The 144,179-nt window shown below is 39.9% G+C and overlaps 4 protein-coding genes and 2 long non-coding RNA genes across 8 annotated transcripts; 4 read left to right on the top strand and 2 right to left on the bottom strand.

The window, feature by feature from the left end:
* Window positions 1-23,731: 23,731 nt before the first annotated feature.
* Window positions 23,732-71,217, bottom strand: LOC124254604. The gene is made up of 8 exons (XM_046688439.1): window positions 71,099-71,217; window positions 62,434-62,494; window positions 29,155-29,460; window positions 28,938-29,035; window positions 26,388-26,523; window positions 25,878-25,961; window positions 25,589-25,684; window positions 23,732-24,230 (listed from the first exon to the last, which is right to left on the bottom strand). The coding sequence occupies exons 1-8, from the start codon at window positions 71,102-71,104 to the stop codon at window positions 24,133-24,135; spliced, it is 885 nt and encodes a 294-aa protein (XP_046544395.1). The 5' UTR covers window positions 71,105-71,217; the 3' UTR covers window positions 23,732-24,132.
* A 9,867-nt stretch (window positions 71,218-81,084) lies between these two features.
* Window positions 81,085-85,012, top strand: LOC124254605. The gene is made up of 5 exons (XM_046688441.1): window positions 81,085-81,170; window positions 81,964-82,252; window positions 82,627-82,761; window positions 83,079-83,161; window positions 84,819-85,012. The coding sequence occupies exons 2-5, from the start codon at window positions 82,018-82,020 to the stop codon at window positions 84,990-84,992; spliced, it is 627 nt and encodes a 208-aa protein (XP_046544397.1). The 5' UTR covers window positions 81,085-81,170; window positions 81,964-82,017; the 3' UTR covers window positions 84,993-85,012.
* Window positions 85,013-85,373: 361 nt separating this feature from the next.
* Window positions 85,374-87,771, bottom strand: LOC124254607. Its single transcript, XR_006892499.1, has 2 exons — window positions 87,558-87,771; window positions 85,374-85,737 (listed from the first exon to the last, which is right to left on the bottom strand). It is a non-coding gene; the product is annotated as an uncharacterized LOC124254607 (long non-coding RNA).
* Window positions 87,772-103,617: 15,846 nt separating this feature from the next.
* Window positions 103,618-105,492, top strand: LOC124254633. The gene is made up of 3 exons (XR_006892506.1): window positions 103,618-103,882; window positions 104,209-104,511; window positions 104,788-105,492. It is a non-coding gene; the product is annotated as an uncharacterized LOC124254633 (long non-coding RNA).
* A 134-nt stretch (window positions 105,493-105,626) lies between these two features.
* Window positions 105,627-108,798, top strand: LOC124254614. Its single transcript, XM_046688447.1, has 5 exons — window positions 105,627-105,898; window positions 106,477-106,520; window positions 107,034-107,123; window positions 107,309-107,404; window positions 107,539-108,798. The coding sequence occupies exons 1-5, from the start codon at window positions 105,774-105,776 to the stop codon at window positions 107,562-107,564; spliced, it is 381 nt and encodes a 126-aa protein (XP_046544403.1). The 5' UTR covers window positions 105,627-105,773; the 3' UTR covers window positions 107,565-108,798.
* Window positions 108,799-121,745: 12,947 nt separating this feature from the next.
* Window positions 121,746-130,291, top strand: LOC124254632. 3 transcript variants are annotated; one of them, XM_046688470.1, is made up of 7 exons: window positions 121,746-121,846; window positions 124,869-125,186; window positions 126,400-126,732; window positions 127,306-127,629; window positions 128,043-128,312; window positions 128,631-128,895; window positions 130,097-130,291. In XM_046688470.1, exons 1-7 carry the CDS (start codon window positions 121,768-121,770, stop codon window positions 130,146-130,148), a joined length of 1,641 nt encoding a protein of 546 aa, XP_046544426.1. In that variant the 5' UTR covers window positions 121,746-121,767; the 3' UTR covers window positions 130,149-130,291. The 3 variants fall into 3 exon arrangements, with proteins under 3 accessions (XP_046544426.1, XP_046544428.1, XP_046544427.1); XM_046688472.1 differs by lacking the exon at window positions 130,097-130,291 and adding an exon at window positions 129,321-129,460; XM_046688471.1 differs by lacking the exon at window positions 130,097-130,291 and adding an exon at window positions 129,243-129,361.
* Window positions 130,292-144,179: the final 13,888 nt, after the last annotated feature.

Here is a 144,179-nt window from a genome sequence, read left to right as displayed (position 1 = left end):
AGCCGAGGCATGTGATGTGTGGCTGCCAAATATATATGTTCACTGTTTCAATGAAGCTACTTCTTTCATGTCAAACTATTTCTCGGCGGGTTTCTACACGGAGCTCACTGTCAGTTTGCTATATTTTTAACAGGAGGTTGCCATGTTTTACAGTTGAATTGTGTGCTCCGGTGACATTCACGATATGACTCTCAATGTGGCTATTGCGAACATTACTACCCTGCAACAATGGGCCGCTCCAACCACTAAAGCATGTGTATTATATGAATATTGTAAACACATTCACTCTATCCTAGTCATTCAAAACGATCTGCACAATCCTCACACTGTGAAATATGTCCAAATCTAGATGGGCAACAACAAAATCTGGCATTTACAAATACACACAATCGCGAAATCCGCGGCTGGTATATGAGATAAGGGAAATGTAGGTCATAGTGAAAGAACATTCTGTACTGTGTGTGTGTATGTATTCTACTGTTCCTTTAGTAAGTACTAAATTGTATATCAACATTGCACATCTGTGCCGAGTTGAGTTTGGCAGTCATGTCGGTGTCAGCAAGAAGTGGAGGTAAGATTAAAACTAATCGTACTTAATTCCAGTGGTACCATATCAGCATTTCATCCAATCACGTGGTTTGTCCCAACCATACAGTCATCAATAAACATTGCTATTTGCTGCTGATATAGCCTTGCTCCAAGGCTCTACTGAAAGCTAAGCCCATGTATGTACATTGATACTACCCTTTAAACAAGTCTAGATAAGCTAACTGTAATGACGCCAGTGTGTTAAAGGGATATATATTAGAAATTACCATTCAACGATCAATTATAACCTTAGAGACTTGTGCAAGTCTACTGCAGATACATAAACTCAATAAATCACAAATGTTGACGTTAAGGGTAAACACTACATTCAACTGTGGATGCTATCAACTAGACCTGATGACTTCAGTTTTAACCATTCATTCAAACACCAGTCAAGTCCAGGCTGAAACAATATCAACTATGACTTGTTGAACTGTTTAGAAGGAATGTTCACATTAGTTCAGCCATTTTTGTTTATGACTGCGGGACGGCGGACTCTGAACAGCTGAACCATTTTATACACACCTTCCACCCACTGAGAGGAGTTTAGGCACCTCCCCGTGAGTACTTATCAACCACCACCCTACATTTAGAAACAATGTTGAACGTTATCTTGCTCTGAATACTCATGGTATATATCTCTGGGTAATATATTGTCATTGATTTAGGAATATGGGTAAAGTGTATATTTACATTGTACGTACATGAAGATATAATAACAAGCTAGTTGGGGTACCTTGTTCATTCGCAAAACGCAGATTCCGAGAGTTGACAGAAAACGACTTTCGGTAGACCAGTCAATTTGGTTCAAGGTCTCAGATTATATTTCCCGAAAACATACAGTGTGTATGTCATATCCCTGAAATATTACTCCGAAAGCTGAGTAAAACACTGTATACCCAAGCAATCATCAAGTAATTAGTGGTTGTGGTGACCGTGATGAATCATTTGTCCTAGGTAATTCAATCGGTTATACATGTATTATGATTCGGCGAGTAAAGCTAAATAACTTTACATTTTACGATATATAACTTTTCAGTTGTGCCACTGTTTTAAAATATAAACAACACCATTACAAATGTATAATTATGTTTTGTGAAATATTTTACAGAATACTCTCTGAACATGGCGGGATATTCGTATATTCTCTTGTTGATGATACCTTCAACTTCAGGTATGTTTTAACCAGTGAAGATACCTGAATTTGCGTACATTGATTATGATGACGTATGTCACAGGATTGTTTGTCCAGATTTTTTACTGACCGCCGCCATATAGCTGGAATATTGCTGAGTGCGGCGTTAAACAAAATATAAACAAATCAAGTATGTTTTCATTCTACAATCGCGCATCAAGCAGTAGATCTGTGAATGTTATATGACGCACCAACAGAGAATTAATACATTGAAAAGGACACAGACGATGGAAAGTGAACAAAAATCAATTATTAATGGTGTAGAAACTTGTCCTTTCTCGAAAGAGCTCGTTGGAATATTATGACTCTCAGATGTATTATGTTCACTTTTGATTACATTTCTGGGACTTGATTAAGTACTGAGTCTGTACTTTACTAATGAAATATTACATTTGTTACATCTGCCTGCTTTCTGAGGCATTGTGTGTTTGTAGTTCATGTGTATTTTGTTTAAGGAATTACACTTACTGGGTCATCATCGGCAGCCACGCTGGATCAGAGTTTCCAGTTTACCTGCACTGTAACAGGGCCATCAACAAAACTCCTCATCTTCCAGAGGGATAATAGAGACGTTTGTTCAGACTCAACCCATGTCAACAGTTCAGAGCTACTCCAGGTTACAGCTGTTCTTGTGGACAGAGTGGAGTGTACCATATGGATATAACCAGTGTCAGTCTGACAGATGGCGGGACATGGACATGTACACGTTCACAAACCAGCAACAACGTCACACTACCTGTATACTGTAAGTACGCATCACCAAACTTCATGAATCTGATCTGCCAATAACATTACTGCTTGTAATATACACTCAAAGTTTCTGCTTTGTTTAGTTAATGATGTTACCCTCATGTGAAAAACTGCACTTTGATTATGCCAGCACAATTTGTCAGGCAATAATTTCGTATGATCATGATGTAATCTTTCTTTCATGTTGACTATCACAGCTCTGAATACACATATACAATGTGTTCATATGTAACACATGCTATTTTGGGATTACACTTTCTCAATGAAGTACAGATTCTTGTACTTTTGTTGGCTTGAGTTCAATCTGTTATTCGAACCCACACCCTCAGAGTCAGGCACCTAGTCGCCAGCACACAAAGTCAGACGCCTAAGCCATTCAGCCACCCCGGCTTCCAAAAAGTTGGAAGTCGGACAACTGGTAGTCGAGACAGCGGACTTTGTGTACCTCTCTGATGAGTGTAAATTGACACGGCTCCAACGGTCGAAAGCTATACTATTTGGGATTACACTTTCTTAGTAAAGTATAGATTCTAGTACTTCTTTGTTGTTGGGTTGAGTGTCATCCTGGATTCGAACACACGCCATCAGTCTTTGTGTTCTCAGTAGTTGAGTGGGTTAGGCGGCTGACTTTGTGTGCTGGCGATTAGTTGCCTTACTAACGGTGTGAGTTCGAATACGGGATGGAACTGGTGGTCGATATAGATTAGTTCCTGTGGCACTGCACAGCTTGTAGAATGTTACATTATCAACGGTTCTGGCGACGACGGGAGGCCGAAGTGAGCCAGCGGCATAACTAACACATGTGGCAATTGTGTATTATACGATACTACACACAAGGTGTGTGTGCTTTTACAGGATCGTTATGCTCTATTCTGTATGTTGGGATATGCATAAAGAGATTCAACAAAATTAGGTTGGATGTGTAAAGTGTATGAACGTATCAATACCAAGGAAAACCATGGAACATCTAAATAGACAGCGTCCATATTATTAAAACAATGAATAGATGCAAGAGATGATGGCTGGAAATATTGAGGGTTCTGAGTTAATCAAAGATGCTGAATTACAATCAGTGCGAATCCCCTTTGTAACTGGAATGAAAACACATTTTTTAAGGTCCAGATATACCCCTCTGTATTCGCTTATTGTTATATAATTGGAAGTGCGTTTAACCATTTGTGCTTCCGTATCCCACTATTCCATGGTGGCCTCTCCGGTGGATGTGATAGAGGATGTGACTGTGTCTCTGTGACTCTGACTGCCAGATGCTCTGTTGTGTTTCAGATGGACCATTCAACAATGTGACTTAGCCTCTACTGCCAGACCTCCCCAATGGCTGTGATAGAGGATGTGACCTGTGTCCCTGACTGCCAGATGTTCTGCTGTCTGTAACCCTGACTGTATCTACACCTGGAGTAAGGGGACACAGCAAGTGTCTGACAACAGAGATCTTCCTGTAGGCAGCTTCAGAAGGGGCCAGGAGGGAGAGTACAGATGTACAGCCAGGAATACAGCTACTGGAGCTACAGCTGTTAGTCAGACTCTGACAGTGAATGTACAGTGTAAGTATAGATGTGTAGTACACAGAGGGAGGGAGAGTACAGATGTACAGCCAGTAACACAGCTACTGGAGCTGCAGCTGATATTCAGACTCTGACAGGGAATGTACAGTGTAAGTATAGATGTGTATCACGTGTAGTACAGAGAGGGAGAGAGAGTACAGTTGTACAGTCAGTAACACAGCTACTGGAGCTGCAGCTGATAGTCAGACTCTGACAGTGAATGTACAGTGTAAGTATAGATGTGTAGTACAGAGAGGAAGGGAGAGTACAGATGTACAGCCAGGAACACAGCTACTGGAGCTACAGCTGTTAGTCAGACTCTGACAGTGAATGTACAGTGTGAGTATAGATGTGTATCACGTGTAGTACAGAGAGGGAGAGAGAGTACAGTTGTACAGTCAGTAACACAGCTACTGGAGCTGCAGCTGATAGTCAGACTCTGACAGTGAATGTACAGTGTAAGTATAGATGTGTAGTACAGAGAGGAAGGGAGAGTACAGATGTACAGCCAGTAACACAGCTACTAGAGCTACAGCTGATAGTCAGACTCTGACAGTGAATGTACAGTACAAGTATAGATGTGTAGTACAGAGAGGGAGGGAGAGTACAGATGTACAGCCAGGAACACAGCTAGTGGAGCTACAGCTGATAGTCAGACTCTGACAGTGAATGTACAGTGTAAGTAAACATGTGAAGTATAGAGAGGGAGGGAAAGTACAGATGTACAGTCAGGAACACAGCTACTGGAGTTACAGGTGATAGTCAGACTCTGACAGTGAATGTACAGTGTAAGTATAGATGTGTAGTACAGAGAGTGGGGGAGAGTACAGATGTACAGTTAGGAACACAGCTACTGGAGCTACAGCTGATAGTCAGACTCTGACAGTGAATGTAGAGCGTAAGTATAGATATGTAGTACAGAGATGGAGGGAGATTACAGATGTACAGTCAGGAACACAGGTACTTGAGCTACAGCTGATAGTCAGACTCTGACTGTGAATGTACAGTGTAAGTATAGATATGTAGTACAGAGAGGAAGGGTGTGTTCAGATGTACAGACAAGAACACACATACTAGAGCTACAGCTGATAGTCAGACTCTGACAGTGAATGTACAGTGTAAGTATAGATGTGTAGTACATAGAGGGAGGGAGAGTACATATGTACAGTCTGGAACAGTCAGGAACACAGCTACTGGAGCTACAGCTGATAGACTCTGGCAGTGACTGTACAGTGTAAGTATAGATGTGTAGTACAGAGAGGGAGGGAGAGTACAGATGTACAGCCAGTAACACAGCTACTGGAGCTACAGCTGATAGTCAGACTCTGACAGTGAATGTACAGTGTTTGGTAGATATGTAGTACAGAGAGGAAGGGAATGATAAATAGATAGATATTCTTTATTTCCTCCAACTGATTGAAGATTACAATGTGTGGTAATAATATATTTTACGTGAAATGATTATGATAGATTATTGATAGAGCAAGTATCGCCATTTCCTTATAAAATCGCTTACATTAATTATTACTTTTGCCAATGTATCTCTTTCTAGTTCCATTATGCACGCTATTGGACATTCACCAAGTAAAAATGCAAGAATAACATTATCATCTTGATCCCAGATCTTAACAAAAGTTTCTACATCCAGAATATCACATATGGAGTTAAAAAGTTCATTTCTGTCATTCATATTTATCGTACATGACATAAACACGTGCTTTACAATATCACTGGCGACAGTTTTACATGAACATTCTCTTGAAACAATTTCAGCTGATCCATAGAATACTAGTCTTGCAATATCAGTTTACTGGTCGTTCTTCTCTGCCACTAGCATCCAGAAATAGTGTTCATTACTGGATCTTATATTGATATATCTTGAGAGACTAAGTCTTGAATTATACGATACTACGCACAAGGTGTGTGTGCTTTTGCAGGACCGTTATGCACTATTCTGTATGTTGGAGTATGCACAAAGAGCTTCCACAAAATTAGGTTGGATGTGTGTGTAACGTATAAATACCAAGGAAAACCACGGACCATCTAAATAGACAGTGTCCATATTATTAAAACATGAATAAATGCAAGAGATGATGGCTGGAGACATTGAGGGTTATGGACAAATCAAGGATGGTAAATTAGAATCATTGAGTAAGTGGGTTTAACCCTTTGTTCTTCCATATCCCATTATTCTATGATGGCCTCTCCTATGACTGTTATAGAGGTTGTGGCTGTTTCTCTGACTGCCAGATGTTCTGTTGTGTTTCAGATGGACCATTCAACAATGTGACTGTAGACAAGGACTCCCCGGTGGCTGTGATAGACAATATGAATGTGTCTCTGACCGCCACCTGTTCCGCTGTCTGCAACCCTGACTGTAACTACACCTGGAGTAAGGGGACACAGCAAGTGTCTGACAACAGAGATCTCCCTGTAGGCAGCTTCAGAAGAAGCCAGGACGGGGAGTACAGATGTACAGCCAGAAACACAGCTACTGGAGCTACAGCTGATAGTCAGACTCTGACAGTGAATGTACAGTGTAAGTATAGATGTGTAGTACACAGAGGGAGGGAGAGTACAGATGTACAGCCAGTAACACAGCTACTGGAGCTGCAGCTGATATTCAGACTCTGACAGGGAATGTACAGTGTAAGTATAGATGTGTATCACGTGTAGTACAGAGAGGAGAGAGTACAGTTGTACAGTCAGTAACACAGCTACTGGAGCTGCAGCTGATAGTCAGACTCTGACAGTGAATGTACAAGTGTAAGTATAGATGTGTGGGTACAGAGAGGAAGGAGAGTACAGATGTACAGCCAGGAACACAGCTACTGGAGCTACAGCTGTTAGTCAGGCCCTCTGACAGTGAATGTACAGTGTGAGTATAGATGTATCACGTAGTACAGAGAGGGAGAGAGTACAGTTGTACAGTCAGTAACACAGCTACTGGAGCTGCAGCTGATAGTCAGACTCTGACAGTGAATGTACAGTGTAAGTATAGATGTAGTAGTACAGAGAGGAAGGAGAGTACAGATGTACAGCCAGTAACACAGCTACTAGAGCTACAGCTGATAGTCAGACTCTGACAGTGAATGTACAGTACAAGTATATAGATGTGCAAGGTACAGAGAGGGAGGGAGAGTACAGATGTACAGCCAGGAACACAGCTAGTGGAGCTACAGCTGATAGTCAGACTCTGACAGTGAATGTACAGTGTAAGTAAACATGTATGAGTATAGAGGGGAGGGAAAGTACAGATGTACAGTCAGGAACACAGCTACTGGAGTTACAGGTGATAGTCAGACTCTGACAGTGAATGTACAGTGTAAAGTATAGATGTGTGTAGTACAGAGGGGGAGAGTACAGATGTACAGTTAGGGAACACAGCTACTGGAGCCACAGCTGATAGTCGAACTCTGACAGTGAATGTAGAGCGTAAGTATAGATATGTAGTACAGAGATGGAGGGAGATTACAGATGTACAGTCAGGAACACAGGTACTTGAGCTACAGCTGATAGTCAGACTCTGACTGTGAATGTACAGTGTAAGTATAGATATGTAGTACAGAGAGGAAGGGTGTGTTCAGATGTACAAGAACACAGTACATACTAGAGCTACAGCTGATAGTCAGACTCTGACAGTGAATGTACACAGTGTAAAATATAGATGTGTAGTACATAGAGGAGGGAGAGTACATATGTACAGTCTGGAACAGTCAGGAACACAGCTACTGGAGCTACAGCTGATAGACTCTGGCAGTGACTGTACAGTGTAAGTATAGATGTGTAGTACAGAGAGGGAGGGAGAGTACAGATGTACAGCCAGTAACACAGCTACTGGAGCTACAGCTGATAGTCAGACTCTGACAGTGAATGTACAGTGTTTGGTAGATATGTAGTACAGAGAGGAAGGGAATGATAAATAGATAGATATTCTTTATTTCCTCCAACTGATTGAAGATTACAATGTGTGGTAATAATATATTTTACGTGAAATGATTATGATAGATTATTGATAGAGTCACAAATGTTCATATGCACACAAGTGTTTTAGCAAGTATCGCCATTTCCTTATAAAATCGCTTACATTAATTATTACTTTTGCCAATGTATCTCTTTCTAGTTCCATTATGCACGCTATTGGACATTCACCAAGTAAAAATGCAAGAATAACATTATCATCTTGATCCCAGATCTTAACAAAAGTTTCTACATCCAGAATATCACATATGGAGTTAAAAAGTTCATTTCTGTCATTCATATTTATCGTACATGACATAAACACGTGCTTTACAATATCACTGGCGACAGTTTTACATGAACATTCTCTTGAAACAATTTCAGCTGATCCATAGAATACTAGTCTTGCAATATCAGTTTACTGGTCGTTCTTCTCTGCCACTAGCATCCAGAAATAGTGTTCATTACTGGATCTTATATTGATATATCTTGAGAGACTAAGTCTTGAATTAAGATGAACATAAAATAGATTTTCTCGATGAGATTTAGTAGCATCTTTAACAGCATTGGACCAGCATTCCTTACTGATGAATTGACCATTATTGACATAGTTAGCTAGTATATCGTTTAGGTTATACTTATGTACAAGTTGCAGCATATTCTATATCGGGGATTTTCTACTATATACATTGCATGTAGAGCTATCTGTACACATAAATTGACCAAGGGGAACTAGAAACATTACTTTAAAAGCACAGTTATACTTTGCATTACATAACTTTCCTAATAAGTAGAGGGCTCTTTTATCTATGTAATACTGTAGTAGCATGATACCGATACAATCCAATACAACAATACTGGGAGTGCGCTTGTGTAGTCCCTGAACTTTTTTACAAAATTGTCGTTGTACAACTTCAAGCATGTCATACTCTTTAAGAGGAAGTTTACCCCATACGTGACATCCATAGAGGCCACATGATAAGATTACCCTCTCCCAGATACCTGCTGCAGATATCGGGTTAAGACCTCCAAAATACAATCCATTATTATGATTAGTGTTCATGAGTACTCGTAGCTTTTCACATGCAGATTTTGTACGTTCAAGTGATGATTTATCTGTACTGAGATATACACCTGCATATTTAATAGATTTCCTTTGTGCAACATGCATATCACCAATTAATACATTACTGATGTTAACGTTATTGTTTGAGCATTCAAAGTGTAGAACCGCACACTTGCTTACATTGTATTTCAGCTGCCACTTATGAGCATAGTTTGTAGCGACATCGAGAAGATTTTGCAGGCCTTTGGTAGAGGAACTCATCAGAGTAGTGTCATCAGCAAGAAGTATCCCAGGGCATTTACCCCATGGCAAAATTAAGCCAGAATCTGAATGCCGAAGTTCATATAGGAGGTCATTAATAAATAATGTGAATAGCCAGGTGGACATTACTCTACCTTGGCCTAATCCTTGATTCACGGGGAATGTATCCGATTTAAACCCTTCAAAGCATACAAATGAATCCATGGAGCTACAGGAGAGCCTTAATATTATTAGCCTTATACAGATGTACAGTCAGGAACACAGCTACTGGCGCTACAGCTGATAGTCTGACTCTGACAGTGAATGTACAGTGTAAGTATAGATATGTAGTACAGAGAGGGAGGGAAAGTACAGATGTATTTTCAGGAACACAGCTACTGGAGCTACAGCTGATAGTCAGACTCTGACAGTGAATGTACAGTGTAAGTATACATGTGTTTCATGGGCAGTACAGAGAGGAAGGGAGAGTACAGATGTACAGTCAGGAACACAGCTACTAGAGCTACAGCTGATAGTCAGACTCTGACAGTGAATGTACAGTGTAAGTATGTGTAGCTGTAGCTGTGTAGGCCGTGTTAAGGTATGGCAACAACGACGATTGAAGCGCTGAGATGACTTTGACGACTCCAAGGAATACGGCTACTGAATCTTACAGCCCGACTCTCGGTGATTGTACAAGCTTAGTATTATTTGTGTAGTAAACAGAGCTGTCAGACTATAAATGCACACCCAGGAACAAACTGCTACATTAAAACCCTCACCGTGTATGCTATAGTCTGAAATTGTTAACATGTGTACAGGGTACCCTGCACCACCTACACACAACTGTCCCTCCTGGATAGTCCCAGGTCAGACAGTCAGCTGTACATGTCAGACATCAGACAGAGGTAACCCTCCAGGGACAGTCCAGTGGATCAGTCCTGGAGGTCAGACGATCTCCTCATCCGGGTCCTCATCTGTGCAGCTCAACTTGACCTCCACCCCGAGATCTGACAGTGGGCTTAACTACATCTGTAGGGCAACCAACTCTCTCCCTAGCTCGAACATTGATGTAACTTACGTTGCTGGCATTGCTTGTACGTACTAAACGTGTATAATTATCATTTCTATACACATTTCTGTCGTGTGAGTGTACACTATTTCACACAATGTCCTTACTCCATACATACATTTGATTAATTACATTCTCAAGGTTTTCATCGGTGGTAGTTCACAAACTAAACTCCATCACAGTGAACACATTGCATGTAAATTAAATCTACTTCACGTTCACTTTATGGAAGCCCTATGCTTTTGGAACTGGAGCATTAAGATGTTATATTAATTGGTATGTGAGCAACATTAAGTACTTGCAATGGGAACTTATGCTACATTTGGATTTTACTTAACTCGGAAGATGGTTCTTTGCCTCACGCTGAGGTTATGTGCAGGAATCTTGGATGGAAAACTTAATCACTACCCCCACCCTCAAATGCTTGAAAAAAAATATTGATTGATCATTTCGCACCAAAAGCCAACTCAAAAACGATAAAAAAGGTATCGTGATATTCTCTTAAAAATCTATCAGTACGAAACGAGACAAATGATATGTGACCATTGACTCATGCCTTTAGAACAGTCTCACTCTTTCCATGGTGCATTTTAAAGTTTGGCTTTATAGCTGATGTATGTACAGTGAATGTACAGTGTAGGTATAGATGTGTAGTACGGAGAAAGAGGGAAAGTACAGATGTACAGTCAGGAACACAGCTACTAGAGCTACAGTTGATAGTCAGACTCTGACAATGAATGTACAGTGTAAGTATAGATATGTAGTACAGAGAGGGAGGGAAAGTACAGGTGTACAGTCGGGACCACAACTACTGGAGCTAGGGCTGATAGTTAAGTGATTGACTAATGCGGTCTATAATTCTTGCTATAGATTGTTAAGTGATTGACTAATGCGGTCTATAATTCTTGTTATAGCTTGTTAAGTGATTGACTAATGCGGTCTATAATTCTTGTTATAGCTTGTTAAGTGATTGACTAATGCGGTCTATAATTCTTGTTATAGCTTGTTAAGTGATTGACTAATGCGGTCTATAATTCTTGTTATAGCTTGTTAAGTGATTGATTAATGCGGTCTATAATTCTTGTAATAGCTTGTTAAGTGATTGACTAATGCGGTCTATAATTCTTGTAATAGCTTGTTAAGTGATTGACTAATGCGGTCTATAATTCTTGTTATAGCTTGTTAAGTGATTGACTCATGCAGTCTATAATTCAGCATTAAAGGGAAATACATACGCAAGATGACTATGACTCATTGTGTGAGTGAGGGGTCCCGTGTGTGTACAAGCATATATGTATGGAGTAAACTTTCGGTTTAACAGTTATAATTTGTGGTGTTCAGCTTTGCAAAATTCACGATTACCTTGTAAACATGCACCAAGTCTAAAAGGATGACCTGTTCTGCGTACCGTCAAATCTTAGCCTTGTGAACTGCTTCGCTCTGTTGGAGTTTGGACTTACTTAATCTGAAGAATTCGTAAGAGCTTCGTTGTTTCAGGTTTACCCGCGAGGACTGTTGCTTATACCGATAGTGAAACAACAGTGGACATACAACGAGATGAAGTAAGGGTGCGTCTGTGCTGCTTCATCGTCATCTTTATTTCGTCCATTAGGAGATTATTGTGAAGATATTATCATAATCATGTAACGCATAAATTATTGTGTTGCTCCACCAGTAACATAGTTGTAATGTATGGTAGCAAGTAATAATTTGTATTCAACTATTTTACAAATACTTAAGGAAGGTGGAGTCTGACATTCCTTGTTGATGCAAAAACTGTGTCTGTCCATACACTGAAAGTATCTAAATGTGCCAATTTGCCTTACAGAGTAATAGACATGGACGAGCTGTGCTTGGACCCTTACCCGCTGAGACAGACCGTAACTCCTTGTTATTTGATTGCATTCTGCTCGACCTATGTATAATATGCAGCTTATAATACATTCTCCCAGTGTGTTGTGTTTATTTTCGTGAGATATGTCTAGGGCTTACATTTAATGTGTACATACTCATATGCATTTTTGTTTTAGCATGTCTTTGTTCTTAATGAATAAATAATTATACACACAAATAATGATTTACTTAGTTTTATGTTCTGAGCACTGGTAAAGGAAATGTGACCACCAACAATTTGATGAAACTACATCTTTACTGAACTGAAAAATCAAAAGAAATAAATATTTGAATGGCGGTCATCAGTGTTGAAGATGAATAAATTAAATTCCAAATTCAGGCTGAAAATAGGATTCTCCGATAAAACCAAATGTACAAACAGAAATTTGATTTTCTCTTTTTGTCTTAACATTGTACACAGCTCCTGGACGTGTAATCCCTTTAAACGTCCGTCCTTGAGTTTATGGGCTAGTCAACACAAGTCAATGACAGCTCTGTAACTCAAGATTCGTACGACATTGTTAACTTTTAGCTGAAAGTGCACTTGATCTGTTTGCCAAATTTACCGGAGTGATTGTGTAAACTGACTATACCATTCTTATAATGACATTGATGTCAATGCACCAGCATCAGCTTAACTATTATTATCATGAGCAGCAACACAGTCCTGTGTTGGTTGGCCACGGAAGCACAACATGATGCTGTGGATGAGATGTTCGTTACTACAGGTTGACAATACATGTACATAACATGCTAGGCTTGCCAGTGAATATCATACACTACTTGGTGTAAGCCTGGATTTTACACTCAGACAGCTAAGAAGGTGTTCCCATCGCACCAGGACCCTGGTCATTGCTATTCCGACATGGATGTCTTTTTGTGTTACAGGAAGACACCGCAATTGCTCAGATTGTTAGTGAGTTCCTCCATAAGAACATAACAACTCACCAAGGTCAGCACTCAGTCCAGACTTGTCATCCATCAAACATGTCGGGGATATATTTGGAAGTACATTACTGTAATGAACCGTTGGCCACACTCTACGAACTCGGTGCTTTCCTGCCGGAACTATAAGTTGGGAATGCACCACACAGACATTGGTCGCTTGATTAGGAGTAAGCCTCGAATTGTCTGTAGAATAAGGGATTAGGAGATCCACGCGATATTTATAAGTTTGCGGTTCATGGTAAAATGACGATATGGACATTAGGGCGCTTTCACCAGTCAATTATGAACATAAGTTTTCAAAGTGTGGAGTTGACCAGTACTGCCGCTCTTGACACCAACCACGTCGTTCACTCATGTGACGATCCGTAAATCGTCGGATAACATGCGGACGTCGGGCATGTAGGTTTCAAATGTGTAGCCGATTAGGAATAGTCTGTCCACTCACTCTAACACCTAAAGCTCTGTGTACAAGGGTTTTGTAACACAAAGGTACTAATGAAACTGTCTTGTTGTCTCCAGTTGCAGCTCTTTGTCGAGCATGTTTGTAATATTGATCATGCCTCTATTGTATTTCAACTTAATGTAATATATAGCATGAAGTTATCGCACTGTTTGACACGGTGATATAACAGCGAAGGACACTATACATTATGATGTGAAGTGCATTACTCATTTAAAACCGATCCAGAACTGTTAATACCAGAAGCTGACATAATACCAAGCACATATCTGCTCCCGAGTATTCCCATGTGAACTTAGTAGGGGTTAAACGGTACTCTATCATAGTGCTTCTTCAGGTACAGGCACCCATGAAAAGCCACCTCCTCGTGGTGGGTGCTGGGTCACGCTAAGCGCCCTTCAACCCCCCGTTGTGGACCCGGGGGGATATTTGGTCCACCTACCCGTTTGCCGTGGGTTGCGCCCCTGTGTCGGTGGAGGACGGGAGGCTGGTGGTTGAGGGCACTGGTTCCAGGAACAGTGTTCCTTTGCCCAACACACCACTTCGCCCCTTACTTCACCTAGACGGGTGGTTGAATGGGCCCGGTTCAACCAATCGGCTGGTCATGCCGAGCCCTGAGCACTCTACTTTCATTGCTCACTCACTTTTTGGCTTGGTATTTTTATACATATTGTTAAACGTATTGTGCTTGTTTATTATTCTACACTGCTTTTTGAAACATCTGAAAAGTAGAAATTTGCCTAGATGCTGGTGCCAGAAGGCGATGGCTCATGGGCCAATCTGGTGGAAAGATTAATCTTTTAGTTTTTCTGCTTGAGTATATCATCCGAGTATCCTTGGTGCTGCAAGCTGGAGATCCACTTGTTTTTAGCATTGTCCTTGTGATACTCCGTGGTGGGTGGGGAGCTCGGATGATGAACCATTAAAAACTAACCATGGCTTACTGAAACCCCGATTACAAAAAAGCGTCCACTTGACACTGATCCAGATGATAGCGACCAACGACTGTCCACCTCCATTGATTACTGGCCACGCTTCTAGTGATGGAGACAAAAGATAACACCAGACTGAAGTTAAATCCTTTTGCTATACAAAAGGCATACAAGGCATAGCTGGTGATGTTAAAACATCTAACGTTTACGTTCAGGGCACTGCTTATTGAATGCAGCAAAAGGGACAGGCTAATAACCTTATGAGTACTGCAACGTTCGTCGGCATTCCGGTTTCGATATCTCCTCACAGAACACTTAATACCAGCAAAGGAATTGTAAGAGACCGAGATCGATTGTTCACCGACATGTCTGAACTTGATATTGTTTCAGAAATGAAAGATGAAGGGGTCTTATATGTAAAGCGTTTTACAACACGTAAAACCAGGAAACCATTTCAACAAACACTTATCTGTTTTCATTTTCTCTCCAACTGCTCCAAGATCACTAAAGGCAGGGTACTGTAACATTACTGTCGACACGTACATACCAAACCCACTGAGATGTTTTAAATGCCAAAAGTTTGGTCATGGTGTTAGTACTTGCACATTGTCTGTTGTGTGTGCTCACTGTAGTGAGAAGACACATACAACAGAAGATTGTGTCAGTAACTTTAAGAAGTGTACCAATTGTGCAGCTGATCATTCAGCATTCTCAAAAGACTGTCCCATTTGGAAACAGCAGATGGAGATAAATAAGATTAAGTTTACTCAAAATATCAGTTTTTCTGATGCCAAAAAGCTCGTCTTGAGACCGGAAATTAAGGAAACTTATGCTTCCAAAGCCAGAACATCTTCAGAAACAACCCCCACAATAACTAAATCCTCTGTAAGCTGTCAGACGAACTTGACTTGGATCAAAACAGATTCTCCTCAGATTTTGTTACCTGCAATGTCTACACAAACTGCAGACCCACTTCCTGGTACGCCCAAAGTCCAATCAGAACCATCTTATGACCGTGACACTTCTCAGTCAACTCAAAGGTCTCAATCAACGTCAAACGTTCAACCTATCGTTAAGAACAAAGGCAAACCGAAGCCAGATTCAAAGAAACAAAGTGGCAGAGCCCCCAAGGGGTCAGATGATAAAATCAAGTTATTTAACAAATACGGATCACTTGAGGACATGGACGTGTCCGAAAACGTCTATTCTAGTGCACATAGCTTGTCGCCCTCGAAAACGGTGCGGGGTAGATCCCCAAATAATCCGCCTAAAAAATAGGTCTATCTACCAATATTGTGCAGTGGAACTGTAGAGGACTCCGGACAAATTTTAATGAATTACAGCTATTAATCCAGGATTTAACACCATCAGCGTTCTGTCTGCAAGAGACGTATCTGAAACAGACAGATAATTTTAACTCAGTTTGAAGCCTATAATTATTTTTCCCCTACAGGTGATAGAGCCACTGGAGGTTCTACTATCCTTATTCGACAGAATGTAATTCACAGCCCTGTTACTCTTAACACTAATCTCCAAGCTGCTGCAGTGCGACTTACTCTGGGTGTAGCATTTACATTGTGCTCTCTGTATATTCCACCTTCATCCACACTTCAGCTGACTGATCTTCAATCACTCTATGATCAACTCCCAAAGCCATGTGTTATCATGGGTGACCTAAACGGTCACAACCCACTCAAGGGCAGTACTACCACTAATACTAAAAGTAAAATAATTGAAGACTTCATTTCCAATAATGACCTGTGCATATTTAATGATGATTCAAGCACCTATCTGCATCCTGCAACTGGCACATATTCTTCTTTGGATTTATCTGTTGCAGATTCTAACCTCCTGAATGAATTTGATTGGTCAGTTCATGATGACCTTTGTGGAAGTGACCACTTCCCAACTATGCTTTCAGAAACCACTCCATCTGATTCTCCATCGTACACAAGATGGAACTTTTCGAAGGCTAACTGGTCTTTATATGAAACTTTATGCACATCGAAACTGCGACCTGAATATTTCAGTGATATAACTGATCCCATTCAAACTTTTGCTGACATTTTAAAGCAAATAGCTGATGAGTGTATACCAAAGTCCTCTACGACTCCACATGTACGAAAACCATGGTTTAATACAGATTGTAGACAAACCAGAAAAGCGAGGAAAAAGGCTGAGCGTTATTTCCGCCATCACCCAACTGTCCACAACTTAAATAAATTTAAAATACTTAATGCAAAGGCGCGTCGTACCTTCAAACAAAACAAACGACAATCTTGGAGAAATTATGTCTCCAAAATTAATTCACGCACGCCAATGTCTAAGGTTTGGAACATGGTTCAGCTAATAAAAGGCAAAGGTTCAAAATCAGCTGTGCACCATCTTAAAGATGGTGATAACTTGCTAACTGATAAATCTGACATTGCAAATAAAATTGGCGAAACCCTTGCCAAACATTCATCATCGGCAAATTATTTCCCTGAGTTTCAGAGATATCAGAAACAAAAGGAAAAGACAAAGCTTAATTTCGAATCACATAACGGTGAAGATTATAATGAAGTGTTTTCATTACATGAGCTACATACTGCTCTTGAGCAAGCTCATGACACTGCAGCGGGTGATGACAATATACATTACCAGCTACTGAAACACTTACCTGAACCATGTCTGATGACACTTTTAGATATATTTGACCAAATTTGGACGTCTGGAGAATTTCGTCCTTCATGGCGTAATGCCATTGTAGTCCCAATACCAAAACCTGGCAAGGATCATACACATCCGTCTAATTACAGACCGATATCTCTAACTAGCTGTGTCTGTAAAACCATGGAACGTATGGTGAATAATAGATTAACTTGGTATCTTGAAACCAATAACCTTATTACAACTATTCAATGTGGTTTCAGGAAAAATCGAAGTACCATTGATCATTTGGTACGATTAGAATCCTTTGTTAAAAATGCAATCGTAAATAAACAACATGCCGTATCGATATTCTTTGATCTCGAGAAAGCATACGATACCACCTGGAAGCATGGCATTTTAAAGGATTTACATGATTTTGGTTTGAGAGGCCGTTTGCCTCTTTTTATATCACGGTTTCTAAAGGACAGACAATTTCAAGTCCGAGTGGGTTCAACCCTGTCTGACCATTACAATCAGGATCAGGGTGTCCCTCAAGGCAGTATTTTGTCTGTCACTTTATTTAGTATCAAGATCATTAGTTTATCCAAGGTTTTAAACGATTCAATAGATGGATCACTTTTTGTGGATGATTTAATATTTCTTGTCGTGGTAAAAATATGCATACTATTGAACGGCAATTGCAGTTGTGTTTAAATAAAATAAATAAATGGTGTCTTGAAAACGGTTTTAAGTTTTCCAAGTCCAAAACTAATTGTCTACACTTTTGTAGAAAATATAAACCGCATAAAGATCCAGAACTATCTTTAAATGGCACTCCCATCAAAGTTGTTAAGGAGGCCAAATTCTTGGGTCTAATTTTCGACTCCCATTTAACTTTTTTGCCACATATTAAATCGCTTAAGGCCAAATGCCTGAAGGCACTCGATTTGTTGAAAGTTGTTTCCAACTCAAAGTGGGGAGGGGATCAAGCTACCCTCCTCCACCTATATCGATCATTGGTCCGCTCGAAACTTGATTATGGCTCCATCGTATATGGTGGAGCCTGCAAAAGCAACCTAAAACTACTTGATTCTGTCCACCACCAAGGCCTAAGACTTTGTCTTGGATCCTTTAGAACCTCTCCTATTGATAGTGTATATGTTGAAGCAGATGAGCCCTCTCTAACACAACGTCGTATCAAATTATCTTTACAATACATAACTAAACTATATTCTAGCGAGTCTAACCCTGCATTTAACTGTGTCTTTAATCCCTCTACGAGGATTTATACAACAAAAAACCGTCTCTTGTTCCGCCTCTTTGGCACAGAATTAAGCCCTTCATTTCTGCTGCCGGCATTGAGCTGAAAAATATAGCTCCTTCCCGTCTTCTTTCTTCTCCGCCTTGGCAATTGGTTAGGCCACAAGTTGATCTAAGATTAACTACATTTAAAAAATCAGAAACAAACGAATTACAGTATAAACAAGAATTTAGTCAATTAAGAAATAAATATAATACATACAAATCCTTATTTACAGATGGGTCCAAGGATGGTGGCGCAGTGGCATGAGCCACTGTCATTGGATCCCGAACAATATCTTCTAGAATACCGGATAACAGCTCTATATTTACAGCAGAAGCAAACGCCATCTTAACAGCTCTTAAATATATTAATAAACACCGTAAATATGAACAATATATCATCTTTTCAGATTCTCTTTCGTGTCTTCAGGCTATTAAAAATCTTTCTTGTAAACATCCACTTTTATTAGAAATTATTGAAGTGTACAATGAACTTGCTACTGGCCAATGCGACATCGTCTTTTGTTGGTTACCCAGCCACGTTGGCATTTCTGGGAACACGATGGCTGATATTGCTGCTAAGGCAGCCCTCAACAAATCTGTGACACCACTTCTTATCCCATACTCTGATTATAAAGCCAGCATTAGAACATACATCCGCGATCTGATGCAAAGAAGTGGGACACCCTAAGTAGGTATTAATAAATTACATGCAATAAAACCCTACATTGGTTACACCTTCTTGGGTTGTCAGTCCAGATTTGAGGAGGTCATTATATGACGATGTCGCATTGGCCATACCAGATATACTCATGAATATTTATTGAAAGGCGAAGATCCTCCGTTTTGTATCCCTTGTGATGAAAGGATCACAGTCAAGCATGTCTTGCTTGACTGCATTGAATATTCCATCACAAGGGATATCTATTTCAAATCCAAAACTCTGATGGATCACTTTTTTGTGGATGATTTAATATTTCTTGTCGTGGTAAAAATATGCATACTATTGAACGGCAATTGCAGTTGTGTTTAAATAAAATAAATAAATGGTGTCTTGAAAACGGTTTTAAGTTTTCCAAGTCCAAAACTAATTGTCTACACTTTTGTAGAAAATATAAACCGCATAAAGATCCAGAACTATCTTTAAATGGCACTCCCATCAAAGTTGTTAAGGAGGCCAAATTCTTGGGTCTAATTTTCGACTCCCACTATAATTTTTTTGCCACATATTAAATCGCTTAAGGCCAAATGCCTGAAGGCACTCGATTTGTTGAAAGTTGTTTCCAACTCAAAGTGGGGAGGGGATCAAGCTACCCTCCTCCACCTATATCGATCATTGGTCCGCTCGAAACTTGATTATGGCTCCATCGTATATGGTGGAGCCTGCAAAAGCAACCTAAAACTACTTGATTCTGTCCACCACCAAGGCCTAAGACTTTGTCTTGGATCCTTTAGAACCTCTCCTATTGATAGTGTATATGTTGAAGCAGATGAGCCCTCTCTAACACAACGTCGTATCAAATTATCTTTACAATACATAACTAAACTATATTCTAGCGAGTCTAACCCTGCATTTAACTGTGTCTTTAATCCCTCTACGAGGATTTATACAACAAAAAACCGTCTCTTGTTCCGCCTCTTTGGCACAGAATTAAGCCCTTCATTTCTGCTGCCGGCATTGAGCTGAAAAATATAGCTCCTTCCCGTCTTCTTTCTTCTCCGCCTTGGCAATTGGTTAGGCCACAAGTTGATCTAACATTAACTACATTTAAAAAATCAGAAACAAACGAATTACAGTATAAACAAGAATTTAGTCAATTAAGAAATAAATATAATACATACAAATCCTTATTTACAGATGGGTCCAAGGATGGTGGCGCAGTGGCATGTGCCACTGTCATTGGATCCCGAACAATATCTTCTAGAATACCGGATAACAGCTCTATATTTACAGCAGAAGCAAACGCCATCTTAACAGCTCTTAAATATATTAATAAACACCGTAAATATGAACAATATATCATCTTTTCAGATTCTCTTTCGTGTCTTCAGGCTATTAAAAATCTTTCTTGCAAACATCCACTTTTATTAGAAATTATTGAATTGTACAATGAACTTGCTACTGGCCAATGCGACATCGTCTTTTGTTGGTTACCCAGCCACGTTGGCATTTCTGGGAACACGATGGCTGATATTGCTGCTAAGGCAGCCCTCAACAAATCTGTGACACCACTTCTTATCCCATACTCTGATTATAAAGCCAGCATTAGAACATACATCCGCGATCTGATGCAAAAGAAGTGGGACACCCAAGTAGGTATTAATAAATTACATGCAATAAAACCCTACATTGGTTACACCTTCTTGGGTTGTCAGTCCAGATTTGAGGAGGTCATTATGCGACGATGTCGCATTGGCCATACCAGATATACTCATGAATATTTATTGAAAGGCGAAGATCCTCCGTTTTGTATCCCTTGTGATGAAAGGATCACAGTCAAGCATGTCTTGCTTGACTGCATTGAATATTCCATCACAAGGGATATCTATTTCAAATCCAAAACTCTGAAGGATCTTTTTTAATAATGTCAGTTCTCATTTAATTCTTGCATTTTTAAAAAAATTAGATTTGTTGACTGATTTGTAAATAGTTAAATATGTTATTGTTGGTAGTTTATATTAGTAACTGAGATTGTTAGTGGCTGTACCCTCAAAGGGGGTTGACGTAGCGTAAAATTATTGTCCTCCTGAGGGGGTACGTAAGTCCCAAAACTTTCAAAGTCAATTTAAGTGTACCAGGTTTTTAATCGTAGAATATGTGTGCTTTTAATTTATGGCTAGATTTCTCTTCTGTCGCCAATGGCTGAAGGGATGGTGTAAATCCAACTAGGGTCCATGCAGGTAGCAAAAGAAATGTAAGTCCCCATGGTTCCTAGTATGGTGATCTACCTTCAGTTGTTGGCGATCTATAGCCCATTTTTACATTGTATTGTCTTCTTTAATTGGAATATTTTAGCTTTGTTCGCTAGTTTTATATTGATATCTGTGATATTCTAGTTGTTTTACTGCCCTTCGTTGGCAGGTTTTTTTTTTTTATAATATACATATATTTCATTCTAATATCGAATGTTCTCGTCACGATATGGCTGAAATATTGCCGATGTGACGTTAAATATTAACTCACTCACTCACTCACTCACTCTTCAGGTACATATTTGAAGGTACATCAACGCTTCCATTTCTGGGCAAATTTTGTAAAGTCTGGGTGATTTCTGTTCGGGTAGGACATGCATACCAATTTGGCGAATACATGGTGTCATCACCGATTTTAACTGATCAGTTTGTATAGCTTTCACAGCTATTTGTCCCTTTTACACCAAACGTACTTTGTTTCTGAGGATAGTCAATAATATATAGGTATTATTTTGGACTGACGTTCCATATCTAATTCAAATGGGTCAGTGTTTCTGCCAGTGGACTGCAGTCCCCTAGATCCACCATAAGCTCAGACGTATGTTTAAGTATGCTGGATCAAATACAAAAGAAATGTTTGGTCTTTGATTGTCTGGTTTGTTTACTGGCCGCCGTTGCATGGCAGGAGTATGGCTGTGCGGCCTCAGGCAAACAATGCTTCCATCTTTTTTACATATTTTTCATTCATTAATTCATATAATTTTCAGAGCTATATATGTGTCCCTTTACACCAAACGATCTTTGTTTCGGAGGATAGTCTAGACTTTTCGTTCGAACTACCATACCATGTTTGACTTTCTTCCATATTTTGTTAAGTCTATATTTGTATTCTGCTCGACTTATGTAGAGTATACTTTATAGTATATATTCACCCTGGGTTTTCACAGTGTGTTGTGTTTATTTACGTGTGATATTTATAGGGCTTATGTCAGTGACAGATAACTAAAATACAGCAGCATATGCGGTAATCCGTGGATCTGTTGGTTTTCGGTGTTTGATGTTTGGTTTTACATGTGCCCTTACAGGACAATGATTACAATTATTTCCAGTAAGCACGAAAATTCGTTCATGATGCAAAAATACAGATGACACTTTGTAGCGAGAACTGCTCACGCTTGGCCATCGATGAGATCCTTGTATGCACCTCGGATAATATTGACCTGATTCCTTTGCTGTCCATTGGTGGTCACACACTGCTCAATTTCATTAGTCAACGTTTCATATGAATTCATAACGTATATCTGTTGTTTTATGTGTTGCGTTACAAGTATCCGTATTGTACTAAGGGTATGAAACATATTTTGTAGGTATCTCATGCAGCTTTTCTCTTACAGAGCTGCACTTTGAGACTTGATTGATATCTGAACATTCTGTTGATTAGACCCTCGGGTACGTTTGCAGTCTACACACTTATACGGAATTTACAAAATTAATTTTTGTCACTGTCATCCCAGGTGTCGTCATTGCATTACAAAGGTGTTCTTTTTCCACGTGTTACGGTGATTATCATCATATAAAGACTTTCTGTTTTGTTCCTTGATTTTCTTATGTGTGTTGCATACTTTGAACATTATAGCAACCGCATATCTGCATCATGTAATCTGTAATTATACATATGCTTTCACTATGCCCACCAACGATAATTGTATTTAATCATCGATTTCCGCTGTGATATGGACGTCAAGGTGGTTTGGTGAATGGAAACCTCTGACCAAACTCTCTCACATATTTACTGGTACCATGGATTATTCCTTGTACCCAATCGGACACGTTGCGAGTATATCGCACTCACTGCCTTCGCCTTAAACATTAGACATTTACTTAGAAACAGCAATTAAACAACAAAACTAGAACAACACATAAGTCTTTTATTCAGTCATATCTGAGTATGCAATGCATACAAGCATACAAGCTGAATACAGTCTTTTCTCATATGTTATCACGAAAATAAATAGTCCAAGTATGAATATTTACCTTTCATATAATCAGTTACAATATCAGTAAATCATGGAGACCTTTTCAAAGGGGGCTCGTGACAGTTTATATTTGGTAATTCATCTGTTTTTATAACTAAATGACACTGGACAAACAACTACAAAAACGGCTTAGCGATAATCAGTTCAATAAACATGCCTTATATGACATACTGAAATAGTATGACGTATCTGTGAAGTATATACAGTGAAACGCGTATAAAATGATCATACTGAATTGAATGTCATTGTATCGGGAAGTCGCGTAAGTAAAACATACTATACATTTACCCCAAAATACTAAATATTACATTTAAATTACAAACTTCTATTAATATATACAGCTTGAGTCTGTTGAGTCCTCTCAATGTGACTATTAAATATTATGTATATTTAATCAGGCGAAATATGCAATCATTTTCAGTCAATTTTTTAAACTTATGAATAGAAACATTAACTCTTAATAATCACGCAAACCACATGAAGCTATCCCCGATTTGGTTTATAACGTTATAAGTTTCAGTGGCATGTAGTTCTGCAACAGGAAGCGAGGATCATTCTGACGTGTTTCTGAGAGACAAAGTACCCTACTGTAAAAGCTTAAGAATGATGAATGCAGCGATTGCGACAATCAGTCCGGCAAAGACGATGACTACAGCTACAATGAAGAGGGCGTCATCAAAATCTGAAATTGCCAGAAAAACATAGAATGAAACGTATCTATTGTGACAAAAATAAAACGATTGTTTGGTAAAAAAATTATAGCAGCACTTATCACAGTAATAGACATAATTGATAATGGAATTTAGAGCCAGTGTATTCCCAATACCGCTATTAGTACTTGTTGCAATGATTCACGCTTTCAGTAATATATTGTTTTATAATACAATAACCTAGATTTATGTCACTGGTAGAGAAGCTATTAAATATGCATATGATGAACACCTTCTTATGAGACATGCAAGGATAAAACAATAACGCTTTAACAACTACGCTACCCTACAGTTACATACAATGTGTAACCGGATATTTCAATATGTATTTGTTAGATCTCAGCCATCAGACCGTGACCTGTAGCAAATATTGAGTAATATACCAGTGGTATGTTTATATAGTTAGTACACTACAGTTGGATGTATTTTTTATATGACATTGCTGGAACAACTATACTTTTCAAAAAAAGAAACGCATAACCCAGATATCTGTTGCGAAAATGTTGTATTGTCAAACATGTATAACTCGTCCTCAAATAGGGTTTAGTACCCGAATTTGTACGTCAGTTTAGGAGAAGGAAATGACTATACAACCAAGTGGATGATTTTAGATAACGGAAACTTTGAGCGCGATGGTTACGACGTAGCACGGTCCCGACGTCGGGTCTCCTTGCTCTCAGTCCAATCTCCTTCAACCTGTTCCGCACAGTTTGCCGGATATCCTCCGAAGGATGCTGTGCTCTCACCCGTGGCAGTACGATCAAGCAAATATAGTACCCGGATGTATCGATCTTGGGCTGCAGTGGTTACTCCCGGTCTGCCTGTACGTGGACGGTCATTTGTTAAACCTGTTTGGTTGTAACGAGCTGCAAGCCGTGATATCGTGCTCAGACTAACATTCAGACGCATGTCAACAGAAGATTGGTAATCTCTAGCGTGTATTCTTTCAATGGCGATGATTCGTGTCGCAGCATCAAGACGTAGTGTAGTGATTTGACCTTGAAACTCCTTCAAAACGAATGTCGATTTCCGAAAGTAATCTGGATTTTTATAACCAGACAGTGTATGCTCTTTGCCGCACAATTTCAACTGGAAGGTGATTTCAGTTGCGTTGTGGAGATGTCTTCTTAATCCATGTAAGAAATCTCATCAAAATCAGCATTTTAAGTTAATGTCGATTTTCACTTGTGCAGTTGTGTAAAATCATGTTATCAACACTTTTGTTACATATTTTGACTATTGTTTGAACACAATTAATAATTAATAGATTTTGAAAAATACAAAATGTCTATGCGTTTCTTTTTGTGGATAGTATATAAGATATGCATACCTGTATAGAGCGCGAACAGAACAATGATGAACACCACAGCAATGATTATTAAGATGACTTCGAATGCATAGAAGAAGAGTTTCATCTGACTCGATCCTGAAATATAATTCTACAGGGAGTAAATTATGCGTTTTGTAGGTAAATATTTTTCCATTTATTATCTCGTATACAGGACAAAACTGAAAGTCATTGAAGTCAAACAGGTTGTACTGAATTTCTAAATATTTTTTCCCTGGACAGCGTTAATTAAATGATTTCACAATTTTCTAAGTATTGTACAATAACATACCATTCTTGACGAGGACGAGAAGTACGATCACAATTATGACGCAAATAATAATCATAACAATAGCAGCAATCGGTGGTCCAGTACCTTCATGAAAAACAACATATGTTACATATATCACAGATTGAGGAAACATTAAAAACAATATTACCGTGTCTCCAAAACAAAGATAAAGTCAACTTAGCAACATGCAAGTCTTTTCAGTAAAATTAAGAAGTTAAGAAGTTAGTATGAGATTCACAAAAACAAGAAGTACCAGTGCTGCTAGTCATACTTACATCATATAGCAACGCGTTTTGCAACAAAGATTTAAAGTTAGTTCTCGCAACTTGTCAAGATCATTTAGTCAGTTGTATGTAGTTGAATCCTCGATTGATAATGGACTATTGTGAAAATAATTGAAAAAATATATAAGTATTTTCATCATAACGACACTAAAACATTGAAAAACATAAGTTCAATTATCTAAACCCTAATGAATGCGCTTTGTGATCCATCGATATGTAATATTACCATAACACATCACAGTCATTTCTTTCGTTGATGCACATTCAGATCCGTTTCCTGTTACTGTACAAGTCTTCATACCACTACTAGCTGACATTGTCAAAATGCCTGCAGAGGGGGTTGACGCTTTTACTGTTTCATCCTGGAATGATATTTATGATTTAGTTGCAAAGCAGATTCATGGAACTCCCATCTGAATAAGGTGTCATTCTATGCACATGTGAAACAACTCAAAATCGTTGCGATACCTTAGAATAAAATATAGATAACTAGTAAAGAGAGGAACATCATGACAATCATAATCATATCAATCATAGTATAGTCAACTCACTTAATTAGGCTAATGTAGTGTTTGCACCTTGACGCACATGTCTCCCGATAATGCCATTTAAGGGGCAAAGATCAAAACGCATGGATGTACAATGCATTCAAGTGGATTTTTTTACGAATGGGGGGTTCAAAAAGCTTTGCAACTTGGACATGTGTGTATACAAATGATATCAAGTTGTACCATTTCTGACACTAGTCATAACAGGTTCCAGACACAACAATAGTTTGTCTACAGTTTAAAAGGGGTAGGGAGTCCACAGTCGATGACCCAAGGTTTGACATTTCTTCAGATGCCACCCAACCGGAAACCATAGCCGCTTTAGAAAGATGAATTTTGACTGACCAACGACTAAAGGTATCTGAACTTTCTAAGGAATTCCAAATATCAGTTGCAACTGTTGAAACCATTATCATGAGCATCTTGGTATGTCCAAGATATCTGCAAGAGGGGTACCTAGAAATCCCAGAGCTCAAGGTCACCATCAGAGAACAAAAAGTTGTCGAGAGCTCCTGTACTGATACTGAAGCCGGATTTCTTTCTCGTGTAGTGAGAGGTGATTAAACATGGATTCAGAAACAATTGGAATCCATGCAATGGATGCACCCCACTTCTCCGCCGCCGAAGAAGTTTCGCACTCAACCATCGGCTAGCAAAGGAATGGCCACCAAATTTTGGGATGAAAGAGGCATAGTTACTGATTGATTATATGTCTTCAAAAACTACAATCAGGGGACAGTGTAATGCTAATTTAATGAAAGATTTGAGAAAATCTATCCGCTAGAAACGCCGCGGGATGTTATTACGTGGTGTTCTACTTTTGCATGACAATGCTCCGGTTCACAAGTCGTTAATTGCACAGGCCGCCATGCGTGAATGTGGATTCAAATAGTTAAATCACCCACCCCACAGCCGAGATCTTGCCCCCAGTGAATATTTCCTGTTCAGCCAATTGAATCTGCCTAACCTGAAAGACTCTTCCAGGATGACGAGGAAATAAAGGCTGTCCCAGAGGCGTGGTTAGAGGACAAATGAAATAAGTTTATTAGGGTGAATGGAGATTATATGAAAAAAATATAAGTGCAACAAACAACTTGGTCTTATATTGAAGTTGCAAATTATATTGAACGTCCCTCGTATATGATGGAGATATATCAGATGCATACACGCCAAAACGTGAACAATAATAGCGCAAGCAAGGCACAACTATTGACGCTAGTAATTCTCTGAATTACAGGACCGAAGTCAGATCACATGAAATATACAGCTCTATATTCGCTCTAAAACACTATTGTCGCCTTGCTATCATATGGCACTTTGTTCACCGAGGTACCACACTTGGTTGCCCAGCCGATGGCTATTTTTTAATTTGAACTCTCATTGCCGGGTACAACATCGCCGCGACTTAACTGAGTTTTCAAGTGTGGGCCTTGAGTTCCCTCACCTTGCACCGATGTCAACAGAAACACGTGTTCCATGTGCAGTGTTTGGCGTTAGGTGTTTATATATGCAAATGCTGGTTTGGGGATTTCTTCTTCATAATGCGCGGTTAGCATTCGAGTTTATAAGCATCCTGATCACGTCAATATCTTTCACATATGGCATATTAAGAGCATGTCACTTTAGTTACAGTCATGATTAGAGACCTTCACTGATTGAAAGGGAAGATCAGTGTATTTTCTTAACAAAGCAATTTCTACTCATCTATGTTGTTTTGTGAATTATTTTGTATGCTTTTATCACGACATGTAGTATCGATGCCTTACAGACTTCACATGCAGCACCGGCATCAAATGAAATTTTACCAACCATGTTGCTAAATGACATTTAGCATCCAATTGGATTGAAGGTTTTGGCCATCTATTTTGCCATAAGACTTGTCTGTCAAATCTACCCCGATCATACTTTTCGGTAATGAAATCTGTGTACTATATCTAGCCCTACCTGACGTAAAATGTGATTCAACATGCCCTGTGCTCATAAGACTTTCTAGTGGTGCTCAATCTACCAGCTACAGTCGTTTAAATATGAACAGAGATTTTCCCCATACTTTCAACATTATATGTATCTAACGACTAATTGAGATATTTCAATTGGTTGTCAGTAGCTCTTTTCGAAGGTGTCTGATAACGTTTGCCTATAGAAACGCATTGCTTTTGTACAGAAGCGATTGGCTGTACATGGCAGATTGAGTAAACCTACAGTAAAGTATAATTTAACACCCAAACCCTCAATTCAAGTGTTATTGCGGGTGTCCCATGGTCATCTAATTTACAAGTCACAGTTTTGGTTGAACACGATGCCTCCAGCTTGATATTTCTTTTATCTGCAAACAAAACAAAAACGTCAAACAGTTGGGTTTCTTTAAACAAATATATATTCTTCATTCTTCATTCAGTATATGTATCATTAATTGTTTAGTTCGTTTGATTTGCTAATACTTACCTATTGGAGTCAGTATACAGGATTTCGGTGTGTCTGGTCCATCACTACATTGCCAGTTTCCAACATCATCTGCATTGCTGAACGATGCGATGTGTATTTGTGAGGTTTGCGAATCAACGTAGCCCCCAGTTGCATAGCCACTTTCTCCTGGAGCACAGCTTTCGGAAGTATTTCCACATGAAAATTCTGTCGTTCCCTTCCTCTTCCATATAATACCATGTCCTAATGTTCCACTCCATTTGCAGGTGAGGGTGTAACTGGATCCATCAACTGCAGAACATACGTCACCACAGTGGATGCTTGAAACTGTTAAATAATGAAACCAGATATAATATTTCAATATACTCAGAGGCAAAATATATTGTGTCAGTTAATTTTATCATTGGTTATAATGTGTGTGCATTTGTCAGTTTTTAACCAGAGAAACAGTATGTGTAACTAGAAACACTACCAAGCAGTTATTGTTTGAATGACACATGAGATATTCGAGAAGAATCGCCATTAAAGTTCACTTTTAAAGGTAAGATAACCAGATACGTAATATGTCTACTCAATGCAGTCTTCAGAAATGAAGAAGTAAGAAAAAACAACATTTCAGAAGACAGAGAGGCAGATTTATTACATTATAAGGCTTTGGGCCAAAAATACAGTTTTGAAATTTATTGACATGCATATTGCATGCATTAATTTAGGTTTTAAAGTTCATGAGGTTACACGACGTGCATTGAACACAGCTGTAGCCTGGATTGTTTTGTTATCAGTGGATTGCATGAGCTGAGCGAATTTAAGCAAAGTTGGATTTGCAAAGAAATATTGGCTGATATATACTCAGCAGCAAAACACGTCAGTACGAATTCAAAATTAGATAGGCACTGTAATCAAATCATTACAGAAATGGACATAATAAGCGGATCAAAAAAAATTTTGTGTGTACAATATCCTGACACATCAATGAATAACTCAGCACAATTCCAAGACATTACGTGAACGTTTGCAGTCCATTCAGACCCTTGACTTCAGTCTAGTGTGACCACCACAAGTGGCAATAACTGCAGCACAGCGTCTATGCATGGAGTGCACCATTCGATTGATGAAGGCCATTGGCACCTAGCACCACACTCTGAGAAAGGCCTGGCGCAATAATTCGGCTGTGTTCGGCCTTGGTATGACATTATCAAGTCTCCTCTGAATTTCATCCCAAAGATGTTCAATTGGGTTTAAATCGAGACTAAGAGCTGGCCACTGCATTAATGTTGACACCGTTCTGCCTTAGGAAGTCCCGTGTAGCTCTGGCAGCATGGGCCCCGGGCGTTATCATGCTTTAAATGATGTTCCGATGACCTTCGAAATGTGGTATGACGTGGGGTCTGAGAGCTTGGTCGGTGTAGCGCACCGCTGTGATACCGTCTCCTCTCCTTCGACCAAGCTTCTGCAACACCACAGGACCCACTCTCTGGTACAGGCCTATTCCAGCCCATACATTGATGCTTGCACCTCCCCCATGAGTCTCTTTCCATAACATATTGGTCTGAGTAACGCTGGCCACGTCGTCGCCATATTCTTGTTCGGCCATCTGCAGTCGATACGCAGTACCGACTCTCATCTGTGAACAGAACAGTTCTCCATTGCCTGTATCGACAGTTTTGGTGTTGTAGGGCAAACTGTAGACGATCACGCCGATGACGAGGGGTGAGGATAGGTCCATGGTAAGGTCTGTGGCAATGAAGGTTCCCACTGTTAAGACGTCGGCGTACTGTATCAGTGCTGATTGGTCTTCCGTGTGTTCCCACTGTCTGGCGTGCTGTTTCGGATACCTGCATGAAGGGATTCTGTACATGCTGTCGCACAACATGGCGGTCTTGTCGTCTTGTGGTCACCCTTGGTCTGCCAGTACGGGAGCGATCATTTGTCGTGTTGGTGGCCCGGAAACGTTGCTGCAGCCTGTAGATGGTCCGAACGTTGACCTGGACGTGATTGGCAACGGCTTGTGCAGTGTGGCCAGCTTCAAGTCTTCCTAGCACCTGGTTCCTCTGAGCTGTCGTAAGTCGCGGCATCCCGGTGACGTTGTAATGTGAATGTTTCAACCAGGTTTGGGAGTGCATTTTCTTGGGCTGGTCCGTGTGAACAGCACGTGCAGCATGAGTCGCATGAAAAACATGGAGAACACCGTCCCATCTCCGAGATCAGGTTGCGTTTTTGAGATCATTTCCTGGGTTCCATTCTGAGTTTGGGAAGGTATGCCTTTGCTCAGGTAAAGTTGGAGATGTTGTCAAAGATAAACAATAAACAAATTAAATGAGTTTACAGTTATCCGTTTCTGCGAAGGAAAATACCGATATGACGTTTCTTTTGCTGCTTAGTATATGTTTTTCGTAGATGATGATACTTGGCAAGACACATAGCATTCAACTTCGATGAACTTTGCATTATTAGTTGTGCACATTTCACTTAATCTTTGAGTGTGTGGTACATTTCTATGACGACCAGATTCTATATACTTGATAGGATAAGGTTGGATGTCACATGTAAGGTACCTTTCATCATCAAGGTGAGATATAAACAGCTTGTAGTTGCAACATTTTGAGTTGTCATGTAGGGATGAATGCAAGTCCTGAATTATATTATCTTTCAGGCGTTGCTTAAATTCCAATAAGAACAGATCAATGTTTCCCATTTCGAGTTGCATCTACACTTGTCCAACTCCCAATTTTAAATGTCCATCATATTTCTATGTCCAATTACACGCCTCAGGGAAAATGAGGAGGTACACATGAAACTGGTACCTCGCACCTTGCTCCTCGATGTAATATCTAGGTAGCATGTGAACCTTTACAGTAAAATAATCACGTTATAAACCGTCCCGGTAGTGGCCGCTAACTAATGAAGACCCCACGCAAAGACTGATGGAGTCAGGATCTAGCCAGCACCATTTGCAGTCCGTACCATACCTGGCTACAGAGATGTATCTGCGAGAAGAGTTCGATGACGTGTGTGCATCCAGAGGGGTTCGAATCGCTGTTTGGACGATATTTTCTAAAATAAAAATCTACATTTTTGCAACCGTATATTGTTTTTATATATTATGGGTAACTTATATTTCAAATTTGAAGGAAATCCTTGAAGAAATAGATTTTTCAGAAAATTCTCCCGATACACTTACATATAATACACATGGGCTGACACTCTCGATCCTAAACACCTGCTCGTAAACCGGACAGCCAGACTATGTTAACGTGCGTTCTATCAAGCCTTACGTTTTTTCACAAAACAATGTGTTGAGCTTGTAGATTATTCTTTCGGCATTCTGCTCATCGTATTGGTCGATGTCCACGTGTGTGGGGAAAAACCACAGTGGCGTGTCACGCTTAGAAACAGCGTTAGAAAGACATATAGGTATATAGACCCTACCCTAGTACTATATAAAAGGAAAGGGATGTAACGACGGAACCACCCCCTCCTCAATCCAAGTAAGATTTCACCACGTAAACTACTTTTAAGGCCCCATCGAGGCCTACGGATCAAAAGCAAGATAATTTCCCTACAAAATGAGCTATAAATGGTTACAATCGGATCATTATTTCAAAAGTTATACGCCACGACTCACCGAAAACAGCAACCTCCACAATTCCAAGCCAAAATCATGGATCACCCAAGACAGCGAAAACTCACATTTTAAATTCGTTTATTAATTCCAGCCACGTTGACAGCACCTATGTAGGGCTAGATTCGATCGGCAGCGGCATTCCACGGGTCCAAGAACTTATTGCAACATCTACAAATCATTTCCTCGACAGTAAGCAGGCATTTTCTCCAAAACCATCGGCAATCATACTCACTTGTCGGCCATAGATGGCCTTGACATTTAAGTGTAAATTGGATTGAGGAGGGGTGGGTTCAGTCGTTACATCCCTTTCCTTTTGTATAGTACTAGGGTAGGGTCTATATACCTATATGTCTTTCTAACGCTGTTTCTAAGCGTGACACGCCCCTGTGGGAAAAACAACAAACAAACGTGGCAGTGAGAGGGGCCATCGATGGCCATAAGCTATTGATTTTGGGCCAAGCGGGCACAGGCAGGACCACTTTTGTTGCGTCAGATAAGAGGGCAATTATCGAGGAAAGCGAAACGAGTAAGGACTACGGCCACAACAGGGCTGGCAGCCGCTATCATCAACGGGGTGACGCTCCATCGTTCCACCGACATTCTTGATGGACGGTGTGTATTTCTCTGTTATTTTATTATTCTGTTTTACAGATTAAAGATAGTATGCAGCAGAGAGGGTTCGGGTAATCCTGGCACAGTCAGGCTGGTAAGGCTCATCATCAGCTCAGGGCCCTTGCCCCCTCTACACGCAGCCAAGACAGCGAATGGGACTTCTCCCAGGAAACGCTGCCTAGTCGAACCCACCAAGAACTTTCCGGAGAATATGAAGGCTCCCCAACACTGCAGCCTTCTGCATTACACAGAGTGTCAGAAGGGCTGTACTACCGGTGGAGAACCCGGGGACTCTCCTGGTCTGCGCCAAGAGATCAGGAGGTACCAAACCAAGGGCACCAAGAACAATGGGGAGCCTGGCGACAGTGTACTTGGGATGCAAGCGAGACATTTCAAAAGCGAGATCCGCATTATAATCATGCTTTTCCTGAATTTTGCCAATCGCATTGGTGTCAAAAGGGACAGAAAATTCAATGATATAAATAAATTCATTGGCTTTATCAAAAAGGACAAGATCAGGTTTGTTGGCTGGAATTCTTCTGAGGCTGTATATGGGCCTATTCCAGAGAAGTTTGAAAGCATCATTTTCCACGACGCCCTGGACATGTTCAGGGTCGTACCATGGATGGACCTCGGAGTCAAAGCCACAGGCATGTCGGAGACGGTAGTAAAAGCAATGAGCCATGCCATCATGTTGTTTAAGATATGCTGTTTGTGCCAAGGAAGGGCATCCACTGACAAGGTGTTGGACAGTCTCTGTGAATTCATTACAAAGTTGACATTTCATATTGATATTTTCTTTAAGGATCCCATTTAGGCGATTGCGAGTGGGAAGTAACTGGTCCTGAGCAGCAAAAAGGAAGCCCTCAGTTTCACATTTAAGACCAGCCGACCATCCAGGCAAAGGAGTCGGTGGGATTGCTATTCTGATCAACACACTGCATGTAAACACGATGCAATGGCTTCTCAGAAAGCTTCTCCACAAAAGACCGATTCTGGGCGGACTTGGTGAAGGACTTCACCTGGTTTACTCCCATCACTGTACCGTCCAGCAGTACATCGCCATCAACAAAATCAACCTCAAATTTCAGATTCTGTCCAACAACCTTGGCACGCTTAAAATAGCTGTGGAATTCCTTGCTTTCATCATGAGTCTTCACATGCATCACCAGAGCAACATCCGAAAAACAAATATGTGCAAAAGTACACAATAAAATTCTATCATGAAGAGCCTCCACATTAATCATACCCCAACCTCCAGAATTGATTGGCATGTATAAACGGTTAAGAGAGGAACAAGGGTGGTGGGCTCTGTTATCAGACATGACCCTTCTGGTCAGACGGTCAAGACACTCGACGTCTTGTTTTGTCCAATCAACTACTCCAAAGGAATAGGAAAGGACTGGCACAGCAAAAGTATTGGTGGCTTTGACCTTGTTTCGAGCATTTAGCTCTGAGCTCCAGATTTTCTTTAAACGAGATTTGTACTCAGCCCGAAGTTGGTCTTGAATCTGGGCAATCTGGAGCTAGTCTCGAACTTGCATTCCAAGATAGGTGTTGGCCTGATCTTCCACAAGATGCTCAATAACTCCTCCCCCTTGTAACCTGACCGATCCATCATTAGTTACCTTGCCTAGTTTCAAATGAAGAGTATTACATTTGTCGAGTCTAAAAATGTCATGCCAATATCATTAGAAAAGGACTCGACAAGGAGAACCTGGTCTTTCATATAGGAATCACCTTTGGCAAGGAGCTCGATGTCATCCATGTAAAGGAGATGAGTAAGAGGTGTTGGGGATCTGTGGTGAGGAGGTCCGGGATGGTAACCTCCTCTTTATTGAGCAGAAAGCTCAAAGGATTTAAAGACAGACAAAAAAGCAAAGGACTAAAGAAATCCCCCTGAAATATTCCCCCTCTGATTGGAATAGATTCCGAAGTCTGCACCTGCCCTTGCGAGTACACCTCAAGTTGAGTCGACCAGCAACTCATTAAAGACTTGAGTAAATCAAGTAGTCGCTCAGGGAGGTCAATACAATGAAGAGCCTTCAGAATCCATTCGTGAGGGACAGAGTCGTATGCTTTTTTGTAGTCAATCCAGCACATGGAGAGGTTGCGGTGATATGTTTTAGCCTTTTCCAGATCATTTTCTGTACAAGAAGTTGATCCTTGCACCCCCAACATCCCTTTCTTGCTCCCTTCTGCTCTCTGTAAATTATATCATTGGAAGAGCAGTAAGATGACACGAGGTTTGTCAAACACCCTGTGAATATTTTGTATTGTGTATTCAAACATGTGATAGGGCGGAAGTTTTTGGGATCAGTCAAGTCTCCTTTCTTGGGGAGAAGTATTGTGCGACCTTTGCAGAACCATGGAGGAACATGACCTGTGTCCACGAGAGTATTGAAATAGTGTAGTAATGGTGTTTGGACACAGGGGAAGAGTTTCCAATACCGGTTTCGAATGCCATCAGGCCCCGGAGCTGTATTAGATTTGGACTTTTTTATAACACTTTTCAGGCAATCTGGTGAGATATAACAGACAAACGACCTAGTTACCTTCTCATGCATTGCATGGTCATAATCAAGGACCCATGGTGCCTCAAGGTTACAGTTGCCGGGTACAGACCACAACTGTTTCCAGAACCTTTAATTGGTATCCATTGGAGGCCGTTTGTCATGTTCACCATCACCCTTTGTTTTCAGTTGCCTGTAGAAGTGCTTTTCATTGTTTCTAAAAAGTTTATTTTGTTTGATGAATTTATTTTTCTTTTCCCATTTTTTTCTTTCTTTCATTCCAAACCTTTATTTTTGCCTTAAGGGAATCGACAATTTGGAGAAGTACCTTTTCTTTTCTTGTCTTGTATTGTAATTTTAATTTTCTCCAAATTGGGCACCCATGAAGGGCCACCTCCTCGTGGTGGGTGCTGGGTCACGCTAAGCGCCCTTCAACCCCCCGTTGTGGACCCGGGGGGATATTTGGTCCACCAACCCGTTTGCCGTGGGTTGCGCCCCTGTGTCGGTGGAGGACGGGAGGCTGGTGGTCGAGGGCACTTGGAGCCTGGAACCGTGTTCCTTTTGCCCAACACACCACTTCGCCCCTTACTTCACCTAGACGGGTGGTAGAACTGGCCCGGTTCTATCAATCGGCTGGTCACGTCATGCCCTGTGCATGGAAATGTTTTATTTGGATTAATCATGACATAAAAATTGTTGGTTAAAGACTGTGACAACCTTATTACTGCAAATTTACATTTTGCCTAGAGTCCTATGCCAGAAGGCGGTTGCTCATGGGCCAATCTGGTGGTATAGACCTCTGAATTCTGAGTTTCTTAAGAAGACTGTCAAAGGCCGAACCAGCTAGACACTTCTTCTTTTTGATTTCTTAGCTATTTATGTCTGTATTTCTGGAGTATAGCATCCCTGTAGCTCTGATCGTGCAGTTTGGTTTCCACTGCAGGATCGTCCTTGTTGACACTCGATGGCGGGTGGAGATCAGGGTTGCTGAAAATCATTATAATACTATGGCTCACAACATTCCCCCTGGTTCAAAAACGAATAAACGTCGACACCTTTCAACATCATCTGATGATGAAGTCTCTTCAGCGGTGGTGGATTCATGGCCAAGATTCTTGGTTATTGAAACCGCAGATGGAAGTCCATTGAAACTGAATCCCTTTGCTATATCGATGGGTATCAAAGGTGTCTGTGGAGAGGTAGCAAACGTCACACGTCTTCGTTCTGGCTCCCTTCTTGTTGAATGTGCCCGGAGGCAGCAATCTGTAAACTTGTTGGGATTACAACAATTTGTTAATACACAAGTTGTTGTCTCTGTGCACAGGACATTGAACTCTTGCAGAGGTATCGTCCGTGACAGATCTCGTTGTCTGGCGTATATGACAGAAGAAGAAATTGCTGATGAATTGAAACACCAAGGCGTAACTGCTGTTAAGCGGTTTACCAGGAAACAGGAGGCAGATATAATTAAAACAAATACTTACCTGTTCACCTTTGGGCTGTCGTCTCTACCAAAAGCTATTAAAGCTGGTTACTTTAATATCCCAGTTGATGTTTACATCCCTAATCCGCTGCGATGTTTTAAGTGCCAAAAATTTGGACACGGTGCCAAGTCATGCACTCGTAAACCAGTATGCTCCCGTTGCAGTGGGGCTCATGATAACACTGAATGTACCAAAGACATCAGATGTGCTAACTGTAACGGTGAGCACATGGCATCGTCCAAATCATGTCCTAATTTTGAAATCGAGTCAAAGATTCTCAAAATCAAAATCACTAACAACCTCTCCTACCACGAAGCCAAAAAGTTAATACCTGCACAGTCTCAAACCACTACAACTCGATCATATTCAGCCACTGTTTCTTCCCCTGTTCATCATCCTGTAACAAAGGTTTCAATTTCATGCCAGACAGCCAAATCTTGGGTAAAGGCCAAACAAGTTACACTCGATGACTCCACCGAGTCCTCTCAAAATGAGCAAAGTTCGTCAACATCTGCCTCACAGACAGAACAAGAACCAGAGACACAATCAACTCCAGGAAACATAAGCCATTTGTCAAATAAAGAAAAGAAAAAGATGCGTAGGGCAAAGGCCCTCCAGCATTTAGAGGTACCATCTACCTCGTCAACATCCGTGACGGTTCATAATCCGTTTGGACCTTTTGATATTGAGGTCACTCCCTCACAGCCAGGACGAGGGAGTAGACATTCTTCGCGGTCAAGATCCCCTGTTGAACCGCCATGAACAACTCTATTAATTTAGTACAATGGAATTGCAGGGGCCTTAGGAATAATTTTAATGATCTACAGTTATTATCACAAGATTTTAATCCATCGGTTTTTAGTTTACAAGAGACCTACTTGAAAAGTACAGATAAGTTTGAATTGCGTCGGTACAATTCATTCCATTCATTCTCACCTCCAGGTGATAAAGCCACTGGCGGCGCCTCTATTCTCGTGAGGCAGGGTGTTATCCATAGCTCGGTTCCTCTTAAAAGCAATCTTCAGGCTATTGCTGTCCGTCTTTCTTTACAGATAACCTTTACGCTTTGTTCTTTGTATATTTCTCCTTCTTCAGCTCTTCAGCAGTCCGATCTTCAGGATCTCTTTGACCAACTTCCTCAACCATGTATAATCATGGGAGATCTAAACGGCCATAATCCTTTGTGGGGTAGTGCCGATACCAACAGTAAAGGAAAAATCATTGAGGACTTCATTTCAAACGATAATTTATACATCTTTAATGATGGATCTGTCATATATTTACACCCTGGTTCAGGAACGTATTCTGCACTCGATCTGTCGCTCACAGACCCAAGTATTTATAACGAATTTAAGTGGTCTGTCCACGATGACCTGTGTGGAAGTGACCATTTTCCTACAATACTTTCTTCTATAAACCCGAGTGATGACCCATCTACAACAAGGTGGAATAAGGCTAACTGGCCATTATTTCAGACACTGTGTGCTGACAAATTGAAATCTGACCTTTTTGTCAATGTTTCAGATCCGATTGAGTTGTTCTCTGCTAAACTGAAGAATATTGCCGATGAAACGATTCCTAAGGCTTCTGCTAAACCACATGTTCGTAAACCATGGTTTACTGATGATTGTAAACAAGCTAGGAAGTGTAGGAAGAAGGCAGAGAAATACTTTCGACGTCACCCTACAGTTCACAATTTAGATAATGTTAAAATAAACAATGCCAAGGCTCGGCGTACTTTTAAACAAAGTAAACGTCAGTCTTGGAAGAACTTTGTATCAAAGATTAATTCCCGTACGCCAATGACGAAGGTGTGGAACATGATACAGAGAATCAAGGGCAAAGGTAGAAATTCTAGTGTTCATCATCTCAAAGATGGAGACGATCTTTTAACTGATAAAATTGACATTGCAAACAAGTTGGGTGAAACTTTAGCTACAAATTCTCATTCATCAAACTATAATCCAAAGTTTCAGAAATATAAAGATCATCACGAAAAACTTAAAATTAACTTTCACTCTGCTAATGGTGAAGATTATAATGAAGTATTTTCACTACATGAGCTGAATACTGCCTTAGCGCAAGCTCATGATACGGCAACAGGTGCTGATAATATCCACTATCAGCTCCTGAAACATTTACCCAACGCATGTATTGAAACACTACTGAACATTTTTGATAATATTTGGACAACAGGACACTTTCCTCCTTCGTGGCGTCATGCCATTGTTGTACCGATACCTAAGCCTGGCCGGGATCATACAGATCCATGAAACTACAGACCTATTTCACTAACTAGCTGCGTTTGCAAGACCATGGATCGCATGGTCAATAATAGATTAGTATGGTTTCTGGAATCCAATAATCTTATTACTAACATCCAATGTGGTTTTCGCAAAAATAAAAAAATGGTGATTTCCAAAAATTTCCAATTTGGAAGATGATATTTCCAAAAATTTCCAAAATTGAAAGATGATATTTCCAAGGCTTGGAAATCTTTGGAAATTTAGGAAGGATTTTACCACTACTTCTTTCAGTTTCTCCTTTTCCCAAGGATCCCCGTGAGTGTATAGACTGTGTATTCGTCCTCCTAGGAGTGTATTCGTCCTCCTATGCGATCAACTATAACCAGGGAGACTATAAGACGTTGTAGATTATTCCTGGTATAACTTCTCTCGTCTGCATCCTTGTTGTTCTAGGTGTCAAAAATTGGCATTAACTGTCATATTTGCCCTGATATGGCTAGCATTTTCCAAAATACAGTTTTAAGTGTATGGTTTACTTATTATCCACAAAAGCGCAAATAGTTTTGACCTGTCACGGTTTGCATAAACACAAATTACATAGACCTACGTTACATCATTGATTAAATAAAAGTTTACCGGACCCACTGACTGACTGGCCATGGTTTATTACATGTCATAAAAGTGAACCCTTGCCAGGGAATAATAGGCTTATTGTAGTAGAATACATTCTTTAATGGTACCCTCTAATTAACACCTGACACAAGGGATGGACCGTTTAGGTGGTTTATCATTGCGAAATCAACAGTCAACAGACCATGAAATGTTGTTTTAAGACTGTGAGCGAATAGAGAGCAACCCGTTTGGGTTTGTGGTCAGAGACGGTGTTATGCAGTTGGTGTATTCACGAAATATCATGAACTTAATAATAGATAATTGGTTATATTGTCCACACACAGGCGGACTGGGGCAAAAGAACCCAAATGAATCCCTTCTTAAAACTTCATAGTGTAACTAATTAATTTGGTCATATACAATAAAAGGTGACTAAATGTTTAATTTTAGATAACGTTAAATAATTTCTAGAGAAACCACTACACAAGTTCATATCACAGATGATTCCAGAGACAAATAGTTTATGAGATTCTAGTTTATGAAAAGCATTAAATTCCAAACAAGCCAATCTGTTCTCTAATGCTCGGGAATTATTACCACTTACATACCATAGTTTGAGATGTCGACTCAGGAAGCCGACCTTTCGATTCTTATAAGGCTCAGGACATTGACAAGGGGTACGCTTTAAAGTTTGGGTGTTATTTTAGCACATGGCTAATCTCATGTGACGTGTTATTACAAGCTGGTGGTTGATGGAAGTGAACACATCGCACACTGAAGCCGACCGTGTAAAACATGATCAAAACAATCATATGGTAAACACATTTAACAAGGCACTGATCCAGAGCAATTTCCGCGCACTGGTTGTTGCTTTTGTTATTGCTTTTCTCCCTGAGTACCCGGATGATATCCCAGTACTTTCGATTGGTTCGTGACCTTTGCTGCGCAACCCGCATGCGCAATTGACCGTATAGGTGTAGATTGATCAACAAAATAAAATCTTTTTTACTCGATAATATTTCCATCATTTTGAAAATGAAATGAAAACACTTTGAAGTTTAATCATCTGCCAGTGGTAAAAAATGTCAGGACTGAAAAAAACGAAGTCAATGTATGTCTATATATTTTGTCTTATAATCCTAATTATTATATTGCCATATTTGGCATGCATTTTGAAACTTAATAAAAAGCATACGATTATACTTATAGCGTATTTATAACATGACTGTAATATCTAGACATTTTATAGAATGCCAACAAGAATCATATTTCACACACACCCTAGGTATGACCTAGTGTATGTTGTCTGTCTCATTACGGCGAAAACAAATGATTCTGTTGAATGCTACCACAAATGAATAAAAACAAAATGCAAATATTAGAAATAAAACCGACTAAAGTCTGCAACAATGTCAGGTTATTACCTTGTTCGAGGAATGTATCCATCAATATCCACATAGGTTAAGTCCCGATTTTGACAGCCTCAAATTTGGATATAGGAGCCAATAGAGCTTTGGTCTGGATGTGTATGCTGTTTGTCCCTCTTCTGACAACAGTCCCATCTGCTATTGTAGTGACTGAGGCTGTTTTCAGGCACTGATATCTCCATATAATGGTACCATTCCTGCTGGCAGTTCGTCTCGTATTAGTTTGTATTAGTGTTGAAGAATTTTACTTGTTCTGTACTTCTCTCAGGTGATTGCATTAACATAACTACCCTTAATTGGTGCAGCTAGTTATCCCAGGTTTGAGAGCGAAACTTCGCGAATCAGTGACCAAGACGCTGTCAAAAATGGGACACTACCTCCACATAAAGGAACAATATGCCATTGATCTGCAGCTGACAAAGAATCCCGTTCCATGCCAAGTGTCTTTTAACAGTCTAATACCCGAAAAAGGGATACATCGATTCAGTTTTCACATTGGTGTATAATCTCATTGGTCAACTAATTGCATGATGTCCGCCATTCTTTAAAAGGTAATCTAATTAGCCAATAATGAGCATTAAATCCACTTGTGTTTTTCTTGGCTTGGTCATCTCCTCCCCCACACTCCCCACCCACCCGTACCATTGTCTTGCTAATTAACATGGTCTGGTGATCCTCTTACGCCTTAAATAAACAACTTGCCCGACTGGCAAAAGAGGAACACCCCCATCAACTTACTGGCGGTTAATACATTGAAGGAAAGATGTTGTTTTTACACAGGTACAGGGTACAGGACAGGGTGTAATCAGTATAGATTAGTAAATCTACATACATAAACATTACCTTTGACAAATCCACTGTGCAAGAAAAAGTAATTAATCAATCAGCGTGTTATCGGTTAATCCTTTGATCAATGTTTGTTTTGTATCTCAGCTGATAATTCGTCTTGCTGCAGTTCCATGAGCATATTACATAACATGTAATACATTTGTCACATCAGACCATCAATTCATAATGCTGAGTACATGTATTTACTCCAGACACAAGAAATGCGAAATGGGAACCTTTGGCGGGTAACCTGAGTGGTATTACCATCATACCTGTTATAAATGCATTAATTGACCATCAAGTGAATGATGACAAATAACATGTGTAGGTTTATACCACCAAACACTCAGCTGGTTACAGCAAAGGGATAGTAATCGCTGAATTGCATGCAATGTTAATTGCTTGAAAAAAGTTATGGGCCGACACTGTTTGGAGGATACGAACGGAACTTCATTGTTGCATAAGAAATACATATAAGCATTGGATGTGTACTGAAGTTAAAATTGTGTATACCTAAGTACATTTTCATTTGTCATAAATATAATATGTAATAGACATCATATGTTTACATGGCATGATTAAATATCAAGGTAAAAAAACACAGAAATAAGATCAAATTGAAAAATTGGATCAGTCACTATGCCATCTATGCATTAAAAAATCCGAAAAGCATATACACTGCTGGTATACTTTATTGCAATCAGACAGGAACTACTGGGGGTATTCTCAAATACATGTAACAGCATCTGATGAGCATCCACCTTTCCTAATGTCCCGCTGTTTGGGTTGAAGAAATTTTGTCAAGGTGGCCAGATGCCCAGTCCCTGTGTCCGTCACGGTCGAGGGAGCAGATACCGACAATCTTGCAGTTTGGTTTGGTAATTAGACTGTTGGCGAGAAACATTAATCGCTCTGGATCAGTTCCCCTCTAATTACATTGGGATATATACATGTAATGAGAAGAAGCATGAAAGTGTACATTCGATTTCGAAATGGCTAATGCTCAACTTGAACATAAGTTTATTCCTACACCTCGTTGGTGCAATATGCCGAAGGCCAAAGACAACCCACGACGAAGAAATACCGATACCTTGAACGACATCTTCAAGAACTGAGACACCAGTTTCAAAATAAAATGGAATGTTAACTGTTAGACAGTTTGCTGATTCAGCGTCTCTTCTTTCACATCTTTAATATATTTATAATGTACTTATAAATGTGTATGTATATTTATAATTATGTAATATTTTGAAACATTTCATAATATGATGTAATATAACTATTTATAAAAAAATCCTGTAATATGTAGCATGTTGTAACATGATTAAATAAAATCTGTCCATATAGTCTCCCGTTACCACTCGTGGCTTACGCCTTCTATGTTTTTTATGTGTTTTATATTTCAATGTTTATATGCTGAGACTGAAATGAAACACTATCTTTATACATATATTTGCCTCGTTTTCTCATTAGGTGTGTTCTCATTCGCATAATCCGGAATATCCTCTTCTATCAACACGTAGGCCTATCATTGTCTCTATAATCCAATGTTAATTTGCTAACGGACGGGACATCAACATTTCTCTTAACTCATCTGTTTGGACCAAAGGTCGATAGAGGGGAGTTTCCATGTATATTCTCACGCCGTTATCAAGATAACAGTTACCAGGTGAACAGAAGTATATATGCATAGTGACTAGCACCAAATTACCACCAGGTGATTCAGCAAGTAGCACATCGTTGGGGGCATGGGGAGAGTAAGATCAACAAGTCTAAATCCACTCCTTTGTCCAAGTGATGGAATCAATCAACATTCAATCAGCTTGTCTATCCTGAACGTTGTGCATCGACATGCCGCTCTATGCAATAAACAGGGAGTTGTTATCACATAAGTGGTATGTTTCGTTGTGTATCCCCATACTGTTTACTGCAGTATAAGTGAAATCTGCTTCACTTTGCGAATGACCAATCTTTTGAAGTTGATTTAAGTTCTACTTAAGTAAACTGCTACCTAACAGATTAAACTCAGATTAAAACATCTCATTCCAAAGTCGTGTTTTCTATTTCAGGTACTAATAAATACTGAATTTTTACATATGAGATATAAATCTATCGGTACCAGTTTGACGTGTCTGGTCATGAGTCAACTAACATAGTGATTATATATTTTTGACCATTACACGTGTCATTCACACGTCACGTATGCCATTCTAATGTTCTCTGATATATTTCATCATACAGCATTTATGTCATTCAATGTTTTGAAGCTCATATGAAAACATGAAAAATGTTACTGTTCCAGTTCCTTTTGAAGAGTGAAATTATTTTCGTTCTTGGAGTGTTCCATCCAATATAGTCATTATGGTTACAATCGGCCTGATTTTAATTAATACCTATCAAGTTATAGATGTTATACACGCGTGCATGCACACACACACACACACACACAAAACATCCGTAATTTGTGAATTCTGTTCGGACGATAAAGAAATATCAAATTTGATAAGAATCACTCTATAAATTATCAAAAATGTGGAACAAACTTCCGTATACTACCATTTCAGAAACATTGCGATATTGACCATGGAATAATGTTAACAATATGCAACCAACCCAATGTAATACAATACAATTTTTTCACCGCCTGTGCATACCACACTGTTGACGAATCTCTCAGGTGTGTTAGAGCGATAATCATATCGCGACATGATTAAAGGTCACATGCAACCAAAAAAATCAAACATAATTAAAACACAATTATCACTTCTTCATGACATATAATATGCATTGCTTATTATGAAAAAACGAATAAACAAAATTATAAGCGTATAATCGCTAATCAAAAGTGCAATATTTTGTACTTGGGTTTACCTCCCTCGAAACGAAGCAGCCGGGATACCGAACCCAGTCAGAGCGGATGGGTGTGCACTCAAGTGTAACGGCTGGTTCATTAGCAGATGCCGCCTTCACGGCTAATTGTGTGTGTATATATAGAAAGTTGGGTTTTGTAAATACATGCTCATTTTTTTGTGTATAACATTTTGCAATCAACAGACATCATAACATGTCATGTGCTCAAGTATCACACCTGCCTGTCTGTGTAATTACATAATGTGACAGAGACCGAACTCGGGCCATAAATCAATGCGTTTTGTTTATGGTGTATAGCCTGATTGGTGTTAAGTTCAAATTGCATGTGGTCAGTGATCGCAGTTGTGTATTGAATATTGTCATTAGCAGACAGGCAGGCAGACACACAGGTGTCAATAAGACATTGAGTTTTGTCTGTGACAGCGACATATCTATATCACAGTTAGAAATTGTGTCAACTCTAAATAATGACATTGCTTTTAAGTATCGAACTGAGAAAGTGACTCGGTAAGAAGAACGTGTGGTGAAATAGACAAATGAAATTATATAAACAGTTTATTTACTGTCATAACATACAAAAAGCTCGCGCCTGTGAGATATCAACAAAATATTATGAAAAAACTCACACCAAAGCCTTCACCGAGTACATGTATTCACCAGACAGCCCACTTCCAAGTTGCGCGAATCTATTTCACTGCGCACGTGCTATGAGCGCAGCCCAGCTGTTGAAACCCGTATTCCCCAGAAAAGTCTGGGGAAAATTAGTGAAACGTTTGAACTCCGATTTCGCGCGTTTTTTTTCATCGCGTTATTTTTCAACTTTGTAAGTTGAATTAGCATTTTCGACGCTTTGTTTCGGTAAGTCCATACCGAAAGGTATCAGAATCTGCAAAGTTGTGTTTTACGTTGCATGTGACCTTTAACAAACCTACAGCTCAGCAGATTTTAATAACTTACCTTTTTAATAAGAAAAACAAGATTTATGGATGTCTACTTCTTTTTTGTGAATAACACGAAGTTTCGGAGCATATGCTTGCTCCTTCATCAGGTGAAAATCAGGTCACAGTAATGCATTCCACTTCTTAATGCCCATCAAAGATTTAACTTACTTCCAGAGACTTCTTTAAGAGGCATAAGGCCAAGGTAGTAGGCCTTGTTAATTGGTGACTCTTAACTGCCTTGACTCACTCATCAATCAACAAGGGATTAGGTCCTGGGGCGTGCAAAGAACAATAATTTACCATCACCCACCAGTTATCTCCCCTTGTGGACATTTCCAAAATTGTACATTTTTGGAAATCTCATATTTCCAAAATTGGAAACATTGTTCTTAAATATGTCATGCTTTTTGCATATTTCATGCAATTCGAACAGCAACTGTTTGACTGCGTTATTCCTTTTTAACACATCCTTGCTCTTTGCTATTGCTAGAAGACTCTGAAAATTTACTTAGGTAAATAGGTAAATACAGTTTTAGCACACAGCAAATGCTTATATGTATTTCTTTTGCAACAATGAACTTCTGTCCGTATTCTCAAAATAGTGTCGGCCCATAGGTTTTCACATGCAATTAAAATTGCATGCAGTACAGCAATTAATACTCCCTTGTTGTAACCCGTGTTAGGTGGTATAAACCTACACATGTCATTTGTCATCATTCACTTGATGGTCAGTTAATGAATTTATAACAGGTATAATTAGTGGTAACACCACTTAGATAACCCGACAAAGGTTCCCATTTTGCATTTCTTGTGTCTGGAGTAAATACTCAACAGTATAAACATCGATCAAAGGATTAACCCATACTTTTATCTTACACAGCGGATTTGTCAAAAGGTAGTGTTTATGTATGTACATTTACTAATCAATACTAAATACACTCTGTCGTGTCTGTGTCTGCGTAAAACAACTTCCTTCTTTCAAAGGATTAACCGCCAAGACATTGATTCTCATTATTGGTTAACTAAATTACTTTTTTGTAAAGAATGGCGGAGATTATGCAATTAGTTCCCAGGTATGCTATCTTGGGTGACCAATGCGACTATATACCAATGTGAAATACCTGAAACGATATATCACTTTTCGTGAACATGTATTAGACTGTTAAAAGACACATCATTTGGAACAGCTGCAGGTGAATGACATACGGCTCGTTTTTGTGGATATTGATGGATACATTCCTCGAACAAAGTAATAGCCTCATTATAACTACCTGTTTTAGTTTTAATAATTGCATTTTGTTTTTATTCATTTGTCGCAGCATTCCACAGAATCCATGATTTCGTCGTGAAGTAATGAGACAGACAACATACACTAGGGCGTGTGTGCGAATTATGATTTACAATGTCTAGATATTCAAGTTATAAGTAAAGGCAGATCGCCTGATAATAAACTAATTAGGATTATAAGACCAAATAGAAAGACGCACGTTGACTAGTATCTACATACTGGTGAGTGGACATTAACCATGGGAATGTAGCAAGATATTTATTGCGCAGTATGTCACTTCGACCCCCACCTCGCTTCCGAGGAAGAAATCGTTATGTTATAAGTTGTGTCATGCCAAATCCTGTTGGCCATGATTCCAATACATATTTAACTACGAGTAGAAAGTAGTTTTGCTTTTCTAACTTGATGAAAACAAACCATAATCTCATTAATTCTTTAACAGACTTTAGCCCGTCATGTTACGATTATTAAAAATGGCAGCGCACTGTCGCGAACATCCGCCAGTCTGAGAATAAATGCTATTTAGGTTTGTTTTCACCGAGTTACAAAATCAAACTACTTTCTAGTGGTAGTAAAATATGTATTTGATTGATGTCCAATAGGATTTGCGTGACATATCTTATATCATAACAATTTCTCTCGAGGAAGCGAGGTGGGTGTCAATATAACACTACTTACAATATTATTGTCACTTCCACCACGACCTCGCTTCCGAGAAAGAAATCTTTATGCTTCAAGTTGTGTCATGGAAAATATGTTTGGTCATCAATCATATATATATTGTACTACAAGTAGTAAGTAGTTTGATTCTTTAACTTCCGCGAAGCGATCTGGACAAATTTAAGATATCGTTCCAAGCTTCCACAACGCTTGTTTCGCACTCACAAACATAACTCATTTACTAAATGATTTAGCACGAACTGCGGGGTCCGGTGGAAATTAGTGCATGGTGACACCATCACTCGACCCCCCAGGACGGCAACGCAACGATTGACAGCAACGCAACGATTCGTTTTGCTTTGAGTAAGTTTCGTTGTTCAGACCATCCTTTAATGTTGGAATAAGGACGAAAAGTAAATATAAAACAACATGAGTGATTCTACCCTCTGTGTATTGTACTTACCATTGAATCAGAGTACCAATTCTTTATTGAATGTTCATTTTACTGTGATCTGAGAAACAGCCTTCTCCCACAATACTACATAAATAATCCATGTGAAACATTGACAAAAAGAGCGAAGTTTTTGAATATAGAATATAAGATTAAATTAGACATTGTACACGTTAGCATACAGCTTAATATTATATATGGCGCTGGATTGTATTTTCATCTTTATAATTGTAAAACGGGTCGGTGGCCCTTGTACGAAATTAACTCTCACTGACTAGATATAAGCTTATGATGATACATATTTAAACTCAACGTGACAAATTCACTTTTCACCCACAACATTGAACACTTAAAATGTGTTCACTGCAATTTCGAGTAGTCAAGTCGATAATCCTTTCGTTAACCCCTTAAACAATCATTACTAAAACAACACCAAACATCAAAGACTACCGCCAGTCGCCTTAACGACCCCATGAAACACTCATGCCGCCCCATGCCACTATTGCAATTAGCCCATGCAGAACAATAATTTACCATCACCCACCAGTTATCTCCCCTTGCGGATATTTCCAAGATTGGAAATTTTGGGAAACATCATCTTTCCAAAATTGGAAAGTCTTGAAACATCATCTTTCCAAAATTGAAATGTCTTGGAAACATCATCTTTCCAAGACATTTCCAAGCTTGAAATGGCTTTAGATGGATTTTCTGTCGAAAATATAAGCCATAAAGTGAACTCTTCTCTCAAGCAACGCCGTATCAAATTGTCTTTGCAGTATATTACTAAACTATCTTCTAATCAGTCGAACCCTGCATATAACTGTGTCTTTCATCCTCTCTATGAGGATCTGTACAACAAAAGGTCTTCTCTTGTTCCGCCTCTTGGGCACAGAATTAAACCATTCATTGCGGCTGCCGGCATTGAGCTGGAAAATATAGCTCATTCCCGTTTGCTTTCTTATCCTCCTTGGCAATTGGTGAGGCCAGATGTTGACTTACCATTAACCACATTTAAAAAAAAGCTCTTAAATATATAAATAAACACCGTAAATATGAACAATATATCATCTTTTCTGACTCTCTTTCTTGCCTTCAGGCGATTAAAAATCTTTCTGGCAATCATCCACTTTTATTAGAAATTCTTGAATTGTTTAATGAGCTTGCTACTGGCCAATGTGACATCATCTTTTGTTGGTTACCCAGCCACGTTGGCATTTCTGGGAACACAATGGCTGATATTGCTGCTAAGGCAGCACTCAACAAATCTGTGACACCACTTCTTATTCCATACTCTGATTACAAAGCTAGCATTAGAACTTACATCCGTGATCTGATGCAAAAGAAGTGGGACACCCAAGCAGGTATTAATAAATTACATGCACTAAAACCAACTATCGGTTACACTTACTTGGGTTGTCAGTCCAGATTTGAAGAGGTCATCATACGACGATGTCGTATTGGCCACACAAGATATACGCATGAGTACCTATTAAAAGGTGAGGATCCTCCGTTTTGTATCCCTTGTGATGAACGAATCTCGGTCAAGCATGTCTTGCTTGACTGTGTTGAGTATTCCATCACAAGGGATATCTATTTCAAATCACGAACGATGAAGGATCTTTTTAATAATATCAGTTCTCATTTAGTTATTGCGTTTTTAAAAGAATTAGATTTGTTGAATGAATTGTAAATAGATAAATATTTTATAATTGGTAGTTTAATTGAGCAGCTGAGATTGTTAGTGGCTGTATCCTCACAGGGCGTTGAAGCACTGTAAAAATATTGTCCTCCTGTGGGGGTACGTAAGTCCCAAAACATTCAAACTAAATTTAAATATACCATTAGTTTTAATCGTAGAATATGTGTTATTTTAACTTATGGCTAATTTGTCAGAACTTGCTGACGGCTGAAGGGATGGTGTAAATCCAGCTAGGGTCCATGCAGGAAGCAAATGTACTGTAAGTCCCCATGGTCCCTAGTATGGTGATCTAACTTCAGTTGTTAGCGATCTATAGCCCATTTTTATATTGTGTTGTCCCCCATAGTTAAAATGTTTTAAATTCAATTACTAGTTTTACATATATATATGTGATAATCTAGTTATTTTACTGTCCTTCGTTGGCAGAATTTTATAATTTCACTTAAATTGTTGATATATTTATAACTTGCTTTAGTCACGATATGGCTGAAATATTACCGATGTGACTAAAAATCTTAACTCACTCACTAACTCACTCCAAATTGCCTTTTGCCGTTTTGACATTGGACTCCCTGATGATCTTAATTTCAGGCACATCTCTATCCAGGAAATGCATTTTCTAGTTTCCGTTAGTTTTACTTCAAACCGGTTTTTCTTTGGTGTAGTCTTCTTAGTATAGGATGGTTTTGCTTTGGAAACTGTGTGAATTTCCTCCAAGGTTCGAGCGGCAGCATAGACACAACAATTAACTTCATGTAATGAGCAGTCCGATGAAAGTTTCATAAAAATAATATCATTTAATAAATTGACTTCATTTTTGGGAAAAGATTCATTTGTTTGTTAAATTGGCCTCCGATTTTCTAAAGGTATGCCAGATATTTCATCATAAATCGAATGACACAAAATATACACAGGATTTTCGGAAAGATCTGCAACTGAGGAAGAGGAAGAGTGAGGGTCTGAAATTTCGGGGCCAATTGGCTCTATGCCGGAAGAGTTTCCATCAGCAAGAGGAAAGAGGTTGACACGGACGTCCATAAGAAGTTTTGGGTCTGCTGCCACTTGAGCATTCTGTTCATGCAAAGGTTCCTGACGGGCACCAGTTGTGGGTTGAACTGGCTCACGGGGCAAAAGGGATTTTTAAGACGCCGGAATTGATCTCGGAGATTTTGCTCCGTCAGGTAAGCATACATGGGCATGACATTGTCCCAATGCAGCTTCAGCGACTTGCCATTGATACGTGGATTTTCAGGCCATCCTGTCGCTCTCGCACACTCAAGTAGTGTGGTTTTAAGCTGGTTTGACCAAGATATTCTTGGTCGGGTTCTGTGCCTTCCCCTGGAGCAAGTCCGATCTCCAGTATGGTTTGTGTCACTACCGGAGGAAGGCTGACTGGGCTGCGGAAGAGAATTGAAACTTTCCATTTGGCTGTCTGTAACCAAGTGAAAAACCAGCTTCTGGGGGTCAGCCCTATCTCGGTGATGCACGTTTGGTTCAGGGAAAATAATTCCCCTATCTAGCCCCATCACAGAGAGGCGTACATCATCAGGCCCTTATTATTATGTTTTACAGATTAAAGATTGTATGCAGCAAAGAGGGTTCGGGTGATCCTGGCACAGTCAGGCTGGTAAGGCTCATCATCAGCTCAGGGCCCTTGCCCCCTCTACACGCAGCCCAGACAGCGAATGGGACTTCTCCCAGGAAACGCTGCCTAGTCGAACCCACCAAGAACTTTCCGGAGAATATGAAGGCTCCCCAACACTGCAGCCTTCTGCATTACCCAGAGTGTCAGAAGGGCTGTACTCCCGGTGGAGAACCCGGGCACTCTCCTGATTTGCGCCAAGAGATCAGGAGGTACCAAACCAAGGGCACCGAGAACAATGGGGAGCCTGACGACAGTGTACTGGATGCAAGCGAGACATTTCAAAGGCGAGGTCCGCATATTTATCATGCATTTCCTTAATCTTGTCAATCACATTCCTGTCAAAAGGGACAGAAAATTCAATGATATAAATAAATTCATTGGCTTTATCAAAATGGACAAGATCAGGTTTGTTGGCAGGAATTCTTCTGAGGCTGTATATGGGCCTATTCCACAGAAGTTTGAAAGCATCAGTTTCCATGACGCCCTGGACATGTTCAGGGTCGTACCATGGATGGACCTCGGAGTCAAAGCCACAGGCATGTCGGAGACGGTAGTAAAATCAACGAGCCATGCCATCAGGTCGTTTAAGATATGCTGTTTGTGCCAAGGAAGGGCATCCACTAACAAGGTGTTGGACAGTCTCTGTGAATTCATTGCAAAGTCGACATTTCATATCGATGTTTTCTTTAAGAATCACATTTAGGCGATTGTGAGTTGAAGTGACTGGTCCTGAGCAGCAAAAAGGAAGCCCTCAGTTTCACATTTAAGACCAGCCGACTTCATCCAGGCGAAGGAGTCGATGGGATTGCTATTCTGTTCAACACACTGCATGTACACACGATGCAATGGCTTCTCAGAAAGCTTCTCCACAAAAGACCGACTCTGAGCAGACTTGGTAAAGAACTTCACCTGGTTTACTCCCATCGCGGTACCGTCCAGCAGTACATCGCCATCAACAAAATCTACCTCAAATTTCAGATTCTGTCCAACAACCTTGGCACGCTTAAAATAGCTGTGGAAATCCTTGCTTTCATCATGAGTCTTCACATGTATCACTAGAGGATCATCTGATAAATAAATATGTGCAAAAGTACACAATAAAATTCTATCATGAAGAGCCTCCACATTAATCAAACCCCAACCTCCAGAATTGATTGGCATGTATAAACGGTTAAGAGAGGAACGAGGGTGGTGGGCTCTGTTATCAGACATGCCCCTTCTGGTCAGACGGTCGAGACTCTGGATGTCTTGTTTTGTCCAATCAACTACTCCAAAGGAATAGGAAAGGACTGGCACAGCAAAAGTATTGGTGGCTTTGACCTTGTTTTGAGCATTTAGCTCTGAGCTCCAGATTTTCTTTAAACGAGATTTGTACTCAGCCCGAAGTTGGTCTTGAATCTGGGCATTCTGGAGCTTGTCTCGAACTTGCATTCCAAGATAGGTGTTGGCCTGATCTTCCACAAGATGCTCAATAACTCCTCCCCCTTGTTACTTGATCAATCCATCATTAGTTACCTTGCCTCGTTTCAAATGAAGAGTATTACATTTGTCGAGTCTAAAAATGTCATGCCATATCATTAGAAAAGGACTCGACAAGGAGAACCTGGTCTTTCAAATTGGAATCACCTTTGGCAAGGAGCTCGATGTCATCCATGTAAAGGAGATGAGTAAGAGGTGTTGGGGATCTGTGGTGAGGAGGTCCGGGATGGTAACCCTCCTCTTTATTGAGCAGAAAGCTCAAAGGATTTAAAGACAGACAAAAAAAGCAAAGGACTAAAGGAATCCCCCTGAAATATTCCCCCTCTGATTGGAATAGATTCCAATGTCTGCACCTGCCCTTGCGAGTACATCTCAAGTTGAGTCGACCAGCAACTCATTAAAGACTTGAGTAAATCAAGTAGTCGCTCAGGGAGGTCAATACAATGAAGAGACTTCAGAATCCATTCGTGAGGGACAGAGTCATATGCTTTTTTGTAGTCAATCCAGCACATGGAGAGGTTGCGGTGATATGTTTTAGCCTCTTCCAAAATCATTTTCTGTACAAGAAGTTGATCTTTGCACCCCCAACATCCCTTTCTTGCTCCCTTCTGCTCTCTGTAAATTATATCATTGGAAGAGCAGTAAGATGACAGGAGGTGTATTAAACACCCTGTGAATATTTTGTATTGTGTATTCAAACATGTGATAGGGTTTTTGGGATCAGTCAAGCCTCCTTTTTGGGAAGGAGTATTGTGCGACCTTTGCAGAACCATGGAGGAACATGACCTGTGTCCACAAGAGAATTGAAACAGTGAAGTAATGGTGTTTGAACACAGGGGAAGAGTTTCCAATACCGGTTTCGAATGCCATCAGGCCCTGGAGCTGTATTAGATTTGGACTTTTTGATAACACTTTTCAGGCAATCTGGTGAGATTTAACAGACAAACGACCTAGTTACTTTCTCATGCATTGCATGGTCATAATCAAGGACCCATGGTGCCTCCAGGCTACAGTCACCGGGTACAGACCACAACTGTTTTCAGCACCTTTCATTGGCATTTATGGAAGGCCGTTTATCATGTTCACCATCACCGTTTGTTTGAAGTTGCCTGTAGAAGTGTTTTTCATTATTTCTAAAAAGTTTATTTTGTTTGATGAATTTATTTTTCTTTTCCCATTTTTTCTTTCTTTCAGTCCAAACCTTTATTTTTGCCTTAAGGGAATCGACAATTTGGAGAAATATCTTAACTTCAGATCTTAACTTCAGGCAAAGCTCTATCCAGGAAATGCATTTTCTAGTTTCTGTTAGTTTCACTTGAAACCGTTTTTTCTTTGGTGCATTTTTCTTAGTATTGAATGTGTTTCCTTTGGAAACTGTGTGAAGTTCCCCCAAGGTACGAACGGCAGCATAGACACAATTAACTTCATGTAATGAACAGTCCGATGAAAGTTTCATAGAAATAATGTCATTCAATAAATTAATTTCATTTTTGGGAAAAAATTCAGTTTAATTCGCCTCCGTTTTTCTAAAGGTAAATCAGATATTTCATCATAAATAGAATTAAACAAAATATACACAGGATTTTCGGAAAGATCTGCAACTGAGGAAGAGGAAGAGCGAGGATCTGAAATTTTGGAGCTAACTGGCTCAATGCCGGAAGAGTTTCCATCAGGAAGAGGAGAGAGGTTAACACGGACGTCCATCAGAAGTTTTGGGTCTGCTGCCACTTGAGCATTCTGCTCATGCAAAGGTTCCTGACGGGCACCTGTTGTTGGTTGAACTGGCTCACGGCGTATGAGATTTTTAAGACGCCGGAATTGGTCGCGGAGATTTTGCTCCGTCAGGTAAGCATACATGGGCATGACATTGTCCCAATGCAGCTTCAGCGACTTGCCATTGATACGTGGATTATCAGGCGACCCTGTCGCTTTCGCACACTCAAGTATTGTGGATTTAAGCTGGTTTGACCAAGATATTCTTGGCCGGTTTCTGTGCCTTCCCCTGAGGCAAGTCCCATCTCCAGTATGGTTTGTTTCTTTACCGGAGGAAGGCTGACTGGGCTGCGGATTTGAAAGATGATATTCTCCTTGGCTTTCGGTAACCCAGTGTAAAACCAGCTTCGGGGGGTCAGCCCTAACTGGGTGATGTACGTTTAGTTCAGGGAATAAAATTCCCCTATCTAGGCCCACCACGGAGAGGCGTACATCATCAGGCCCTCCGAATGTTATGTTGTATTACAGATTAAAGATAATATGCAGCAGAGAGGGTTCGGGTGATCCTGGCACAGTCAGGCTGGTAAGGCTCATCATCAGCTCAGGGCCCTTGCCCCCTCTACACGCAGCCCAGACAGCGAATGGGACTTCTCCCAGGAAACGCTGCCTAGTCGAACCCACCAAGAACTTTCCGGAGAATATGAAGGCTCCCCAACACTGCAGCCTTCTGCATTACCCAGAGTGTCAGAAGAGCTGTACTCCCGGTGGAGAACCCGGGCACTCTCCTGATCTGCGCCAAAAGATCAGGAGGTACCAAACCAAGGGCACCGAGAACAATGGGGAGCCTGACGACAGTGTACTTGGGATGCAAGCGAGACATTTCAAAGGCGAGGTCCGCATATTTATCATGCATTTCCTTAATCTTGTCAATCACATTCCTGTCAAAAGGGACAGAAAATTCAATGATATAAATAAATTCATTGGCTTTATCAAAAAGGACAAGATCAGTTTTGTTGGCAGGAATTCTTCTGAGGCTGTATATGGGCCTATTCCACAGAAGTTTGAAAGCATCAGTTTCCATGACGCCCTGGACATGTTCAGGGTCGTACCATGGATGGACCTCGGAGTCAAAGCCACAGGCATGTCGGAGATGGTAGTAAAAGCAACGAGCCATGCCATTATTATTATTATTATTTGTACAGATTTTGTACCCGCTCCCCTGACCTAACCGCTGTGTCGATTTTCATGAAACTTTCAGGGATGATTGCCTGTATACTGAAACTGATACAATGTTGAAACAATTCCGACTTCCTGCCTCCGATGGGGTCAGACAACCCAAAATGTCGAAATCTTTACACCTGAATAACTTAAAAATTATAAGAGATAAATGGACCAAATTTTCACTCAATGTAGGCAGCACCATTCTCCAACGAATCAACACATAGAAGAAGTTGGCCGGTAGGTTAAATCTTCCGCAATTTTGAAAAAACTGAAATTTTGGCCGATTTCCGCGTTTTGACGGTGCCTGTCTTCTTCTCGAAAACGGAAAACAGTACAATCGCGTTGAAAAGCCTATACTCTGGACACCTTTATTTGTTCAAGGCATGTTGATATCTTGAAGAGTTTAGGAGTTATCGCCCTTGGAAGTCGGTGAATTTTCTAAGACGCATTTTCATAGGGTTAAGAAAAAGGTCACAACTCTGCGAACCTGTACGTAATTGAATGGGAAACATTTTTGCTTCACATCATGGTTATGTAAAAATCAATACTTACGTCACCATTACGACACAAACACAACCTTTGCGATTTTGCACATTTCCGCACCTTTTTTACGGTGCCTGTGTTTAGCAACCTTCTGCTCCTGAACGGCAAATAGTATAATAGTGTTCTATATATCATTTTAAAGCTCACACCCAGGACTAGTTAGGTCGTTAAAGGTATGTCGATATCTTGAATAGTGTCGGAGTTATCGCCCTTGGACGTTGGTCAATTTTTCGCAAAACGCATTTTTATAGTGTTCACAGCTCTGCGAAAACACAATGTATTTCATGTTTGAAGGTACCAAACTGTAGATAATAACATATGAAAAAATTTTGCATCACATTATTATTATGTAAACGTCAATAGTTACGCCACAAAGGGGGAGGGACATTAGGATTTCCAATTTTTTCAGTTGTGAGATAACTCACTGAAGGAAGCGGCGATTGTTGCTATATTTTAGTGTCGCTTCCTTCAGTCAGTTAGTTATCTCATCTCACAGAAAGCGCCAGTAAAATCTGGCAACAATCGCCGCTTCCTTGTATTCCAGTGCCCACAGAAATAGTTCCCTCTTTAACAGGCCGTAACTCTGTCGTTCTCAGGTCTACATTCAAAAGAATTAGTGTTCTGGAATTGCCAGGATGTGATCCCTCCAGCAGTTTGTTTACCAGCCTCACTGAGAAGAATACACTTGACTTTTTGACCTCGACAAAGTCTGCAACACTTACCTGTAATCTTTCTTATAGTATATGCGTCCTATAAAGAGGCTACCACTGCAAAGCGTGGTCCACGTGCAGATATGGGAGACGATGTGAATTTCACCGACAGATGTAATTTACAATGACAAGGAGCTGTCAAATCTTTGCTGAAACATCATTCAATGCCCCCCCCCCAAATACTTGCCCTTGAATTGGCCTTTACATTGCATCGGCATTATCCTAGCCATACAGCGTCGAGAACAAGTTTTCATTAATAAACATTGTAACTACAGAGTCAGATATGAGTTTTATTTCAAATTGTTTTTGAATGGGTGTTTAGCAAATGTACTATATGCACACATAAATATATGGTTGTTTCACTAGTGCAGTATATGCACATACGTGTATGCGTCAGATAGCTAGGGTCATGGCGATCCCAGAACTCTAATCGTTTGGACCGTAGACCCAAGGATGGCGGAGCTACGCGCTGTTAAAGAGAGAACTATACCTTCTGTGGGAACTATTTAAAAGTATATGACCCCCGCGACCCCGGCTGCATTTCACCGATCCGCTCTCGTGTCAAAAACGTGTTCTGCCTGGGTTTAGACGCTTTCTAGCCCTTCTATACACTTCAAACACCCGTAACTCCGAGAGTTAAAATGGACGCTCCAGCTGACGTCCAAAGAAACGGTACAAGTAAAGGTAGCCACGGGGAGTGTATGGAGAAGTCTGAAAACCGTCAGTATTGCCCAGGAGGCAATCCCAGTTATTATTATTATTATAAAGCTTATTTCCTCCATATAATTATTGTACGTTATATACACATGAATACATTGACGTACATTGTGACGCCATATGCACACGTAATCTCTACCATTTCCTAGTGCTGCTCAGTTCACTTCAGGCCGGTAATGGATGCTACATCGCATCTCTGCGCAGGAATTTAAGACCAACTTCTACCAAGCCTCCTCCTCTCTTTCTCTGTATGTTTGTATGGTTCCTTGACGCGGGCTTCCCCACCACTGTGGCCTGTTTGTTATATACATCTAATTATTACGGTAATTGTATTTTCATTAACGGTTAATAAACGCTGTCCGCCTTGTGCGGGCCTATACAACAAAAATCCATGTTGTTATAATTTGCCACAAATGAACTTGACGTTCTATGGTGATACTGGTTTTGAGTATAAAATATCATTATAGTAAAAGCTCTCTGCAAAGTGTCAACTACTTAACAATTTGGTTATTGACAGTGAAACTTGCATGTATTTTTTCCAATATTTCACAGCACAATATTTCTAATTTTGTCATGTGGTTGTAGACTGAGGAATTTTATAAAGGATGTCTTGAGAACCATGATTCTTTGCTTGGTAAATTTGATCATGGCTGTATTGCTGATAAGGTTATAAGATACATTAATCACATGTTTGAATTCAGTTAATGATCCCTTTTCAGAACATGAAGTGTTTTCTAGTCTTCAAAACATTAAGAGTGGCAAATCAGCAGGACCAGATGGCATAGCCGGTGACTTTTTCAAGGCTTCTAAAAGTTATATTGCACCATTATTAACTAAACTATTCAATAAGTTATTTGAAGATGGCATTTTCCCTGAGACTTGGGGAAAGAGTATCACATGCCTTGCATAAATCTGGAAGCAAACTGGACCCAAACAATTTCAGAGGTATTTCTTTGATCAACTCAATGTGTAAAATTCTTACTTCCATAATCAATAACAGATTACAACAACGGTGTGATGACAACAACATAATCTCAGAGTGTCAAGCTGGCTTTAGACATGGTTATTCAACCACTGACCATATATTCACCTTACAAGCTATGGCAACCAAGTATTTATCAAAAAGGAAGGGGAGATTCTATTGTTTGTTCATAGACTTTACCAAAGCTTTTGACTGCATTAATCATCAAATATTGTTTAGGAGTCTTGTGAGCATTGGTGTGAAAGGGAAATTTATGAAATTTATCATCAAGATGTACTCATCATTATGTGCTTGTGTCAGAACTGATACTGGATTATCATCTTATTTCAACTGTAATGTTGGCACAAGGCAAGGATGTATTTTAAGTCCTCAAATTATCATTATTTTTATAAATCAAATATCATAAATGCTGGAGGATGATGGTGGAAGAGGTATTTTTATATCTTCACAAGCCAAGGATGTTTATTCTCTCCTATTTGCTAACGATGTCTCATCTGTATCTGACAGTGCTATGCAGCTCCAAAGGAAAATTAATGTTGTTGAAAGGTTTTGTGCAGAGACTGGAATGAACGTGAACCTGAAAAAGACTAAAATACTGGTATTTCACAATGGAGGTCCGCTCAGGGATTATGAGTAGTGGTTTTTAAATGGAACACAAATTGAGGTTGTTAATATGTATAGATACTTGTAGGTATTTTGTTTACTCCAAGATTATCATGGACAAAAGCGAAAACCTGTTTATCGTCTCAAGCGAGGAAGGCCATATTTTCTATTAACAATTATCAAAAATGTTTTAGATATATTAACCATCATGAATTGTTTAAGATATTTGACTCTATGATTGCACCAATACTCTGTTATGGATCTGAAATATGGGGAACAAGCTACTGTAAAATTATTGAAACTGTGCACACCAGATTTTGCAAGTCATTTCTTGAAGTCTGTAAAACTACCAACAACAACATGGTTCTGGGAGAGTGTGGGAGAGCTCCCCTCCAGTATCAATATATCTCAAGAGCAGTCAAGTACTGGTGCAGACTGATGCAGCTTCCACGAAACAGACTTCCTTATCAGGCATATCTAATGATGAAAACTCTCGATGATAATGGTAAAACAACATGGGCTTCTCATAAAAGGTTGATATTATTCCAATATGGATTTGGTTTCTTATGGATATCTCAAGACATAGGCTGTATATCCACATTCATGGTAATTTTTAAACAGAGATTCTATGACTGCTTCACTCAAAACTGGCATGCATCACTATTTTCGTCACCCAAATGTAAATACTATTCACAATTTAAATCATCTCTAAGCGTCGAACCATATTTAACCAGTGAATTGCTACCAAATCAACGTAAAATCATAACTCAGTTTCGGTGCTGTAACTTCAGACTCGCAGTGGAATGTGGCCGTCATACAAACACCCCGTATAATGAACGTCTCTGCCTCTTTTGTCATGCTGCTGGCCTTGATTACATCGAAGATGAATTCCATATTTTATTAGTATGTCCAAAATATTCCCAACAAAGATCTGATTGTTTTTCAATATATCTGACTCAACCACCGACAATTGAAACCTTCATCCGATTGTTGTCATCAGACAATATACATATTTTAAAATCATTGAGTAAATATCTTTCACAAGCTCGCCTTAGAAGGAATGAGTGAGTGAGTGAGTTTAGTTTTACGCCGAACTCAGCAATATTCCAGCTATATGGCGGCGGTCTGTAAATAATCGAGTCTGGACCAGACATTTGTCAACCAAGTCAGCGAAACTGACCACCCGATCCCGTTAGTCGCCTCTTACGACAAGATAGTCGCCTTGTTATGGCAGGCACATGGGTTGCTGAAGACCTATTCTATCCCGGATCTTCACGGGTCTAGAAGGAATGATTATCTGTAAAACAAATCAATACTAAACTTTACTTAGCTTTACTCAGTATGTATTTACTTTTGCCAAATGTATGTATTATGGGCCTTGGGCCTAAATTACCGACTAAACCTGTCTGTCTGTCTGTAATACACACTGACTTTTAGAAAGTGACTGAACCTAAGTTACGTAATTATTATTATATTTGGGATTGAATTTGTTATGAGGCAGTGTTATCTGGTGTATAAACAATGTTTCACCTGTTATACGTTGTACCTAAAGAGTCAGTGAGGAACATTTGTGTGCCATAATGAGACCAGGTAAACCCTGGTACCGTTACGATGTTACTTGCTTTTTTTTAGCGGTCTCCCATGATAGGAACTCTCCTGTTAAATAGTATGCTTTTAGTGTGAGCTAGTTTCATTCGTGACCAACTCGTGTTATTCCGGGATGAGACACCGAATCGTAAACACACAAAGTCAGCGATCCCAGCGAGGCTTCCACAACAATGGAAGCCTGATAACTGGTAATCTTGCTCACGCTCTTTGCGTTCCCCTCTGAGAAATATATTGTGTTTCAGTTTTGTGATTACAACCAAGTACATCCGTTGGCTATTTTGGGCATTAGATGAAAGAGTTTCCATATACATTGTAACTCAACAATCGCCATTGCCATCAGCAGCAAACTAAACGTAACTTCTGTTATAATTACTGTAAATATTTTCTCGTTCCTTCAATGTTTCTTTTAAAAACGTGAAGTTTCTTGGGTACTTTTAAAATACACGAAATTTCGACAACAATAATTGAAATAAGAAGTAGCGAGACATTTTTAATAGAAAAATAAGCTATGTTACTAAAGGGAAAACATTAGGCTTTCATAGTTATCCCCGCCGTGATATTGCTGGAATATTGCTAAAAGCGGCGTAAAACTCAACTCACTCACTCACTTCATAGTTATCAATGCGTTAGGAAATTGTCATGTTCTTGTCTGATAGAACACATTGCACAAGCGGTTGCTATATTTACTTACTGTGAAAAACAACAGGATGCTATTCGTATCCAATAGCCAAATGGAGGTGTAGGGTTGAGATTCATTTTCAAATTCAATTTAGCAAACTGGATTACTTTCATCTTGTTGTTTATACAAAAATATATACTCACCCTCTATGGAATGGCTTTTCTGACACAACACCAACACCGTTATAATGAACACACCTCCAACCTGTAATAGAAACGTACGCATATGGCGGCTTCAGTGTGTAGGGAATACTCAGAAATAACTTCTATACGTACTGCAACACTGCACATAGTGTCCAAATAGGTTTTTCGTATTTACGATATGTAATCATTAACCATTGTAACATTTAATAACTATCCGGATACGTTGACGTTAAAGGAATATTCAGATGGCAAATCTAAGCGCAGCGTTACTACCGTCTCTTGACGTAATCGCCAACGGTTACCTGCACGACGTGCCATAGCATTGTAATCCAAACTGAAGACTAGCCTTCATGTGTGTTCAGAGGATGTTCATCGATATGTGGTACTACAACCCTGTCATGGATGTCTGTGATGAAGCGCTGTGTATTCATTGTCTATTTTGTCTGAAGCTCACAAAGTCAAGTTGACAGTCTTGTGAGCTGCTCACCCACTCCTTGAACCCCGTCAAACGGTAATTGTTCCAAGATATTCTGTTGTTCATATGCAGTGTTTCTGCAGCGCCTAAAACGACCTCGGTCATCAACCATGAACAAAAGAAATTAGAAATTGACTGTCTGAATTTTACACGACACTGGACAAAACAAACGAAATCTTGTGATTCTGAGTAGGGTTGCACCCTCCTTATGGAATGATTTCTGACCAATAGTCAATGAATGAAAAACAAGCCAGAATTTCGCATATCACTAGGCTGTACCTGTCAGCTGAGGAGGCGCCACATTTGCTAACCAACAACGAAATCAATATATGTTCTAATTTATCGAGATTTAAGAACAGTTTATAAAAAGAAATTGTATTCGTCTATGCACGTGAACACTCAGAGTTCGTGAGTGAGTTAATATTTAATGTCACATCGGCAATATCTCAGCCATATCGTGACGAGAACAATCCAGACAATAAAGGTGAAAACATTTGGAAGATTAAAACCTACCGACGATGGACAGTAAAAATACTAGAGAATGACAGATATGAATATAAAAGTAGCGAGCAAAGCTAAAAAAATACAATTAAAGAAGACAATACAGTATAAACACTGGCTATAGGTCGCCAACAACTGAAGGTAGATCACCATACTAGGAACCACTGGGACTTACGTTACTTTTGCTACCTGCATGGATCCTAGCGCGATTTACACCGTCCCTTCAGCCTCTGGCGATTGTAGGAAAATTTAGCCAATAGTTAAAATGACACAATTACTATGTTTAAAATGTGATAGTTTATATTTCACTTTGAAAGTTTTGGGAACTCTCAAGAGGACAATAATTTTACGCTACTTCAACCCCCTTTCAGGATACAGCCACTAACAGTCTAAGTTGAAAATCTGAACTACCAATTATAAAACCTTATCTATTTACAAAACATATATCAAAATTAATTTAACAAGTCTATCTCTTTTAAAAAATCGATAATTAACTTTATTAAAAAGGTCCTTTACTGTTTTGATATTAAAATATTTATCCCATATGGTGGAGAATTCAACACAGTCAAGCAGGAAATACTTGACCGTGGTCCTCTCATCACAAGGGATACAAAACGGAGGATCCTCACCTTTCAATAGGTATGCACGAGTATATCTTGTGTGGCCAATACGACATCGTCGTATGATGACCTCTTCCAATCTGGACTGACAATCCAAGTAAGTGTTACCGATATAGGGTTTTATTTCATGTAATTTATTCATACCTACCTGGGTGTCCCACTTCTTTTGCATTAGATCACGGATGTAGGTTCTAATGATAGCTTTGTAATCAGAGTGTGGAATAAGAAGTGGTGTCACAGATTTGTATTCCCAGAAATGCCAACATGGCTGGGTAACCAACAAACGACGATGTCGCATTGGCAAGATCATTATACAATTCAATAATTTCGATTAAAAGTGGATGTTTACAAGAAAGATTTTTAATAGCCTGAAGACACGAAAGAGAATCGGAAAAGATTATGTATTGTTTATGTTTAGTGTGTTTTTAAATATATTTAAGAGCCGTTAATATGGCGTTTGCTTCTGCTGCAAAAATAGAGCTGTTATCGGGTATACTAGAAGATATTGTTCTGGATCCAATGACAGTGGCACTTGCCACCGCGCCACCATCCTTGGACCCATCTGTATATAAGGATTTGCATGTATCATATTTAGTTTTTAATTGATTACATTTTTGTTTATATTGTAATTCATTAGTTTCAGATTTCTTAAACTTTGTCAGAGTTATGTCAACTTCAGGCCTCATCAGTTGCCAAGGAGGAGAAGAAAGAAGACGAGAAGGAGATATATTCTCCAGCTCAATTCCGGCCGCAGCAATAAATGGTTTAATTCTGTGTCCAAGGGGCGGAACAAGGAAAGATTTCTTGTTGTATAAATCCTCATAGAGCAGGGTTAGATTTGTTAGAGTACAGTTTTGTAATATATTGTAAAGATAGTTTTATACGGCGTTGTGCAAGAGATGGCTCATCTGCCTCAAGAGACTATTGATAGAAGTTCTAAATCAAGAATCAAGAATTTTAAGGTTGCGTTTACAGGCTCCACCATACACGATGGAGCCATAATCAAGTTTGGAACTGACCAGTGATCGATATAGATGTAAGAGGGTAGCTTCATCCCCTCCCCACTTTGAATTTGACACAACTTTCAACAAGTCGAGTGCCTTCAGGCATTTAGTTTTTAAATATTTAATATGTGGTAAGAAAGTCAGATGAGAGTCAAAAATAAGTCCCAAGAACTTGGCCTCTTTTACAACCTTGATGGGTCTGTCATTGAAAAATAGTTCTGGGTCTTCATGCGGTTTATATTTTCTACAAAAATGTATACAATTTAATTTGTTTTGGATTTAGAAAATGTAAAACCGTTTTCAATTGACAATTTATGAGTTTTATTGAGACATAGTTGTAGTTGCCACTCTATCGTATGCATATTTTTACCACGACAGAGAAACATTAAAATCATCCACGAAAAGTGATCCATCAACTGAATCATTTAAAACCCTTGACAGGCTGTTTATTTTAATACTAAATAATGTTACAGACAAAATACTGCCTTGTGGGACACCCTGATCCTGATTGTAATGGTCAGACAGGGTTGAACTCACTCGGACTTGAAATTGCCTGTTTGATAAAAATTGTGAAATAAAACGAGGTGAACGACCTCTCAAACCGAAATCATGTAAGTCCTTAAAAATGTCGTACTTCCAAGTAGTATCATATGCTTTCTCCAGATCGAAGAAAATTGATACTAGGTGTTGTTTATTTACAATAGCATTCTTAACATAGGATTTCAATCGTACTAAATGATCAATAGTACTTCGGTTTTGCCTGAAACCACATTAAATATCTGTTATTAGATTGTTGATTTCCAAATACCAAACTAATCTATTGTACTCTATGCGTTCCATGGTTTTACAAACGCAACTGGTTAACGATATAGGGCGATAATTTGAGTGGTCTGTGTGCTTGTTTACGTTCATTGCTAAACCAAACCTTACGAATATGAGGAGTTGCAGAGGACTTAGGAAATGACTGGTCAGCAATTTCATTCAACAGCGCTGAAAACAACTCTTTAGGATCTGGTACATTTTTAAAATTGTCCGGTATTAATTTATCCATACACAATGTTTCATGCAAAGACAAATTTGCCTTCGTAAAATGCCATCGTGATAAAGATGGTTCATCATCCGGTTTTATAGTTTTAAGGACAGTTGGGAAATGATCACTTCCACAAATGTCATCATGAACGGACCATTCAAATTCGTTGTAGACAGTTGAATCAGCGAAGGACAGATCAAGAGTGGAATACGTTCCTGTAGCAGGATGTAAATAGGTGCTTGAATCATCATTACAAATACACAAACTATTATCAGAAACAAAATCTTCAATAACTTTGCCTTTATTATTTATATTTGTACTTCCCCATAGAGGGTTATGCCCGTTTAAATCACCCATGATGACCCAGTGTTTGGGGAGATGTTCATATAAAGCTTGTAGATCTGCCTGCTGTAAAGTCGAAGAGGATGGGATATACAAAGAGCAGAGTGTTAAGGCAATGTGAAATGTTAGCCGAACTGCAACAGCCTGAAGGTTGGTAGTAAGTGGAACAACACTTTGAATGACATCCTGTCTTACCAAGATGGAGGAACCTCCAGTGACTTTTGCACTTTTGAAGTGCTTATACAAATTGTATTTTCTGATATCAAATTTTGTCTGTGTCTCGAAGATATGTTTCTTGTAGACACATTGCTGATGGTGTAAATATAATGTATTATAATCTGTAAATCGTTCAAGTTCAAATGGTGAACGTTCTCATCGTGAGGGAGACCGCTCTGTGACGGAGGGGTTGTGTCCATATCAAGAGCTTCAAGGGAGTTATGAACGACTATCTCTGAAGATGAAGGTTTTTTGTTTGCCTGTTTTCTAATTTTTTTTTCATTTCTGGTCAAAGGTTGTACAACTGGTTCAGCTGTGACTGATATACTGGGGGCATCAGGTACATCGTCATCAATTTGAGAATAATTCAGTTTGAGTTGAAGACGTGTCGGAATCACTGATAGAAGTTAACCTGATAGGCTGATTTGAATTGATCCATGTCAAATCAGTCTGAACACAAACAGATGTGCAAGGAGAAGCAGTATGGGCAGAATATGATCTATTTAGAGGCATTATTTTAATCTGATTTTCTACAAATTTCTTTGTGTCCTGAAAAGAAATGTTTTTCTCATGTTTTAACTTTAGGACTTTTGACTGGTTTTGCCACACAGGACATAACCTTGAGGAAGCTACATGTTGACCTTTACAGTTTGCACACTATATTTCAGCTGAGCAGTCAGTGTTCTCGTGCCCCTTCTCCACAGCGGTGACACACAGCAGATCTATTGCAAGATTTGGAGCCATGTCCACATTTCTGACACTTGAAATCGGAGCGGATTGGGGACATACACCTCCACTCCGATGTTGGCATAACCAGCTTTTATTGATTTCGGCAGGACCGACAATGAAAAGGTGAATAGATACGTACTAGACGGAACTATGTCACCGTCTCGTGTTTTCATTGTGAAACGTTTGACTGTCGTCACACCTTGGTTTTTCAGTTCAGTCGCGATTTCCTTCTCAGACATGTTGTACAGGCAACGTCCTCTGTCACGAACAATGCCACGGCATAAATTCAAGGTTTTGTGCATAGACACAACAACCTCAATGTTCGCAAATGTTTTCAGTGATAACATGTCCACTGATTGTTGTCTCCTTGAACACTCAATAAGCAATGATCCACTTCGAAGACGTGTCACGTTCTTCACTTCGCAACAAATTCCTGAAACAGCTTTTGAAAAAGTGAATGGATTAAGTTTAATTGGTTGTTTATCTGCTGCCTCGATAACAACAAATCGAGCCCATGAATCAAGTACAGGACAGACATTTACATTTTGACCAGTTTCATCAGTTTCTACTTGTCTACGTTTAGATCTAGTTGAACCAGGGTTTTGTTGAGTGGAAATAATGTGATTCAGCATCCATGCTCCCCAGCCACCATGGAGTGCCAAAAAGAGCGGTGTTTAATAGCATCGGATCTCCAACATGCAAACATCGGGGATACAGGGATGTTATACTTCAGCAAATATGACGCGAAAAGCTGCGTTAGTTTACCAAAGTAAATGTTTGGTTGGTTCGCCCAAAACAAGAAATTGGAAACATGCAGATTTCGGAGGACAACATCACCAAATTGGCCCATGAGCCAGCGCCTTCTGGCATGAGACTCCAGGCAGATTTCATTTTGACAACGTAAATACGTTGGCCAAGACCAATCAAAACATATTACAGATTCAAATAATGTATATGCATACAATTCATGCACAGGGCTTGGCATGACCAGCCGATTGGTTGAACCGGGCCCATTCAACCACCCGTCTAGGTGAAGTCAGGGCCGAAGTGGTGTGTTCGGCAAAGGAACACTGTTCCTGGAACCAGTGCCTTCAACTACCAGAATCCCTTCCTCCACCGACACAGGGGCGTAACCCACGGCAAACGGGTTGGTGGACCAAACATACCCCCGGGTCCACAACGGGGGGTTGAAGAGCGCTTAGCGTTACCCAGCACCCACCACGAGGAGGTGGATTTTCACGGGTGCCTGAACACTCAGACACCATATGGATTGGCTTACAAGTTTGACATCAGACTATACTTTTTTCGGCGAAGTTTTGAATACATGGACAACATGACGAAAACTACATTCAAAGTAAACACTGGTTTTGACATTGGCCTCCGTTATGTACAGAGAAATGTTGGAGTACCGACAAAAACACAGGGATGATAAGAAGTCACTTGGGGGTTTGATGATCGAGCAGCCTAATTCACCTTTCTGTCCACATTGCCTACCTTGATGAGCTGCATCCCCTTTGCGATCGACTGTGGCAGTATCCGAGAGATTGTTTCTGCGACAATGATTCTTCTTGCTATAACAACAAGCCTGTCGGTAACAAAACACTATCTACCTTCATGTCTACTCTGAGCAAGCGTTGTGGTTTGCCCCAGGTTTACGCAAACCACTGTATCCGTGCTCCTGACGCCACGCTCCTCACTCGCGGTAACTTTGCGAGTGTCCAAATGATGAATGTCGCCGGTCACAAGAGCGTCAGTTCTTTCCAACTATCAGCAGGTATCAAACAAGGAAAAGATGCATATCGGCCTTGCTATTTCCAACGCCATGCATCCTTCTTCTCTCCCATTTCTGACACCACCACCACCTCGACAGAGTATAACGGCAGCGCCGTCAGTCAAGAATGGGTACGCCTTCTGGGTTTTGCCTGCTGTCGAAACCCGCTAGCAGGAAGAGGACCTTGGTGACTTATTTTGCGATTTTCCGACCCTGAACAATCAACCCATGACAAACCAAACATCTCTTTTTCAAAACTGTAACATTCAGAACGTCAATGTTTTTGTCAAGAAATGACTTCTCCCTGTGACATGAGTTAGGCACATTCCTTCTCTTCATCAGTTGTTCGATCAGCTTTTTTTCTGTGATTCTCTCGCAGTTTGTATTTGTGAACTGTTATTGTTAATACTTCACAGTCATGGTGACATGATTTTAACGAGTTATTGTTGTGATAGAATTTAAATAATATATTTATTTTGAATTGCCTAACTGTAATTCTTATATAGCATTGTGTTTACATACGGTCTATTGCCCACGTTAAAAAACACAAGAGAGAGTCATGACGGTAAGATGAATTCGTTGTAGCCTTATCTCTCGGGGTATACGATCTCATATATCCCAGACCGTAAACCCCTCTTGATGCGGCTACAACTTATATTGAACTGGATGCTGCATGCTAAACAAATAAAATAGAGACCAGCATCAACCCAGCTAACACACAACGTTTTTACAACGTTTGTGGGAAGGTTGTAGATTGGTAACGTCATGACACAACGTTGTCACAACGTTACTATTACGTCATTTCATAGCGATATTTCACAACGTTATAGCATATACATACATACGTTGTCAATCGACATTTACACAATGTTTCATCGATTCTGAAACGTTGATGCGACGTGAACTGTTTCTTTAATGAAAATAGTAAGAAAAGAGTGACGAATTATTCATTATTTCTGCAGAAAACGTAGTGAATTGTTTACCTATGATACTACACTTTGTAAGAAGCCACAGTAACTTCATTTCTATTTGTTCTGACAACGTTAATATCAAATTTAGTTGTTAACTGTTGTAGCATTTATAGTATGCAGGTGTGAAAACGTTCTTAAATTCACTTCCTGCTGATTCTCTGGAACACGGCAACATAGGGGTTGAAAGGCCAACCTGTTTATTCATTCTGTTAAATGGCTTCGATTTATGAGATAGCCCTTTCGGAGCAAGATATAAAGTTTAAAGTACAGAGACCGGAGATAGGAATTCCTTATATTATTTATTTACACAAACCTGCTTGGAATTTTCACTTATGTAATTGTTCCCTTACTTGAGTGTTATTACATATGATGCGTCTGTGACATGTTGAACGGATTTATTATGAAACGTCACCATCGTATATTTTAAAAGACACAAATGTAGGATCAAAGGATGAATCTTGGTTATTTTTACAATATGAGTGAAACAGTATAATACTACAGACATCACTTCAACATTAATATGGATGGTCATGCAGATTTCTAGATGAAATTATTTGAATGAGATGTCAATGCTTCTCAATTAATTAACTTGATATAATGGTCAGCTAAAAAGCAAGACGAGTTTTGTTACTTTCTGATATTCATGTGTTTATTGTACATGCTGCAATGTCATTCTAAACTCTTTCAATATTTTTCGTTCGATACTCGATCACGTAATACGAATATCGTATGCATTCGCGAATGTCAGTCTGTAAGAAAAATCACGATGAATGGACTTTTCCACTGAAAGAATATCACGAATATCTCATATCATGAATATCCCAGTAATCAATAACGCGACTGAGTTAATTGGTTGATAAATATAAAATATCTGGTAATGGCTTTTCTAGCTTCAGCAATCAATACAGTGTGCTTCGGAAACGATATTCGTGTATATTGAATGCAACAAAACTGTGTGATAATGACCAATGGTAGCCTTAGTGGCTTTAGTAACACTGGCACATACCTTCATGTTAAGTCAGATGTTAAAAACAGCAGGGGAATGTGTTTTTCGTTCCACACCAGCCAGCATGCGTCCTATATCCGTAACGCCTAAGTGGTGTTAAAATTCTACAGCGATGTGGTGTAACGTCTAAGGGATAGTGACAGAGTAACTCCCCTTCTCCCTTTATCGATACATATTCCTATGAAGAACTTCCCCTGATGGCTGCGCAAGAAAAATAATATTATTTATAATACGGTTGTGTAAAATTAGAAAAGATAACTCTTTCACAAATTTAAAATGGCTATGATGTTTTTCCAGGTCAGTTAGTTTGTAAATGGTTCGCTTGAGTTTCGTTGCCACACAATTCATTTTCAAAACAACTGCTTGAACAAATGAAAAACTTTTAGTGTGTGAATTTGTGCATTTTTGATACGTGGTATTGCTGTCATTCGTCGCTGGTGTCCATTATTGAGATGAACTGCTTTCGTTGTCGTCAATAAAATGCATGTATTTGGGGTAAGGGAAACAACATCGAGGAAGTAAAAACGCTTGAACTGACGTAGTGGGTTTTCGTTTGAGGTTACAATTTGTTGAATCATGGACAGGAACGGAGTCACGCAGCTTTTGATGGTTCTTGCATTTCTACCTACTGGTATCGGTAAGATCTCTTTTTATTCACATTAGTTAGCAGTATTGTGCGTGTAAAACAGTGATTTTCTGCCCCAAATCTGTCCCTCATTGTTGATTGTTGAATTCCGATGTGATCATAAATTAAAACTCGCTCAGCCAATTCTAATTCATACTTCACTACTCGAAGTAGCAGTTATGATTACCTTACACATATGTGCTATTGTCTACTGGTATCAAACTGGAATATATTTGGATTATGTGAACGCGTATTTTCGATGATTAGCAGGAATCACACTGACTGTGTCATCATCGACCGCCCTGCTGGGTCAGAGGTTCCAGTTTACCTGCACTGTAACAGGGCCATCAACAAGAAATCTTCTAATCTTCAGAAAAAATGACAGAGACCTTTGTACAATCAGACTCGACCGATGTCAACAGGTCAGAGCTACTTCACGCTACGACTGTTCTTGTGGACAGAGTGGAGTGTACCATATGGATATAACCAGTGTCAGTTCGGCAGATGGCGGGACATGGTCATGTACACGTTCACAAACCAGCAACAACGTCACACTGGCTGTTTACTGTAAGTACGGATATGTATTACTGATAATAATATGAGGAAGTCACAATTTTGTGAATCCTAATTTTATGACGTCCTGTTAAATCGTTTTAAGGCCGCTTGGTGAATTACCTTAGTGTAGAGACCATACAATTGCAAAGTCCCAAGAAGGGATCCTAACCACGGGCTTCCTGATCAGAACAAGAACGCCTTGAAAATATGAAAAAAATTAACCCCGTTCGCAACCTGACTCAGTCGCTTCTACATTAGTTTTGGAAGTTTCGAGTCATGTATCTCTCTTCGTCACTTCATAGTTGAAATGGTATTTGTAAGTATGAAACTATTACCGGAAATCACAATCCCATTTTGAAGGCACTGAAATACGGAACTGAATTTTCCTCTCCGATTAAATAGAAAATCATATCATTGACCATAATCGCGAGTGATTTCGTTAGTGTTCGGTGCTATCCTCGCCCGTAGAAGCCTCACCAGCTTGAGGAACGAAGAATGAGAAACCGATTATCATAATAAAGGATATGCACTAAAAGGTTTCAATGTAACACGTGTGTATGTTTAGGATTGGTGTATAAGCCACTTCGCTTTACTCAAATCAGTCCTGATATGCATACATCGCTTCAGTAAGTGAACATTTGATAATAATCAATATAAACACTAGATGTGATGATTTACCCTTTATATTGCTTTTTCTGTTCTGCGCTATATCGTACAAATGAAGACTACAGTGTGTATGCTGGAATAAGAAAATAGCTCCGCACCCACATTCTGTCATTCTATCTATGATTCTGTTGAAAATACCCAATGCTATAATTTCAAACCATTTAATGCTTTCATCAGATGAATGATGTCTGAAAGTATTATTTTATCACAAATACATTGTAATTTCTAATATTTAGTTATTCTTAGTACACCTTTAACTTCATTTGTTTAAAATAATAAGCATAAATCGGTCATTGTATGTATGCAACAATTTGCCTGTCGTCGTTAAGGCTTACTCCGTTTTCCAATTCGTTGCAGCTAATGGATAAAAAACAAAATGCAGGTGTCGCATTTACAACCGATAAAGGATGTCAGCATACTAATATTAAACACCTACCATGTTTCAGTAAAGTATCGTTGCATATCGCCTTGAAGGAACAAGATCCCGTACTTCCAAAGAGCCCAAAGAAACTTGTTCCATATCACCCATCTTTGTGTGTGTATATATATATATATATATAGATATATATTTATCGTCTATCACGTAAGTGTTTTAGGTGTTTTACATGGGTTTCTTTGGTCACCTAAGACAACTCACTTGATGTCAACGGTTGAGTTCGAGTAAGTAAAAACTTCAAAGCCGCATCGGCCTCATAGTGACCAGACCAAGTCCAGACCAAGTCCAGACCTATACTAAGGTTCATCATAAAGACAAAGTAACACTTAAACACATTTTTTATCAACACGTTTTAACTTTACTGTTTCATTTGCAATTACAAAAAACGGACAATAACAATATAAGGTACTAATTAAAACATGGACTGCATGCCTAAATTTTAAAGCAAACAATTAGTTAGACACACGCATATCTACATTCTATGATACTGACCAATTTGGTCCAAGTAATTTCAGTCGCCTAACCCGCTCAGCTACCGCGACTTAGCGGGTTAGGCGGCTGACTTTGTGTGTTGGCGATTAGGTGCCTTACTCTGAGGGTGTGGGTTCGAATCCCGGATGGGGCTCAACTCAAAAAAGTACTAGAATTTGTACTTTACTAAGAAAAGTGTAATCCCAAATGTAACATATGTTACATTTGACCACTTTCTAAATGTCATTGTGTAATCACGGTAGGGTAGCCTAGTCGCTAAAGCGTTCGGTAGTCATGCCGAAGACCCGGGTTCGATTCCCCACATGGGTACAACGTGTGAAGTCCAATTCTGGTGTCCAACGCCATGTTATTGCTAGAATACTGCTCAAAGTGGCGTGAAACTAAACTCACTCATTCATTACCTTATGGCAACAGTTCCGCTCTATCTTTATTTTAATGTACTCTAAATTATTCGCATATTTGACGTTAACCATGTTTTGTCAGAAGTATACATGTTCATTTAACTTTGCTTTTGCAGACTTTCTTTCAGATGGACCATTTAACATTCTGTTATCTATGACAGTGACGAAGGATGTGACCGTCTCCCTGACTGCCATGTGTTCTGTTGTTTCAGATGGACCATTCAACAATGTGACCGTAGACGATGCCTCCCCAATTGCTGTGATAGAGGATGTGACTGTGACTCTGACTGCCAGATGTTCTGCTGTCTGTAACCCTGACTGTATCTACACCTGGAGTAAGGGGACACAGCAAGTGTCTGACAACAGAGATCTTCCTGTAGGCAGCTTCAGAAGGGGCCAGGAGGGAGAGTACAGATGTACAGCCAGGAATACAGCTACTGGAGCTACAGCTGTTAGTCAGACTCTGACAGTGAATGTACAGTGTAAGTATAGATGTGTAGTACAGAGAGGGAGGGAGAGTACAGATGTACAGCCAGTAACACAGCTACTGGAGCTACAGCTGATAGTCAGACTCTGACAGTGAATGTACAGTGTAAGTATAGATGTGTAGTACAGAGAGGGAGGCAGAGTACAGATGTACAGCCAGGAACACAGCTACTGGAGCTACAGCTGATAGTCAGACTCTGACAGTGAATGTACAGTGTAAGTATAGATGTGTATCACGTGTAGTACAGAGAGGGAGGGAGAGTACAGATGTACAGCCAGGAACACAGCTACTAGAGCTACAGCTGATAGTCAGACTCTGACAGTGAATGTACAGTGTAAGTATAGATGTGTAGTACAGAGAGGGAGGAGAGTACAGATGTACAGCCAGGAACACAGCTACTGGAGCTACAGCTGATAGTCAGACTCTGACAGTGAATGTACAGTGTAAGTATAGATGTGTATGACGTGTAGTACAGAGAGGGAGGGAGAGTACAGATGTACAGCCAGGAACACAGCTACTGGAGCTACAGCTGATAGTCAGACTCTGACAGTGAATGTACAGTGTAAGTATAGATGTGTAGTACAGAGAGGGAGGAGAGTACAGATGTACAGCCAGGAACACAGCTACTGGAGCTACAGCTGATAGTCAGACTCTGACAGTGAATGTACAGTGTAAGTATAGATGTGTATCACGTGTAGTACAGAGAGGGAGGGAGAGTACAGATGTACAGCCAGGAACACAGCTACTGGAGCTACAGCTGATAGTCAGACTCTGACAGTGAATGTACAGTGTAAGTATAGATGTGTATCACGTGTAGTACAGAGAGGGAGGGAGAGTACAGATGTACAGCCAGGAACACAGCTACTAGAGCTACAGCTGATAGTCAGACTCTGACAGTGAATGTACAGTGTAAGTATAGATGTGTGTAGTACAGAGGGAGGAGAGTACAGATGTACAGCCAGGAACACAGCTACTGGAGCTACAGCTGATAGTCAGACTCTGACAGTGAATGTACAGTGTAAGTATAGATGTGTATGACGTGTAGTACAGAGAGGGAGGGAGAGTACAGATGTACAGCCAGGAACACAGCTACTGGAGCTACAGCTGATAGTCAGACTCTGACAGTGAATGTACAGTGTAAGTATAGATGTGTATGTGTAGTACAGAGAGGGAGGGAGAGTACAGATGTACAGCCAGGAACACAGCTACTGGAGCTACAGCTGATAGTCAGACTCTGACAGTGAATGTACAGTGTAAGTATAGATGTGTAGTACAGAGAGGGAGGGAGAGTACAGATGTACAGCCAGGAACACAGCTACTAGAGCTACAGCTGATAGTCAGACTCTGACAGTGAATGTACAGTGTAAGTATAGATGTGTAGTACAGAGAGGGAGGGAGAGTACAGATGTACAGCCAGGAACACAGCTACTGGAGCTACAGCTGATAGTCAGACTCTGACAGTGAATGTACAGTGTAAGTATAGATGTGTAGTACAGAGAGGGAGGGAGAGTACAGATGTACAGCCAGGAACACAGCTACTGGAGCTACAGCTGATAGTCAGACTCTGACAGTGAATGTACAGTGTAAGTATAGATGTGTATCACGTGTAGTACAGAGAGGGAGAGAGAGATGATGTACAGCCAGGAACACAGCTACTGGAGCTACAGCTGATAGTCAGACTCTGACAGTGAATGTACAGTGTAAGTATAGATGTGTATCACGTACAGTAGAGGGGAGGAGAGTACAGATGTACAGCCAGGAACACAGCTACTAGAGCTACAGCTGATAGTCAGACTCTGACAGTGAATGTACAGTGTAAGTATAGATGTGTAGTACAGAGAGGGAGGGAGAGTACAGATGTACAGCCAGGAACACAGCTACTGGAGCTACAGCTGATAGTCAGACTCTGACAGTGAATGTACAGTGTAAGTATAGATGTGTAGTACAGAGAGGGAGGAGAGTACAGATGTACAGCCAGGAACACAGCTACTGGAGCTACAGCTGATAGTCAGACTCTGACAGTGAATGTACAGTGTAAGTATAGATGTGTAGTACAGAGAGGGAGGGAGAGTACAGATGTACAGCCAGGAACACAGCTACTGGAGCTACAGCTGATAGTCAGACTCTGACAGTGAATGTACAGTGTAAGTATAGATGTGTATCACGTGTAGTACAGAGAGGGAGGGAGAGTACAGATGTACAGCCAGGAACACAGCTACTGGAGCTACAGCTGATAGTCAGACTCTGACAGTGAATGTACAGTGTAAGTATAGATGTGTAGTACAGAGAGGGAGGGAGAGTACAGATGTACAGCCAGGAACACAGCTACTGGAGCTACAGCTGATAGTCAGACTCTGACAGTGAATGTACAGTGTAAGTATAGATGTGTATGACGTGTAGTACAGAGAGGGAGGAGAGTACAGATGTACAGCCAGGAACACAGCTACTACAGGAGCTACAGCTGATAGTCAGACTCTGACAGTGACAGTGATGATGTGTACAGTGTAAGTATAGATGTGTATAGGCAGACGTGTAGTACAGAGAGGGAGTGAGACTACAGATGTACAGCCAGGAACACAGCTACTAGAGCTACAGCTGATAGTCAGACTCTGACAGTGAATGTACAGTGTAAGTATAGATGTGTAGATGTATCAGTTCAGAGGAGAGGCAAAGAGTACAGATGTACAGCCAGGAACACAGCTACTATGAGCTACAGCTGATAGTCAGACTCTGACAGTGAATCTCAGCTACAGTTTGGGGAGGATTCAACTGACTTCTCACGCGGCGCCCAAGTTCATCCCACAAATGTTCGATCGGATTAAACTCAGGTGATCGTGAGAGCCAGTTCAAGACATCCACATTGTTGTGATGCAAAAAGTCCTGTATTATCCTAGCCGTATGTGGTCTGGCATTGTCGTGTTGGAACAAGAGGCGATGTCGTCCATGTCGTCCCATCAATGGCAGAAGCACTGGTTGCAACACCTTGTCAATGTAACGTCGGGCGTTGAGATCCCCTTGAAGAACAACCAAGTCAGAGCGGAAGTTGACGTCAATTGCTCCCCATTCCATAAATCCACCAAAGCGATCACTCTCAATGACACAAGCCTGAGCAAAACGTTCATGGTTACGGCGATAGACACGTAGCCTACCATCAGTGAAACTGACGTTGAAACGTGATTCATCTGTGAAAATGACATCTCGCCACTGTTTAGCACCAAGATAGCCACCAGCAGCTGCCCAATGTTAACGATTTAGGCGATGTGCATGGGTGAGGATCTGTCCACGATAGGGTCGACGACATCGGATGTGACGTGCAGCAAGGCGGCGGCATACTGTCCGGTCACTGATGGGCCTTCCTCTCGTTCCTATCGTGGCATTTGCAGTCTCTCGTGCTGACCTGAAGCGATTCCGAAGGCGGCTGACGACGATATACCGATCTTGCCTTTGTGACGTAACACGAGGCGCTCCCGGACGTGGATGGTCTGGGACACTTCCTGTTGCCCTATGACGTTGCTGCAGCCTCGAAACGGTCGTCTGGTGGACGTGGAAGTGATTAGCAACATCTCTCTGTGTTTGGCCAGCATGCAGCATTCCAATCGGCTGGTTCCTTTGGGCGTTGGTCAACCGTGGCATCGTGAATGTGAATGTGAATGTTAGCCATTTCTCAACCTGTGCTTTTATTGGAGCTGCACTATGGTTTTCTGTTCATCCAACTGCATTGTCCTCACAAATGCTCTTTGGTGCGTTTGAGATGTCACGTCCCTGTGATTTGAAAATATGGGATTCGAACCTAAACATCAGAGCTGTGCACTTCTTAACCATATGTTTTCACCATATTGTAGTTTTGGAAACAGCAACATCTCTAAAACGGACTTAGTGTAGAAAGTCCAATATGCGTTTTTAACGCCTCCAAGTATATATTTCCCCCTTTTTATCGTTTTTGGGCGTTTAACTGAGGTAAATCACTATGTTTCCACATACTCCAAAAGGAAGAAGGATGACCAGCTTATAAGAATGACCCAAACCAGACGCCCTAATTACTGACCATGCCATTTCTCCGGACTTATTCACTGATCGGATTATGATGACATCAAAACGAAGGGCATATGTGTACAATTGTTTAAGTGTTCATATTCAAAAAAATTAAAAGGAATGTCTGGTTCATTACTTAAACTGTATAGACCTGTAATTAGACCAGAGAACCGAAACTTTCATTGTCATTATGTTTCAGAGGAAACTATGAAACGCAAATGCAGGAGAATAAGCAGTCGTGAGCATGCAAAGGAGCCGATTTTATTTGCCTCAGAAAGGAATATAGCTGTGAAACGTTCTTATACTTCATTTTCTCTATTACAAGTAGATAGATGTGCACAGTTACACATAGACAGTAAGGTTTTCAAACGAGTTAAGAAAATGCAGTTTCATTCTTTAATATCAACATTCAACATTTGTTATTAACATTAGTACAAGAAGCAGTCTCGGCATTTTCTACTCTGTACTTTATTTAACACTTCTGGTGACGAATAAATTGTCACCTGACTGTACTATACTGTACTTTAATCCACCTGTCGTGTCATTTAAGTTAGAACCGCCACATTTTCAATCAACTGAATCATCGGCAGCTGACAGTAAAAAAGAATAAATTACTAGATATGAGAGAAACCTTACAAGCTTCACAAGTATATATGTAAGTATAAATTCAGAATATAGGAGCTGATTGTGTGTTGAATGCAGGTATACCAAGTTTGAATTTTAGGAACTTACTCCTTTGGTTATCTGCTTTGTCTGGAAGCTCACCTTTTACTGTTATTATCGTTTCATAAAATACCACATGAGTTACAGTTAATGTCACATATGAATGATATATAACCCTGCAGAAGCAGTCTAGTGATTATGTAACTGTTTATCTCGACAGGGCACCCAGGGGCACCAAACCACAACTGTCCCTCCTGGATAGTCCCAGGTCAGACAGCCAGCTGTACATGTCAGACATCAGACAGAGGTAACCCTGCAGGGACAGTCCAGTGGATCAGTCCTGGAGGTCAGACGGTCTCCTCATCCGGGTCCTCATCTGTGCAGCTCAACTTGACCTCCATCCCGAGATCTGACAATGGGCGGAACTACATCTGTAGGGCAAACAACTCTCTACCCAGCTCGCACAGTGATGTAGCTTACGTTGCCAGTATTGCTTGTACGTACTAAACCTGTAGAATTATCATGTCTGTAAATATATATAAAATGTCACATTTTTCTATTGTGCACAATGTCCAGACTCTATGCATAGTATATTATCAACACTGGAAATATTCAAATTCAGTAATTCACAAAAATTTCTGAGTAAAGTTTAATACTGAAAACACACTACGTCATCATATCATAACCTCCACACATTGTTTTTTCTTTGAAAGACAGCTCTAGTCGTCTTGTTCTAAGGGTCACTCTTTTCGCCTTATGTTAATGCTAGTCTAATGTTTTAATCATTCATGTTTCATGCCATCGTGTTTTCACACCCCAATCTAGTGATCTTGTTTGATCTCTCTGCTCTTTTCAACTTGTTTAACACTCATTTTGGGACGGGGAAGCTGTGAGTATTCTTCCTGGAAGGATGGTTGCAGCGTCTGTCTTGGGAATCTGGTCACGTCCCTCATGATATAACTCTTGTGGCTAGTTCCTAACCAATGAATAGTTTTGCACTTTCCCAGGCACACATAATGGACATACTGCCAGTGCTCGCAAATCAATCGACAATTAATGAGCAGTGGTGATAAGATATATCTGTGTTTGATCCATATGCAAAAGGATGATGACGGTTAGGGTCAACGGTAATAAATGGTGGGTCGTCGTCATTTACAATTGTCAATCATGCGCTTTGTTATAAGATTTAACGTTAGTCATTAATAGAAACAAAACTGTTACAGCAGCTTGCAAAAAATCACTCGTAACAAACCCACAAATACCAATTTATCAGGTGAATTTTGGTATTTCAAACCAGTGAAAGAGGGAACTGACCTGCCAGCCTGACGATTGGTTGTGGAATGTTCAACTAAGGCATTCTATCAGATTGATGATATCAATTTAAAGACTCGGCAAGATGTGATATCTGTATCACCGATGGAGTAGGTATCATGACAATTTCCCTTTTCCAGACCTGGATAAGCCGAATATCATACTAGACAAGAACGACGTAAATGAAAATGATACAGTGAACATTACCTGTACCGTTGAGAGTAACCCTCCCGCAAACATAACAATCGACGTCAACGGCATACAAGAAACACTAACAGCCAGTAATAACCTCAAGCGCTCAACAGTCAAGGTTTGGTGTAGTCACAACGGTACCGTCACATGCACAGCTGAGAACAATCAGACTAAGGAAGTATCCAGGAGCACAGCACAACTGAATGCAAAATGTATGTATAATACATGAATGTTTGATATTTATGCATGAAACATTTGGTATTTTTTTATTTTTGTTCTGAAGTAGTTTGCAGGATCAAACATTATGATATTTGATATTTGTATTACTGGAGAAGTTTCTCATAAAACACACCACCTAATCATCAGAGTTAGCTGTCCGCATGTCAGAGCTCCAGATAAGATTTAGCTCATGTGGGTACTGTACCCACTGTATTTTTTTTGGAGTGGGTATTGTGAAAGTTAAATGGGTATTTCATTTTCCGTTACCCAAAATTTTCAAATATGTGCGTATGTCAGTCATTTTACTCACCTAAGTATGGTGTCATTGAGTAAGTTTACTACGCAGGTACGTTCTGCCTTATGTCATTCCTAATCAAAACCAACTTAAATATAATGGAAATGATTTCATAAAAAATCACTCATCATATACTGGCAGTACAACACTAGTCCTATACTAACAGTACAACTTGATAGCAACCGTTTTCTTTTTCCTTACGCAAGCGACTTTTATAAATATATTCCGTACGCATTTGTTTTAAACCTTTTGCATATCTAACATTTTTAATGCGTAATTGGTACGCAACAATTATTTTTCAATGCGTAATTGGAAATTTTCTATGCGTATTTTACCCGGATACGCAGCTTATCTGGGCCTCTGGCATGTTGTCTCTACCAGCAAATTATGGTATGGAAGTCTTCTTGAAAGACAACTTTCACAAACGATGCAACAAAACAGATAATGCAACTAGAAAGGGATAATATGTTGTATACCTCGATCTCTTTCAGGTCCCCCACGTGAGGACTTGAGCATGTCGCGAACCGTGGTTCCCGGGGAAACTCATGACATTTGTTTCACTGACAGCATACGTTATAGCCAATCCACTACCTCAGTTTACTTGGTATAAACATTCGACTGAACCTGTGGCCAACGGAACAGATAGTCTGATTGATTCCAGTGGCCTCAGTTCCACTTTGAGAGTACACATAAAAAGTGAAGAGGACTTTACAAACTACAGTGTCGTTGTTGAGAACAACATTGGCAACACTTCACTTTTCTTCAGACTGACAAAAGAAGGTGAGTTAATGTTTTACGGATAATGATGCCTAACGCTTACAAAACATCATCGGTCGCACGAATGTTCACAACAGCTCACCTTTTTCAGTGAAAACCACTATTTATTTCACAGTAAGGGTAATGTTTGCTATTTAGGAATGCATTGATAACATTGTGTATATATTAACGACTTCGGCCAGATCATTCAAAACATTGTACAAAAGCTCTTATCTACCTATTTAACACATAGCATGTCATTCAGCGTACTATAACATAGACCCAGCCATTCAGTGGAAATTATTTTGTCTTCCTATGCAAACAATTCCTTCTACAACTCATCAATGAGAAGTTTCAACGAAGCGCAGAGTCATCAGTTTACATGTGCCTGTTTTCAGTTGGTGGAGAATCTTCAAATGACCAACCATTCAGCATCATCCCTGTAGCAGTTGGAGTCGGGGCAGCTGCCGTGGTGATTTGGTTCATTGCAATAAGTGTCTGTCTTCACCGACGAGGCGTTCTGAAATGTTCAGGTAACCTTTCTTTCAATTTATGTGTGAGCGAACTACCACGGGTACTTGATAAACAGTGACTTTATATTAATATTCTGTCGAAGTGCTAGGCTAATGTGTGACACAGACACCAAAGAAATGCTCTTTTATGAGGCATTTAGGCATTTGTTCCATGGACATGATTATACTTAAATTTTTTGGGACTTCCGAGGCAATGCAATTATTATGAAGTTTCCAGTGAGGAATGTCCTACAATTGCCCTGTTGAGGATTGGAATACATCCCTCAAGTTACATTTGATCCAATTCTGCCCTAAAACGGTCCGAGAATTTGTTTCAGGTACTTCGAACAAAAAAGACTGTCCAGGGCCACAAGGCGATGGTCCTCGTGCAGCGGACAATGTCTACATAGAAGGAAACGATGTAAGCAATTACACAATATTGTATCTATACTGAGTCAAAAAAGAAACTTCACAAAATGTAATTTGAAAAATAGTGAATAATTATTCTCTGATGATACATCTATGTATCCGAAAAGGATTTCCCTATCTCTCAACTCTAGAAAAACCGTAGCAAAACCCACTCAAACCCATCCATTCGTCGTGCAAATGACGTTAGTGCCAAATCAGGTTTTGCACGTGCAGTCGATCACGTGATCTTCGCATCGAAGTTTTCTTCATATGCACAGTTCTAACGGTACTTGAAATGCCACGATTGTCAAATGTGCAACATGAACGTGCCGTTGGTATGTTGCAAGCGGGAAGATCAGTTATTGACGTCCCAAGAGCAATGGGATGCAGCCGTCGTACTGTGTATGACTTGCGAGGTCGTCTACAACAAACTGGCACCACTTCTGATCGCCCAAGGTCGGGTCGTCCACGTGTGACGTCACGAGCAGAAGACCGTCAAATCTTCCTACGTCACCTACGTGACAGATTTCTGCCGGCTACACGAACCAGGGCTGAGATGTTTAGAGGTCGACTGTCCTCACAGACCATTCGAAATCGGTTGTTGTGGGCTGCCAATCTCCATTCTCGACGTCCATATCGTGGGCCAATACTGACGCCGTTTCATCAACGTCAACGTCTGCTGTGGGCCCAACGTCACCTCCGATGAACCCAGAGAGATTGGAATCGAGTCGTCTTTAGCGATGAATCCAGGTTTACCCTCAGATTCGCGGACGGCAGGCATAGAGTCTGGAGACGACGTCGTGAACGGTATGCCCAATGTTGTGTACAGGAAGGCGACAGATTCGGGGGCGGAAGTTGCATGGTGTGGGGTTCTTTCTGTGGGAACAACCGTTCCCGACTTCTGGTCATCCGTGGAAACCTGACAGCTGCTGCTTACCGCGACCAGGTGCTCACCCCTGAACTCGTTCCTTTCATGGCGGCTCATGGCCCAGGTCTACAGTTCCAGCATGATAATGCTCAGCCGCATACCGCGATGTTGACACGAAATGTCCTTCAAAACGCTGAAATCAACGTCATGGACTGGCCATCGAGGTCCCCTTACCTTAATCCAATAGAGCACGTTTGGAATGCTCTTGGGAGAAGGCTTCGTGGTCTTAAGAACCAACCTCAGAATTTGCAGGAACTTGGCGCTGCCTTGCAAGAGCAATGGCGCAGAATCCCCAACCACGTGTTCACAAGCATCAGGCAGGCGATGAGGAGACGGTGTTTGGCTGTGCTGAATGCGCGGGGCGGCCATACACAATATTGAACTGAGAAATTTCGCATTTTTATTCTTGTGACTTGACATTCTGTATACCCATGTTTTGGAACGGCGGTGTACCCTAATGGAACTGATTATGGCACTGTCAGTGTATCGAGTACATCACACAGATCTCAGCAATGAAATAATAACAATTTAACCATCTTACCATCTCTTGTTCTTTTATAGTGCCCTGAAGAAAGAACGTGAAGTTTCTTTTATGACTCAGTATATTTTGTTAATGGGGTAATATGTAGGAGCTGATATCGTCTTCAGTCTTTGCGAACATTGAGAACTCTTCACTACCAACAGGGTGACGATTACCCTGTGTCACTATACGTCGTGTAATACAGTATTCTGTAACTTCCAGGGTGCGAAATGTGGACGCGATGAGGATGGACTCATGTACGTCGGAGTTGAATTCGGTAAACAAGCTACGCCAACTGCTGCTCCAAAGCGCATAGAGGACGACACTGAATACGCGGGTATTGCACATGGTGTGGTCGGTCTTCTTCCGCAAGATAATGATGATAAAAAGGAGTAAAACTTTTGAGTCATGAATTTAACCACAGAGCAGAACCTAAAACAAATTAAGCTTTTAAGTTAGGTATGTTACATAATATAACTACTATGAAAGTATATTCTGGTGCCTTGTTAAGTCTTCAAACCTTTTGTTTCCTCGGAACTTTTTAAAAGTATTACAAAATTCATAACAACTGGTACCGCTACAGTGTTAGATAAATTACGAAACAAACAGACGGTGAACATAACGAAATTTATATAACGCAATAACACCTAAAGCGTCATAAGTTTATTCCAACTGAGGTTATGATGGCGCCGGATATGTCGACGTATGATATACATTGTATAATGTATTCAGAAGAAAATCCAACAACATTTTAAGATGCAACGTGTTGATACTTAAATTATTCAATATATCGAACTAATTAGGTTAATATCACTGTCTGAAAGTAAACATAATCGTATGTTGTTCAGGTGGTGTTTTCTGTACTACGAGAACATAATTATTCCTGCCTTTACCCTGATTTGCTCAGAATAAGCCACTATACATAGTTCAAGGACACCGTATAAGGGTATGATCTAAGTTGAATCCGAACATGATATGCGTACGCACAACAAACACAAACACACACACACACACACACACCACTAAAACACGAAAGGATACAGACACGAAACCACACACAAGGTACTGAGTTATGTTTATATGTTATTCTGAAATCCTTCTTTTCTGTTACTATTTGCAATATTTTTACAGTAATATTTACCTACAGTCAATATGTATTACGATTTCCTTTTTATCAGTTTGATGTATTCAGTTTGATGTATTCTCGCTTTAGATTTATGGCCTCTTTTTTATTTAAGTCGTGTTCACTCAAAATGTCACACCCTTCTTTCAGTGGCAGCTAGGTATACACAACAACACTGAAGTGAACACAGAATATGCTGTACATATATTCGTAATACTTTCGAGATGTATTCGTTGTACTTTCAAGATTGTCATTATCACTTTCCACAAACGTAATGTGATAGGGGACGTAGAAATGGGGAATGTTTCACGTATTATAGCGAGGTACGTACATGACCTAAATATATAGGATGAAACATTTTAGGTCGTGTAAATCACCATCAAACGAATATTACAAGTATGTCGAAATGGAAAATCGTAAATTTAAACAACAATGTTAACATTAACAGAAACAAAGACGGGAAAGGTTATACTAAACATTGTCTCTTTCTTTGAAATAAAAGGATTGTGATATTGATTTTTGTTTGTAACGAAGTAAGATTTTTCGAACCTATGTGTAAATAAACATTCTTTCAAATATATATTTTATCATTTTTATCCATGTTAATTAAACTTACTGTATTTCTTTTCTTTGATGCACACACACACACGCATTGATTACAATTTTATCATAATTATATAATCGGTATATACCCCGCTTAATTTATGTTTTGTCATTTTGTTTCCTACTTGATTGTAACGCTATGTTGACATGTTACAACTATGTAGACAGAAGGTCGTTGTCCTTACCGATCGCTATATGAGTGTATGTATATGGTTACACTGACTGACTGACTGAGTTTGGTTTTACGCCACTTTTAGCAATATTCCAGCAATATCACGGCGGGGGACACCAGAAATGGGCTTCACTCAGTGTACCCATGTGGGGATTCGAACCCGGGTCTTCGGCTTGACGAGCCAACGCTTTAACCACTAGACTACCCCACCGCCCCGTATATGGTTACAATTTTGATGCATTGATGATGGGTATTACCACCCTTTATTCTGATATAGTTCTAAGTCCACCCAAAATCAAAAATCATTTTCCTTATACATGAATGATAAATCTGTTTACACTTTAGGTCAGAAAAAAAAAACTTATGAATCCATATATTTTCTGTATTTTACTCAATATATATTCATATCAATATATTGTAATAAAGAATAAAACTCCACGTGTTGTCCACTTGTCATTCAGAACACGGTGAATACGCCTGTTATCAACATATGGTACGTTTAGGTGAGGATATGTATGTTTTAGATATTATCAATATTGTTATATCATCTTTCTTCACACGTACTTGAAATTTCAACTACGCAGATATTGTGCATAGACCTACCAGCCAGTAAACCGTAGCCATGTGTAATCAAAACGAAATTTATATAACGTAATAACACCTAAAGCGTCATAAGTTTAATCCAGCTGAGGTTATGATGGCGCCTGATATGTCGACATATGATATATAATGGGTTCAGAAGAAAACCCAACAACAGTTTAAGATGCAATGTGTTGATATTGTATTATTCAATATATCGAACTAACAAGGTTAATATCATTGTCTGAAAGTAAACATAATCGTATGTTGTTCCTTTGGTGTTTTCTGTACTACGAGAACATAATTATTCCTGCCTAATGCCTGATTTGCTCAGAATAAGCCACTATACATAGTTCAAGGACACCGTATAGGGGTATGATCTAACACGATATGCGTACGTACAACACACACACACACACACACACACACACACACACACACACACACACACACCCCTCTAAAACATTTTTACAGTAATATATACCTACAGTCAATATGTATTACGATTTCTTTTTTATCAGTTTGATGTATTCTCGCTTTAGGTTTGTGGCGTCTTTTTTTATTTAAGTCGTGTTCACTCAAAATGTCACACCCTTCTTTCAGTGGCAGCTAGGTATACACAACAACACTGGAGTGAACACAGAATATGCTCTACACATATTCGTTATACTTTCGAGATCTATTCGTTGTACTTTCAAGATTGTCGTTATCACTTTCCACAAACGTAATGTGATAGGGGACGTAGAAATAGGGAATGTTTCACGTATTATAGCGAGGTACGTACATGACCAAAATATATAGGATGATACATTGTAGGTTCGTGAAAATCACCATCAAACGAATATTACGAGTATATCGAAATGGAAAATCGTAAATGGAAACAACAATGTTAACATTAACAGAAACAAAGACAGGAATGGTTATACTAAACATTGTCTCTTTCTTTGAAATGTAAGGATTGTGATATTGATTTTTGTTTGTAACGAAGTAAGACTTTTCGAACCTATGTGTAAATAAACATGCATTCAAATATATATTTTATCATTTTTATCCATGTTAATTAAACTTACTGTATTTCTTTTCTTTGATGCACACACACGCATTGATTACAATTTTATCATAATTATATAATCGGTATATACTCCGCTTAATTTGTGTTTTGTCATTTTGTTTCCTACTTGATTGTAACGCTATGTTGACATGTTACAACTATGCAAACAGAAGGTCGTTGTCCTTACCGATCACTATATGAGTGTATGTATATAGTTACAATTTTGATGCATTGATGATGGGTATTACCACCCCTTTATTCTGATATATTTCTGAGTCTACCCTAAAGACAAAATCAAAAATCCTTTTCCTTATACATGAATGATATATCTGTTTACACTTTAGGTCAGAAAAAAACGTTATGAATCCATATATTTTCTGTATTTTACTCAATATATATTCATATCAATATATTCTAATAAAGAATAAAACTCCACGTGTTGTCCTCTCGTTATTCAGAAGACGGTGAATACGCCTGTTATCAACATCTGGTATGTTTAGGTGAGGATATGTGTGTTTTAGATATTATCAATATTGTTATATCATCTTTCTTCACACGTACATGAAATTTCAACTACGCAGATATTGTGCATAGACCTACCAGCCAATAAACCGTAGCCATGTGTAATCAAAACGAAATTTATATAACGTAATAACACCTAAAGCGTCATAAGTTTAACCCAGCTGAGGTTATGATGGCGCCTGATATGTCGACATATGATATATAATGGGTTCAGAAGAAAATCCAACAACATTTTAAGATGCAATGTGTTGATATTATATTATTCAATATATCGAACTAACAAGGTTAATATCACTGTCTGAAAGTAAACATAATCGTATGTTGTTCCTTTGGTGTATTCTGTACTACGAGAACATAATTATTCCTGCCTAATGCCTGATTTGCTCAGAATAAGCCACTATACATAGTTCAAGGACACCGTATAGGGGTATGATCTAACACGATATGCGTACGCACAACAAACACACACACACACACACACACACACACACACACACACACACCTCTAAAACATTTTTACAGTAATATATACCTACAGTCAATATGTATTACGATTTCTTTTTTATCAGTTTGATGTATTCTCGCTTTAGGTTTGTGGCGTCTTTTTTTATTTAAGTCGTGTTCACTCAAAATGTCACACCCTTCTTTCAGTGGCAGCCAGGTATACACAACAACACTGGAGTGAACACAGAATATGCTGTACACATATTCGTTATACTTTCGAGATCTATTCGTTGTACTTTCAAGATTGTCGTTATCACTTTCCACAAACGTAATGTGATAGGGGACGTAGAAATAGGGAATGTTTCACGTATTATAGCGAGGTACGTACATGACCAAAATATATAGGATGATACATTGTAGGTTCGTGAAAATCACCATCAAACGAATATTACGAGTATATCGAAATGGAAAATCGTAAATGGAAACAACAATGTTAACATTAACAGAAACAAAGACAGGAATGGTTATACTAAACATTGTCTCTTTCTTTGAAATGTAAGGATTGTGATATTGATTTTTGTTTGTAACGAAGTAAGACTTTTCGAACCTATGTGTAAATAAACATGCATTCAAATATATATTTTATCATTTTTATCCATGTTAATTAAACTTACTGTATTTCTTTTCTTTGATGCACACACACGCATTGATTACAATTTTATCATAATTATATAATCGGTATATACTCCGCTTAATTTGTGTTTTGTCATTTTGTTTCCTACTTGATTGTAACGCTATGTTGACATGTTACAACTATGCAAACAGAAGGTCGTTGTCCTTACCGATCACTATATGAGTGTATGTATATAGTTACAATTTTGATGCATTGATGATGGGTATTACCACCCCTTTATTCTGATATATTTCTGAGTCTACCCTAAAGACAAAATCAAAAATCCTTTTCCTTATACATGAATGATATATCTGTTTACACTTTAGGTCAGAAAAAACGTTATGAATCCATATATTTTCTGTATTTTACTCAATATATATTCATATCAATATATTCTAATAAAGAATAAAACTCCACGTGTTGTCCTCTCGTTATTCAGAAGACGGTGAATACGCCTGTTATCAACATCTGGTATGTTTAGGTGAGGATATGTGTGTTTTAGATATTATCAATATTGTTATATCATCTTTCTTCACACGTACATGAAATTTCAACTACGCAGATATTGTGCATAGACCTACCAGCCAATAAACCGTAGCCATGTGTAATCAAAACGAAATTTATATAACGTAATAACACCTAAAGCGTCATAAGTTTAACCCAGCTGAGGTTATGATGGCGCCTGATATGTCGACATATGATATATAATGGGTTCAGAAGAAAATCCAACAACATTTTAAGATGCAATGTGTTGATATTATATTATTCAATATATCGAACTAACAAGGTTAATATCACTGTCTGAAAGTAAACATAATCGTATGTTGTTCCTTTGGTGTATTCTGTACTACGAGAACATAATTATTCCTGCCTAATGCCTGATTTGCTCAGAATAAGCCACTATACATAGTTCAAGGACACCGTATAGGGGTATGATCTAACACGATATGCGTACGCACAACAAACACACACACACACACACACACACACACACACACACACACACACACACACCTCTAAAACATTTTTACAGTAATATATACCTACAGTCAATATGTATTACGATTTCTTTTTTATCAGTTTGATGTATTCTCGCTTTAGGTTTGTGGCGTCTTTTTTTATTTAAGTCGTGTTCACTCAAAATGTCACACCCTTCTTTCAGTGGCAGCCAGGTATACACAACAACACTGGAGTGAACACAGAATATGCTGTACACATATTCGTTATACTTTCGAGATCTATTCGTTGTACTTTCAAGATTGTCGTTATCACTTTCCACAAACGTAATGTGATAGGGGACGTAGAAATAGGGAATGTTTCACGTATTATAGCGAGGTACGTACATGACCAAAATATATAGGATGATACATTGTAGGTTCGTGAAAATCACCATCAAACGAATATTACGAGTATATCGAAATGGAAAATCGTAAATGGAAACAACAATGTTAACATTAACAGAAACAAAGACAGGAATGGTTATACTAAACATTGTCTCTTTCTTTGAAATGTAAGGATTGTGATATTGATTTTTGTTTGTAACGAAGTAAGACTTTTCGAACCTATGTGTAAATAAACATGCATTCAAATATATATTTTATCATTTTTATCCGTGTTAATTAAACTTACTGTATTTCTTTTCTTTGATGCACACACACGCATTGATTACAATTTTATCATAATTATATAATCGGTATATACTCCGCTTAATTTGTGTTTTGTCATTTTGTTTCCTACTTGATTGTAACGCTATGTTGACATGTTACAACTATGCAAACAGAAGGTCGTCGCCTTACCGATCACTATATGAGTGTATGTATATGGTTCCAATTTTGATGCATTGATGATGTGTATTACCACCCTTTATTCTGATATAGATCTGAGTTTACCCAAAATCAAAAACCCTTACCTTATACATGAATGATAAATCTGTTTACACTTTAGGTCAGAAAAAACGTTATGAATCCATATCTATTTCTTTATTTTACTCAATATATATTCATATCAATATATTCTAATAAAGAATAAAACTCCACGTGTTGTCCACTCGTCATTCAGAAGACGGTGAATACGCCTGTTATCAACATATGGTACGTTTCGGTCAGGATATGTGAGTTTTAGATATTATCAATATCGTTATGTCATCTTTCTTCACACGTACATGAAGTTTCTACTACCCAGATATTGACCTACCAGTCAGTAAACCGTTGCCATGTGTAATCAAAATGTGCGACATGTTCTAGTTCACAAATCGAAAAGAATCGTTCATGCATTTATGACTGAATGATTTTTTATGTCGTAACCCTAACATATTCAAGTTCGGGAAGTAATCAAAACACTGCATGCTCACGGACAAGTTTTAACATCTGCAGAAACAAAATTGACTTGAAGTTGTCCTTCATGTCAGTTGACATACTCCGTGCCTAGCAATAGAACACCACACAGCTGCTGAGTGAGACGTGATCTCTACAATGCTATATTGAAAGAGCCTCTCATGCTGATTTGTGACAGATCTATGGCAATTACAACACAGTCTATGAAACGGAGGAGTTCACACAATGAATGAGTTTGAAAAAGCATATGTACTTATGATCAGCTATATGCTCATGATCAGCGTGTATTACATTTACTTTCGCACCTCCCCGGCTATAACTAACCCCAACTCCTTGTTGAGCTCTGAAAGGTTTAATTTTACAATGCCACACATAGTTAATGGGTGAATAGGTACAAACATGGAAAGCTCGTCTCAAAACCGGTAGAATTGAATGTGATGTGCGACTCTTGCTAAAATGTGTTAGACGACCCAAGTAAAGCATTAAAAAAGTGCTAACGAGGACAGAATTAATTATTTATTGTTGAATGATGAACGATGTACTTTCTTTGCGAAGAAATGGGCCAACTGTGAGACAATTTGTGCTCAACTTTTCGCGAACTTTCTGATTGCTAAAAGCTTATGATATAGCGGGAATCTAACAGTTTACATCGACCAATAGGTCTGTGATTATCAAAGATACGGTGTGTCAGTATTTCATCACGCAACTGAATGAGGTGTATGTATTAAAGATTTTCCCTGACCCACTTCCGACAAACTTAGACAAACAAAACTTGGAACAGTCTTTAGTCTTTCTCTACACAGACACCACTTAGAGTTGTACACTTCTCCCATTGTTTTACCCAACTCTGGAGGCGTCGTTAGTAAGAGTCGGTGGGGTGAGCCTAAATCCACGACTACTGTCCGTTAATCAGTGTTTCATCATCAGGGAAACGTAAGTTTATGTTTGGAAAGAGTGGGAAAGGTGGAACACATGTGGTGCCAGGTTTGGAGAAAAATGGTGTGTTTGTGTGTGTGTTGGAGGATTTCATAACCACAAGAGCACGCATCTGTCTGGGCAAATATGCGAGACTTGACACCATGCCGCGCCTTTTCAGTGTGATAGCTTCTCGCAATTTACGCAGTAGTGAATAATAGTAAGTCCCACTATTTGTGCGACACTTTTCCAGGAAGACCGTCATCGCTACTCCGCACTGATCCCAAAAGACGGTAAGCGTGACCTTTATTGCCGAGGGTTGAACCCTTGCCTTCATAAGGGGTTGGTGAGTCGAAGTACTTCCACTGAATAAACTGGACTTAAAGTCACCAGGTCATAGTGATGAATCCATGTTTCATCCTGTGTGACATGTCTGTAAAAAAAGGCTTCCTGGTTTTCTTGGCACATGTCTAAAAGAGCCTTTGAGCAATAGACTCGTTCCTGCTTCTGGAAAAGCGTGAGCAGCCTGGGAATCTACCCTGCACAAACCGTATGCATGTGCAAATGGTCGTGAAAGATGTTTTTCCTCAGATCCTACACTTGATATTTTGTACTAACTGGCGAACAATTATACCACAGGGGGTATTCGACTGTACATTAAAACCGGATGCTGCACCTCTGCAACGACCCATTTTCCACTGTACAGTTTCCCAGGGACAACCGGGCTTCACGCTCATGCTAATTACAGACAAAATTTGGAACATAACGGGCTTAAAGTTTGTGTGTCGACAGATAACACTTTCTTGTACCCTTAACCACTATATTTATGATGTGACATCCATTCATTCACTTTATCGGGATCATTAACTGTCGCCTTTGAGCTCGCGTGATCGTGCCTTACCCGAAAATATCTAAATCTGTCAATCACTGTAATATGGATGTTTTTCTTCATACAAGTAGACCTTTTCTATGCAGGCATAATGCAGAATTAATTATATAAATGGCCAATGCATGTATTGTGAATGTTTCAAACCCTTGATTTGACTGAAACTTTACTGTACGCTAAAGGGACGGTGCTAGTGTCTCAGGCTGTGACTGTACGGATAGTTGCGCTTTTACAGAGTGACTGTGTCCTGTGATAGGTATTCGGAAAATACCAGGTGGGCATCTGTGAACTTTTGCAGGTTAATTTGGAGTCACTACTATGCACATGGTTAAGATTCAATTATCCAACAACGTGTTTACTAATTACATCACAGTCACGACATATGCTATGTTTTGAACACTCATTTAGTTAAAGTTAACATACAGGTGTATGTGGAATTATGTCTTGTCCATTTCCAAAATAACCGTTTGCTTTAAGCGGTATGGTGTACTGCACGGCTTAAATTATTTTCAGAAATGGGTGTTGAGGCCCTAGACGAGTATTTGCTTAAATTCGCCACAAGTTGTCACAAGTACCTATTAAAGCTAAAACTAGCACACTCCTATGCGATGGATGCGGGAGAAGTTTCAGAACTAAGAATGGCTTGAAACTTCAGTCCGACAGCATCAACAAGAACATATGGAGATTCGAACGTGTTGTATGTAATAAGAAATTCAACCAGCTGTGGAGTTACAAATCTAGAGTAAATCAACATCGTGATTCAAAGACCAGAGAAGTGTCCAGGTTGTAAGAAATCATTCTTGTCATAGAAAGACCTTGCGCGCCATCGCAAGACCATTTCGGGTAAGACCCGTGAAGATCCGGGGTAGAATAGGTCTTCAGCAACCCATGTGCTTGCCATAAAAGGCGACTATGCTTGTCGTCAGAGGCGACTAACGGGATCGGGTGGTCCGTTTCGCTGACTTGGTTGACACATGTCATCTGTTCACAATTGCGCAGATCGATGCTCATGCTGTTGATCACTGGATTGTCTGGTCCAGACTCGATTATTTACAGACCGCCGCCATATAGCTAGGATATTGCTGAGTGCGGCGTAAAACTAAACTCACTCACTCACTCACTCATTTCGGGTAAGTTTGACACCGGGGATTGTGATGTCTCTCAGAGTGTCATGGCAAAGGATCACATGTATGAACACAAGAGATACTACCACCATGGTTAAATGTACAGGCGCCGAAGTTCGGGCAGCGTTTGAACAGACAGAATATTTTGACAGACAATCTTATAGATAACAACCTATGATTATGTCACAATATACCAAAATATTGAAAATGACGTAATTTTCTAGATTTTGACCTCCATGTAGATTTGTACATCGATAAACCAGAACATAAATTTTGACTGCAAGAATTCCCATGTTTGGGACAATTTCACAGGTTCGATCCGTTTTTCGTCCATTCATCATTAGAATTTAAATATTCGTTGAAATGATTCTTGAAGATGACACAATGAAGAGACAATGAAGAATATTTTCACATAAATACAATCGAATATTTCTGATAGCATGGTCATTAGGGCATGCAAAGTCACAATTATTTTTAAGTTTCGTTGTAATCGCTAATGCATAAATTATGATTATTGAGCAAGAATAGCCAAATAGTATAGAAAGATTATGAATAAACATCACGATTTTTTTTTATTCAAACTAAACTTTCAATGTATTTGAACTTATAATTACATCAGAGGTGCCCGGACTTGGTGAAGTTTGCCCTAGGTGTGTTGTGTACTTGGTTGTCATGGTTAACTTGCCAGTTGTAAAGAATCATGTATAGCAAATAATGGTTTCATAATAGTGATGTTCACAAATTCTGCGATGAAATTGAATATATCATATATTAAGTGAAGTTACGTACATCACTTAAGTTGTGTTACTTGTTGTTACGTTAATATCGGTTTTCAGTTATTCCCGTGTTGGAATAATGTTTGGCTATTTCTCAGTAAAAAAAAATGATCTGCCCCTCAGTTTGAATAATGCTTGGTAGCAATTTGTTGATTTCCTTTATCAGTGAGTCATCATCATATTCTACCTCATTTGCACCATCAGTGTTAGGAATGACTGAAACGATGTTTGATTCATAACTGACAGATTCGTCAGACAACGTTTCGTGTGAAGTACACTGTTGCTTCCACTGGTCGATTGATATCTCGAATTTTTACTGTGAGCAACTCGCGATCAGGGATACATGTTTGGTCATTTTTAATCAGATCAGCTGGAACAATGGTTTGAAAGTTTTTAGACTCAAGTTTGATCTACTGGTGCTACAATCCAAAAGTCGATGTCGGACCTTGATGAGCGTCAATAGAATGACAAATAATAAAATAGTGTCAAAGTCCGAAACATAACAAGAGTACAATCGTAGCAATGGAAAGTCGCCATCAGTAATTGGAGAAATGTAGTATGCATTTAGCCTGAAAATGAAAGAAAACACATTGTAACAGGGATTTTGTTAAAATACATGGCATCATTATCATGCAACTCCCGGTACAGTACAGGTGCAACAGCCATCAGAGCGTACAGTCGATATTTTGCCATGTTTTTCGCTAGATGTAAAGAAATTAAGCATTATAACTTCACACGGGACTTTGAAGAGGACTTTGTTGTAAAAGTAAACACAAGCACGGCGTAGTCAGCACTTGAGTAATATCAGGAGTAAAACAAACTTTTTTGCGATCGCTACGTCAGCGTCTGTCGGGGAGCCGCTTGAAATTTATGACAAGAATAGAAACATTATCATTATAATCTAGTTCCAAATATGTGGAGAAAGACGCGATATTGTCATATTTAAAATGTTGTATTTATCAAAGGCGGGGAATACCTTAAACTAACCGAGAACGCGAAGCCTGGTTGGTCCCTGGAAAACTGTACAGTGGAAAATGGGTTGTTGCAGAGGTGCAACATCCGGTTTTCATGTACAGTCGAATATGCCCTGTGTATACGTCGGTCTTCTAAAATGACAGCCGCCACTCTTGCTGGATGGTGTCTTCATCATTGGCAGAATGGGGGCGTCCAGGAATGGCAGCCGTTTCAACAGATGCTCTGCCACATTTGAACTGGCCCCGCTGTGTTTAACAACGTCATATGACGGGGAAGCACCCATAAGTTTCTTTCATTTCATTGAAGGTCTCTTTTAGCATGCGATCTTTTTAATATGAAAAACTTCCCACCATATAAAGGAAATGAAAGCAGCAACATTCGTTCTCTAATCACAAGAAACTTAACCGTAGTGCGATTCCGGTCTTCAACACACATGTGTTGCATAATTACTGTAAGTTAATACTAATGCCAAATATTCGCAAAGCAGTGTATGTATCCTATCTCACACGCGAAGGTAAATATAACAACACAACAATAAAAAATAATTCCCAACGGGGGCAGGAATATTTCATGAATTGTATCTCTAAAATTTATATTTGTCGATAATTTTCTGAACGGAATGTGGTTATTTTTCGAAAACGATCCACCTGATCCCTACGAACGTGTAAGTACAACAAGAGGTCTAAATGGGTATACAGTATACCGGTGTGAAAGACGAACCTGGTATAAACACGCGAAGGTAAATATAACAACACAACAATAAAAAATAATTCCCAACGGGGGCAGGAATATTTCATGAATTTTATCTCTAAAATTTATATTTGTCGATAATTTTCTGAACGGAATGTGGTCATGTTTCGAAAACAATCCACATGATCCCTACGAACGTGTAAGTACAACAAGTGGTCTAAATGGGTATACAGTATACCGGTGTGAAAGACGAACCTGGTATAATTAAGTATAGCCTGGGCTAACAGAAATGTATGATACTAATAGGGGTGAAGAACGTTCGAGTAGCATACAGTGTTATCAACATTGAATACTTCTTTCCTGATTTTATACTGACCCCCAGACCCACTGTTGAGAAGAGCAATAAAACGTGGAGGCTTTCAGGAAGGTAGCCAGGTAATATTATTGATACACCGTCAATGTATGTATGTATGTATGTATGTATGTATGTATGTATGTATGTATGTATGTATGTATGTATGTATGTATGTATGTATGTATGTATGTATGTATGTATGTATGTATGTGTATGTATGTGTATGTGTGTGTGTGTGTGAATGTACATGTGTGTGTGCCTGTGCCTGTATGTCTACGTGTGTGTTTATGTCTGTCTCTGTGTATCTCTGTGTGTGTGTTTGTGTGTGTCATAGAATATTGTGTCAGTCAATGATGTTTCATATTTTGTTAAATTAGTAAGAATTGAGGAGATATAAAACGTGATTCTCTTCATTTTTCAGTTTGTAAGATATGGCGACTTTAACATTATTGCTCATCTGTACATGGTCGATACTGGTGCAATCGTCAGGTACGTTTCCGATGTTTTGTTGGAAAATAATACATATTGCAATACCCCACTGGTCGATCCTATCGTCTTTCTATTCTAGAGTGGGGTTTCAGGTATGTTGGCATAATCATCCTGCGTCAAGCATGATTCTGAATACACCTTGACTAACGGGATCGGGTGGTCAGGCTCGCTGACTTGCTTGACACATGTCATCGTATCCCTGTTACGTAGATCGATGCTCATGCTGTTGATTGTTTGATTGGCTGGTCCAGACTCGATCATTTACAGACCACTATCAAATATTCTCATGCCACGCCTTACAAATATTGACCGTGCATGTTCCCGACGTCGTCCTTATGTTGGACCGATTAGGATGAACAGTTTGAACCATCTACACTGGGCAAATTTGCACGTGTACGTGGAACAATTTCCTGCAAAATGGCTAGTTTCTGTTAATTTTAAAAAATGACCACATCGTGCTACTGTTTACTTAGGTGTAGGTGCATCTTCATGCCTAATACTGTTTCAATGTGGGTTCATTACGTCCATAAAGCTGATTTATCTACTAACAACTCAATTTGTTCTATATGGGTATGTTGAGACATAAAGTCATACATATGAAGTACATTTTTTTAATAAGTTTAACTTCTTTTGGTTTAGACGATCTCCCGAGAGCTAGCATAATTACCGGGGCTTTCAATTGCCGACCGTACAGAGTTTTTGTGGGGCAGCAATATGTCAGATTCACATGCCAAGCGACGTCATCAGATGCAGAACGGGTGACGTCATATTTGTGGACGTTTCGCGGTGCTCCAATATCATTAGCAACAGGGAGAGTACTCAACCTCAGTCCTATCACCAGGAACAGCGGTGGAAGCTACACGTGTATTGGGAGGCATGTTACGGACACTTCATCACCTGTTATTGTAGATGCACAGTGTAGGTAACAAAGAGTTTCTTCAAAGTGTTATTGAAGATGCATATGTTCATATAATTAACGGTGCAAAAGGAACTACACTCATTATTCATGTGAAACGAATGTGCGTGTGCATATATGCTAGTCAGGTATACGTTGCATCAAACATTTGACATGGGTTAATTTTATCGATGAATATAATGAAATTTCAATCTTTATTTTGATGACAAATCTTTATGGATGATCAACTTCTTTATTTTATCAATGGTGACGTTTCGGTATAGATCCTTATACCGTTTTCAAGCCTGTACTGCTTGAATCTAGACCGAAACTTCGCCATTGATAAAATAAAGAAGTTGATCATCCATAAAATCTTCTCATCTCTAAACCACCAACTTCTAGAATGCCACTCAAACTGATAATCTGTATTTTGTTCTAAACAAGGCATGTTACTATCTTCATGATAGTTTATAGACATATGCATATCAAGTATTTCAATGAGACAATAAAGTTCGGTTGTTGATATATATTTAAAACAGGGTTTCTGTTAGATTCAAAATTAAAAAGAAAACATGATGCTCTCTTAGGAGTTGAGTGATATATACTTTGTGTCAGTGATTATAGCTGAGTATGCATAAAACAACAAACAAATCACATTGTTCACATTTTACTTCCAGACGGCCCAACGGTGCAGGCTATCAGGTCAGTCTCTGTCACGGAATTCCAAAATCTCAATGTGGCCTGCTCTGTCGAATCAAATCCGGTGGCAACAGTGAAATGGACACGGAAAAACAATGCCCAGTTTACTCCTCAGACTGAATCTACTCTGGCCATAGCTAACATACAGAGATCACAGGCAGGGACATATGTGTGTACAGCTACCAACACTCTCAGGCCTTGTGGGAGGACATCTGTAGTGAGATCTGACTCTGTGGAGGTGACAGTGGATGTACAGTGTAAGTATCATTGTTAGAATACTGGACATATGTGTGTACAGCTACCAACACTATAGATCCTTATACCGTTTTCAAGCCTGTACTGCTTGAATCTAGACCGAAACTTCGCCATTGATAAAATAAAAAAGTTGATCATCCATAAAGTCTTCTCATCTCTATACCACCAACTTCTAGAATGCCACTCAAACTGATAACCTGTATTTTGTTCTAAACAAGGCATGTTACTGTCTTCATGATAGTTTATAGACATATGCATATCAAGTATTTCAATGAGACAATAAAGTTCGGTTGTTGATATATATTTAAAACAAGGTTTCTGTTAGATTCAAAATTAAAAAGAAAACATGATGCTCTCTTAGGAGTTGAGTGATATATACTTTGTGTCAGTGATTATAGCTGAGTATGCATAAAACAACAAACAAATCACTTTGTTCACATTTTACTTCCAGACGGCCCAACGGTGCAGGCTATCAGATCAGTCTCTGTCACGGAATTCCAAAATCTCAATGTGGCCTGCTCTGTCGAATCAAATCCGGTGGCAACAGTGAAATGGACACGGAAAAACAATGCCCAGTTTACTCCTCAGACTGGATCTACTCTGACCATAGCTAACATACAGAGATCACAGGCAGGGACATATGTGTGTACAGCTACCAACACTCTCAGGCCTTGTGGGAGGACATCTGTAGTGAGATCTGACTCTGTGGAGGTGACAATGGATGTACAGTGTAAGTATCATTGTTAGAATACTGGACATATGTGTGTACAGCTCCAAACACCCTCAGGCCTTGTGGGAGGACATCTGTAGTGAGATCTGACACTGTGGAGGTGACAGTGGATGTATAGTGTAAGTATCATTGTTAAAATACTGGACATATGTGTGTACAGTTACCAACACTCTCAGTCCTTGTGTGGGGACATCTGTAGTGTGATCTGACTCTGTGGAGATGACAGTGGATGTACAGAGTAAGTATCATTGTTAAAATACTGGACATATGTGTGTACAGCTCCAAACACCCTCAGGCCTTGTGGGAGGACATCTGTAGTGTGATCTGACTCTGTGGAGATGACAGTGGATGTACAGAGTAAGTATCATTGTTAGAATACTGGACATATGTGTGTACAGCTCCAAACACCCTCAGGCCTTGTGGGAGGACATCTGTAGTGAGATCTGACACTGTGGAGGTGACAGTGGATGTATAGTGTAAGTATCATTGTTAAAATACTGGACATATGTGTGTACAGTTACCAACACTCTCAGTCCTTGTGTGGGGACATCTGTAGTGTGATCTGACTCTGTGGAGATGACAGTGGATGTACAGAGTAAGTATCATTGTTAAAATACTGGACATATGTGTGTACAGCTCCAAACACCCTCAGGCCTTGTGGGAGGACATCTGTAGTGTGATCTGACTCTGTGGAGATGACAGTGGATGTACAGAGTAAGTATCATTGTTAGAATACTGGACATATGTGTGTACAGCTCCAAACACCCTCAGGCCTTGTGGGAGGACATCTGTAGTGAGATCTGACACTGTGGAGGTGACAGTGGATGTATAGTGTAAGTATCATTGTTAAAATACTGGACATATGTGTGTACAGTTACCAACACTCTCAGTCCTTGTGTGGGGATTCTGTAGTGTGATCTGACTCTGTGGAGATGACAGTGGATGTACAGAGTAAGTATCATTGTTAAAATACTGGACATATGTGTGTACAGCTCCAAACACCCTCAGGCCTTGTGGGAGGACATCTGTAGTGAGATCTGACACTGTGGAGGTGACAGTGGATGTATAGTGTAAGTATCATTGTTAAAATACTGGACATATGTGTGTACAGTTACCAACACTCTCAGTCCTTGTGTGGGGACATCTGTAGTGTGATCTGACTCTGTGGAGATGACAGTGGATGTACAGAGTAAGTATCATTGTTAAAATACTGGACATATGTGTGTACAGCTCCAAACACCCTCAGGCCTTGTGGGAGGACATCTGTAGTGTGATCTGACTCTGTGGAGATGACAGTGGATGTACAGAGTAAGTATCATTGTTAAAATACTGGACATATGTGTGTACAGCTCCAAACACCCTCAGGCCTTGTGGGAGGACATCTGTAGTGAGATCTGACACTGTGGAGGTGACAGTGGATGTATAGTGTAAGTATCATTGTTAAAATACTGGACATATGTGTGTACAGTTACCAACACTCTCAGTCCTTGTGTGGGGACATCTGTAGTGTGATCTGACTCTGTGGAGATGACAGTGGATGTACAGAGTAAGTATCATTGTTAAAATACTGGACATATGTGTGTACAGCTCAAACACCCTCAGGCCTTGTGGGAGGACATCTGTAGTGAGATCTGACACTGTGGAGGTGACAGTGGATGTATAGTGTAAGTATCATTGTTAAAATACTGGACATATGTGTGTACAGTTACCAACACTCTCAGTCCTTGTGTGGGGACATCTGTAGTGTGATCTGACTCTGTGGAGATGACAGTGGATGTACAGAGTAAGTATCATTGTTAAAATACTGGACATATGTGTGTACAGCTCCAAACACCCTCAGGCCTTGTGTGGGGACATCTGTAGTGTGATCTGACTCTGTGGAGATGACAGTGGATGTACAGAGTAAGTATCATTGTTAAAATACTGGACATATGTGTGTACAGCTCCAAACACCCTCAGGCCTTGTGTGGGGACATCTGTAGTGTGATCTGACTCTGTGGAGATGACAGTGGATGTACAGAGTAAATATCATTGTTAGTCCTATAATGTGTCTCAGGACTAACATTGCTACATGATTCATAAGTTTAGAGTTTTTTATTTTCCCATTACCAGATAATTTGAAAACAAACCCGGAGATTATGAATTCTGACTCGAACCACATGTGCTGCAATGTAATTATTGACATTCTATTCACGTTTGTGATTTCCTAAGGGCATGATAACATAGATTTCGGTCAGTGTCTATTATCTCATCACAATGTATGTTCCCTCCATATAGCATATGTCCCAAGTTTCTGAATTCTCAAATAGTGGACAGCAAGGGTAACAAATCAATTAGAAAATATCTCTTTTCGCCATATGAGTATTTGAAATAATCACCGGTTCACAGACGTTGAACAGCATACACCTTAGACGGGGAAATCGTTAAAATAACCCGGATAACATACAGCAATGAATAAAGGCTTTACCATCTGCGGAGTCACTCATGGCAATGTTGATTCCAGATACTCTTGTAGTTCCTGAAATTATGGCACAGTTTAGGTAACTGTGATGTACATTGATATGACTGTGTTGATGTGAATGTCATTGTATTTGTTTGTTTCACAACGGGAATGATTTTTGTTTCAAGAAACACGAAGGTCATAGCGGTCCACAGGATCTGGATGCTTGAATGTTGTGACATATTATTCTTGATGACAATTTCATTCATGTTTTGTTTCAGATAAGCCTAAAATACGTACCCTGTCCGTCAACCACGCAACAAACCAAGTGACTGTTTCTGAAGGTGACAGGATCACACTGAGGTGTGAAGTTGACAGCAATCCACTCTCGACCCTGAAACTATTATTTGGACGCAAAGAGCTAACAACGACATTCAAGTCTCTGACGGTGGAGTATACATGGGCAGCTGATTGTAAACACACAGGGAGATACTCATGTGAAGCTGAAAACAGTGTAGACGATCCTGCTAGAGGCTATTTGGAACTTTTCGTAAGATGTAAGCATTCAGGACAAATATTACATTCGTCATAAATAACACTCACTGAATTCAGTAGTAACGGGTTTTTTGTTTTGATTTGTTTGTTTTTTTGTCACTAGATACTCACAAAACATTGCACTAAAATCAGAATATATACATATCTTTAATGATAACGTTCCTGGATAGTTCTTAACCTGCCACTGGGCAAAACGAATGTCCTTTAAAAAAGTAAATCAAATACTATCATGAGTTAGTTCAGATCAAATGGCTAAAGTAGTTCTTTGGTCTAGAGAATCCATAGAGTTTCACTGTATCCTATACAAGTATCCTCTTTCCAACTAAAGGTGCGCCCAGACCTGATGAGATGTCCCCTCTACACCGCAAATACGTATCATCACACGGTGGCAATGTAATACTTTCAATCACAATCCTGTCATATCCTCGTCCAACAATCATTTGGATGAGACCAGAAGGATATTACCCGAACAATCTATCATCCTTGTCTGGAGAGACCAGTACCTCGGCATTGACGGTGGCATCCACTCTAAACCTGCAAGACTTACAAGAAGACGATTTTGGGTTGTACCAGGTTCACGCAAACAACGCCGTGGGGCAGAGAGTGGAAACTCTTATTCTTGTATCACAAGGTAATGTATATTTGAACACATGCAGTTAACACATAAAGAGTCAACTCGTAATTTAGCTTTCTATATAAGCATATTAAATTGTAAATGCAGTGAAACCTGCCCACACTGTTACCTGTCTTATCCGGCACACTGCCAAAACCGGCATAAAATTTTGGTCCCGCCATTTTAGAGCTATATTATAATCATTAAAACATTGTGTATTCCGACACCTGTCCATTCCGTATTGAATGCCACAATTAAATTCAACGATGATTTTGTACGTATTTCCAACGACAGGCCCTCCACTTGCTCCTACCGATGTCACAGTACATGCTACGGATTCGTCCTCACTGAATATTGCATGGAAACAGGAGTTTAATGGAGGGTCGGTTCAGATCTTTACTGTTGAGTATAGCAAAGACAAGAGACACTGGGCTGAAGCTGGGTCTTATGAAGAAACAGGAAGAGGGAAGTACCACCATGTTGTTCTCAATGATCTCGATTCTGACACGACATACTACGTGAGGATCATTACAAGGAACATATACGGAGACAGTATACACACTGTATCTGTTGAGGGGAGGACAGAATCACATTTAAAAGGCATGATAATGATTCATTTGGCTTCTTTCTCGAAAATTCAAGAATTATTTATTGGCACTTAATATGCATTTGCATCTATGAATTTTATTGTATAACTCAATCAACAATAATAACTTCAAGTTCTTTAACATAGGTACACAACATTTAGGAGTGCATGCATATTCCTTCATCAGGTGATTGAATGCTAGGATGCAAGGACCATATTCCTTCATCAGGTGACTGAATGCTAGGATGCAAGGACCATATTCCTTCATCAGGTGATTGAATGCTAGGATGCAACAACCTTATTTTTGTATATGTAAGAGTAACACAAGTGGTAAGAAGACAAACCTGGTAATTAAACAAGGGACGCCTATAGTTACTTATCGCTGGTTGGTGATTAGCAATGTGAAGAATGAAAGAGAAAGAGCATTCTCTGAAATATTCTGTTCCTCATAATAAAGAAGTTGACATCCAAAAATTCTATGTTTCATGTCTATCACTAATAGACTCAATATAATAGCAACCTTGCTGTAATATATAGGTAAACAAAAACACGTCATGGTTGTCCAAAGCTGAATAGTCATAACAAGAATATATAATATTCTCTTTCATTCTTCTCAGCAAACAGAAAAAAATAATTGTCCTGCTGAAATATGACACGTATTTGTGGCTACAATTATTATATCTAAGGAAACGTCATGGTTCATCTTGTTTCAGACCCAGCCGTCATAGCAGGGATATCTATCGGTGTAGTTTTACTGATAGGTAATGCAGTCATCATCGTCTTATCCAGGAAGTCTCTCACGTGTTTTGAGGAAACCAAGTAGGTCTACTTACGGGTAATACACAGGGTGTACTAACTATGACTACACATACAACGGATCATTTAATCATGGATATCTAATAGGTTCCCTTTTCGGAGTTATTATTCTGATGGAATCCTTTCCTAGGGTATAACATTATTTATTGATCATTATTCAAAATTAATTCTTTTATATTTTATTTTTATTTCAAGATTGAATATAAACACACACGACACTCACTGGGACTAACTGCTCGTTGAGTGATAACCAACGTTCAGATGCCAATCCACAAACAATCATAAGAATATATTGCATTACTTTTAGCTAATGATATGTACTTGAGATTGTTGTTATCTTAAGGATGTTCACGTAGTCTTGATTCACATATTGTACTTTAGATGATTCTCCAGTTGCCTTAAGTATATTTCCTTTGCACTGTCCACAAGTGCAATTTCACTTCTTACGATTGTAGCGCATTAACAATACAGGTGACAAAACGTGGTCAAAACATTATAACATGCAGAGATATACACTAAATATAGAGTACATTATTTTCGTAACGTAAAGCCTTTGTATAATAGATTTAAAATGGTTTCAGGAATGAAGGAGCATCACATACAGGCGCAATGCAGAACACCCAAGGTATGATTGCGAATGAATTGTAAATCTCATGTTCATGCACTGTATTACACTGTCGCCCGTTTGCTGTGACACAGCCGTTCAACATACATTCCTTCCCTTCAGCTGTGCCAAGCGCATTGCAAATTGAACTGTTACAATAATGTTGACTAGGACGTTGTTGCGACGATTGATTATTCTTTGAATGGCATTTAGAAGTGATACACATAATGGCAGCACTTTTATATGGAAGTCAAATTCTTTATTGTGATAGACACGACGTTTCTAAGTATATTCTCACTCCTTCATCGGGTGAATGAAGGAGTAAGACTATAATTAGAAACCTCGTGTCTATCACAATAAAGAATTTGACTTCCATATAAAAGTCTCGCCTTGACGATAATTCAATTTCCCACAATGACATGTGTCATACAGCCGTCAATTATGCATAATCCTTTTCAACTCCCCATAGATATACCAACATATTTTTATCTATTTTTGTTGCACTTATAAGGTTTTCTTTGACTTATCCAATAGATGCAAGTATTTACTCTGGCCTTCAAGACAACGAGTGTGACAAACAGATATACACAGGACTGAAATCCTTTGAAAAATCACCCACGGAATGTAAGTTAGACATTTGGAATTAGCACATAGTCGATTATATAACATTTGTTCTGTAATGCCTCGTACTGGAAATCTGACCAGACGCTGGTCATAGAGGCACTGACCTCATGTTAACACATGAGACCTCAATCTCTGCAAACACCAGAATCGTTCTGAGGGTTCTTTCTTGTGACCTATTCTTTCAGGTAATTCGGAGTACCAAGGTCTTCAAATGAGGTCAACACAAGTCTACGAGGATCTGAACATATCAAGCATTAAGACCCCAACTGAACCAAATGCAGGTAATTTCAGACGTCAACATTATAAACGAGAATAACGTAATGTGTGTGTCATCAATTCAAATCTTTAAACATATTTTTTTTATTTTAAAATAATTTATCTATCTTTAACTGTCATTCATTTTCATATTGTTCAGGTGATCTACACGTATATGAGAACTGAATCTTCGATCGAGGAAACAGAAAAACACCACTGACATCTGTTGTTGAAATCTCAAAAGGGCTGTGGTTCCACTCTTATGCAATCACGGTTCGCACCTGACTTTCAGTAAAAAGGCATTGTTCACTGGCCTTTTATATTCGTGCTATCACTTTGGCAACGGTCACTTTGACACATGTTCAGGTGTGGTGAACGACAGGGCGTGAATTGGATTATGACTAAAACGGACGATCTTTTCAACTCAAAGAATGTCATAATTCCAAAGGCCGGATGTTCTATTTTGGGGGGTTATTTGTGTTTCAACCGGGAAGGTAACCATGGTTCTGAAAGCATGGTGTTTCCTTGTTGTTTGATCCAAGTTGAAAGGCGACTGAAATGGGCGCTCATTGGTCACCATGGAGCACTTGTTGAGTTGATAAATAGTTACATCCTTGTTGTAATGGCAAATGTCCAAATATGGTTTTAATGGTGCATATATTGTGCAAAGGCATTGCAGTTAGAGTCACATGCATTGGGGTGACTGAGTCATCTCATTTGTGCAATGTCAGTAATAGAACACGTGTATGTATTGATGTCGTTAGGGATCAAACCATATGGTAGTTAACTAAACATCTATTCATGATCACACAATTAACTTACCGACTTTACAAGTAGAAAGATATTTGTCAAAAAATGACACTGGCATACCCTTGTGCGAAGTCACGTGCATGCACGTGTATAATGTTTCTAACAGGAAAACAATTTAGATAAAATACACGACCATGTGACCAATGTAGAATGAAATTACAATGCCGAAGGTTGTATCTAATAGAAACTGCAAGATCGATGTCCAAACTGCATAACAGTGCCTCTTGTCCTTACCTATTAGCCTTTGCACAAAGAATCATACTATATGCTATGATGACAAAATATCGGTGGTCACAATCGATCTTAACCATTTGCCTAACACCCGAAAATTGTTGTTATATCCATTTAGGGTAATTTATCCCAATATGGAAATGTCTGCCTATGTATGTATTTGTATGTTAAAATAGACCACACGTATCACATTTTGCACTATACAGCGCGGCTGTGTACAGGAAAATTATTTTATCAAATATGGACAGCTTTCGCTGGTAACAGTATAAACTGAACTGTATTATCACGCTCACCATTGTTCTTTTTCACCTTCATCCTACGTATTTGTATCTCGATTTTCCTGTTCCTAAATTGAATAAAAGTCCTTACAATCTGATAAGTTTGGCATATATGGAAAGATCAATTTGATGTTAACTGCTGAATCAGTTATGGAATAAATGCATATACACATTTCAATGGAGTCTCACATACTGCAATCATGAACATGTACAGAAGGCATGATAAGCCAGTGTTTACAATAGATACAAACATAACATAGCATTTATTGCAGTGTCACTTGTATGTTGTTTACTAAACAACAATATAATGACATGCATAGGTCGCATGCGTAGCTAGGAACCAACAATAACCTGTTTAGAGATTTGTTATGAACGTGGCACACCCTAGTCAGGGCAACTGCATAACAGAATGCTTTACTTGGTATTGACATTTGACACTAATACCAAGAAACACTTAGTCACCTGAAGATGACACACATTCTACACATCGGTTCTTGGTAGACACGTCATTGTCATGAAGCCCAAGAGTCGACGAGTTGTGTCCCTTTAAAGTTGTTACTGCGTAGTTAGGTTGCTACGGGCAACAAGGTATCGATCGGTATTACATAACACTGTTGTGGCAACATCACGGTAATCATTACTGCATGCGTCTCACATGCACACCTCCCACTTTACATTGCTTTATAAGGTGTGTCGAGTTGTTCCCCTTTCCCGTCTAGTGCTTGATATATACATATCAAGGTGTTGACAGGTGTTGAGATGCAACACCTGTCAGTGTGTCAACCTGGAGTCGCCTCTTACGACAAGCATGGGTTACTGAAGATCAATAGTCTAACCCGGACCTTCACGGGTCATGTTGACATTGAACAGTGGGACATATGGAAGAATACTTAAATTGTAGCGGTTTAAAATAGATAATTTTAGGTTAATAACGATGAGGCATTAGTGATCAAAATAATGTCCGATGTAATGTCCCATTTTACTTTTACTTTTACCAGCAACTTGAAAATACTTTTAAAACAATGTCTATACTTGTCCTTGGAAATAATGATGAAGTGCCTTTTTAAAGGAACATGATGCTTATTATCAACACGAAATGAATTTTACATATCTATAGAATTTTACATGACGTACATATAGTCTTTCACTTGTTCCTGGTTATTTCAGGAATAACATGCACCTGGACTTGTTATCGCATTTTCCTGTTAATGGAGGATCGAAATATACTGACTTTTCCTCATGGCTCATGTGTATGCTATACATGTATATGTATATCTATATAACATGTACGACAATGGGCCATTGTTCACAACTGCAGGAAAAACGTGACACGGACACAGCAAACAGGAAATAAATAACACGACTGGCAAATGTCCATTTTACAAAATACTAGTAAAAGCTGAAACTTGTAATAGTGGTACGCTCTTTAAATCCTATCGTACGTATCCTGTATATAATTCTGAACATAATGTACTTCCAAACAACAACAAGACATTATCTTGAAAGTCATGTTTTCCTGTGCACGTTACCAGGTCATATTTGTCAGCAAGATACATGTAGTCGTATATTTCAAACGGTGGAAGATTCCAAGAGTTATGTCCCTGAGAACCTCAAATTGCATAGTTAGAGCATTCGTGGTATCGACTAATTCATTGACATTCCACTGTCATGACAACATAATAATAAACGTGTTGCTGGCAAATGCACATATGTTTCACTAGTCGACACCATGTTTTAGGTATGCCCAGCATGTTCATTTATTTAACCTTTATGTATGCATAGATAAGTGGCTAAGGATATTTGATTTGCATTAGCTGACCAGTAATGCTGTAATGTAGCGTTTGGTTGTAATAGTTTCCTTGAATGGTGGCGTTGCCTGACATGGTACTACGTAATCGGTGCTAAGCGTTTCAAGACCAGCAGGACTGTCATGAGAACCACAAGGTTGTACTGTTGATCTGGCATGTTCCTGCATCAGCTGGAACCAGCCTCAGAGCTACCCTTTGACATTCCTCCAGGATCGGAATTCTGTTAAAATATAAAAGCATACCGTTGTGACGTACAATACGGAAATCTTGGAACAATCGAGATGTCACACGGGTACCCTTCGGCTAACCTATGTCTGTGGTAAATACAAATGCCAGGCTTTCACAGGAAACAACTTACCACCAAGATCAGTGATGGTTACACTGTAGAGTCACATGGTGCCTTCATCTACCATCAGCTGGAACTAAATCACCTGAACATTTTTCATAAGGATTTCTTAAGCTGAAAATATGATTCATTCCATTACCAATTTAAGACTTTTAACTCTGAAGAATATTCAACATGTTTAAACGTTTACTAATTATGCACATGCCTATCTCGATTTACATGCAGCACACAAATGTAAGTTCCCTATAACGTGACATTCTGCAAAAAATGCCCCTCTAATATTGTGGAAGATGAGTTATATTTTCTACTTAAATGTTTTGCATATAATCATCTACGATAGATTTAAGTCCTATTTTGATTGTATACGCACCCAACTATCCATTTATAAAAAATTGTTAAATTGACATTTTCTATAAATTCTGATCTAATGATTATCCGAAAACGAGCTTGTATATCGCCATTGTGACAGTGTCTTTATGTACAAAGGGCCTGTAGACTTAATGCATTGAAATAATAGCAGACGTATATCTATTACATTTCACCGTAAAAGGTTCACATAAGAAATAATTCTTTTTCCTGCCTTTTGGGTTCAATCAATACACTGGACAAGTGATTTTACATCTGACGCTAAAATTAATTGACATCGCACCAAGGTAGCACGTCGACAGGTGAATGAATGAAACTGCTGTAGGAGTATTGTAGATGTGTGTGTCTGTGTCCCTGTTCGAGATTCACAGCATCAAGGTGTCGATGCATGTGCAGGGATATAACAACATCGGGGTGTCGCAATGCAATCAATGTGTTTTGCAGTGGAAGGGAGATAATCGTACTTAGCTGCATCCACCGCTATTGAGTTGGGCGAAGATACCCCTATTGCTTGCCTTTTCCTGTTTCCAGATACGCGACATAAATCCACAGTTCCAAAAAATACATGTTGGTATGAATAGAACCGTATAAACATACCCTTTCAGTCTATGTTTTCTTTAACACTTCACTGGTTAGAGCCATTGAACGTTTGTTTAAATACTTTAGACACCAAATACTATGTCGTATCAATATTTCACTGTTAACTGTTTCATATTTATCCAACTGCAGGATGTTTGATTCGTTGTACTCCACTTTCTAAAAGAGTCATGGTCTTTCATTGGCATCATGGTATTATTGATGTAGGGTGTTCAGGTGACATTGATTTGAGTCGTTCTGAAGATGATATGTCCGTGGTGTCGGGGTGTTATTGATGTAGGGTGTTCATGTGACATTGTTGTGAGTAATTCTGAAGATGGTATTCACATGTTGTCGGGGTGTTATTGATGTAGGGTGTTCATGTGACATTGTTGTGAGTAATTCTGAAGATGGTATTCACATGTTGTCGGGGTGTTATTGATGTAGGGTGTTCATGTGACATTGTTGTGAGTAATTCTGAAGATGGTATTCCTGTGGTATCGGGGTGTTATTGATGTAGGGTGTTGAGGTGATATTGTTGTGAGTAGTTCTGAAGATGGTATTCCCGTGGTATCGGGGTGTTATTGATGTAGGGTGTTGAGGTGATATTGTTGTTAGTAGTTCTGAAGATGGTATTCCCATGGTATCGGGGTGTTATTGGTGTATGATGTTGAAGTGATATTGTTGTTAGTAGTTCTGAAGGTGGTATTCCTGTGGTATCGGGGTGTTATTGATGTAGGGTGTTGAGGTGATATTGTTGTTAGTAGTTCTGATGGCGGTATTCCCGTGGTGTCATGGTGTTATTGATGTATGATGTTGAGGTGATATTGTTGTTAGTAGTTCTGATGGCGGTATTCCCGTGGTGTCGGGGTGTTATTGATGTAGGGTGTTGAGGTGATATTGTTGTTAGTAGTTCTGATGGCGGTATTCCTGTGGTGTCAGGGTGTTATTGATGTAGACTGTTGAGGTGATATTGTTGTTAGTAGTTCTGATGGCGGTATTCCCGTGGTGTCAGGGGTCGTTTATTGATGTAGACTGTTGAGGTGATATTGTTGTTAGTAGTTCTGATGGCGGTATTCCCGTGGTGTCAGGGTGTTATTGATGTAGACTGTTGAGGTGATATTGTTGTTAGTAGTTCTGATGGCGGTATTCCCGTGGTGTCGGGGTGTTATTGATGTAGGGTGTTGAGGTGATATTGTTGTTAGTAGTTCTGATGGCGGTATTCCCGTGGTGTCGGGGTGTTAGTTATGTAGGGTGTTGAGGTGATATTGTTGTTAGTAGTTCTGATGGCGGTATTCCCGTGGTGTCGGGGTGTTAGTTATGTAGGGTGTTGAGGTGATATTGTTGTTAGTAGTTCTGATGGCGGTATTCCCGTGGTGTCAGGGTGTTATTGATGTAGACTGTTGAGGTGATATTGTTGTTAGTAGTTCTGATGGCGGTATTCCCGTGGTGTCAGGGTGTTATTGATGTAGACTGTTGAGGTGATATTGTTGTTAGTAGTTCTGATGGCGGTATTCCCGTGGTGTCGGGGTGTTATTGATGTAGACTGTCGAGGTGATATTGTTGTTAGTAGTTCTGATGGCGGTATTCCCGTGGTGTCAGGGTGTTATTGATGTAGAATTAATGATGTTGAGGTGATATTGTTGTTAGTAGTTCTGATGGCGGTATTCCGTGGTGTCAGGGTGTTATTGATGTAGACTGTCGAGGTGATATTGTTGTTAGTAGTTCTGATGGCGGTATTCCCGTGGTGTCGGGGTGTTATTGATGTAGACTGTTGAGGTGATATTGTTGTTAGTAGTTCTGATGGCGGTATTCCCGTGGTGTCAGGGTGTTATTGATGTAGACTGTTGAGGTGATATTGTTGTTAGTAGTTCTGATGGCGGTATTCCCGTGGTGTCAGGGTGTTATTGATGTAGACTGTTGAGGTGATATTGTTGTTAGTAGTTCTGATGGCGGTATTCCCGTGGTGTCAGGGTGTTATTGATGTAGACTGTTGAGGTGATATTGTTGTTAGTAGTTCTGATGGCGGTATTCCCGTGGTGTCAGGGTGTTATTGATGTAGACTGTTGAGGTGATATTGTTGTTAGTAGTTCTGATGGCGGTATTCCGTGGTGTCAGGGTGTTATTGATGTAGACTGTTGAGGTGATATTGTTGTTAGTAGTTCTGATGGCGGTATTCCCGTGGTGTCAGGTCAGTTATTGATGTAGACTGTTGAGGTGATATTGTTGTTAGTAGTTCTGATGGCGGTATTCCCGTGGTGTCAAATTGTTGTAGTGTTTCTGATATTGTTGTTAGTAGTTCTGATGGCGGTATTCCCGTGGTGTCAGGGTGTTATTGATGTAGACTGTTGAGGTGATATTGTTGTTAGTAGTTCTGATGGCGGTATTCCCGTGGTGTCAGGGTGTGTTATTGATGTAGACTGTTGAGGTGATATTGTTGTTAGTAGTTCTGATGGCGGTATTCCCGTGGTGTCAGGGTGTTATTGATGTAGACTGTTGAGGTGATATTGTTGTTAGTAGTTCTGATGGCGGTATTCCCGTGGTGTCAGGGTGTTATTGATGTAGACTGTTGAGGTGATATTGTTGTTAGTAGTTCTGATGGCGGTATTCCCGTGGTGTCAGGGTGTTATTGATGTAGACTGTTGAGGTGATATTGTTGTTAGTAGTTCTGATGGCGGTATTCCCGTGGTGTCAGGTGTTATTGATGATGTAGACTGTTGAGGTGATATTGTTGTTAGTAGTTCTGATGGCGGTATTCCCGTGGTGTCAAGTGTTATTGATGTAGGTGTTGATGATATTGTTGTTAGTAGTTCTGATGGCGGTATTCCCGTGGTGTCAAGTGTTATTGATGGACTGTTGTTATATTGTTGTTAGATGTAGTATTCCCGTGTGTGAGGTGATATTGTTGTTAGTAGTTCTGATGGCGGTATTCCGTGGTGTCGAAGTGTTATTGATGTAGGGTGTCGAGGTGATATTGTTGTTAGTAGTTCTGATGGCGGTATTCCCGTGGTGTCAGGCACCGTTATTGATGTAGTGTCGAAATTGATATTGTTGTTAGTAGTTCTGATGGCGGTATTCCCGTGGTGTCAGGGTGTTATTGATGTAGGGGTTGAGGTGATATTGTTGTTAGTAGTTCTGATGGCGGTATTCCGTGGTGTCAAGGTGTTATTGATGTAGGGTGTCGAGGTGATATTGTTGTTAGTAGTTCTGATGGCGGTATTCCCGTGGTGTCGGGGTGTTATTGATGTAGACTGTTGAGGTGATATTGTTGTTAGTAGTTCTGATGGCGGTATTCCGTGGTGTCAGGTGTATTGTTATTGATGGCGGACTGTGTCGAGGTGATATTGTTGTTAGTAGTTCTGATGGCGGTATTCCCGTGGTGTCGGGGTGTTATTGATGTATGTAAGGGTGTTGAGGTGATATTGTTGTTAGTAGTTCTGATGGCGGTATTCCCGTGGTGTCGGGGTGTTATTGATGTAGACTGTTGAGGTGATATTGTTGTTAGTAGTTCTGATGGCGGTATTCCGTGGTGTCAGGGTGTTATTGATGTAGACTGTTGAGGTGATATTGTTGTTAGTAGTTCTGATGGCGGTATTCCCGTGGTGTCAGGTGTTATTGATGTAGACTGTTGAGGTGATATTGTTGTTAGTAGTTCTGATGGCGGTATTCCCGTGGTGTCAGGGTGTTATTGATGTAGACTGTTGAGGTGATATTGTTGTTAGTAGTTCTGATGGCGGTATTCCCGTGGTGTCGGGTGTTATTGATGTAGGACTGTCGAGGTGATATTGTTGTTAGTAGTTCTGATGGCGGTATTCCCGTGGTGTCAGGGTTATTGATGTAGACTGTTGAGGTGATATTGTTGTTAGTAGTTCTGATGGCGGTATTCCCGTGGTGTCAGGGTGTTATTGATGTAGGGTGTCGAGGTGATATTGTTGTTAGTAGTTCTGATGGCGGTATTCCCGTGGTGTCGGGGTGTTATTGATGTAGGGTGTTGAGGTGATATTGTTGTTAGTAGTTCTGATGGCGGTATTCCCGTGGTGTCGGGGTGTTAGTTATGTAGGGTGTTGAGGTGATATTGTTGTTAGTAGTTCTGATGGCGGTATTCCCGTGGTGTCAGGGTGTTATTGATGTAGACTGTTGAGGTGATATTGTTGTTAGTAGTTCTGATGGCGGTATTCCTGTGGTGTCAGGGTGTTATTGATGTAGACTGTTGATGTGATATTGTTGTGAGTAGTTCTGAAGATGGTATTCCCGTGGTGTCGGGGTGTTATTGATGTAGGGTGTCGAGGTGATATTGTTGTTAGTAGTTCTGATGGCGGTATTCCCGTGGTGTCAGGGTGTTATTGATGTAGGGTGTTGAGGTGATATTGTTGTTAGTAGTTCTGAGGGCGGTATTCCCGTGGTGTCAGGGTGTTAGTTATGTAGACTGTCGAGGTGATATTGTTGTTAGTAGTTCTGATGGCGGTATTCCCGTGGTGTCAGGGTGTTATTGGTGTAGACTGTTGAGGTGATATTGTTGATATCCTGTATTCATTAGTATGAGTGTCAGTGTGATATTGTTGTTGGTGTCAATTCGATATCGTGTTAATATGCAATTGTTCTGTCGAGGTCATAGTATTGTAAAGTGTTCACGGTAGTTTGCTGTGATTACAGCTTATTTTGAGGGATATCACTGTGACATTACTGTTGGCTGTCTTCACGCTCTGTTTGACTATGTACAGGATATATTGTTTTGGGTGTCGATACCACACACATTATGTGTAACATATCAATGCAGGTGGATTACGACGTGGCATTACTGTGTGTGTTATCTGTTGTGGATGTAAAGGGTATCTGTTTGTTGGTATTCCTGGCATGTGAATGAATATTTTAGTGGATGTAGGGATATATTATTATAAGTGTCGGTGATATACTGTAATGGTGATATATATTGATGTAGGTGTTATCAGGTTTTTGATATGTTGAGTGTCCAGGATATATCTTTGTGAGAGCTGGGCCATATTTTTGGGTGAATGTTAAGGCTATATTATCGAATTTGGTATCAACGATAGAGTGAAGAGGAAATATTTATGAAGGTATTCGGGTGATTTTTTTGCGGGTGTTAACAATATATTTGCTGTGGATGTCACCGTCATATTTTTGTTAGCGTCAATGATATTTTCATTTTGACATTCGATGTGATTTGCAGCTTGCCCGATATTGCTATGAGTGTCGTGGTCATAAACGTGGGTTGACATGCTAGTTTTGAAGAAAGGTGGGACATTCATTACCAATGTGTAAACTTAAGTGATCTCATCAGGTGCAAAACAAATCTGGTTTCGCTGACAGGGTGATGATAACCAAGATGTCAAGGTGACATCGTTGTAAGGCGTTGTGTGATAAAATGCATGAAGTGCGAGATACCAGCCCTTCCTGAGATCATGTCTGTTTGAACCATATACGCTGAAATGTAACAGTTTTGTGGAGTTATTCGACCTACACCTCCCGAGGTAAAATTGTTGCTTGGTATGAACATGGGAGATTTCAAACAGCAGATTGCTTTTTTTGATTCATTCTAATTGGCGAGCTGTGGTTTGCGCAAGGTAATAATTTTTTTCACACCTTATATTACTACAATACCACCACAACAACAACAATATTATTACTACTATGCTACTACGCTGAACTACTACTACTACACTACTACTACTACTACTTGCACATTACTGCTACTACTACTACTACTACGACTACTACTACTACTACTACTACTACTACTACTACTGCTACCAGTAGTAGTGAGTGACTGAGTTACGGTTAGAATCACATCGGCAATATTGCAGCCATATCGTGACTATAACAATATAGTCTTTAATAATAAATAAAAGTTATTTCGTAAAATCTGTCAACAAAGGACAGTAAAAACAACAATGTTATCACAAATAGAAAGTTAAAACTAGCATGAAAGCATTAAAACATGTATTATACTACAGGACAATGCAATATAAACACCGGGCTATAGGTCGCCCACAACTGAAGGTTGATCACCACACTAGGGACCATGGGGACTTACTGGATTTACATCATTTCTTCAGATGTTGGTGATTCTTATATTAAAAAACATACATACTACAATTAAAATCACGGATAATGAAAAATACTGTTAGTAAAATGGGACTTACATACCCTCTCAGGGGGATAGCGGCAGTAGTAGTAGTAGTAGTAGTAGTAGTAGCAGTCGTAGTAGTGGTAGTAGCAGTAGTAGTGGTAGTGGTATTAGTAGTTTTAATAGTAGTAGTAATGGTAGTGGTAGTAGTGGTAGTGGTAGTAGTAGTAGAAGTAGTAGTGGTAGTAGTAGTAGTGGTAGTAGTAGTAGTAGTTTTAGTAGTAGTGGTAGTAGTAGTGGTAGTAGTAGTGGTAGTAGTAGTAGTGGTAGTGGTAGTAGTGGTAGTAGTGGTAGTAGTAGTAGTAGTGGTAGTGGTAGAAGTGGTATTGGTAGTGGTAGTGGCAGTAGTAGTGGTAGTAGTAGTGGAAGTAGTAATAGTAGTAGCAGTAGTGATAGTGGTAGTAGTAGTAGTGGTAGTAGTAGTAGTAGTAGTTTTAGTAGTAGTGGTAGTAGTAGTGGTAGTAGTAGTGGTAGTAGTAGTAGTGGTAGTGGTAGTGGTAGTAGTAGTAGTAGTAGTTTTAGTAGTAGTGGTAGTAGTAGTGGTAGTAGTAGTGGTAGTAGTAGTAGTGGTAGTGGTAGTAGTAGTGGTAGTAGTAGTAGTGGTAGTGGTAGTGGTAGAAGTGGTATTGGTAGTGGTAGTGGTAGTAGTAGTGGTAGTAGTAGTAGTAGTAGTAGTAGTAGTAGTAGCAGTAGTAGTAGTAGTAGTGGTGGTGGTGGTGGTGGTGGTGGTGGTGGGGACATTCAATGTCATTCGACATATGAAGGGCATGTTCTGTTCCATTCTGAGAGATATACTGGAGTAACGTGTTTGAATTTCGCTATTAGCTGCAACTGGACATTCAGTGGGTCTCTTCTATATTTAGTGTACAACATGACATTTTTGGTTGAGTAATGAATACACCTCCATTTTAAGAACTATAAATGTAACTCTCAATTGTGAGTTATCATCATCACCAACATCATCATTGTCATAGTCGTCAACATCATCTACCAACCCGGGCCAGGCCATGTCTACCCCATTCCAACCCCGATAAACTACGTTACTCCCCACGCTAAGAGCTTGACATCGACCCGTATGCCCCGGCCCCCGTGGCCTCGACCTACATCCCCCACCGAGTATAGAGCGGCAGGGTTGGGTTCAACAGGATATCACGTGACTCGAGTGATTTTAAACAGTTATGAACAACTGTTGAAATTCAGGTGTTGATTGCACTCTGTACCCTGTGCAAATATATGCTACAAACTTTCCCTCATGCATAAGTCTGTGCTAAAGCCAGCGTGCTGAAGAGCGTGCTAGTTATAAGATGTTTCGGCATTCCGTTTTTGTTTTGTTGCTGTTGCTGTTTTTTTAACAAGGGTGAATCAATGTTGAATAATAACAACAGCATCCAAATTAATGTATGATTTAAAATGTAAAGTAGCGATCTTATTAACAGACTATTAACCCACATACGTGATGGGTAGAAGGGAGATGAATTTGGGTTTTGCCGGGGTGTGGCGTTGTTGACAGCAATAAGACAATCTTATGACGTGTGAATGTTATTGGAAATACCTAACGATTTGTATTCGTGATGCAGTGGTGGTTGTTGAAAACACTAATGGGTTGTAATCGTGATGATTTGATGGTTTGATGGTTGTTGGAAACACCTAATGGGTTGTATTCGTGATGCAGTGATGGTTGTTTGAAACACCTAATGGGTTGTATTCGTGATGCAGTGATGGTTGTTGGAAACACCTAATGGGTTGTATTCGTGATGCAGTGATGGTTGTTGGAAACACCTAATGGGTTGTATTCGTGATGCAGTGATAGTTATTGGAAATACCTAACGATTTGTATTCGTTATGCAGTAATGGTTGTTGAAAACAACTAATGGGTTGTATTCGTGATGCAGTGATGGTTGTCGGAAATATCTAACTATTTGTATTCGTGATGCAGTGGTGGCTGTTGGAAACACCTAATGGGTTGTATTCGTGATGATTTGATTGTTGTCGGAAACACCTAAAGGGTTGCATTCGTGATGCAATGATAGTTGTTGGAAACAACTAAGGGGTTGTATTCGTGATGCAGTGATGGTTGTTGGAAACACCTAATGGGTTGTATTCGCGATGCAGTGATGATTGTTGGAAACACCTAATGGGTTGTATTCGTGATGCAGTGATGGTTGTTGCAAACACCTAATGGGTTGTATTCGTGATGCAGTGATGGTTGTTTGAAACACCTAATGGGTTGCATTCGTGATGCAGTGATAGTTGTTGGAAACACCTAATGGGTTGTATTCGTGATGATTTGATTGTTGTCGGAAACACCTAAAGGGTTGCATTCGTGATGCAATGATAGTTGTTGGAAACAACTAAGGGGTTGTATTCGTGATGCAGTGATGGTTGTTGGAAACACCTAATGGGTTGTATTCGCGATGCAGTGATGATTGTTGGAAACACCTAAAGGGTTGTATTCGTGATGCAGTGATGGTTGTTGCAAACACCTAATGAGTTGTATTCGTGATGCAGTGATGGTTGTTCGAAACACCTAATGGGTTGTATTTGTGATGCAGTGATGGTTGTTTGAAACACCTTCTGGGTTATATTCGTGATGCAGTGATGGTTGTTGGAAACACCTAAATTGTTGCATTCGTGATGCAGTGATAGTTGTTGGAAACAACTAATGGGTTGCATTCGTGATGCAGTGATGGTTGTTGCAAACACCTAATGGGTTGTATTCGTGATGCAGTGATGGTTGTTGGAAACACCTTATAGGGTATATTCGTGATGCATTGATGGTTGTCAAAAACACCTAATGGGTTATATTTGTGATGCAGTAATGGTAGTCGGAAGCACATACTGGGTTATATTCGTGATGCAGTGATGGTTGTTGGAAACACCTAATGGGTTGTATTCGAGATGCAGTGATGGTTGTTTGAAACACCTAAGGGGTTATATTCGTGGTGCAGTTATGGTTGTTTGAAACACCTAATTTGTTATATTCGTGATGCGGTGATGGTTGTTTGAAACACCGTTTATGGTATATTCGTGATGCATTGATGGTTGTCAAAAACACCTAATGGGTTGTATTTGTGATGCATTGATGTTTGTCGGAAGCACCTAATGGGTTGTATTCGTGATGCAGTGATATTTGTTGGAAACACTTAATGGGTTATATTCGTGATGCAGTGATGTTTGTTGGAAACACCGTATATGGTTTATTCGTTATGCATTGGGGGTTGTCAAAAACACCTAATGGGTTGTATTTGTGATGCATTGATGTTTGTCGGAAGGACCTAATGGGTTGTATTCGTGATGCAGTGATTGTTGTTTGAAACACCTAATGGGTTGTATTCGTGATGCAGTGATGGTTGTTGGGTTGTATTCGTGATGCAATGATGGTTGTTGGGTTGTATTCGTGATGCAATTATGGTTGTTGGGTTGTATTCGTGATGCAATGATGGTTGTTGGGTTGTATTCGTGATGCAATGATGGTTGTTGGGTTGTATTCATGTTGCATTTGGGGTTCGAATACATCGTGCCAATGTACATCGAGTGTTTAAACTAGAAAGATTAACGTGCATGGTTATGTCTCATCTATGATCAACATAGCCATGTATATATTCTCCATTCCTGATTTCAATTTTAATACTGTGATGCGTTTGATGAATTGTAAATACAGGTGAGTAAATTACCCTGTTTCAAATGGCGCCTGTAATGGATGTGTGCACCAGTTTCGGAACACTCAGTCATCACCAGTCGTATGCGGAAATATTTTTTTGTGAGCAGACAGGTGCGAATTGCGGTGACCTGGATTTTACTGATTTTTATACACAGCTCACATCTCAACATGAGGCAACTGATCAGTGGGCTATTGTTTTCCTGTGTCCTGTTTAGCTCTGAATTCCATGACTGTCAACTAGCCAAAGGTAAGCATATGCATTAAGTGTATTTTTTCTACAGTAATGAATAACACAAAGAAAGGGTTAAGATCATCTCTCACATCCAGGATTCTGCAGGTCACGTTGAATGAACACACGGCATGGTGGGCCTCGGGGTGTGCTTGCTGTTTTGTTATCTTATAAAGCTACCATAACAAGATCACTAAAATAGTGGGTATTTAGGCTTCAGTTAGTTCAAGAGTTCATTGCTGCACATACAGATATTGTAACTGGCAAACTGTGAAATAATTCAAGTTTTCTGGTTTCCACTTTATTCATTTAACACACAGTATGAATTTTCAATGCAAAAGACATCATGAAAAGAATATAAGATAAACAGCATGTAAAACAAGTGACGTAGCCTTCCTTAGACTTGAGCCATTCGACATCTGCCAAGTGTTCCCCACAGAGGGAGAAGGATCAATCATTTACCATAGTACCTCTACTATCAATCATTTACCATAGTACCTCTACTATCAATCATTTACCATAGTACCTCTACTATCAATCATTGACCATAGTATCTCTACTATCAATCACTGACCATAGTACCTCTACTATCAATCATTTACCATAGTACCTCTACTATCAATCATTTACCATAGTACCTCTACTATCAATCATTTACCATAGTACCTCTACTATCAATCATTGACCATAGTACCTCTACTATCAATCACTGACCATAGTACCTCTACTATCAATCATTTACCATAGTACCTCTACTATCAATCATTTACCATAGTACTTCTACTATCAATCATTGACCATAGTACCTCTACTATCAATCATTTACCATAGTACCTCTACTATCAATCATTTACCATAGTACCTCTACCTGTAGGTGTAGGGTTGAACTGAATGTGTTTGGCCTTTCACAAAGATTTTCCAATGTATAATGCTGTATGCACTGGGGAAAATGTTTTGGAATTGTTCTGAACCGATGTGATGTTTAGAGACACGCGACTAAGGCAAAAGGCCAGAGGAAATTTAACACGGCTGTCTGTGAGTGTATATCGCTAAGCATAGCCGAAAAGGACTGCTTATTGATTATAGTTTCATGAAGTTGCATGTCATATCCCGTTTAACATAGGCACACAAGAAACTGCACCTGATAAGACAAATTGAAGAACATTACAGATAATTCTTTCATTGTACAATGGGAAAATACATGAAAATGCTCTCCTTATTATTAATGCATTGAAACATGATGCTGACAAGCAAACCATGTGTTGATTCTCTGCTCAAAAACTAAAGAGTCATCGTGGACTCAGTCTATATAAGAATCAGGTGGGAAACTGACATGCTGCAGAGAAATATAATGTGATGTAATGAACCATAGGAGTCAATTAAAACAATACAAATCACACAATGGAAGTACAAATTAGAGTGGCAGCTGGTTTAAAAATACAAGATCAGTAATAACAATAAAGAAAGTGATGATAATATTCACCTTAGCAACACTACTCCAACAGTAGGTATAGGCAGGGGATAATGGTCATCACACGCCAGCCTGGTCTTCTGGTAACTTGCTGTCTTGTTAGATGAGGTGCAAGAATTACCTTCCCTTATATACCTAAGAAATGAGGATAGAAAAGTCAAAAATACGCTCTATGATGGTTCTGGAATCAGCTCCTTGTTGCACTTTCCAGGCCGTTTTTTTCCTTTTTTCTTAATCTAGTACTGGTATAAATATAGACACTGTCCCTCACAGAATTTCATATGGACAATGCATTACTCTTGGAACATTGTTGCACAATGAACATCACTTTGCTTGAGAGAGAGAGAGAGAATGTGTCAGAGGGTCAGAGGGAGGAAGGGACAGAGAGAGAAAACGAGAAAAAGTGAGAGAGAGAAAGAGTGTGTGTGTTTGAGAGAGAGAGAAAGAGAGAGAGAGAGAGAGAGAGAGAGAGAGAGAGAGAGAGAGAGAGAGAGAGAGAGAGAAATGGGTACGTGAAACAGAGATATTGTTTCGAATATTTCATCCTAAATGCAAACGCACATTTCACTGTATTATCGGTGCACATGTAATATGTTACGTGCCCCAATTATACTTTCGAAGGGACGGTGGGGAAGCCTAGTGGTCGAAGTGTTTGCTCTTCACGCCTCAGACCTGGGTTCGCTTCCTCACATGATACAATGAATGAAGCCAATTTATGGTGTCCCCCGCCGTGACATTGCGTAAATAATGCGTATAGCCATATCAATCACTCGTTATACTTTCGAATATCTAATTAGCATGATGTTCTATACTTTTTATCACATACGTGAGGCTGGAAATGCCATCGAAACAACGCGGCACGGAGCAGTATCCCAAGTATATGGCAGTGATCCGTATATGATCCAGTCATCAAAAGACAATCCAGAGAATTACATCATGAGCACAGATATCAGAAATCGATTACTAATGTGTCAACCAAATCAGCCTGTTTGAACTCCCGATCCGGATAATCGCCTCTTATGACAACAGTGGGTTGCAGAGGATCATTTCTATGTGATGTTCATGGGTCGAGAGAGATATGATACAACATGATATGATGTGATATACGATATGATGTGATATACGATACGATATATGATATGAAAGGTGATATAATAATGATATGATATGAAAGGTTATATGAAGTTCAGAAATTAGTATGAGAATAGAATCATGTAAACTAGTCTGACTTCATTTTCCAAAGCGCTGATATACATGATTTGAAAACAGTGTGCGAAATATCCACTGGCCCACTAGCCCGTGGCTAGTAAGAATCCAGTCGCATCAGTAATTTCCACAATCAGTAGCCAGACTGGCTAGTGAATTTCCATGGGGTCATTTTGTAAATATACATTTGTTTTTTATTTTATTTATCTTTTTGTAATCTTGGTTTAGTTTCTGCATTCAGATTTGGACCTAGTGACTTATGTTGTGGACTAGTAACCTCTCAGGCATAGCCTGCCCGATTGGCTAGCAAAATTTGGAAACAATTTCGCACCCTGTTTGGAAACAATGTGTTTTCGGTTTCAGCGGCTGTGATAACAGCTCCTCTGGGAGGAACGGTGACGTTAACCTGGAAACGTCCGGCCCGCCTACAGCAGTACACAGTCAGGAACACAGAGTGGAAGGAAGATATATTCTATATCTCCAAGTCTGGTGGGGTCAGGGTTGTCCATCCTGCCTACAAGGACAGAACACGGAACATATCCTCAAGTAAAGAAGGGGTCAGTGTGGTACTTCATGGGGTCAAGTGGACACACTCTGGACGTTATAAGTGTTTCAGGGGGTCGCCAGAAAGGAGACCCCGCGTTTCTATCAATCAATGTGGCCTGAGACTCGTCGTCATCGGTAGGCAAAACATACATGAAGCATGCAACTTTATGGATAACAACTTCTTGTTCATAGCATAGAGCGACTTGTCGATCTCGATTCTTACACCGTTATCAAGCTCTATGCAATAAACAAGAAGTTGTCACCCATAAACTTGAATGCTTCATTTTGTACTCACCAACTTCTAAGATAGAATGCAGATGAAACAATTAGGCAATACATGTCTGCAAAGTAAACTGATTGACAAATGAAGCATATTCTTGTGTTTGATGCGGAGAACACAACACAAACAAGAAATTGTGATGTATTCAATGTGGTGCATCCAGTGATTCGAAAACCGTTTTCAGTAACATGTTGATAGTTTCCCCGATATTCTTTTGATAACGATTGCATATTTTAAGTGGGATCTTTCAAGTGAATACTATATTTTCAGGCATATATATATATGTGTATCATGAATGGTATGATGAAATGACACATCAGCAGTTATAGTAGCATATTGCAAAGTCGCATTTAGCAGTGACGCTGAGTAGGTTGTCTCAACACTTATGTTGCGTAGCAGCAAATCACATGATCACAGTTAACCGCCATCAGTAATGATAACTGTTTGGACACATTTTTACGCCGACTAACACGAAACAAACCAGGAACAGTTGTTCGTAGGTGATGCATGGGATACGGACATAGTTATGATCTGAATCGCAAGGTTGTAGTGTTTCGGCGACTGGTTTCAGTCTAGTAGCGTGTTGATACGTTTGTAAGCTAACGTCAAGTCTTTCAAGTGTGTTCGTTTTGCCGGCGGTTTAGTTGCATTTACATGTAGTCAAGGGTCATTTTTGAGACGCTATAAAATTAAGAATAGAATTGTAATTTTTGCTTAGTTTGAGTTACCCGACTGATTGTCAGTCATAATATGCATTTCTGAATTCATTTACTTGTCAGTATGTTACGTGTGTGCCATACCGGGCCCAATTCGTGTGAATTGGCCAATACTGTTCCCTGGCGTTATCGGCATTATAGTTGTGGATGTATCCTGTCACATATATTTCACAGATGGCGACTATCGGGATCGGTTGGACAGGCTCGCTGACTTGGTTGAAACATGCCATTGTGTCCCATTTGCGTAGATCGATGCTCTTGCTGTTGATCACTGGATTGTTTGTAACCGCCGCTGGAATATTGCTGATTGTGGAGTAAAACTAAACATACTCACTCACTCACTATTTCACAGATGCCCGAGACCCTTATGTTGCGACCACAGATGCATATGATCTGTTTCACAACAACGGCAGGAACTTGTCGTGCATCTTCGTCACCAATGCAACGTCATCGTATCCCGGGGACACCTCCTTCATCTGGAGGAGGAATGGAGTAGAGTTTGACAGCAGCATGGAGCTCCACACGTCAGTCCAGCATGGAGAGACCGGCAGTCAGCTGAGGGTGGTCACCAGTACACTCGCCGTCACATCTGTAGGAGACACGGGGGACAGATTCACGTGCCAAGCTCAATTTGGGAAGGAACATCTTACGGGCCAGAGTGAGGAGTTTGCCCTGAACATGGACTGTAAGTAATAATTTACGCACCTGAGATTCATTGGTTCTCACGTTGCATTCAAGATCGGTTAAAGTTACTGCTTTTCGACCTCTATGCATGGCTATTGCACATTTTCGATTATTTCATTGATAACCGGAAGTCACGGGTTCAGAGCATATAAGCAGTAGCGATATGGTAACTGTTTTGTACCAAACCTCTGTCATGACGTCACTAATCCGGAGACATATGCCGGTTTCGTAATGCAAGCCACCTAAGGTATTGTGTATCAGTTGTAACATAGATCCCCCTCTCCAATACAGCACTGACTCCCAGCAAACCAGTCCGTGTTGCAGTGGGAAGATTCTGCAGTAGTCCTGCTTTGCTTTACTTGACGCTCGATGTCTGATATCTCGTTAATGTATTCTGGATGTTTTAACAAACATCTTCTAACTTTCGTTTGTGTTTGTCTCTGTGAATGCTTAGGCAAAACATGTGTTCTTACTTTACTGCTGTTCCGTTGTTATACCTCTGCCATTTGTAGAATATACTTTTCCACTGTACTGCTATTGATGATGTATTCCTCCCTTAATATATTCCACACAGCCGGTCCAGTTGTCTACACCAACCACGTCGTGCTGAACGAAGGGGGCAAGGCCACATTGACGTGGACGCTGCCGCAGCCCATGAGCCCATTCGTCGTGACGTCCCCGAGTGGTGTAGCTATACTGGATGTCGACTCTGCCAGCATCTTCATCACCTCCCCCTACAGATCCAGGGTGACGGTCGCCGGAGTCCTTACAGCTGATGATTACATGGCAGTGCAGTTGATAGTCCACGGTGTCAGGGGGAATGATGCTGGGCAGTACTCTTGTGAAACTCGGGATAATGGAACTCTCGCTGACTGGGACAACTTCGTGTATGTCTTACGTGAGTTCCTTACATTCCTTACGTATTGTCAGTTTGATTGCCAGTAGAAGATTGCATTTGTCCCCGATACCTTGATATGTCTGAAAATGTTACAATCTCAAGTACCTTCATTTTTCATTATGGTGCAGTTTCCTAACATAGTGAAATCTCCTCAGATGAATTATGTTAATGACATTTTCTGAGATAACTGTTTTGTCTTCCTTTTTATCTGATCAGGCCATTTTCCCCCTGATATTTTTTTTCTCATACAACATCAATTTCTTGGATTAAAAAGAAAGACACATGTTCACATTTTGAAACAGCGACGACATGTTTTGTATTGATGATGTTTAAACGAACAGTGTATTCTGTGTATTTTACACGGATTGCACATGATGGTAATATGGAGAATGAAGGGAATCTAATACTTTCAGGGAAACCCAGGGACCCGACAATTTTAAATGTTCCCGAGAGACAAGGCATGGCGTTATCGTGTTCCTCTGCTTCCCGGTCACTTCCACATAATAGCCCGGAAATGTTGTCCTACAACTGGAGGGGGAACAGCAGCGAGGTAGGCATGGAGGTGTTTCAGAGCCAAGAACCGACCTTCAGCATCAGGACCAGTCCCAGGGATGGAGACCACTACTCATGTCAAGCCACAGAGCAGGGACTTGTGTCACAATGGAGCGAGCCGTTTGTTCTCAGTAAGGATATTCCTGTGATGTGTTCCACAGAATGATATTGCTCTCACTTTTTCCCCAACCATTTGGCCTCTAGTTTCATAAAATAAAACATGCTATTTCACTGAAAATATACAGACGGTTGGGTTTTGGAGTATATGATTATTTTCAAGTGACATTTACTGCACTATCATGGAATCTGCCGTGTGATGCTATAAACATGAATGGGATGGTTTGAATATTTAATAATAATTTGTAATATGCTGTGATCCCGGTTCTGACATGTTCATTGATGATACTACTGGATAATTTTCTTTAATGTCATGAAAAACTTCCTTCCAGAAAAACCCCTAGTTCCAACAATATCCAGTGCAGGGTCTCACCTGCAAGTGATGCTGACTTGTGTCTCCGCCTCAAGGATGTTTCCAGATGCTGAGAGTGAGGAGCTCGTGTACAGATGGCAGCGAAGCGACAGTAGCCTGGAGGGTGGGGAGATGATCGCAGGTGCTACCCTCAACATCAGTTCTGCAAACCAGGGGGGACCAGTACAGATGTCAGGCTGTAGAACAAGGCCTTCACTCAGACTGGAGCGATGCCCATGTTCTGTGTGAGTACCTGTACTGGGGTTATTGGGGTGATGGCTGTTAGTTTCTCTATGTCTGAGGAACAGTGAGTGGGTGGGTGGTCGGGTGGGTGGGTGAGTGAGTGAGTGAGAAATACCCAAGCAATATCATGGCGGAGACACAATATTCGGCGATTCGACCATGGCCCTGCAGCGTGACTAGCAATCGTTTTAGTAGCCAGATTTCCCCACTGCCTAGTATGCAATTGAAATGAAAACCTCATGGCATTTGCCTAGCATTAATCATTTTCTTGACCACATATGGATAAAACGTTATTTGAACAGAAACAACCTACTTCATAGGACACTGTCTAATCTTTCGTCATTTTTAGCAAATGAAACGAAATCGTATCTGTTAGTGAAAGAGTTCAGGTGATAAACTGAGATTCTGTACCTGCATTGTACTCCAGATGAACCAACCATAAAGCGACTGACCCATAACGTCACGCCCAGTACTGACCTGAATCCTGATGACGTGGTGACCTTCACATGTGAGGTGGACGGCACGCCGCCTTTGTATGTGTCCCTCATCAGGTTGTCTAAGGAAGGGAATACAGCACTTGGCAGCACCACAACCTACGCTTCTACGACGGTAGCCTTTAACATCGGAAATCCCAGCCTAGGAGAATACCTGTGTTCAGCGTCCAATGTAGTTGGACATGACGATGGGTCTGCTTCTACTGGCTTCTTGAAGTGTAAGCACCTCATCGTGTGTGAAGTAGCATTTAGTCAAAGTCAGTCATGCTATACTGGAAGATTCACTCTTTTGAAAACAGGCATATACCCTTTAGATCTATTCAAGTGAATTGTCAAGACTGATTCAGATAAGTGACTATGAAAGATGAAGATGAACTAGAAAAGCATCCTGACGAAAGTATATGTCATCTTAATAAGTTCTACGTCAATGCATATATGACCCGTGAAGGTCCGGGTTAGAATATTGATCTTCAGTAACCCATGCTTGTCGTAAGAGGCGACTAACGGGATCGGGTGGTCAGGCTCGCTGACTTGGTTGACACATGTCATCGTATCCCGATTATGCTCGTTGATTATTTAGACTCGATTATTTACAGACCGCCGCCATATAGCTGGAATATTGCTGAGTGCGGCGTAAAACTAACCTCACTTCCTCGCTTATGCATATACCCTACACCTGTCTAAGCCAATACATGTTGTGTCATTTCAGCGAAACTGCGCCGCCAGAATGCAGGAGACATCACGTTGAGGATATATGTTGATGATGCTGTGGGAACATTCTATCTCAGCGGGTATCCGGAACCCAGCAGAACAAGACTATCTTTCTCTCCAGGCGGACTGACTGACATTCACATCTCAAATACCGAGAAGTACCAACTCACAACATCAAATATCGAGGATAACTGGTTCGTGGTTACATTCACCATACACAACGTGGAGGCTAGTGATGAAGGAACGTATACCATCTATGTCGACAATGGGGAAGGCTCTCTAGACGTCAACGTGGAACTGAACTTTTCGGGTGAATATATATGGCATGGTGAAATGTCGTTTTCTGGTTGGCTGAGCGCTATTCTATTACTTTCAATGTACCCCGCTTACAAGCGAGTAACATTTTCTATGTACCCCGCTGGGAATGCCGAACTCATTTGGTAGTTCGTAGTAGTAATTCTTTATCTCGAATAACATTAAATAACGTATGATGTACGGAAATTACCGATGGCATGATGATGTTTGACACGGACGATATGTAAGAAGGACAGGGACATATACAAACCCAATATACAGTTACATTGGCTTGTACTTCACTCAACATATTTGCGAACACCTGGCTATATCAGTGATTTTCAGCCACATAATGTTCGCCGCTATATTGCTATTTAACATTGTACGCACCATGGAGTGAGTGAGTGAGTTTAGCTTTACGCCGCTTTTAGCAATATTCCAGCACGGGGGGCACCAGATTATGCCCCATGGAATCGTTTTCAGTGGGTGTTCTTTTACGTTGATATTTTGGGGCTTTTTAACACGAAGATGTATACATTATGTGAAACATTGTACGTAACTGTCTCAAGATCCATTATCTGTCAGTACTTACCATAACATACCTTCCTTATCCATTCGCCTACAATGCTATATGCCATGGAAGAGATTTGAGATAAGCAATTGTAATTGCTATGATCAAAGCTATGTCAGTCTCACAATACGGGAAACGCTCTTTATCAGTTTCAGCTTTGGCATTGTTGACGTTGCTTAGTAATACTACTTTAGCTGAAGGGTTCACAGCCAGTGAAAATGAAACGTTAGTTTTCGGCATCTTCTAATTGTTTGTTTCTGTTTTATTTTGATTTGCTTTTGTTTGGTTTGTTTGATTAGGGGTTTTTTGGGTTTGTTGTATTATTATTATTTATTTTTTTATGCTTTTTTTTATTTTATTTCTTTCTTTTTGTGTGTGTGTGTGTGTGTGTGTGTGTGGGGGGCGGGGGGTTAGGGGTGTGTGTGAATCCTTATATGACTGTACCACTGGTTCTGTACTACATTATATTATCGTTTTCTGGTTGGCGGAGCGTTCTTCTATTATTTTCAATGTACCCCGCTGGGAATACCGAACTCATTTGGTACTTCGTAGTAGTAATTCTTTATCTCGAATAACATTGAATAACGTATGATGTACGGAAATATCCGATGTTTTGCGAATGCAATGGGAGATAACTGTAAATTTCTTTTTCTTGTCTTGTCGTCTGGAACTCTATACTATGATCCGATACCCGTGCTTCAAACAGTTCACAATTACCATTGAGTTGTTCGGTAAGATATTTACGTTGTTCAATGGTCCCCCGGGGAACATGGGTTGATGTACCCTCGATGTTCTTTATGTTCCCCTCGTCCTTCGGGCTCAGGGAACATAACCAAACATAGAGGGTACATCAGCCCATGCCCCCCTCGGGACCAGTGAACAACTTATATGCAGTAACCTATACTCAGCTGATGTCATTGCTTGTCTTGTAGAAGGGGAGAAGGTTGTGATCATCGCCGCTGCATCTGTCTTGTTTGTGGGTCTGACAATCATTTCCATTGTCTTCCTGGCAATCCGGAAACTGACAGGTGGAAATATGAATGGTAAAGTAACCTCAACCACCTTCTACCTAATGTATGCTAGTCTTATTAAGAACATATTGTGACCTTATCTGCATCCCGTTATACCAGACATAACAAATAACATAAGACTTTTGAATGTATAACAACTGTGGTAAAAGGTTTAACTCACTTGTTTTCTTTCATGTTTCTTTTTTCTTTCTTTTTTAACAATAGAAATCTTACATATCAAGACTCCTTTTGAGGACATATGTTTCAATCAGAAGCGGAAAGAAAAATGATCCATCATGTTTAGATTGGTTCACAGTCGCTGTTATGTTATATAACACGTAATGTTTATTGTTGCTTATGTTACAGAATCAAGGAAACGCAGGTAAGCATTTGAACTTGGCAGGAGACCACAGGTGGATAGATGGCTAGATACTCTATTGTGGGGGTCAATCATCGCTGTGCCCGAGTCTGCCTTTCGTCAGTGGCTGCTGTTTCTGTGCCACTGTGGCTCCCCCGTTATCATCTGGTAATGTTAAACGTGGAATGGTTGAGGTGTGGATAGGGTGATTTGGTAGGGTTACATTTTAGAGGCTCGTGAACAAACGAGACAATTGGCAAAAACGTATTACAACTATATTTTGTTGGGAAGGGAGGTTCGAATAAATAATACATTTGGTATTTAATGCCAAAAGACTATTCTTAAATCAGTCGGAAGAGGAGGATAATTTTTTATGGATGAACAACGTCTATTATTGTCGACGTTACGGTGTTGGATCTAACACCGTTTTCAAGCAAGTGATGAAACAGTAAGTGAGTGAGTTAGTATTTAACGTCACATCGGCAATATCTCAGCCCTATCGTGACGAAAACAATTCATACAGAGGGGATGAAAACATTTCGAAGAAAAAAACCTGTAGACAATGGACAGTAAAAATACTAGAATATCACATATATGAATATGGAACTAGTATGCAAAACTAAAACGTGTTTATGAAAGATCACCAAACTGGTGTTGAAACAGAATGAGGATAAAGAAGCATATGTATATTACAGTCAGATTGTGAAATCCGTCATTTCGTGAAATGACTAACAGGTTCAGTCATTTCGCTGGATAATGGTATATCAGGATCACTTAACTAAGTTTTGCCTACTGAGACCACTGACTAAAAGGCTGCTGAAGTAGCGTTACAGTAAGTTGACATTTTCTTGACGATAGGTGCCCCAGTGATCCTCCAATCTGATCATGGATCAGTGTTCACGTCTCATGTTATTAAAGAAATTCAATAAGTCTGGCCAGAACTAGCACGAGTACATGGTAAGCAACGCCATCCCCAAAGGCAAGGATCAGTTGAAAGGGCAACTGGCGACATACATGCTGGTAGTGTGGATGAGTGGTAACAAGACTAAAGACTGGCGACATCTTATTCATTTCACGAAATGACTGAAATGTTTAGTCATTTCACGAAATGACTGATTTCACAATCTGACCGTAACATACACAAGTGTGAGTACAACTGACTGACTGACTGAGTTTGGTTTTACGCCGCTTAAAGCAATATTCCAGCAACATCACGGCGGGGGACACCAGAAATGGGCTTCACACATTGTGCCCATGTGGGGATTCGAACCCGGGTCTTCGGCGTGACGAGCCAACGCTTTAACCTTTAGGCTACCCCACCGCTCCTGTGAGTACAAAGGGGTATTAGGACTGCAATAGCATATGGAAGCCGGTAACAAGAACAACACATAGCCTACGTAGATGGAAGTGTCAACTCATGAAGCCTGAAGCCCTCTTTGTATTGTACAAACATCTCCTTGTATATGTGCTTCTCTATGCCAGTTCTGTTTAATCGCTTGTTTGATAACAGTGTTGGAACCTACACCGAAACTTCGTTCTCACTGTAATAATGAAGTTAGTCTCATCCATATATTAAGGGGGCGGTGGGGTAGCCTAATGGTTAAAGCGCCGAAGACCCGGGTTCGATTCCCCACATGGGCACAATGTGTGAAGCTCATTTCTGGTGTCCCCCGCCGTGATATTGCTGGAATATTGCTAAAAGCGGCGTAAAACCATACTCACTCACTCATCCATATATTGTTATCCTTCCTTACTGCTCCAACTGCTAAATGCCTCGCATTGTCAGATAGAACATATTTCGGGTCATGTATCAGCTATGCTATATGTCATGTGTGTTGTTGGTGGGAAGCTCTGTCACGGTGGTAAACCCAATACTGACCCCATCACCCCATGTACCAGTCCCGCTGTGTTCATCACTGTTATGCTTGTTTATGTAATCTCTAATCACGTTATGTTTTTGGTTTTTTTCAGATTTAATGTTTCCGGGTTACCTGATGTAATACGAGAACCTGGATCTATCGTCACTATTGCCTGTCGGGACCTGCACGACAAAGACAAAATGGAGGCACGTTTACCCCCTGACATAGGCAATGATGCAAAGAGGATGTCCTTCTTCCTGCACAGGATGTATGTCGGAAACGGTAGGTGTTCTAATTTGTTGTTGTTGTTGGGGTGTGTGTGTGTGTTTGTGTTAAAGCGTTCGCTCGTCACGCCGAAGGCCCTGGTTCGATTTCCCACATGGGTACAATGTGTGAAGCCCGTTGCTGGTGTCCCACCTCGTGATATTGCTAGAATATTGCTAAAAGCGGCGTAAAACCCCACTCACTCACTCTAATTTGTTGAGGTATTCACAAACTCAATAATGTTTCATAAGATTTCAGGGCGATGGGGTAGCCTAGTGGTTAAAGCTTTCGCTCGTCACGCCGAGGACCTGGGTTCAATTTTTATGACTTAGCTGTGTGACATCCTTACAGATCCGTCGTCAAATTAAATATATGTGTTTTTATTCAGATGCTGATGACGAAGCACAACAATCGGATTTCATCGCATCCCGTGAAGGAGATGAATTGTTGTTATTCTAGATGCTGCATTTCTTCCCAAATCCCGCATTTATAATTATTCGTGCTTCCGTCCTGATTGTCAAACCTTGTTACAACTTCCTCGTCAAGTAGCACTTTTAAGGTATTGTATTATAACGTTAGTACACTAGCCAGTGGTAATGTAGTTCGTCTTATGTTTCCTTGAAGAGTTGACATTATTGATCTTGTATTCAGAAATATTTGTGGGTGCCATAAAACAGAGACTGATTAGAGGTATGCATATAATATTATCCCCATGGTGTTTGTTGATTTCTTTTTCGAAATTCTCATGAATATTTGCCGATTGCAGTAGAAATAGCTGAATATATTTTATTGCTTCTGGTTGTTATATGACGTAGGCTTCCATTGTTAGGGTATATACCACAATCGACAATAAACGCTTTTTCTTGTCCAAAGTTTTGACATTTGCCCCAATAGAGGGTTTTGCATGAAGGAGTGTATCGGTATGGTTTTATTCCGCTTTTTAGCATTCCTCCAGCTACATCACAGCACGGGACACCAGAAATGGGATTTATGCTATTTACATATGTGTGACGTTGAGCGTCTTCAGTGCAATGTGTAAACACAGATACTCAACTGTGTCTTGAACTTGTCTTCTTGTCGGATGGGAGCCCTCAATCAATCATATTTGTCGCATCGGAATGAAGAATATCTAATTTGAATCGCTCACGTGGAGCGACTTGTCTTGCCTCAGATGGGTTTAGACAATGTTGTGGGGATAACATAGAGTGCATTCATGGCAAACAAGAACACGTTACAGTGGCGTAAACTGACGCCTGCAGCGGTAGTGATGGTTGCGATGACGACTGAGGTGGTTGCGCTGTTAACTGATGTCCGAGTCGTCTGTGGTCAAGCAGGTGTCAGTTGTCATGTCAGCGGTGGCAATTACGCTGCTATTACAACTGTTCTTGTAGTGGTGGAAGCAGAGGGAAAATGCTGTTTGAAATCTGCTGATGTTTGAAGGGGATGGTAGCAAGTGGTAGCATTCATTCATTAATGATTCATTAATCAAGTAATTAATTAATGAGTTGATGCTGGCATTGATGGCGATCTTTATGCAATATTTTCGGGGTCTTGCACCCTGTGATGTCCAGCTTGACAATGACACAAAGATTACTATACTTCTCTATCTATAAAGGTTGATGAAGACATTTCTGATGCCGATCTCAGTTTGGCACGGACAAAACAAAACATTATCAGAGCAAATCAGGATCCGAACGATCATGAAAATCTGTCGTGCGAAAGGAATGCAACTCTTTCGCCTACCTAACAAGCTATATCATTATTTATATAGAGTAGTTGTCACAAAAATGCATTATCCATTTATTCTCCATTAATTCACGGGAAATATCGCAAGGAAGATATCATTACAATTGAATGGTATTTTACACAACTTACCAGTAAATGACGTTTACCACTTTTACAATGACTTCACAATTAAATCCTTCGTCATTTGTCAATGTCTTATAGCTGTGGTTGTTGCTATAATACAGTCATTGAATTGTACTGCAACTGAGTGAGTGAGTGAGTGATTAATTTTACGCCGCACCAGCAATATTCCAGCTTCATGGCGGCGGTCTGTACATAATCGAGTCTGGACCAGACAATCCAGCATGAGCATACATCTGTGGAATTGGGAACCGATAACATGTATCATCCAAGTCAGCGAGCCTGACCACCCGATCCCGTTAGTCGCGTCTTACGACAAGCATGGGTTACTGAAGATCAATTCTAACCCGGATCTTCACGGGTTACTGCAACTAAATTTAGACTGCCGTTGTCATTCCATTGCAGTAATACCGCAAGTCCAAGACTCGTATGCATGCATGAACATGTGACCGTGGGTTCGAATCCCGGAATATATTCCGTCAGTCAGCTCAACAGTCAGCTCACTCCTTCCGCCGCCATATAGCTGGAATATTGCTGAGTACGGCGTAAAACTCAACTCACTCACTCCATACTCCCTCCGCTCAGCTCCACAGCACTCACTCACACTGCACTCGCTCAGCAACATCGATGATTAAAGTATCGGCAGTATATTAAATATTTTACACAGTGCTCTTCGTTCTTATCAAGACATGTATAAAAGGTCACATGCATTATAATGATTATACTGGGACCTGCTGAGAACTGACTCCAGTTTGCGAGCGTCGCTGTCTAAGGTGGGTGAGTCCTTGCGTGATATTTCATGATCGTTGTATAGATATTTATACATCACACTATGATATACGAAAATACTTGCAACCCATATTATATCTTGCCTTCATTGTAATGGACTGGCATGTTACCATGAAACTGGTTAGTTCAGTATTCCATCCAAATTCGCATAACATTAGCAAAAGAGGTTGTAATTCGAGATGTTCAAATGCGAGCCCTTACAAAATATATTTATGCAGATAGATTAACTTCTTTTGGGAATTCGACAGTAGTACCCTTCTTCTTTTTTTACAGCTGTGGTTGTAAACAGATTCCGAAATAGAATCTGTTTTCGGCAAATGTCAGTAGACATGTAACTACCGCTTAGTTGCTTCTTCGGCTTTGTATCATCATCACATACGAAATATATACAGGATACTGGTGTAGTTGACAACACCAGCCCAAGTAGGTAAACTGACAACACCCTAAAAGACAATGCTGTTGTCGTTGTTTAGCATTTACAAAAATGGATTCTTCAGTTAAATTTCCGATCGTGACTATTATATTATGGGATGTTACTTTATTGTGAATGGTCGAATTTAAGTGTCACTAAGTAAACAGGGCAACAGGGTTAATGACTGATTCGGCTGTGCTATGAGTACACATTTTACACGTATCTAGGTTGGATGTTGGCGAGGGTAAATCACTTTCCCCAGAAACTCAGCTGTACACGTTGTGATGACGCAGAAGACAAGCAGCAATGTATTCATAAGGTACATTATGATATGTACGTCTAGCATGATACGTTCACATAGTATTCAACAAAACTATTGTTGGGTCACCATATAGTTGTTGGCAATACAACGAAAGGTCTATTTTAATCTCAAAGTAATAGAAGGCAAAGCCACAATTGTTAAGGACCACATGCGAATGTTTGTTGCTGCATTAATTTAAATAATATCTGGGTGAGTGAGTTTAGTCGCTTTTAGCAATTTTTCCCGCAATATCCAACAATATCACAGAAATGGGTTTCACACATTGTACACAGGTGGGGAATCGAACCCGGGTCTTCAGCGTGACGAGCGAACGCTTTAACCACTAGGCTACCGCACCGCCCCAATAATATTTGAACTACGGTAATTACTGCTGGAGCAGGTGCAGACTGACCAACACTGCTCCCTGAGTGGAACGACATAATACAGTTTGTGATTATGAACCTGGTTAAGTGCGTCAAAGCTAAGTGGGAATCTTGAGCAGGAAGGGTGCGACGTGTACACCAGATGCTGACTGTTTACAAACATCATGAGTGTTGCAGCAGTTAATGTGAACATGATGCTGTTGGTTATCCAATATTGTCCGGTACCCAACTGACTGTATCTCTATCCTTTCATTGAGCCGTGAAGATCCGGGCTAAAACTGATCTTCAGTAACCTATGCTTGTAGTAAGAGGTGACTAACGGGATCGAGTTTCAGGTTCGCTGACTTGGTTGACACATGTCATCGTATCCCGATTATGCTCGTTGATCACTGGATTGTCTGGTCCAGACTTGATTATTTACAGACCGCCGCAACATAGCTGGAATATTGGTGAGTGCGGCGTAAAACTACACTCATTCACTATTTTTTTACAATAACTGTTGACATGGACGATGAATGACAATACATTCAAAATCAGTCGAAATGTCTTCATTATTTATAAAAAAATAGTTTTCAGTATCACATGACATGGACGACCCATCAAAAGTGTACCATTTTCTGGATAATTTACGAGCTTCGTGTATTAAGTATTTTGTTCGTCTAATAAACCTGTTGATATTTGATAAACTATGAAGCATTCATGCAGTTATAAATTATGTCAGGCGATGAATGCAGATAAGCTATGTATTTGCAAAAGGGCAACTCGACAGTTCTCACGGTATCCAGGAAACAAGATCATAGTGCTAGAATACATAACAGTGAGTGAGTGTGTATGGTTTTGCTCCGCCTTTAGCAATATTCCAGCAACATCACGGCGGGGGACACCAGAAATGGGCTTCACACATTGTACCCATGTGGGGAATCGAACCTGGGTCTTCGGCGTGACGAGCCAACGCTTTAACCACTAGGCTACCCCACCGCCCAAGAATACATAACAAACAAGTCGGAGATATGAAGATTAAGTTCGGCAACTTATGGCAGATAGCTATCCATATCTTAGTATAAGCCTTCAACATCTTGACAGAAGCTCGAAGTCAAATTCATATACAATTTGCAAACATTAATTCCACCAAATGGTAAATACATTTCAAGGACAGTTTAACCTTTGGCGATATATTTGAGAATGTCACCAGTTCAGATACAAATGTTTATACATGATTCATGTTATCAGGGGCATGAGGCTGGTATTGTATTCCGGATACCAATATCACTGCTGATTGAAATTATTGAGGCAGTTTAGTTTTTTAAGAAAGGAATGCCTCATGGTATAGGTAATCAGCTTGTCAAAACGCTTAAATTGTCTGAGGAAAAGATATTGCCATTTTTGTTGAAATATACTCAATGGTAAAAGAAGCGCAGGATTTACATAAAATGCGGATGAATTAAGACCATTACAGAATATACATGATATCGGAGAAAACATTGGATGACAAACCGGTTTGATTGTGTGTTCAAAACCTGTGTGTTTATTGACAAATCCCTCAAGAAACAGACTTCTCATTAAACAGAGAAGTGTCAATGGCGTGTATAGTCTCCGTTAGCTGCGACACACGACGTACATTGCCTTCTCAGTGGGAAGATACGAATTTGAAAGAAGGCTTCCAAGTCCCTGAAGTATGCATGGCTGTCTTGTGGGATGATGCTGCCTCCAAATATAGTCCCTGACATGCGCAATTTGCTCATGCCCGATGACACAGACGGTCGGGGGATCACAGGAATATATACTTCACCCTTTACTCTGCGGAAGTCCACTGAGAACCGCGCTGCACGGGTTTCTGGAAAAGAGGTTGCCCCAGAAGAGAGAGCACGTGTCCTGTACCTGTGGTGAAAACATGATCCCTGCCTCCCCACGCCATGATGATCCTCCTCCCCAGCCAATGCTTCCTCCTCCCCACGCCATGATGCTTCCTCCTCCCCACGCCATGTCCTGTACCTCCTCCCCACGTGGTGATCCCTCCTCCCCACGAAGATGCCTCCCCCCACGCCATGATGCTTCCTCCTCCCCCTTGGTCGTACAGCCTCCTACAGTAACTACTACTCCGTAGCACCCCGTTTCTTGGTTTGCAGTTGCTTCACGGTGTGTTTTTCGACGGATATAATGTCTCAGTTCGACTCACAATTAAACAGGGACACGGCAACGTTCGCAATGTTTACATTCCCACAATGCATTTAAGTTGTAGAATGAATGAATTCACGTGTTTGTTATGAATGAAAAAATAGTTACGTCATGTGACCTAACTGAGAGGTCATCGGTTATCGTTACGATGGTCAGAAAATACGACACTCGTGTGACGTAGAGATTAGTATGCAACTACCCATGCTTTGACCACGTGGGTAATAAAACAATGTCCCTTATTATTCAAGATTCTGTCCTTTTTGCTACAAAAATAATCTTAATTTAATTGAAGATGAAATACATGTTTTACTTTATTGTAAAGCCTACTTAGATACAAGGAATAAGTTTCTAGGTAAATATTAGAAACATCCTATTCAAAAAACATAAATGTTATAAATAATTTGTGCCTATTTCTATATAATGTTGGGAAAATAAGAGATTCTGATGTTTTTTATGTAAAACCAGGGATAATCTACAACATTATATAGTCTCCCTGGTAATACGCATGTAACTTCTTATTATATTTATGAATGTATTTTGGGCCAGTGGCCTATTACTAAATATAATGTCTGTCTGTCTGTCTGTCTGAAATGCACTATCCTACATATATGTTGAAGTTCTGCCAATTTTAATGTAAAAGGATTATTAACATTATTTGTGGTGTTTAACTGTTGACAGGAAATTATCTAAATCTGTATTATTTGACACTAGTGTCAAAAGTCAGTTCACAAATTCAGTATCGTGTGTCCGCCATTGGCGTTGATGCAGGCCTGACAACGACGACGCATAGACGCCACCAAGTGATTGGAGAAAGCTTGGGGAATGTCGTTCCATGTCTGATCCAACCCTTGTCCCAATTCAGATAGCATCAATGGTTGATTCTGGGCTTGGCATAAACTCGCTCCATTTCCCCTGGTATCCATGCAGTCCATGCTCAAAGTGCAAATAGAATGTAACAAATTACACAATGATATTTTGACAAGGCTATCCTGAACAAATTTGTTTAACCGGGATTTGAATGTGACAAAGTCAGTACAGTCCCTGAGATTCTGTGGAAGTTAGTTCCAGGCCACTGGTTCTGCATATGCAAAGGATCTGTTTCCATACTGCACTGTTCTTGTTTTAGGGACAACAAGCAGATTTTTATCTTGCAAACGGAGCGAACGAGAAGGTTTGTACAGAGATAGAAGACTGGATAAATATATAATGTAGGGGCAGTTCCAGACAGCCAGCCAAAGACAGGGCAGAGAAGTATAAACTGAATTCTGATATTCACAGCCAACCAGTGTAGAAAGCATAGAATGGGAGTGAGATGACCATTCTTCCTGGATCTTGTCACAATGTGAGCTGCTACATTCTGTACTCTTTGTAGCTTTTGTATCTGAGACTTGGTTGCACCGGCTAACAGACAGTTGCTGTAGTCAAGTCTGCTCATGACAAGGGATAGAACGAGTTGTTGCTGTGTCAGTTGTCAGGTATTGACGGATATTGCCAATGTTCCGGAGTGAGATGAAGCAGGTCTTAACTAGATTAGAGACATGATTGTCAAGTGACAAATCTGAGTGTAGGATTACCCCAAGATCTCTGACTTGATCTGCGATAGGAATATGAGACTTGTCGAGCTCGACGGAATCAATGGCACACAGATCCCTCTGTTTCACTGGACCAAGGAGAATAGATTCGGTCTTGCTGGTATTCAATTTTCAGTTCATTTACTAGCATCCAGGATTCGATACTGACACAGCATTGGAACATGTCTCTCGAGGCAGTGGCTGTTTGTTCCTTGTCAGGACTGAAGCATATGTACACCTGTGTATCATCTGTATGGTGATGACGATTCACACGGTGCTCATCAACTACGCTTCCGAGCTCTGTTATGTACAATGTGAACCGCACTGGTCCTAGGACCGACCCCTGTGGAACACAAAACTTGATGACCGGAATGTTCTGCTGTCTCAGGAAATCTGTCACAACACGAGCGACAAGTGGACGGCATTAACTTGCTGAAGCGTTAAGTTACGGCTCTGTCCTTGAATGAATGGCTGCACATGAGACCTCTTGATCTCATCCCTGTATCGCAGACAAGTTGTGTCCGACCATGAGAAGTGATGTCTCCCCATACTCTCACACCACCAAACTGTCAGCATATAGTTCACCTCGCCGTCTGTGCACCCGTGCCTTGCCATCTGAGCTGTCCAGATGAAATTTCGACTCGTCAATGAACAAAACACAATCCCAATCTTGTTTCATGTACCGTAGATGACGCTGGAGAAAACTTGGACGTCATACAGGCCGTCGGGGCCGGATGTTTCCTCAGTCGGTTCTGAACAGTCTTGGAACTGATTGGACGCAAGCCAGGAATGGTCCGAGCAGTCAAACTGGCAGTCTGGAGTTGATTCCTTTGATCGATCAGCCAAATGTAGTTGTCTTGCTGACGTGACGTCACGCGTGGACGGAATAAACTTCTTTATTTAGGTGATGCGACGTTTCGATAGAGATTCAAGCAGGTACGTCAGACCTCGTTGTGCCTGAATAAAGAAGTTGCTCATCCATAAAGTAATTGATTAATAAATCTCGATCCATAACGGTCGACGCACCAATTTGAAACTAACTGGGCACAAACGTCCAACATAACCCGCACCAAATTTGGGTTAAACGATATGGTATCTATCTGTCTATAATATTTTACTACATGTAAATACGATTATGTAAATGCATGCATTGTGTCTTCAAGCTTTCCTAGTAAATCAAAATGGAATGTCCATGTTACAAAAACAATTCATTATGTTGAAAATGTCTATATACTAGTATGTAAAGAGTTAACATCAAGGAAAAATCAACATAGATACAATTCAGTGTGAGACCAGAATATACATAGACTATGGCAAATGTCGATCCTACGACCTGATCTGTTTCACTGTTTTGCAAACTTGGTGCAAATCAGTACTTTGCGTATTCAATCAAAAGAGTTTATGTGTGGCACATTTGCCTACGATATTGTCAAACATGTTTTTATGTACTGCGAGCTGACAAGACGTCAGAGAGATCTTCTTATCGAATCAATTATTGAAATAGTAGATTCAATACGTTTTCTAGCCTTAGAACAATGATGAATAATTAACTCTGTGTTTTCTACTCAGGGAACTTCCAACGGAATATTTTCTATCCCTTGATGATAATGTATGGCTTCAATGTATGACCAATGTACGTACAACTGTTAACAACTGGAAACATTTCTTTGTAAAATGTATGTTACTATCTGTATTCCCCTGTTTCTGATCTGCATGTAAATATATTATATCACATTGTATCTTCATTCACTGGAGGGAATATCTGTAGCTTCTCTCAAATTCGTCAAAGGCATTCAGAAGTTGGTGTAGTAATACAAGACAAATCTTATGGAAAAATTAATCAAGAAGATGTTATCCATCAGATTTGTCTTGCAATAGCTTCTCTCAATTTAAAATGTGCCCCAAAGCATCTTGGTTCTACTTACAAATATCATTCCATGCTTCCAATCTTCTTTTATCTGTAACCATGGAAGTAATAATAAATAGCCGATGAAATCAAAAGATTCCACTGGAATCTGTACATTTCTAATTTCATCACCTCAATCAGTTATTTGAGCTTTCTGTTCCATGACCATTTTAAGGGCATTTACCTTTATGTGTGTAGTGGTAGTCCAAGGTGGACCATAATGGTGGAATTAAACATTTCATAAATGTCTTTTGCATAATAAATCATTTATTGTTTTATTGACACAAACCGAATGCTGGGCATACACACTAATGATGGTAAA

The sequence above is a fragment of the Haliotis rubra genome, unplaced genomic scaffold, assembly GCF_003918875.1.
Source record: "Haliotis rubra isolate DU_JTF1 unplaced genomic scaffold, ASM391887v1 Scf578, whole genome shotgun sequence".
NCBI classification, from domain to species: Eukaryota; Metazoa; Mollusca; class Gastropoda; order Lepetellida; family Haliotidae; genus Haliotis; species Haliotis rubra.
This window is presented reverse-complemented; position numbering and strand designations above follow the sequence as displayed.

Coding starts and splice junctions, on each gene's coding strand:
- LOC124254604 (XM_046688439.1), bottom strand. Junction 29,461..62,433: donor GAAAAGCCATTCCATAGAGG/GTGAGTATATAT, acceptor ATTATTTAACAG/TTTCAAGCATCCACTGTGGT. Junction 25,962..26,387: donor AATGACTGTGATGTGTTATG/GTAATATTACAT, acceptor TTTTTCATGAAG/GTACTGGACCACCGATTGCT.
- LOC124254605 (XM_046688441.1), top strand. CDS start 82,018: ATGACATTTGTTTCACTGACAGCATACGTTATAGCCAATCCACTACCT. Junction 82,762..83,078: donor AGGCGTTCTGAAATGTTCAG/GTAACCTTTCTT, acceptor AATTTGTTTCAG/GTACTTCGAACAAAAAAGAC. Junction 83,162..84,818: donor TCTACATAGAAGGAAACGAT/GTAAGCAATTAC, acceptor TGTAACTTCCAG/GGTGCGAAATGTGGACGCGA.
- LOC124254614 (XM_046688447.1), top strand. CDS start 105,774: ATGGTTCATCTTGTTTCAGACCCAGCCGTCATAGCAGGGATATCTATC. Junction 106,521..107,033: donor CGCAATGCAGAACACCCAAG/GTATGATTGCGA, acceptor CTTATCCAATAG/ATGCAAGTATTTACTCTGGC. Junction 107,405..107,538: donor CCCAACTGAACCAAATGCAG/GTAATTTCAGAC, acceptor CATATTGTTCAG/GTGATCTACACGTATATGAG.
- LOC124254632 (XM_046688470.1), top strand. CDS start 121,768: ATGAGGCAACTGATCAGTGGGCTATTGTTTTCCTGTGTCCTGTTTAGC. Junction 121,847..124,868: donor TGACTGTCAACTAGCCAAAG/GTAAGCATATGC, acceptor TTTCGGTTTCAG/CGGCTGTGATAACAGCTCCT. Junction 125,187..126,399: donor CCTGAGACTCGTCGTCATCG/GTAGGCAAAACA, acceptor ACTATTTCACAG/ATGCCCGAGACCCTTATGTT.